Genomic DNA, 131,376 nt, shown 5'->3' on the forward strand with positions numbered 1-131,376 from the left:
AAGACTATATGTTATCTGTTATTATAGTATGTGACCCAAAAATGACAATTTTTTTGATCCCAGCTAGTTGCAGCTGATATTGATGTTTCAACATGACATATTTTTATACAGACAAAATATCAAACTATCATATTCGAATTTCCTTTTTTCCAAAAGGACTGAGTCATATACACAAAAGACATTCTCACTATATCCCACCCAATTCCCAAGTCTTGTTCCATTCTACATTATTTTCCTTTTGACCAGTTTCAGAAAGGTGCGCCCACTGCTGCCCCTAGTAATAATAAATGAATAATAATGATGATACCTCCATAACCAACAGTAAGGTATCATCAATTGTGTCTCTGGATCAGAGGCCAGGGTAGCTTGGCAGCAGCTCAAGAAACTGCATACAAGATGGTGTTCAATGAGAAAAATGCACTCTGCAGTAATTAATGTAATAGTCGCATCTAGTTGGGATGGCAGAAAATTTGCTCATGAAGGCCATTTGTTCCACTATGATGGAGTCAGTCACATAAAATCATTTATTGTTGGCTCAAGCATGCTTTACAGGGCTGTAAAGTCAGTTCATGCTGGCCCAGGGAAAAGTCCACCTGTGGTGAATGAAAACCCTCATGGAAGTCATACTGCTCAAATTTTTGCTGTAGTTCATGCTGATGTAAATGTTGAGCAGGGAAATCCTTGAAGCTCCATGTGTATTTTCCAGTGATACTTGAGAGGCAGTGAAAAGAAACTTCCCAAACAGTGAAGCAATGAAAGCATAATCTCACGCAGGGAGGCTAAGACCATTGTCAGGTCCAGCAGAACCACAGACTGAACCTCAGTGGTGATTCTAGGGAGTTCTGCCTGTTTTGTATTTTATATACTCTTTGGCATTTGGCTTCTTTCACTAAACATCATGCTTACGAGTCATCCATATTGTTGTGTACAGCAATTGGTGTAAGTTCACTCCTAGTGTTGTGTGAATATTCCATAATTTACTTATCTCTCCTGATGTTGATGGTCATTTGCGTCACTGATAGTTTGGGGATATTATGCATATTGTTGCTAGGAACATTCTTATACATGCTATTTAGAAATATATGCGTGCAGGTGCATTCCTCCTGGTTATACATCCAGAAGTGCATTCACTGGTCCATAGGGGATGTGTCCATAATAAATAATACCAAATGATTTTCCAAAGTGAATTATGAGACTGGGTGCGGTGGCTCATACCTGTAATTCCAGCACTTTGGGAGGCCGAGGCAGGTGGCTCACCTGAGGTCAGGAGTTCAAGACTAGCCTAGTCAACTTCAAGACTAGCCTGGTCAACGTGATGAAACCCCATCTCTACTAAAAATACAACTAATTAGCCAGGTGTGGTGGCAGGTGGCTGTAATCCCAGCTACTCAGGAAGCTGAGACAGGAGAATTGCTTGAACCTGGGAGGTGGAGGTTGCAGTGAGCCGAGATCATGCCACTGCACTCCAGCCTGGGCAGAAAGAGTGAAACTCTGTCTCAAAAACAAAACAAACAAACAAAAAACCCAAAAGTGAATTATGAGAGTTCTAGTTGCTCCACATCCTCAGCAAAATTTAGTATTACTAGTTTTATTCTGGTCAGTGTTTTTTGTTTGTTTTTTGTTTCTTGAGACAGTTTCTTCTCTGTCATCGTGGCTGGAGTGCAGTGGTGTGAATACAGCTCACTGCTGCCTTGGCCTCCTGGGCTCAAGCAATCCTCCCACGTCAGCTTCTTGAGTAGCTGGGATCATAGGTGTGCACCACCATGCCCAGCTAATTTTAAAACTTTTTTGTAGAGAGGGTGTCTCTTCATGTTGGCCAGGCTGGTCTCAAAATCCTGGGCTTAAGTAATCTTGCTTCAGTGTCCCAAAGTGCTGAGATTACAGGTGTGAGCCACAGTGCCCAGCTGTGTCAGTGGTTTTACTGTATTTTTCACTGATAACTAACAAAATTGAATATTATTTTATATGTTTATATATTTCTTATTTATTTGGATATCTTATGGGAAATTCAAGGCTTGGCCCATTTTTCTATTGAGTTTTCTGGCTTTTTAAAACAATTGATTTTAAGGAGTTGTTTATGTGTTCTAGATACAAGTAGCTTGTCAGATGTATATATTGAAAATATTTCTCCCACTCTTAATTTTTTCACTCTCTTAATGTGTCCTGATGAACAGAACTACTTACTTTTAATGTAGTCCAATTTATCAGATTTTCCTGTTTAATGCTTTTTATGCCGTTTAAAAAACTTTTTGCCTATATTCAGCAAACAGCATTCTAATTTCTCAACTAAAAGATAGTTTTACCTTTCATATTTAGATCTATGATGTATCTTGAAATGATATTTATCATGTGATATTAAAAAATATATATGTATATATTCATAAATGTGCCCCTAATATTTATAGGTCCTGGGCCAAATGTAAAATGGAGATGCATTTCTTTTTCTTTTTCTTTTTTTTGAGATGGAGTCTCATTCTGTCACCCAGGCTGGAGTGCAGTGGCACGATCTTGGCTCGCTGCAACCTCTGCCTCCCGGGTTCAAGCGATTCTCCTGCCTGAGCCTCCTGAGTAGCTGAGACTTTAGGCACATGCCACCACGCTGGGCTAATTTTTTGATTTTTCATAGAGATGGGGTTTTGCCATGTTGGTGAGGCTGGTCTCGAACTCCGGGTCTCAAGTGACCCACCTGCCTCGGCCTCCCCAAGTGCTGGGATTATAGGTATGAGCCACTACATCTGGCATGAGAGTTGTATTTCTTTTTTTTTTGAGATGGAGTCTCGCTCTGTCACCCAGGCTGGAATGCAGTGGGGTGCTCTCGGCTCACTGCAACCTCCACCACCCAGGTTCAAGCAATTCTCCTGCCTCAGCCTCCCAAGTAGCTGGGATTACAGGCGCCCATCACCACGCCCAGCTAATTTTGTATATTTTTAGTAGAGACAGAGTTTCACCATGTTGGCCAGGCTGGTCTCGAACTCCTGACCTCAGGTGGTCCACCCACCTCGGCCTCCCAAAGTGCTGGATTACAGGCGTGAGCCACCACACCCGGCCGAGAGTTGTATTTCAAATGACTAAATATTTACAAGATATAAATCAAACTGACAAACTGTGAAGTTAAATATATTCTATTCCCCTACTTTGACAGATCTAGCTTCACAATGTCAAAATTGAAAAATACATTCATACTCGTGTTTTTATGTTTGGAAAAATATCAAAGATTACAGAGTTTCTTTATTATTGGGCATGTCTGGGTGTTCTGTTGATGGACTGGTGTTTTTACAAGAGTGATAAACTCATTCGTAATTCAAAATTATTATATATTTATTCCATAAAGTTATTTTTCTTAATTTTATTTTGTCTAAATCATTAATTTTGTTATCAAGATTTTGACATAATTTGTCTTCTATCAACAGTAAATATCTAAAGTATTAAAAACAAGATGTAGCTAAAGTCAAATGAACAAAATTTGAATATATTTTAATCAAAAGTTCCATATGCGTTATCCAAGTTATTCATCTTCTAACACATTCAATATCACCTATCAAAATTAAAATGCTAGGTTGAGCATGGAGGCTCACACCTGTAATCCCAGTGCTTCGGGAGGTCGAAGTGGGATGATTGCATGAGCCCAGGAGTTTGAGACCAGCCTGGCAACATGGCAATACCTTCATCTCTACAAAAAAAGAAAATTAACTTAGGCGTGGTGGTGCATGTCTGTGGTCCCAGCTACTCAAGAGGCTGAGGTGGAAAGATTGCTTGAGCCCAGGAGGTGAAGGCTGCAGTGAACTGTGTTTGAGCTACTGCACTCCAGCCTGGGAGACAGAGCAAGACCCTGTTTCTAAAAAAAGATAAGTCAATTGCCTTTTTCCTTCTTTCTGGCGTTCAAGATGTCGAAGCGAGGATAAAGTGAGTCCTCTGGTGCGAAATTCTAGATTTCCTCGGGTCTTCTGGTAGGATCCCTGCTCAACGGTGCTGAGAACACAGGAGCCAAAAATCCGTATATCATCTCCGGGAAGAGGATCAGGGACGGATGAACAGACTTCCCTGCCAGTGTGGGTGACATGGGGATGGCCACAGTCAAGAAAGACAAACCAGAGCTCAGAAAAAGGTACATCCAGCAGCGGTCATTTGACAATGAAAGTCATATGGAGAAAAGATGGAGTGTTTCTTTATTTTGAAGATAATGCAGGGGTCATAATAAAAAATAAAGACGAGATGAAAGGTTCTGCCATTACAGGACCAGTAGCAAAGGAGTGTGCAGACTTGTGGCCCCGGATTGGGTTCAATACTGGCAGCATTGCATGATTATCTGTTATAGTTGTAAAAAAAAACTTAAAACCCATTAATAAGTATTTGTCCTCTGCCCCCTCAAAAATAAATAAACAAATAAATAAATTTAATTAAAACATGAAGGCAGAGGTGTGTTTCTTGAGAAAAAATTAAAAAGCAAAAATAAATCTTATTTAATAGACTTTTCTTTTCTTCTTTTTTTTTTTTTTTTTTTTTTTTTTTTTTTGTGAGACGGAGTCTTGCTCTGTTGCCTAGGCTGGAGGGCAGTGGTGTGATCTCTGCTCACTGCAACCTCTGCCTCCTGGATTCAAGCAATTCTCCTGCCTCAGCCTCCCGAGTATCTGGGATTACAGGCACCCGCCATCATGCCCGGCTAATTTTTGTATTTTTGTAGAGACGGGGTTTCATCATGTTAGCCAGGCTGGTCTTGAACTCCTTACCTCAGGTGATCCACCAGCCTCGGTCTCCCAAAGTGCTAGGATTAAAGGAGTGAGCCACCACGCCCCACCAGATTTCTTTTTTCTTTCTTTCTTTCTTTCTTTTTTTTTTTTTTTTTTGAGACGAGGTTTTGCTCTTGTAGCCCAGGTTGGAGTGCAGTGGTGAGATCCTGGCTCATTGCAACCTCCTCCTCCCAGGTTCAAGCGATTCTCCTGTCTCAGCCTCCCGAGTAGCTGGAACTACAGGCGCGTGCCCACGAAACACCGTGCCCAGCCTAAACATAAAATATTAAAAATAAATTATTTAGGGACAGGCACAGTGGCTCACGCCTGTAATCCCAGCACTTTGGAAGGCCAAGGCAGGAGGATCACCTGAGGTCGGTATTTCGAGACCAGACTGGCCGACATGGTGAAACCCTGTCTTTACTAAAAATACAAAAAATTAGCCGGGCATGGTGGCGGGCGCCTGTAATCCCAGCCACTCGGGAGGCTGAGGTGGGAGAATCGCTTGAACCCAGAGGCGGAGGTTACAGTGAGCCAAGATGGCGCCATTGCACTCCAGCCTCGGTAACAAGAGTGAAACTTTATCTCAAAAAAAAAAAAGAAAAAAGAAAAGAAAAGAAATTATTTATTTATTTATTTGTTATTATTATTATTATTTTTTGAGACAGAGTCTCACTCTGTCACCCAGGCTGGAGTGCAACAAAGTACTGGGATTATAGGCTTGAGCCACCACACCTGGCTGATGTTTTAAAAACGTAATGAAATATTATTTTTTTAATTTTTTGAGCAGTCTTGTTCTGTCACCTGGGTTGGAGTGCAGTGGCACAATCACAACTCACTGCAGCCTCAACCTCCTGGGCTCTAGTGAGCCTCCCACCTCAGCCTCCCAAGTAGCTGGGACTGCAGGCGTATGCCACCATGCGCAGCTAATGTTTTTAATTTTTGTGGAGATGGAGTCTTACTATGTTGCTCAGGTTGATCTCGAACATCTGGGCTCAAGTGATCTTCCTGCATTGGCCTTCCAAAGTGCTGGGATTACAAGTGTGAGCCACCAGGCCTGGTTACTTAATATTTTTGAGTGCACAGAAAACTTCATCTCCAAATGTGGCTCCCTGGTATAATGAATATTTTGAATTAAAGTCCTGTAGAGATCAACAGATGCTAGAAGAGACTTTTCCCCTATCTACATGAAGATCTGAAGGACCAACCAAGGAGAACAATTGTTCCCCACCCCACTGCTTCCTCCCCCTGCCACAGTCTCTCAATCCTCTATCCCTTCCAAAGGCAGGATGAAGTTGTTCTCTAAAATTCCTTTGTCTGACTAGAGTTCAGATCTGCCAAAGAAGAAAACAATGACCTCTGGTCCGTCCCTGATTTTTCATTAACTGAACTCTTATCACAGGAAGAAAGACTAAAGTCTCTCAACAAACCCAGAGAGCCTTTTGTCACAAACCATTTTTTGCCCTGTGGACCCAACAGACTTTGTCCTAGGTCATTGTATGTTCTTCATGCCCATTGAGTGTTCCTAAAAATCATTTACTAGCCCCCTAAAATAGCCCACACTTTTCCATCTCCTCATTCCCTTCTAAAAATAAGGCTATACAAGGCTGGGCGAGGTGGCTCATGCCTGTAATCCCAGCACTTTGGGATGCCCAGGCGGGTAGATCACCTGAGGTCAGAAGTTTGAGAGCAGCCTGGCCAATATGGCAAAACCCCGTCTCTACTAAAAATACAAAAATTAGCCCAGTGTAGTGTCAGGCACCTGTAATCCCAGCTACTTGGGAGGCTGAGCCAGGGATAATTGTTTGAACCCAGGAGGTGGAGGTTGCGGATATCACGCCACTGCCCTCCAGCCTGGGTGACACAGCCAGACGCGGTCTCAAAAAGAAAAAAAAAAAAAGAAGAAGAAGAAGAAGAAGAAGAAGAAAAAAGCTATATAAGTATTTGGGCCCCATTGGGATACTGGGCAATCACTTTGTGATTCTCACCTGTACATACAATAATACATTTGTATGCCTTTACTCCAATTTCTGCTCTTTTTTTTTTTTTTAAGAGCTGGTGAGAGGTGAAGACAGCTGGACTTCCTGGGTCTATTGGGAACTTGGAGAACTTTTCTGTCTTACAAGAGGATTGTAAAACACACCAATCAGTGCTCTGTAGCTAGCAAGAGAGATTGTAAAATGCACCAATCAGAAAACACACCCATCAGTGCTCTGTATCTAGCAAGAGGATTGTAAAATGCACCAATCAGTGCGCTGTAAAACGCACCAATCAGCACTCTGTAAAATGCACCAATCAGCAGGATTCTAAAAGTAGCCAATCACGGGGAGGATTGAAAAAAGGGCACTCTGATAGGACAGAAATGGAACATGCGCAGGGCCAATAAGGGAACAAAACCTGGCCACTCCCCACCCCCAAGCCAGCAGTGGCAACCTGCTTAGGTCCCTTTCCATGCTGTGGAAGCTTTGTTCTTTCGCTCTTCCTAATAAGCCTGGCTATGGCTCACTCTTTGGGTCCCTGCCATTTTTAAGAGCTGTAATACTCATCATGAAGGTCCGTGGCTTCATTCTTTTTTTTTGTTTTTTGAGACGGAGTTTCACTTTTGTTGCCCAGACTGGAGTGCAATGGCACGATCTCGGCTCACCACAACTTCTGCCTCCTGGGTTCATGCAATTATCCTGCCTTACCTTCCCGAGTAGTTGGGATTACAGGCATGCAGCACCACACCTGGCTAATTTTTTATTTTTAGTAGAGACGGGGTTTCTCCATTTTGGTCAGGCTGGTCTCGAACTCCCCACCTCAGGTGATCTGCCTGCCTCGGCCTCCCCAAGTGTGGAGATTATAGGCATGAGCCCCCACGCCCAGCCTCTGGCTTCATTCTTGAAGTCAGCGAGACCACGAACTCACTGGAAGGAACCAACTCCGGACCCACTGGGGTCTGAAAAAATAAAAATAACAATAATAAAAAAAGAGATGGGATTTCACTTTGTTGCCCAAGCTGGTGTGCAGTGGTATCGTCATAGCTCACTGTAACCTCAAACTCCTGGGCTTTTCTGCTTCAGCCTCCTGAGTAGCTGGGACCAAGGCATGTGCCACCAAGCCGGGAAAATTTTTAAAAATTTCTTGTAGAGACGAGGTCTCACTATGTTGCCCAAGCTGGCCTTGAACTCCTGGCCTGAAGGGATCCTCCCACCTCAGCCTCCCAAAGTGCCAGCATGATAGGTGTGAGCCACCACACCTGGCTTAATCTGTTTTTTGTGAGTTGATTTTTTTTTTTTTTTTTTTTTTGAGACAGAGTCTCGCTTAGTCGCCCAGGCTGGAGTGCAGTGGCGCGATCTCGGCTCACTGCAAGCTCCTCCTCCCGGGTTCACGCCATTCTCCTGCCTCAGCCTCCCGAGTAGCTGGGACTACAGGCGCCCGCCGCCTCGCCCGGCTAATTTTTTGCATTTTTAGTAGAGACGGGGTTTCACAGTGTTAGCCAGGATGGTCTCGATCTCCTGACCTTGTGATCCGCCCGCCTCGGCCTCCCAAAGTGCTGGGATTACAGGCGTGAGCCACCGCGCCCGGCCTGTGAGTTGATTTTTCAGCGAACTTTCTAAGGATGAAGAGGAAGTTTTCCCTTTGCCCTTATATTTTCATACAAATAAAACTATTCACAATTTGAACATTGTTAAAAGAAAAACTTCAGCTGAATTAAATTTAAAGGAGTTTAATTGAGCAATGAATGATTTGCGAATTGCACAGCCCCCAGAATCACAGCAGATTCAGAGACTCCAGGGATGCCTTGTGGTCAGAACAAATTTATAGACAAAAAAGGAAAGTGATGTACACAAATTGGAGGTGACGTACAGAAGCAGCTGAATTGGTTACAGCTTGGCATTTGCCTTATTTAAACATAGTTTGCACACTCAACAGCGATGAGTAGTTAAAGTACAGGTGCTGGGATTGGCCAAGACTCAGCTATATTGTTGCAGGTGCATACTGCTAAGTTAGGTTTTCAATCTTGTCTACCTATTAAGGTAGGTTATGGTGTGTCCATAAGGACTCAAATATAGAATTAGAGTCCTGGTCAAGCATGGTGGCTCACGCCTGTAATCCCAGCACTTTGGGAGGCCGAGGTGGGTAGATCACCTGAGGTCAGGAGTTAGAGACCAGCCTGGCCAACATGGTGAAACCTGTCTCTACTAAAAATACAAAAATTAGCCAGATGTGGTGGCAGGTGCCTATAATCCCAGCTACTCGGGAGGCTGGGGCAGGAAAATTGCTTGAACCGGGGAGTTGGAGGTTGTAGTGAGCTGAGATCGCACCAGTGCACTCCAGCCTGGGTGAGAAGAGCAAAACTCTGTCTCAAAAAAAAAAGAAAAAAAGAAGTACAGAGTCCTTCTCAGGCCATGTTTACTTTGCTTTAACAATATAAAAATCAGTATCATATTTCACTGGTGTTATGTCTAAACTCACATATATAGAAATTGGTAATTTGAATTGCTTAATATTTCAAAAATATTGTAAACTGCCAGAAGCAATTGCTGCAACTACTTTACCAATTCTTCCTCCCTGATTTGAAACATGAAGGGAAGAAAACGGACACCCGGTACTGAGAAATACTTTATTATGCAAGAATATACTGCATTCCTGCTATTCGAAAGGAAGGACCTGAGAGGTAACTTGTCTTGTTTAGTACCCAGTTGCTGCTGCTCAATCCTCCCTGCACTTGGGGAGTCTCTGATTTTGCCAGTGACATAACCCACAATTTAACCCACGATACTCACCTCTCCAAAACTTAGCTGCTTTTGTATGTAGAAATGTTACAAAATAAATTTTAACACATTGAAAGCTAGTGTTTATCCATGTGGTCAAATTGACTTATTTTGTATAGACCTCAGAATAAAACTTGATCTCAGTCTCGAGGAACATCCTCTAAGGCCACAGACTATGTGCAAGTTGTGCCATGAGCAACCCTAGGGGTCACTATTCATAGGGTAGTACATTTGACATTTTTAAATGATAATTTTCCAGCAGATGGCAGTAAATTGTCTGGAAGAAAGGTAACCGTTAAAAAGTTCTCACGGCCGGGCGCGGTGGCTCAAGCCTGTAATCCCAGCACTTTGGGAGGCCGAGGCGGGTGGATCACGAGGTCAGGAGATCGAGACTATCCTGGCTAACATGGTGAAACCCCGTCTCTACTAAAAATACAAAAAACTAGCCGGGCGTGGTGGCGGGCGCCTGTAGTCTCAGCTACTTGGGAGGCTGAGGCGGGAGAATGGCGTGAACCCGGGAGGCGGAGCTTGCAGTGAGCCGAGATCGCGCCACTGCACTCCAGCCTGGGAGACACAGCGAGACTCCGTCTCAAAAAAAAAAAAAAAAAAAAAAGTTCTCACAAAGGTATTATATAGGCTACCAGCTATGTTGGATCATTCATCTCCCCAGAGGTAATCTCTTATAAAAGTTTGAAGTTGTCCTTCTAGACCATATATTCACATAACATAAATATATGTACATAGAAAAATAGAAGTTTTATTATTTTAAAACTTTAGAGAGGCCAAGGCAGGAAGATCACGAGGCCAGGAGTTCGAGACCAGCAGGGCAATGTAGTGAGATGCCACCATCTCTACCAAAAAAAAAAAAAAAGAAACAAAATAAAATAATAGGTAAATATATAAATGAAAAAAAAAAAGCTTTAAATATATAAACAGTAGTGGGGCAAAATAGGGTCTGGAGGCAGGGAACCTAAGGCCAATTCATGCTGACTTCCTAGAACTAAAAAGGAAAACCCCAACTTTCAACACCTAAGTATCAAAAGGACCAAAGGCAAACCCTTTGCAAACCACTCCTGCCCCCCACTTTCGGCCTGGTAGATGGAAAATGGAAAGTACCTCTGATTGGTTGCTTTGTGCAACCAATCAGATGTTTGCATAGGAGTGTAACTTTGTAATTTCACTTTAGCCTTTGATTGGTTGCTTTTTGCAACCAATCAGACTGATCGTTGGCCACTACTTTATTTGCATGAGGTATCCACCAAATGGCCTATGGAAAACCTCTGGAGGGTATTTGGACCCCAGAAGATCCCGCAATCAGGGCCCTTGAGTCACTGCTCCAGCTACTCCTACCCTGTGAAGTGTACTTTCATTTCCAATAAATCTCTGCTTTCGTTGCTTAATTCTTTTCTTGCTTTGCTGTGCATTTTGTCCAATTCTCTGTTCAAAATGCCAAGAACCTGACAATTTGCAGTAAAGACCCTGCACCCTTAACAAGTAGCACACTATATTTTCTGGCCGGGCGCGGTGGCTCAAGCCTGTAATCCCAGCACTTTGGGAGGCTGAGACGGGTGGATCACGAGGTCAGGAGATCGAGACCATCCTGGCTAACACGGTGAAACCCCGTCTCTACTAAAAATACAAAAAAAAAAAAAAAAAAAAACTAGCCGGGCGAGGTGGCGGGCGCCTGTAGTCCTAGCTACTCGGGAGGCTGAGGCAGGAGAATGGCGTGAACCCGGGAGGCGGAGCTTGCAGTGAGCTGAGATCCGGCCACTGCACTTCAGCCTGGGCGACAGAGCGAGACTCCGTCTCCAAAAAAAAAAAAAAAAAACAAGTAGCACACTATATTTTCTATCTGGCCTTTCTCAGTATGCCTTAAAGATCTTTCAATGTAACCATATGTAACCCTGGAACTATACAATCTGGTTCAACTTTGTCAACAATAAATGTAACAAAATGATGAGTTGTTTTTCAGCTCCTAAGGACCCCCAGGTTGCAAGTCACCTAACCTGAGTATGGCCAGAAGAATCAAGCAGGCCCAGGTCCTGACCTCAGAACCAGCTGGAATGAAAAAGCCAACCACAGGCAGAATCTAAGTGCTTGGACCATGCAACAGAGACCAGATTAAAAAGCAAGGGTTGCCCTGTTTGGTTGGAGTATGGACTTTTCTAAAAGCCGAGGACCCAACATCACCTCATTGCATGATCTCATCAGACTACTGCTTCTTTGCATGAACCCAGTCAGGTCACACCTTATTTCATCTTCCTATATCCTCCATTGTTCCCCTTTGCCCATAAAACCTGCCCCAGACCCCAGCTTGAGAGAGAGATTTGAGAATTGACTCCTGTCTCCTTGCCAGTCAAGTTCTTTTCTCAAAAGTCAATGTCATATCGGCTTCTATGTGTGTTGAACAGCTAGCCCTTGCTAATTTTAAAATCCGATGTATAATATTCCACACTATGAATATACTATGGATTATTTAAACATTTCCGTATTGGTGAACATTTAACTTGCTTCCAGTTTTTTGCTGTTACTAACTATGCTGCAGTGTCCACCCTTGTACCTATCGTCTCAGGCACATGTGTGAGGGTTTCTGTAGGAGAGATACTGAGGTAGTATTGCTGGGCCATAAGGCACATAGGAGTTTAGTTGTGATAGTGAGGTAGGAGGTGGGACTCAACTCTGGAGGAAGGGCTTGGATACCAGACCAAATTGAGGATTAGCTTAAACAGGGCCAGGGTGGAAGCAGCTTTCCATAAGATATGCCCACCAGTGTGCCGTGTCAGTTTACCATTGCCATGGCAACACTCAGAAGTTACCATCCCTTTCCACAGCAATGACTCAATGACCTGAAAGTTACCATGCTTTTCCTAGAAATTTCTGCACCAACTCCCCCTTAATTTGCATGTAATTAAAAGCGGGTGTAACTGTGACCGATGAACTACCTCTGAACTGCTATTCTGGGCACACTGCCTATGGGGTAGCCCTGCTCCACAACTGCAGTATCTCTGCTGCTGCTGTACACTGCTGCTTCAATAAAAGTTGCTGTTTAACACCACCAGCTCATCCTTCAATTCTTTCCTGGGTGAAGCCAAGAACCCTCCCAGGCTAAGCCCCAATTTTGGGGCTTGCCTGTCCTTTCAGTAGGACATTGCTAAATTGCTCTCTAAAACTGCTTTTCCAGGCTGGGCGCAGTGCCTCACATCTGTAATCCCAGCACTTCTGGAGGCTGAGGCAGGCAGATCACCTGAGGTCAAGTGTTCAAGACCAGCCTGGCCTACATGACGAATCCCTGTCTCTACTAAAAATACAAAAATTAACTGGGCGTGGTGGCCCATGCCTGTAATCCCAGCTACTTGGGCGGCTAAGGCAGGAGAATCGCTTGAACCTGCAAGGTGGAGGTTGCAGTGAGCTGAGATCACACCATTGCACTCCAGCCTGGGTGTCAGAGTGAGACTTTGTCTCAAAAATAAAATAATAATAAATAAATTTTAAAAATTGCTTTTCCAATTTATACTTTCATGAGCAAAGCATGAAACTATCTGTTGTCAATATGTGATATTCTCAATGCAAACATTTTTTGACTTGGCTGGGTGTGGTGGCTCATGCCTGTAATGCCAGTGCTTTGGGAGGCTGAAGTGGAAAGATTGCTTGAAGCCAGGGGTTTGAGACCAGCCTGGGCAACATAGTGAGACTCTATCTCTATAAAAAAATAAAAAATAAAAGGTAAAACAAATTTTTTGGGCTGGAGTCAGTGGCTCACACTGTAATCTTGGCATTTTGAGGCTGAAGTGAGCAGACTGCTTGAGCCCAGGAGTTTGAGATTAGCCTGGGCAACATGGTAAAACCCCATCTCTATGAAAAATCCAAAAAATTAGCCAGGTGTGGTGGGTGCATCTGTAGTTCCAGCTACCCAGGAGACACATGGGAGAGTCACCTGAACCTGGGAGGCTGAGGTTGCAGTGAGCCATCATCACACCACTGCACTACAGCCTGGGCAACAGAGACAGAGTGAGACCCTGTCTCAAATTTTTTTTTTTTTTTTTAACTAAACTGTTGAGAAATGGATTCTCCTTTTATGTTTATTAGTTATTGGTATTTTCTCTTTTGTGAGTTGTCTATTTATACTGAAGGGGTTAAGAATATGACACCCCTGGCTGGGTGTGGTGGCTCATGGCTGTAATTAATCCAAGCACTTTGGGAGGTCGAGGCTGGAGGATCATTTGAACTCAGGAGTTCAAGACCAGCCAGGGCAACACATGGCAAGACCTTATCTGTACAAAAAAAAAAAAAAAAAAAAGGCCGGGTGCGGTGGCTCACGCCTTTAATCCCAGCACTTTGGGAGGCTGAGGCAGGACGATCACTTGAGATCAGGAGTTCAAGACTAGCCTGGCCAACATGGTGAAACCCTGTCTCTACTAAAAATACAAAAATTAGCCCAGCTACTCAGGAGGCTGAGGCAGGAGAATTGCTTGAACCTGGGAGGCAGAGGTTGCAGTGAGCTGAGATTGCGCCATTGCACTCCAGCCTGGGCAACAGATCAAGATTCTGTCTCAAAACAAAACAAAACAAAATTATCCGGGCATGGTGGTTTGTGCCTGTAGTCCCAACAACTTGGGAGGCTAAGGTGGGAGGATCACTTGAGCTGGGGAGGTCAAGGTTGCAGTGAGCCATAATTGTGCCACTGCACTCTAATATGAGTGACAGAGAAAAAGACCCTGTCTCAAAGAAAAAGAAAAAAAAAAGAAAGAAAAAAGAATGTGACCTTCATTCTGTTTCTTAAAAGCAGGAGATGAAATTCTCATGTGAAAGATGCAGTATTTTTTTGGGAGGCTGAGGTGGGAGGATCGTTTGAGTCCAGCCTGGGGAACACAGCAAGATCTTGTCTCTAAACAAACAAACAAACAAACAAACAAACCCCCCCAAAATCCCCACAACATTCTTTTTTTTTTGTTTTTTGAGACAGAGTCTTCCTCTGTCGCCCAGGCTGGAGTGCAGTGGCGTGATCTTGGCTCACTGCAAGCTCTGCATCCTGGGTTCACACCATTCTCCTGCCTCAGCCTCTCAAGTATCTGAGTCTACAGGCACCCGCCACCACACCCGGCTAATTTGTTTGTATTTTTAGTAGAGACGGGGTTTCACCATGTTAGCCAGGATGGTCTTGATCTCCTGACCTCGTGATCCGCCCACTTCAGCCTCCCGAAGTGCTGGGACCACAGGCGTGAGCCACTGTGCCCGGCCACGCCCACAGCATTCTAATCAAGGATGGAAAGTTGAGACTGAGAAACTTCTGTACAGACCTTGTTAAAATAACTCTAAATGCTTCTGGGTCTTCATTTCCTTATGGGGGCTCCCACATCATTTAAAACTTGTATTAAATAAACTTGCATGCTTTTCTCCTGTTAATCTGTCTTAAGTGAATGTAATGCTCCAGCCCAGGCTAAAAGAGGACAGAGGTGGAGTTTTGCTGCCCCTACAATACCTTCAGTGCTTGTCTCTTTGTGTATGTAGATATATATATTTATGTATATAAATAAAAATATTTATAAATATTTATTCACTATACTCTATTTTCTATATAAATATATAGAAAAATACATATCTTATAAATATATTTGTATATCTTATAAATATATACAAATATATTTATATATAGCATATATAGAGAAATATATATAGTATATATAAATATATATATAGTTGTGTGTGTGTGTGTGTGTGTGTGTGTATATATATTTTTTTTTTTGACAGGGTTTTACTCTATCACCCAGGCTGGAGTGCAGTGGCATGATCACAGCTCACTGCAGCCTCTGCCTCCTGGGTTCAAGCAATCCTCTCAACTCAGCCTCCTGAGAAGCTAGGACCACAGGTGTGCACCACTGTGCTTGGCTATTTTTTTTTTAATTTATTTTTTGCAGAGATAAGGTCTTACTATGTTGCTCAAGCTAGTCTTGCATTCCTGGGTTCAGGCCTCCAGCCTTGGCCTCCCAAAGTGCTGGGATTACAGGCATGAGCCACCACGCCTGGCCTGTTTATATACTGTTGAATGCACTCTACATAATATTTGAATGGTTCAAAAGGATATAGATTAAAAAGCAATCTTCCTCTCATGTTTGCCCCCACCTCATTATTTCTCCTCACCAAAGTTTATCCTTTCAGAGGAATTTCATACATATACATAGGTTGGTTGTTAGAAAAAATTGAGTTCTGTCTCTGTCCATTCACAGAAAATTGTATAAATGAGTATAAGCATACTTTCTTCTGCAAAAGTTGTCATAATGAGATTTGGATATTATGCGACTATTTATTTAGGAAAGATGAGATGTGCACTAAAACCAACAACATCAAAATCATGTTTATGAAGCTCTTTCCTACTCCGTTGCAGTCCTGGACTTAGTAATTTATATTAGTAATTTATATCTATTATTTCCTAATGATAACCCTGTTGGATAGGTACTATTTCACAGATGAGAAAACTGAGGCTTAGAGACATGAAGTAACTTGCCTAAAGAATTTGGGGATTAGAAGGAAGCTTTTCGGCGCTGGAGCCTGAGCCTTAACCACTGTACTCTGTTACCTCCACATGGTTATAGACTATAATGCACCCAATATCCAGAACTAGTACCACGTGTACAGGTACTAAAGGCTACATAGCACATGCAGAGCACTAAAGAAAACCAAACCCGCCCAAAACAAAAAACCCCAGCTCCTCCATGCAAGAAGATGGCTTCTCTACTGGTTTCTTGTTCTTTGATTGAGGGTTGGTGCCAATTATACCATACTGCCATTTATATCAAAGGCTTAGAAATTGGATGATTGGGAATGGGTTTATGTTTGATATGCTCAGTAATAGCTAAAGGTTTGTTTCATTTTTGTCAGTTTTAATCAACCAATTTATTTTTAGTTTATAATAATAAAATAAAATTCACCATTGAAACGAATGCTTTTAAAATGAAGCTTTTTTTTTTCTTTTCTTTTTCTTTCCTTTTTTTTTTTTTTTTTTTTGGAGACGGAGTTGCACTCCGTCATCCAGGCTGGAATGCAGTGACTGATCTCAGCTCACTGCAACCTCTGCCTCGCGGGTTCAAGTGAGTCTCTTGCCTCAGCTGCCCCAGTAGCAGGGACTACAGGTGTGCACCACCACACCTGGCTAATTTTTGTATTTTTTAGTAAAGATGGGGTTTCACCATGTTGGCCAGGCTGGTCTTGAACTCCTGACCTCAAGTGATCTGCCCGCCTCAGCCTCCCAAAGTGCTGGGATTATGGGCATGAGCCACCGTGTCAGGCCTTAAAATGTAGCTTTTGATAATGCAAGAGCTTTTTTGTTTTCGTTTTCTCTTTCCCAGGAATGAAGTTACTTTGATAGAGCAGAATGAGCAAGATATCACTGCAGAGCATCCCTTGGTGGTTCTGGGGAATACTGGGCAAGGTGCCTACCTCTGCTTGGGTGTGTGCTCCTGTCAGTTATGTAAAGCCATATGAACATATAGCAAGTCACGTGGTGATAATTTCCATTATAGACACTTTAGCATTTACAGTAAGGATTGGTCTTCTTACTTGCAACTTCTGTAAGTGATAAAATGTGAGGATGTGAGATGCCCTTCGTACTTCAACTTTGAAACAAAAATTTCAACTACTCCTTTTTCAAATGTCTGAATTGTTTCCATTTGCAAATATTTTTCTGAGTAGATTGGAATCTTGTTAATATTGAGCAATCAAATAGAGGGGGAAAATGGGATGTCGACACTGATAGGAGATTCTAACGATCTTTCACAAATCCCTAATTTCAAATCTTGGTGTTCAGCGAAACAGCTTCCGATGGTCATTGATTTCTCTATAATTAGCAAATGCTACAAAATTGAATTCATCAAATAAATGTATAGTAATGGAATTGTGTTTTTCTTTGTTTTATAAATGGAGTTCATTTGAAAAAAGGGTTCGATTGCTAAAGGCGTTTGAAAAACCAGTAAATTGGATCGCTGTAGAGAGGCTACTGTAGGATTCTGAGAGTTGAGAGAGTCGAACACAGAAGGTGAGTTCCACCATGATCTGGCCAAGATGAAATGTATGGATCTTGGACCTGAGTAGATCAAAGGAAGGGATTGGGTCAAAGGAAGTGCCAAAGTTAGCACGTTTGGGGTGTTAACTGGGAGAAGAGTAGTCCACTAACAAGAATAAGGAGGTGGGTGGATGGATGAGAAGTTAAACCCCTTCGTCTTACAAACAGGTAAGGTCGCTCAAAACGTTTTTCTAGTCTTTTTTGGAGAGGCATGCATAGGTTAAATATTTTGAAAAACTGTATAAGATCGATATTTAAGAGTGGTTATGTTATTCACCATTAATCTATATTTCATTGTTTTGAAAAAACAGTAATTATGATCACAATATCAGAAATCAAAATCCAAATTGTCATTTGTTTAAATTTTTTCTCATATCCCATTATTAGTTGTTTGATGAAAGATAAAAACCATCTTCCCTACATCGCAAATATTTCCTGTGGCAGTGTTTCCCAAGAAGGCAGAACCATTCATGTAAATGTAAAGTGTTTTTGAATACAATGTTATGTATATTATCAGTCAATTATAATTTCTTAACCTCAAGTCCAGGCAACTTCCATTTTCGCTCTGTGGATTTTGCAATTTTCCTAAGAGATGGTGGAAGGACGGGGGTGGAGGTGGCTTTCCTTACTGAGTGTAACTAAGTGCACTTAGCTTGGAGACAGGAGAGATTGGAGAAGAGGATCAAGTTATAATAACAGCTAAAATTTACTGAACACTTACTGTTTACCCGGCACAAGAGCTTTACCTGGGTTATTTCATTTAAACTCCACAACAGCCCTATGAAGCTGGTGTAGTAGTACATCTACCACAAATACAAGAAAGTAAAGTTTCCCAAATGCTCCCATTACAGCCCTAAATACAAAGAACTGAGAAGATATTCCATGAGACACAGAATAAAATATCTTTCCCCAGCATAAGGACATTATACCAAGAGAGGCAGAAATGGTTATAATTGTTTTTTTGTTTTTGTTTTTGAGATGGAGTCTCACTCTGTTGCCCAGGCTGGAGTGCAGTGGTATGATCTCGGCTCATTGAAAACTCCCCCCTCTATGTTCAAGCAATTCTCCTGCCTCAGCCTCCCAAGCAGCTGGGATTACAGGTATGTGCCACCACGCCTGGCTAATTTTTTGTGTTTTTAGTAGAGATGGGTTTTCACCATGTTGGCCAGGTTGGTCTCAGAACTCCTGACCTCAGGCGATCTGTCCGCCTTGGCCTCCCAAAGTGCTGGGATTATAGGCGTGAGCCACCACGCCTGGCCTGGTCATAATTGTTTATGTGTTTTTGTGTGTGTGTGTGTGTGTGTGTGCCTCCAAGAGTAGTTCTTGTGCACAGAAAATATTGCTTTGATGCTATTTTTAGAATATTTGATTTGTTAAAGTTACAAGTTTAAGAGTATAATTATTCCTTAGTTTTTAAAGTTTTCCTGTGTGGAAAAAGTTTTTCCTCTGCTCTCACTCCACAGTCAACATGGAAGGCTTCTGTGACCAAAGGTGTGGAGGTTTCTCCCCACACACCAAGCAACCAGTTAATTCTGCAGCCGTCACCAGCTGGGTGTTCTCTACTACAGTTCAATTCCTCTTTTTTTTTTTTTTTTTTTTTGTTTTGAGATAGAGTCTCACTGTGGCCCAGGCTGGAGTGCAGTGGCGCAATCTTGGCTCATTGCCACCTCCACCTCCCGAGTAGCTGGGATTACAGGCTTGGGCCACCACACCCAACTAAGTTTTATATTTTTAGTAGAGATGGGGTTTCACCATGTTGGCCAAATTGATCTCGAACTACTGACCTCAAGTGATCCAACCTCCTCCGCCTCCCAAAGTGCTGGGATCACAGGCATGAGCCACAGCGCCCCGCCCCAGTTCAATTCTGACACCACCTACCTGGAGACAGTGTCAGATCCAACAGGTTGAGGGCTCAGTCCCACAAGATTGCCTCCTCCCACTTCTGATGACAATTGCAAGCTCCGCCCAGGCTGTTTTACCTGTGTTTCTGACTGATCGGCTATAAATTGGGGATCCCATGACCCCCTCCTTCAGTTCAAATAATTTACTAGAGTGGCTCGCAGAACTGTGGGAAACACATACATTTATCAGAAAGATGGTACGAAGGATACAGATGAAGTGATGCATAGAGCGAGGCATGGGGGAAGGGGCATGAAGCTTCCATGCCCCTCTCAGGTGGATCACCCTCCATACACCTGCACATGTTCAGCTATCCCGAAGCTCTCTGAACCCTGTCCTCTTGTGTGTTTATGGAGGCTTCATTTTGTAGGCATGATTGATTAAACCATTGCTCATTGGTGATCCACTCAATGTTAAGCTGTTCCCCACCCCACAGAAATTGGGGAATGGGGCTGGAAGTACCGATCCTCTAATCAGGGTGTGGTCTTTCCAGTGACCAGCCCCTTCCTGAAGCTACTTAGGGGCTGCCAGCCACCAGTCAACTCACTAGCATACAAAAAAAATCACTTTGGAGATTCTAAGGATTTTAAGAGTTTTATACTAGGAAATGAGGATGATGGCCAAATATATATTTTATAATATCACACTTAATCTTATTCCATTTATAACTCTAGCAAACTTTAACAACCAAAAAGGCATTTGATTAATGTTTGATCCCATTAACTTAATTACCTCTAAATATTTTAAACTTCATTCGTGAATTTAATATATTTGTTTCCCTTGTAAAGGTCTTTAATTGTGTGATTAACAAGTAACTCAGCATCTAATAAATTAAATTTATAAATGTGGTAAATCTTAAATTGTAGTGAGTGTTCCAATACTGTTTATTAAGTTAATAAGACCATCTTCAACTCATTCGTATCCAGCTATTAAATTACACATTTTAAAACTTAACGTACAAGGCAAATGGTTACTTCAGTAGGCCAAGTTCTCTTACACATTAACACGTACATAGAATTCCAAATATGCCCAGATTCCTTAAAACAAAACATTAATATTACAGGCTTGAATCTTTTACACGTCTCATACTCAATTTTCAGTCTTCCGAGGGTTAAAATGCTCATCTATTAAGAATTTTGATGTTTGTTTTTAAAAGCAATGTTTATGGTGATCTTTTCAGTAGGCGGACTTCCTTCCTTCCTTCCTTCCTTCCTTCCTTCCTTCCTTCCTTCCTTCCTTCCTTCCTCCCTCCCTCCCTCCCTTTCTTTCTTTTTCTTTCTTTCTTTCTCTTTCTTCCTTTCTTTCCTCCTTTCTTTCTTCCTTTCTTCCTTTCTTTCCCTCCCTTCCTCCCTTCCTCCCTCCCTTCCTCCCTTCCTCCCTTCCTCCCTTCCTTCCCTCCCTCCCTCCCTCCCTCCCTCCCTCCCTCCCTCCTTCTCTCTCTCTCTCTTTCTCTCTCTCTCTCTCTCTCTCTCTTTCTTTCTTTCTTTCTTTCTCTTTCTTTCTTTCTTTCTCGGAGTCTCGCTCTGTCACCCAGGCTGGAGTGCAGTGGCGCGATCTGGGCTCACTGCAAGCTCCACCACCTGGGTTCACGCCATTCTCCTGCCTCAGCCTCCTGAGTAGCTGGGACTACAGGTGCCTGCCACCACTCCCGGCTAATTTTTTTTTGTATTCTTAGTAGAGACGGGGTTTCACCGTGTTAGCCGGGATGGTCTCGATCTCTTGACGTCGTGATCCGCCCGCCTCCACCTCCCAAAGCGCCAGGATTACAGGCACGAGCCACCGCGTCCGGCCAGCAAGCTTTCTTAACCACTGTAGGGTCTCAGTTTTTACCCAACCTCACTGATGGTATAACAAAAATGCCACAACCTAAAAAAGGTGACCATCACTTAAGTTTCCTGGATTCAGGTTGCAATTTACCATTCTTAATAGGGTCATCATTCTAACAGATATTCAAATGACTGTCAGTAGACTCTCCAAGGGTTCGTTGCTGCTTTGTCTACAGCTGTAAAGTCATGCTCTTGACAATAAGTTCAGAAAGATTTTAATTTTACAGAATCTCTTAGGATCTTAGATACATGCTGCATTTTGTTTTCTACTCAATGTTTTTCTTTGTGGAGCATAGGGACAAGAATATAAAAAATACACTTTAATTTGATTTTCTTTCTTTTTTTTTGAGACAGAATCTCACTCTGTCGCCCAGGCTGAAGTGCAATGGCATGATCTCCGCTCACTGCAGCCTCCGCCTCCCGGATTCAAGCGATTCTCCTGCCTCAGCCTCCCGAGTAGCTGGGATTACAGGCGCGTGCCACCACGCCCAGCTCGGTTTTTCTATTTTTAGTAGAGATGGCGTTTCACCATGTTAGCCAGGATAGTCTCGATTTCCTGACCTTGTTATCCACCCGCCTTGGCCTCCCAGAGTGCTGGGATTACAGGCGTGAGCCACCGCACCGGCCTAATTTGATTTTCAAAAGTGATCATGGTTGCATTCACTTGTGTGTCATCACTTGGGTGCAATTTTAGGAAATTAAATACCAATGACTGAGGGTTCAGCAATACAGCTTCAAGATCCAAGATGTTAAGACACAACATTGCATATTTATACATTTTGTTAGGGAGTTAATGTAGGTGTGGTGAACAGATGCATTTTCAGGTGGGCCTGGAATGGTCCCTGGAGGATGATCAGCGACAAACTGTGTCTAATGGGAAAATTCATGCTTGGAAAATGAAATATTAGGCTACGTGTATTATTCTGTGTCATTCAGTCACTTATTAGCAGTTTAAGTGATGGCTGCGGTTTCCCATGCAAACAGGTGTGGGGACCCAGCCTCAGGTGCCATTTGGGAAATGCTTTCCTCAGTCAGGTCCCTTGGCAGATCTCATTAGCTTTCCCCCCAAATGTTTTATTAAGAGACATTTCAAACAGACAAAAATTGAAGTAATTTTATATAAACACCCATAAGCCCACCACCTAGATGCTACGAACATTCTGCCATTCTTGTTTATCACGTTATTTATCCGTTCCCCTCAACATCGGCAATCCTCCCCATAACTGTGGGGTGGGGATTAGGAAGCTTAAGGTGACTCAGGTGGCGAATTCCGAAGGGTGCTGCTGGATCACCTCCAGCCTCAGCTTCCCGGCTAATGGGGGCATTTCCTCCCTAACTCAATACCAGGAAGCAGGAGGCTAGCTCGACAGGGCGGGGGCGCACCTGGGCTGGGCTGCGCTGGGGCGGCGGAAGCACTAGGCGCGGCGGCCACAGGCGGACTGCTGGCGCCGAGCGCGGGCGCGGGGCCGCTACGTGCGCGGGGAGCGCGGGGCTGCGCTCGTGTGCGCTCCTGGGCGCTCGCCGCCGCTGCCGCCGCTGCCGCCGCCGCGCGCCTTTGAGTCAGCAAACTCCGCTGCCCGCGAGCCCGGCCCGGCCCTGGTCTGCTCTGCCCGGAGGAGCCGCCCGTAAGTGACAAGAGACCCGCTGACAGGCCTCCCCTACGCCGCCCTTGTGGGGACGGCGGCCCTTCTTTCCAGAGGCGCGGGCCCTTCCCGCTGCGCCCAGGTGCCCGCACCCTTGCGGGTTGGAAAGAGGTTTGGGTCCCTTGGGCTTGGAGTGGAGGCGCCGCCTCCTTTTCTGCCGAGGTGTGCCGGGTGCCAGGCAGGGAGAAATGATCAACTGGCTTGGCAGAGCGGGGAGATGGAGCGTGTGGATCCAGGGATTCCTGGCTAAAAAGACACCCCGGGGAGAGGGTGGGGCAGAGGTGGATTCTAGATTACGGAAGAAGTGCTGTGGCACCTTACACTAGGCTGGATAGAACGGGGTGGGGAGGTTTTTTGTTTTTTTTTTTTAATTCATGAACCGGTAGCTTTGAGTTGAGGAATTGGGAGGGGTAGGCAGGTTTATTCGTGGGATTGTGGGATTGAGGGAGAAGGCCCGAGGAAAAACCCATATTATTGACTGATTATCAGATTTGGTGACCAGGAAAGCTACAGCCTGTTTTTCAGTTCCGATGCATCATACTTTTCTCAAATTACACGGATAATTGAGGGGGATCGTCATGAAATGGGGAGCAATATGTCCTGCTGAAAGGAAGGGCTTCTATCTCTGCAAGATACGTTAAAAATGATGGTATCAGAAATTAGAACGGGGAGGAGGCTTGCACATGATCTCCATCAAACCTTTCATTTTACAGACAGGGAGGCTAAGGCCGAGGGAGGCCGAGTGTTGTGACCGGGATCATTCAGCCAGATGGGAGCAGAACCAGGCCTACAACCTGGCGGGCTTCTGACTTCCACCCCGGAGACGTCCACCTCTGGGGCCTGGGAACTGGTTTTGGATTGCATAAACTGCCCCTCCTCTCCCGGGAGGGCCTGGGCTGGAGGCTGAGGCCTTCACCGGGAAGAAGCAGGGACTGCTTTGATAGTTGACTAGCTTCTGCAGGGGCTTCTCAGTGAGAGAATGGAGGTGAGGTCAGGGACTCCTGCCTTGCCTCTGCCATCACTTCGCAGTGATGCCTGTTCCTAAGGTAGGTACATAGCTGGACCTTCATTATTCTTAATATTATTTACTTTTTTTGCTTTTCTTTTGAGACAAGGTCTTACTCTGTCACCCAGGCTGGATTGCAGAGGTGCGATCTTGGCTGACTGCAAGCTCCGCCTCCCTGGTTTAAGTGATCCTCCCACTTCAGCCTCCCGAGTAGCTGGGACCACGGTTCCACGAGTGCGGGCCACCACAATCCTGGCTAACTTCTGTATTTTTTTGTAGAGACAGGGTTTTGCCATGTTGCCCCAGGCAGGTCTCTAACTCCTGAGCTCAAGCAATCCACCTGCCTAGGATTACAGGGTTTTTTTATTACTGTTTTTTAAAGGAAGGGTAGACTTGAGATTGACTGATAGGGCAGTTTTTAATAAAAATACAAAAATAAAATACATGTAGAAGAAACTGTGAAAAGATGTGAAATATCAGTGATTAGCATGGACTCGACCGGTCGTCCTGTTTCTTCTGCCAGTCCATTTCATTTTCACTTTTGATTACCATTTAACTGGGGAGGACATCAGTGTTGACAGTGGGACTTGCTTAGTCTGACACTGTGCCCCACCAGGGAGTCTCCCCTACAGGCTGGTACACACTTCCTCTTATTTTACTAATGGGAAGTACCCCTGAGTTAGGTAACCTAAAATAATAGAAATAAGCACGTTCATTAAAAAAAAAAATAAAAGTATGTTAATCAAAGAGTAACGTTAGTGTTTTACAGCAATTCTGCTTGGCTTTGGAGCAATGGATATCTTTTCTCAGCCCTGGGATCACTACTTTAAGTCTTCATTTTGCTCGTTAAGCTACTGGGGAAAATGACTTCTTTTTTCCATTTTTGGTGACAGGGCTGTGGTTTCACAACCACTTGGCGAAAGGCAGACAACTGGTTGAGAACAGGGTTCAGTCTATGCAGATTTTCATTTGCATGGCGGAGAGGGGGTTTTGGCCAAGCTCGTGGTTGACTCTGTGGGGAATCCACCAAATTTAGCATTGTTATCTCCAAACATCTTTCTCTTAGTAAACTGGTAGGTATGAATTAGCTCTTCTGTTCTCTAAGTCCTGTTCAAAGAGGAAGGTATACAGTATAGTGGTTAGAACTTGTGATTCCAGACCTATCTGAGTTGAAATCTTGGTATAATATTTTTCTGAGTATAGTTTTGTTGGCAGGGCACTTAACACTCTCTGAGTTGTCTATTATTCAGAATTAAAAAAGGGCGATGGTAATCTTTGCCTCCCAGAACTGTTAATACAACAGCTGACATTTATCGAGCACTTACTATATTCCAGGCATTGTCACATTATTGAGCACTTATGGGCCAGGCATTGTGGAAGAGTTTTTATGTGTCAGTCTCATTAAGCATCACAACAGACTTATGAAGCAGATTCTTTTATTGTCTTCAGTTTACGTCTGGGGAAACTAAGGCATCAAAGTATTTATGATTTCTCTAAACTCCTCAGCTTACAGTTTTAACTACCCAACAAATGTGTGTCAGATTTCTATTATAAGCTAATAGTTATCTAGGGCTTACTGTGTGGCAGGCCCTGTTACAAGTGTGCTAAGTACGTTAACAACCCTTGAGATAGGTATTGTTTTTCTCCCCTTCTTATTTCTTTTTACAGATGTGGAAACTGAGGCACAAAGCCCCAGGTCAAACAACTGGTAATGCTAGAGCCAAAATTTGAACTAGGAGCCTGGGTCTGGAATCAGTAGTAACTCTCAGCCACCCACCTGCGAATGTAAAGGGCTTAGCCAAGCTTCAATCAAGGGCAACTTCTGTTGATACTTACATATATTTTTCCCTAAGTAACTACTCCTTGCCCCCAGTTTCTGCAGAAGAGATGCTTTTAGTTCTATAAGTGATTCAACTTTACTCAAGGCTTTGTGGTTCTGTATGTATTTCTGTTGTAGTCTCTGTTATTTTTAAAAGCTTGTGCTAGGCCTTAGTGATTTTGCCCCTGGGGATAGGGAAATAGTCTTTATCGGATCTGTGAACCCCTTTCAAATATATTATTTCATTTTTGCTTTTTTTTTGATACTTTTGTAGAGATGGGGTTTTGCCATACTGCCCAGGCTGGTTTTGAACTCCTGAGCTCAAGCAATCCACCCACCTCAGCCTCCCAAAGTGCTGGGATTACAGGTGTGAGCTACTGCGGCCAGCCTGATTTCGTATTCATTTGCAAAAGTGCATTATTCCGGGGGAGAGAATCTGTAGCTTTCTTCAGATTCTTAGTGGTCACCCATGGTGGAAAGAAAGTCATTACTCACCATTGTATTCTAATAATCTCATTTTACAAATGAGGCTACCAAGGCTCAATGGAGAGGCAGAATAACTTAATCTGAACTACACAGCTAATTAGAGGTAAAAAGGGGACTCAAACTCAGGTCCCTGAACTTCCAGTCTCATATTCTTTCCATTATAGCCTGATAGTTCCCTGTGGATTAAGGGGTGCCAGATCAATAAATTATGAATTGCCAGAGACCCCCAACTCTCTCACCAGACTGTCCAATGCATGAGGCCAGCAAAGCTGCCTGGAAGTGCCTGTCAAAATACCACATCGTTCGGCAGGTGATCCTGTTAGCTGAGCCACTTTACTCTGATTTGGTATGGGAATCTACAACTTGAAGAGATGTGAGCCAGGAAAAGAAAAGCTGTTTGGGGAGAAGAGGAGGAATGTTGCAGACATGCATTGGTTGAGGCACAGGCAGCCTTTCAGACCTCTTGGTAGAATTGTTGTGTTGGAAAGTTTTTGCTAAGAGATGTAGAAATTCAAACAAAATTCCCTGGGCCGGGTGTGGTGGCACATGCCTGTAGTCCCAGCTACTCAAGAGGCTGAGGTGGGAGGATCGCTTGAGCCCAGGAGGTTGAGGCTGCAGTGAGCTGTGATTGCACCATTGTACTGCAGCCTGCACAACAGAATTAGGCTCTGTCTCATAAATAAATAAATAAATACAAATAAACCCCAAATTCCCTGAAGTCTGAGATTTCTGCATAGTATGTGGCTCACTGGGAAGTAAGCCATCTCCTGGCTGAAGGTTGATACTCCAATGACAAAAGAAGACTAAAAGAGTTGGGGTATGGTGGCTCACATCTGTAATCTCAGTGACTGAGGATGCTGAGGTGGGAGGATTGCTTGAGGTCAGGACTTCGAGACCAGCTTGGGTAAAAGCTGGGTGTGGTGGCACACACCTTTAGTCCTAGCTTCTTGAGAGGTTGAGGTAGGAGGATCACTTGGGCCTAGGAGCTGGAGGCTACAGTGAGCCATGATCTTACTACTATACTCCAGCCTGGGTGACAGAGTGAGACTCCAACTCTGAAAAGAAATAATAATAAGAAAAATAAGAAAAACCTAAGAAGTCATGAGACCTTTAATAGTTTAGGCCAGCCTTTTAACACGACGTAAATTTTACAAACTGATACTAATAAAGCTTACCTGGAAAATAGATTCATACAAGCAGGCAATACATTTTTGGAAAAGAATATTGAGGAGAGGCTTGTTCAGCCAGCTGTCAAAATATATCACCTGGAGGTAGGACGCCGTGGCTCACGTGTGTAATCTTAGTGCTTTGGGAGGCTGAAGTGGAGGGTTGCTTGAGGCCAAGAGTTCAAGACAAGCCTGGGCAACATAGACCCCATGTCTAAAACAATTTTTAAAAATATATATCATCTGGGACTAGGAATAGAAAGTCGACAAATGGTTCCATTGTAAAGATAGCAATTGAGGTTATGATAGAATGGACTGTTATTAAGTCTGTTGGGAAAATTGCCTCTCAGTTTGGAAAAGATTAGATCCCTGCCTCATACCATTCACAAAAGTAAATTCCATTTAAAGATTAAATGTCAAAACCAAAATTATAAATATTAAAATATATGTAAATATGGAAGATGGTTTTAAATAGCTTTTTGTTGTTGTTGTTTTGAGACAGAGTCTTGCTCTGTCGCCCAAGCTGGAGTGCAGTGGCACGATCTCAGCTCACTGCAACCTCTGCCTCCTGGGTTCAAGAAGTTTTCTGCATCAGTCTCCCGAGTAGCTGGGGTTATAGACACCCACCACCATGCCTGGCTAATTTTTTTACTTTTAGTAGATACAGGGTTTCACCATCTTGGCCAGGCTGGTCTTGAACTCCTGACCTCATGATCCACCCATCTCGGCCTCCCAAAGTACTGGGATTAAAGGCATGAGGCACCGCGGCTAGCCAGAAGATGATTTTTAGAAATAACTTTGGCGTAGGAAAGACCTCAAGTTTAATAAAACTCAGAAACCATAAAGGAAAATATTGATAGACCTAATTTCATGAAAGATTATACTTCGTGTCTAGTAGTTTATTTGAACATGACCTTTGGCTACATTTCCTATCTTCACAGCTCAGGCACCCCAAATCTGTCCTTCCCCACTGCAGACTGGCAGGTGGGATTCCCCCCAGGTCACTCTCCTTCATTCTTTCCTCACATCTTTCTTCCTCTGCAGGAAAGAGATTTTTCAGGGCCTTCCATACCTGCCACTTTCTTTGTCTCTCCTTTGTTGTAAGTAATATTTTTAGATATACATGTAAAATTTCAAGAAATAATGGCTGTACCTCTGCCACCTCTCTGTCACCTCTTATTTCATAAAGCTGGCTCTAAACGTTGCTTTACATGCCTTAGTATATGTTTATGGAGATTATACATATTACAGATATATACGTAACACATTTTTTAAAAAGGAAGAATATGTTAATATCATAAACAAAGTTAAAAGGCAGATGACAGGGCTGGGCGCGGTGGCTCACGCCTGTAATCCCAGCACTTTGGGAGGCCGAGGAGGGTGGATCACTTGAGGTCAGGAGTTCGAGACCAGCCTAGCTAACATGGTGAAACCCTATCTCTACTAAAAATGCAAAAATTAGCCAGGCGTGGTGAGTTACTGAGGCAGGAGAATCACTTGAACTTGGGAGGTGGAGGTTGCAGTGAGCCGAGATCGTGCCATTGCACTCCAGTTTGGGCAACAGAGTAAGACTCAGTCTCAAAAAAAAAAAGGCAGATGACAAAGGAGTAAAGCAAATAGTTGCAATATCTATAACAGGCATGAACTCTTAGAAATCAATAGGAAAAATAATCCAGTAGGAATATGGGCAAAGGCTATTAATAGGTAATTCACATATATATGTAAAAATGCTTAGTCTCATTAATAATCATACATGTGGATTAAAAACCATGAAACCATTTTTGCTTAGGTTTGTAATATCCAGTGTTGATGAAGGTGTGGGAAAATAGATTGTCACTAAGGCAGAGAGTGTAAATTGGTACCATCTCTTGGAATGGCATGTCAGCAGTGTTTATAACATTTTAAAGTTTGCATACTTTCTGATTAGTACTTCCACTTCTAGAACCTTATCCCTCTGAAATACTTGCCTACTTGAAAAAAGGAAGTTGCTCTGAATGAGCCAAAATGGAAAATGTTCATTATGCATTGTATTAGTCAGTTTGGGCTGCCATAACAAAATGCCATAGACTGGGTGGCTTAAACAACAGAATTTTATTTCTTAGGGTTTGGGAGGCTGGGAAATGCAGGCTGATTTGGTTCCTAGTGAGAGTTCTCTCCCTGGCTTGTAGACAGCCGCCTTCCTGCTGCGTCCTCACATGGTGGAAAAGGAGAGAAAGAGAACAAGCTCTTGGTGTCTGCTTGGTATCTCACCAGTCCCATTGCGAGGGCCCCACCCTTTTAACCTCATCTAAACCTAATCATCCCTCAGAGCCCCTGTTTCCAAATACCAGCACACTGGGGGCTAGGGCTTTACTATATGAATTTTGGCAGGACACAATTCAACCTGTACTCTATATTAAGTAATGAAAGCAAAGTACAAGAACAGTGGGAGAAATGCAATCTCATTTTTTGAAAAAAATCTGGAAGGATGATATGCCCCTAATTGTAGACAGTCATTACCTATGGAGGGTGAGATTAGAAAGGGAAAGGGAATGGCATTATGGAGGATTTCAGCAGTATATTTCAATTTTTTTTTTTTTTTTTTTTGAGATGAAGTCTCGCTCTGTTGCCCAGGCTGGAGTGCAGTAGTGTGATCTTGGCTCACTGCAACTTCTGCCTCCCGGGTTCAAGCGATTCTTCTGCCTCACCCTCCTGAGTAGCTGGGATTACAGGTGTGCGCCACCATGCTTGGCTAATTTTTGTATTTTTAGTAGAGACAGGGTTTCACCATGTTGGTCAGGCTGGTCTTAAACTCCTGACCTTGTGATCCATCCGCCTTGGCCTCCCAAAGTGCTGGGATTACAGGCGTGAGCCACCGCGCCTGGCCTCCAATTTTTTTTTTTTTTTCCAGCTCACTGCAACCTCGGCCTCCCGAGTTCAAGCAGTTCTTCTGCCTTAGCCTCCCCAGTACTGGGATTACAGGTGCACACTACCATACCCAGATCGTTTTTGTATTTTTAGTAGAGACAGGGTTTCATCGTATTGGCCAGGCTGGTCTCGAACTCCTGACCTCGTGATCTGGCCACCTTGGCCTCCCAAAGTGCTGGGATTACAGGTGTGAGCCACCGCGTATGGCCTATATTTCTATTTTTTTAACCCAAACTTTGAAATAATTTTAAACTTATAAAAAGTGCAGGCTGGGTGTAGTGGCTCACACCTGTAATCCCAGCCCTTTGGGAGGCTGAGGTGGGAGGATTGCTTGAGCCCAGGAATTTGAGATCAGCCTGGGCAACATAGTGAAACCCTGTCTCTATTTTCAAAAAAACTTTTAAAAAGAGCGGAAAAGCTGGGCATGGTGGCTCACGTCTGTAATTCCACCACTTTGGGAGGCCGAGGTGGGTGAATCTCCTGAGGTCAGGAGTTCAAGACCAGGCTGGCCAACATGGCGAAACCCTATCTTTACTAAAAATGCAAAAATTAGCTGGGCATGGTGGTGCATGCCTGTAATCCCAGCCACTGGGGAGGCTGAGGCAGGAGAATTGCTTAAACCCGGGAGGCGGAGGGTGCAGTGAGCAGAGATTATGCCACTGCACTCCAGCCTGGGCAACAGAGCGAGAGTCCGTTTCAAAAAAGTAAATAAATAAATACAAATAAAATAAAATAAAGTGCCAAAATAATAAACTTTTTTTTTTTGGCTCAGGGGATTAGAGACTGTGTCTTGCTATGTTGCCCAGGCTGGTCTCAAACTCCTGGTCTCAAGTGATTCTCCTGCGTTGGCTCCCAAAGGGTTTAGGATTACAGGCATGAGCCACCACATCTAGCCCTAAATCTTTTATTTTTAAAGCTAATGAGTATGTTATGCTGACATAAAATAATACTTAAAACCTGGGGAAAATAATAACAAAATGATTTGAAGTATTAACAGGGCCCTCCTGCCTAGAGCCTCCCAGCTGAACTGCCTGGGTGGGGGTGGGGGGTGGTCTCTGCTAGAATGGAAGACCAGGTCCTCTGGATTTCCAGGTGAGTGTTCCCGGTTGCCTTCTCTGCTACTTATTTTAAAAGGTTTATCCCAGCCTCCATCTCTGAAGGCAGGAGTTGTATGCAGCAAGAGTATTGCTTAATTCAGAAGGGTGATTACCCCGGATTTCATGGTCTTTAAGTACTTCAAAAGAATTAGGCTGAGTGCTGTGTCTCTCACTGTAATCTCAGCACTTTGGGAGGCTAAGGTGGGCGAATCACTTGAGCTCAGGAATTCGAGACCAGCCTGGCCAACATGGTGAAACTCCGTCTCTACTAAAAATACAAAAATTAGCTGGGTGTGGTGGCGAGCACCTATAGTCCCAGCTACTCGGGAGGCTGCGATGGGAGAATCACTTGAGCCTGGGAGGCGGAGGTGGCAGTAAGCCGAGATTGGACCACTGCACTCCAGCCTGGGTGACAGAGTGATACTCTGTCTCAATAAACAAACAAACAAACAAAATTAGCAGTTTTGGTTGTGTTTCCTGAGTATAACTTAAAAGTAGTTCTGTTACTTCATCATTGGTATTCATTGGTGTTTTCTCAGCATCACTATCCCTTCCCAAATTCCCCCAAAAACCACACACAGAGTGTATGTCTAACCAGGCTTTCTGCCACTAACAGGGCCAGATCTTATGTTACTCATTTGTATAGTTAAACGTGTATATTCTCTTGTGCTCAAGAAAGCTGGCTGGTAAGGCAGAATTTACGAGGAACTACACATGTCATGTCCTTGATGTTTTTCTTTTCCCCATGCGGTCTGAATCCCTTAGGAAGATTTCAGAATCCCCTGAAAGGGAAGTCTTGAGCCCCTTTTCAGATTCACGCTGGAAATGCCTAATAAATTCCTAATAGCTTCCAAGGTGCTGTGCATTAAGAAGCTTTGGATTCCTGGGGATGGGAGAACAAAAAAGAGGGTGAGGGGGAACAGAAGGGGCACCAAAGGCCAAAGACAGACTTCACCCAGGACAAGTCCTGTGTCCAAGAAGTGTGACAAGGCTTTCTGACATGCTTCCAGGAACATATTGTGTTTTGGCATGGCATGTTTTAGGAAAGAGATGGAAACATCTATTCACTACTCACATGTACCACACACTGTCCTGGGTACTTCAGTTTACATTATGTTATTTAATCCTGTGATATAGCAGTTGCTACAGCCATTTTCGATGATTCAGAGATATTTCATGACTTGAACAAGTGGAGGAGACAGGATTTGAACCAACAGCTGTTCCCATACCCATTTTTTTTCAGTACTTTATTTTAAGAGTCCCACCACTGGGTTTGCTTTTAGAGCCAAGATGCACTCTCTCTGATTTAAAAGTTTTTTTATTAAGGGAAACATTTAAAAGTCATACTGGGTATATCATTAGGCATAGGACTCTGAGGTTTCCGCTTCTGATCCTCACACATAATCCATGTAGATTATAAAAGGCTGTAACTTGGGGACTGGGTCATACATTTTTTCACTTATATCATAGACAACCAGGGTTTTGTGAAATACCTCAGAGCATTTTAACTTTGATATCAGTGGTGTGAGGTTATTTTCATCTCTTTTTTTTTCCCCAACCTCCTTTCCCATTTTCCATCTCAGGTGTGCATTTTCCTTCTTTGTACCTTTTTATGCTTCCTTGATTCTGCAAAGGCCCCTTTAGCATGTGGCCAGAGTTCTCTGGGTATCAGAGAAACAGAAAGACCCATCTCAAGCTGTGTGGGCCCAGAATCTTATACAACTCTCATCATTATAGGGCACTTGCCCTGATGTGACCTTGAGAGCCAACTCCTTTGCAGGCAGGAGATGGACGCTACCCAGCCTGGCACCAGCAGTGACAATGGGGGCCACCTCTGCAGCCCCAAGACAACCCCACCTCAGCACTGTGTTTCCATGCACGTGGGCTTCCTCTGTGTGCAGCAAGCCTCCTCTTTCACATTTTTGTACAGCTTCTCTCTTAAGCACAGTGCACCTCAACCTGGCCTACGTATAGCCCAGGACCCTCGGGTAATGTCTTACTCGTCTTGTGTGTTGTGCGCTCTTATCCTTTGCTTTCACTAGTGTGGCTGCTTTCTGCCGGGTGCACCCTCGATTTCTGTTCCTCCCTGCTCCCTGGTTCCTGTGACCACTTCTGCTGCCTACCCACAAAGGCTGGGCTTGGAGTCCTGACCCCAGTTTTGCCATCTCTAGACAAAATATATTTCTGGCCTGGTAGGGTGGCTCACGCCTGTAATCCTATCACTTTGGGAGGCCGAGGTGAGTGGATCACTTGAGGCCAGGAGTTTGAGACCAGCAGGGTCAACACAGCAGGAGGGAGACAGAGGCTGCAGTGAGCCGAAATCACACTGCACTCCAGCCTGGGCACAGGGTGAGACTCCGTCTCAAAAAAAAAAAAAAAAAAAAAAAATCTGTTTCTGATAGTCTCAGAAATGAGAGAGAGAGAGAGAGAGGACCCTAAAGGAAGGGAGATCAGAGGTAACACATGGATTGAGAATCCTCCTCAGCTAAAATCAGCTACTGAGAATTAGAATGCATTAGCTTCGACTCTGTTGGTGGCAGATCCCCTAAAGTCTTCGAAATACTTTGTCGTGATTCTTTCAAGATTTACAATATTCTTGCAAATTCATCCCTTTGTACTTCAGCTGTTGCTGGTTTTAAAGAAGAGAAACTTTCCTATGTTAGCGTTGGGAGTTGGGGGCTTAATGTAAGGATACTACAGACAACTCAAAGGCACCTTGCTTGGAACTGGAAAGTCAAAAACTGAAGTTGCACTTCACTCCTCTCGCAAGGGCCCAAGGCCTCTAACTCTGTCTCCCTGTTTCTCTGGCTGGGGCTTCTCTACTTGCACATGGTTCAGTGTGGCCTGCCTGACCCTGCCTGCACGTGGCTTCCCATCCAAAGGCTGCTGCCCTCTGATGCAGTCTCTCAGGCTCCTCCGACCCTCTTAGTACATTTTTGCCTTCATCATGCCGAACTCCTCACCTTTCCTCTACTCATCTGGCCACTCTGCTCCATTCCCTTGCTTGTTCCTCTGCTTTCTCTGATTCCTCCAATTGACAACTCCTTGGGGCCTGTTCTGAGCCCTCTTCTTTTCTCTATGTTTCCTCCCTAGATCTGTGGTTTTCCAACATTTTTGTGCATAGGAATTATCTGGGAAACTTGTTAAGGCAGATTTCTGGGTCTCAGTATTCCAATTCAGTAGTTCTAGGATGAGACCTAGGAACTTGTATCTTATTCCTGGGTGATCCAGAGGCTGTGACACACTCAGGACAAGCTGGTTTCATTCTATGACTTTAAGTGTCATTGATAAATTACCAGTTCCCTGGTGTGGATATCTAGCTCTCTTGAGAGCTCCAGGTTTAGATATTTAACATTGAATTTGACTGTGGCTTCTTGGGTTTGTCACAGACATCTCAAATTAACTTGCCCAATACTTGATCCTCTCCCCAGTTTTGTAAGGGCCTAACACTTACATAGTTTGGGGTCCTTTGTAAGAAAAGGAACACAGAATTGAGAATACAAAACGAGATGTGGGAACATGGTGGTGCACTGTGCAGATTAGGGCTTGGGAACTTGGCTTCTGTAGCCTTTGGTCATTCCTCCTCTGCTCTCCTACTCGCCCCAACACCGCCTCCTCCAGCCTTCCCCATCTGAATAAAGGCCTTTGCCTTCCATTTGTTAGTTTAGACCAGAAACCTAGGAGCCGTTTGTCATCTTCAGCCCAATTCCGAGCCCTCTGAAGGTCTTGCTTGATTCTCCAATTCAGTACCCCCTTGCCCCAAATCTCAGGATACCATTGTTACTTTCCTATTAGCTTCTGATTGAGTCTTTCTGGTTCCACTTTGCTCCCCTCCAGTCCAATTTCCCAGAGGCAGACAGCGCAGTCTTTTAAAGTACATCAGAACATGTCACTCCAGTCCTGCCATGTGTCCATAGAAATGGCTGAGCCTGGTGGCAGGGCCGGGGTGTGGGCAGATGAGAGAGGGTCAGGTGGGATCACACCACACAAGCTTGACCGTCCCGGAACCTTGAAAGATGTGGGGGTGTGTCTGGGGAGGTATACAAGAATTATCAGCTATACTTGTTTGTTTCAGTCCCACTTTACCACATTTCATTGGAAGAACCTGAGCTGTGTAAGGCCTGTGAACACAAATGGGGATGGGTACTCCCTAATTCTTTGCTTTTCAGCGCATTCCTGTGGCGTTTGATGCTAAATAGTGCAATCAAACTATGTTTAATTACTTTTGGGGAAGAATCACATATTCTCTTTTAACCCCAGTGTCATCTTTTAGCGCTGAATTCCTGTTCCTTAGAGAGCTGATTAAGCTTGGTGAGAACCCACAAGTCCATGGCCCAGGGAAATCCAAAGCCCTGCCCACATTTTCTGTGAATTCCTGGGGAGGTGGTTAAGGGAGGCCTCCTGTGCTTTCTTTTTTACCTTGGTGTTAACCCCGACACAAACTCAGCCCCTTCCCTCATGGATGGAGAAATCCACCACCACTACCAAGTGTTTTGTTAGTTGAGTGGACTTTACTGGGTTAGTGGAGAAGTCACCCTGTGGGGCTCCTGACCTTGCATAGTTTCCTGGGTCCCTCTTTCCTCCTCTCATCCCTACCCCTCACTCCATCCCCCGCACTTGTCCATGAGCTCTAGTCTTCTTCCTCTGTAAGTATGGACACTCCCTAGTTCCTCTCTTCAACTTACAAACCCAAGTCAAAGTACAGGGCAGAACAAAGGGCTTTATATGTAGGGAACCAGCACTGCTTAGAGGTTATAAATACAAACACACCCAAAAGAGTTTTCTATCACACTGTAATTATCTTCCCCTTTCTCACTGATGTAGCAGCTCTTACTGTAGAGTGGCATTTGGAAGAGCTGGGGAGAAGATGTGCTCTTCCTGCCACCCCCGAAGGTCACTGTCGGGATTAGGGGGCAGCCAGTGTCACTGTAGCTCTGGGTTCTGGACTCTCACAGCAAACAACTTGGAGTCTCTTCATCAATTTGTCTGCAGATGATCAGACCCTGAGAAACTGAGCTCTTTCTGTCTAAACACACAGGAAACTTCCTATGCTGGGAAATCAGCTTAAAGATTTACAACCAGGTGCAGACCGGATGCTGCGATTTGCTAGTCACCTCGCTTTGCTAGTGGTTGGGAAACTTTGAAAAACGGTGGCGTCTATTTTGAGGACTTTGCCATACTGAGTCTGTAGACAGACACATGTCAAATGCCCTTGGATTGCAGTCATTATTGCCAGCAGGTAAGAGTTTAAGAATAATAACTTTGGCATTTCACCCACTTCTATTATTTTTAAAATTATTTATTTATTTTAGACAGTCTCTCTCTGTCGCCCAGGCTAGAGTGCGGTGGCGCAATTGTGAGTCACTGCAACCTCTGCCTCTCAGGGTTAAACGATTCTCATGCCTCAGCCTCTCGAGTAGTTGGGACTACAGGCATAAGCCACCACACCTGGCTAATTTTTTTGTATTTTTTTTTTTTTGTAGAGACAGGGTTTCGCCAGGTTGGCCAGGCTGGTCTCGAACTCCTGGGCTGGAGCGATCCACCCACCTTGGCCTCCCAAAGTGCTGGGATTTTAGGTGTGACCCACTGTACCCAGCCACATTTCACCCACTTTTTTTTTTTTTTTTTGAGTCGGAGTCTCACTCTGTTGCCCAGACTGGAGTGCAGTGGCGCGATGTCAGCTCACTGCAAGCTCTGCCTCCCAGGTTCATGCCATTCTCCTGACTCAGCTTCCTGAGTAGCCGGGACTACAGGCGCCCGCCACCACACCCGGCTAAGTTTTGTATTTTTTTTTTTTTAGTAGAGACGGGGTTTCACCGTGTTAGCCATAATGGTCTCGATCTCCTGACCTCATGATCCGCCCGCCTCAGCCTCCCAAAGTGCTAGGATTATAGGCGTGAGCCACCGCTCCTGGCCTCACCAACTTTTTAAAAGGACTTTCTTGTATTACTTATCTTAGGCTTCTTAGATCAAGGCCAGGCATTGGACATCCATGAGTAAATGATCCAACTCTTGCAGGGAGTGGCCACAGTGTGACTGAGTTTCAGAGCATTTAGATTTAAAATATTCTGCTCCCTAAATATTGTTATCCCATCTGACAAAAAAGATGCCTGAAGAGAATTTTTTCTTTGAGACAGGGTCTTGTTTTGTCACTCAGGCTGGAGTGTAGTGATAAGATCATGGCTCACTGCAGCTTCCTGAGCTCAGGTGATCCTCCTACCTCAGCCTCCTGAGTGACTGAGACTACAGGCACGCACCACCACCCCTGGCTAATGTTTTTGTATTTTTGTAGAGATGGGTTTCGTCATGTTGCCCAGGTCTCGAACTCCTGGGCTCAAGCGATCCACCAACCTCAGCTTCCTGAAGCACTGGGATTACAGGCATGAGCCACTGTGCCCAGACAGAAAATTTTTGTAAAGGAACAAATGCTCTGTGATCATGAGGAAGGCACCTCAGCATTTTTCATGTTGTGGGTCCTGGGAAAGTCTGAGAATGAACAGTGACTGCAGCTGGCAGAGTCGGAGCCAGGCACAGGCCTCCATGCTTGCTCATTTGATCTTTACAGTAGATTTATCTCCTCTTACAGATGAGAACGCTGAAGCACAGAGATGAAGTAATTTGGCAAAGGGCAGAATGTGAATTCACAACCAGGTGGTCTGGAGTCAAATGTCTCACGCTTAATTTTATCACTCACTGTGCCCCTCCTGCTCACTTTAGGGGGGCATTCCCCCCTAAACTGCTCCTCAGCACTGGGTCTTCATGACAGAGGCACCGTGAAGGAAAGAGGGTTATTTCCAGTGTGTTGCAATGCTTTTCCTTTAGAAAAGAGAATTTCTCTCTCTGTTTAAAAGCAGAACATTAAACGTTGGATTTTGTTCTCTCATCTGCATCCCTGTGTCCTTTCCTTATCTCAGCCGCAAGCTGCTCTCCAGCTGCCTAAAGACTGTCTGTCCCATCTGGATGTCCCCAACACCCTAACATGTTCTAGTTGAACTCAGTTTCTTTCTTACCTCTCAGAACAGCTCCCCTTTTCCAACTTCCCCATTCTGAGAACACCAGTCTTCTTCCAGTCACCCGGCCTGTGAGTCATCCTTGACTCCCTTTTCTCCATCATGCCCTGTGTCCAAGTTTTTTCTTGTTGTTCATTCATTTATTTGTATTTTTTGAGACAGGATCTCACTCTGTCCCCCAGACTGGAGTGCAGTGGTGCGATCTCGGCTCACTGCAACCTCCGCCTCCCAGGCTCAAGCCATCTTCCAACCTCAGCCTCCTGAGTAGCTGGGACTATGGGTGCGTGCCATGAAACCCAGCTAATTTTTGCATTTTTTTTTTGTTTTTGTTCCAGAGATGGGGTTTTGCCATGTTGCCCAGGCTGGCATTCTTTTTTTTTTTTTTTTTTAATAGTCTTTCTTTTTTTAGAGCAGTTTTAGGTTCACAGCAAAAATGAAAGTATAGAGCTTCCCTGCTCCCCATAACCCACCTCTCCCATTATCAACATCAGCACCGCGGGGGTACATTGGTGAACAGTTGATGAACCTGCATTGATACATTGTCGTCACCCAAAGTGGACGTCTGTAGTTTACCTTGGGGTTCATTCTTGCTGGTGTATGTTCTATGGGTTTTGACAAATGTGCAATGCCATGTATCTGCCATTGTAGTATCACATCGACTTACTTCACTGCCCAGAAAACCTCGGCTCTGCTTCTTGTTGTTTTTCAGCGTGCTTCTCCATTTTTCCTGCCCGCCTGAGTCCATGAGCTCTTCCTCTGGCTGGCGCATTCCATCAGTCTCCTGATGAAGCTCTTGGCTTGTAGTTTCTTTCCCTGGCAATCCTTCCAACACCCATCCCAGATGAATCACTGCCATCATGTCAAGCTTCCACTTCCTCCATCCCTGCCTTCTAACAGGATAGAAGTCCAAATTCCTCCTCTTGTTCTTCAGGGACTTCCCAATCCTAAAATGCTTACCACAGCCTGTGATATTGTGATATATATGTTGGTTTTGCCCACAGTTCCTGGCCCGTAAATCCCATAGCCCTTGTTACAGTTTTTGGGTGTTTTAGGCCTCAGAAAACAGGACCTTTTGCTGACCTTCTCCTGTTCTCCCTTCAACCTGCTCCTTTTTGTCCCCAAGGCTAATCTTCCCCTGTGTTTCCATAAAGAAATTAGCAGACTTACCTTGTGTGATTGTAGATCATAAGACCCTCTTTTCAGGAGGAATCCTGCCCTTTACTCTGGGGGAAGCAGTATTGCACCAAGAGGCCTAGAACAATCTGAACAGACAGGCCTTTCTGGGTTCCCCACTCAGTCTGTTAGTATAGGGTCACGCCCTTTTTGTCCAGTCACGTTTCTGCATGGCTGCCCATGCTTCAGTCATGCCTGTTCAATGAAGTCTCTGTAAAAGGCCCAAGAGGACAGGGTTTGGAGGGCTTCTGGAAGGCTGAACACGTGGAGGTTCCTTCGGGGTGGTGCACCCAGGGAGGCATAGGAGCTCCATACTCCTTCGCCATACCTTGTCCTGTGTGTCTCCATCTGTATCCTTTGTACTATCCTTTATAATAAACCAGTAATGAGTTTTGTGAGCCACTCTAGCAAATTAAACCCAAGGAGGAGGTCTTGAGATCCCCCGTTTATAGCCAGTGAGTCAGAAGCACAAGCGAAACAGCCTGGGGTTTGAAATTGGCACGTTAAGTGGAGGCAGTCATTTGGGTCTGGGCCTCAACCTCTGGGATCTGATAATGTCCCCAGGTAGGTAGGGTCAGAATTGAACTGGGTTGGAGGACACCCAGCTGGTGTCTACCGCAGAATTGATTGCTTGCTTGTTGGTGGGAAGAAGTCCCCACACACTTGGTCACAAAAATCTTCTATATTGATTGATTATCTTTGAGTAAGGGAGTTAAAAAAAATGCTTTGAGTCTGAGTTTCTCAGACAGCTCTTCAGACGAACCTCCTTGTGATATTCTGCCAGCACAGCCCTCCATGGGAGACTGGGCCCCTCACTTCTCCCAAACTCATTACTGCCTCTTAATCACCGCAGGCTGGTTCTGTTTTCTCTGCTTGTCCTAATGCGAGCATCAAGACCTAGTCAAGCCCTGTCTTCTCCATGAAGCCTCCCCCTCCATTCTTCCCGTTAGCCCTGCTACCAGTGCAGTTTCTTCTGGCACATCACAGTGAGCATTGCGTTAGAAGTAGCCTGTTTCATATCTGAGTCTTGACATCTTTAGGTATTAGAACTCAAGGAGTGTTACTTAATCATCCAAAAACAAAAAAAAATCCCTCACCAGGACCAAACCTGGAACTCCCACCCAGTCGGCTCTCAGTGATTATATATTGGACTGACTTGCCACTGTGCTCTGCTTAGCCTTAGGTGGCCCTTCATAGCTAGGGACCCTAACCAGTTCCGCCGAGTGAATGCACTGCACTTTTCTCAGTATTACCTCTTTTCGGAAGATAAGTATTACATCTTTTCAGGTATCCTGCTGTTGGCTTCTCCCAGGTTCATGTATGGGAAGAAATCTACCCCCAACCCTCATCCCTAAAGCATTTGAGCTGTTAATAACTCAGTTGATGGTTGGTATTTTTGACTCACTGCTGGCTTTTCGTCATTTATTTCTAAGGGGATGTTTGGATGCCCTGTTGGATGTAGGGGTACCTTGTGGTGAGGGTGAGGGCTCCTCTGAGTCTGGCTACCTGGACCCAGATCCTGGCTTGTTCACTTGATCAGCTGCACAGCCTTAGGTGCCTTTTCCTTATTTGCAAAATTGGAGTAATGATGATACCTGGCTTCTGGGGCCCTTACCAGGATTAGATGAGGTAATTCATGTTGCAAGCTTTGCATGGTGTCTGGGACATAGTAAACAATTTTTTTTGGTCTTACTGCTATTTTGCATTTTTAATGGCATAATTTTAACATTATTCCCCAGTGTCATCCTCCGCAGTCCAGTGGAGTTAGTTTAGGAGGAAAGACAGAAAACAGAGGCCATTTCAGTCTGTGTTGTTGCTGGCTAAACGCTTTCTTTCCTCACAAGATGAATGATTAACCATGAGTGGGCTCACAAGTGGGCTGGCGGGAGAGGCGGGGCTGTCGTTCTTGTACCCATTTTCCCTTCCCAGGTGGTTGGGCTGCTTAGAAACTTGATGGAGATGCAGAAGTGGAGAAAGTCAGCTGGAACTCGTTCAAATTTAATTTACTGCATATTTTCTGGGCACTGACAATATGCCAGGCACTGTGCTAAGTGCTAAAGTTATAAAGCATAAATAATTTGGACAAGGTCCCTGCCCTCAAGGGACTTTACAGAGGACACAGAATCCTCAAGAAAGTAGATTAATAGATAAATAATAAATTAATATGGACTGTGACAAAGTCCGAGGAGAAAATGAAAGGATAGAGTTCCTGGGGCAGTCTGCGTTAATGGGTGGTCAGGGAACCCTCTTTGGGGAGGTGGTCTTTAAACCAAGATCTGAAGCTGGGAAGGAGCCACCTTGGTGAGTTGGGGGTGGGGAGGTGGAAAGGGGAGAATGTGGAGAGAACAGCAGCACGAGGGGCCTGAGGGAGGAAGCCGAGAAACTATTTTTTTTTTTTTTTTGAGACGGAATCTTGCTCTGTCTCAAAGAGATCTTGGCTCTGCAAGCTCCGCTTCCCAGGTTCATGCCATTCTGCTGCCCTAGCCTCCCGAGTAGTTGGGACTACAGGTGCCTGCCACCATGCCTGGCTAATTTTTTTTTGTATTTTTAGTAGAGACGGGGTTTCACCGTGTTAGCCAGGATGGTCTCGATCTCCGGACCTCCTGATCCGCCCACCTTGGCCTCCCAAAGTGCTGGGATTACAGGCGTGAGCCACCGCGCCCCGCCAAGCCGAGGAACTGTTAATAGTCTGGTCACTGTGAAAAGATACCTGGAGTGTGCAGAAGAGCTTGGCTGAGGGGGTGACCAGGGAACCGAAGAGGCAAGGCTCATAGGGATTGTGTAAGTGCATACCCCGTTATCTGGAACAGTGGTTTAACATTTTTAAATTAAATTATTTTTATTTTTATTTTTGAGACAGGGTCTCGTTCTGTCGCCCAGACTGGAATGCAGTCGCACGATCTCGGCTCAGTACAACCTCCGACTCTCGGGTTCAAGGATTCTCATGCCTCAGCCTCCCAAGTAGCTGGGACTACGCCCAGCTAATCTTTATATTTTTAGTGGAGACGGGGTTTCACTACATTCCCCAGGCTGGTCTGGAACCCCTGGGCTCAAGCGATTCTCCTACCTCGGCCTCTAAAAGTGCTGGGATTACAGGTGTGAGCCACTGCACCTGGCCAGTGGCTTAAATTTTTTTTCTGTCATTGACATACTTGAGAAGGTGTAAGATACTCTTCTAATGTGGGGCTGTTGCACTGGGAGGAGGGGATTGTCAAGGTGTGTGGGGTTGAAAAGAGGCCATGGTGATTTGGACATACCTTGCCTTCCATCTCTTCAAATTGAGAAACACAGCTAGCTCTTCAAAACCCATTCAGAATCCTTGGGCATCTGGGAACATTTACATCTCTTACTTTTCAATTAAATTTTGAAGGGTTATAGAGGCACACTATAGGAACATGGAATTCTGTCAATTGTTGAGAACATTGGCTCCGACCTCTGAGGCTGAGTCACTGTTTAATTGGATTACTGTGTGGCCCACTTAAATAAATACTGTTTTTGAATAGAAAAGTTATTTTATTTTGAAATTGTATGAACAAGACTTTGGAGACATCCTTTAAGATTTTCACGCACATGTATGTTGCCCTTTTGCTGAGAGAGGCAGTGTCGAGGGGATAAGAGAACAGCTGGCATTGCATTTGTGTCTGCACCAGGCTCTGTGGCTTTGGGCAGTGATTTAACTTCTCTGGTAAATGGGACAAATGGTAAATAGGACAAATGAGTCTTGCACTGCCTGCCTCATCAGCTGTCATGGAACAGTGCTTTATAAATTACACAATATCAGAAGACAAAAGTTACTTCAAAAAAATTAAATTTAGTTTCTGTACATTATGTCCCATAGCACATTATGGCCATAAATTACACAATATCGGAAGACAAAAGTTACTTCAGAAAAATTAAATTTAGTTTCTGTACATTATGGCCCATAGCACGTTACAGCCAGGATGTAATTCATGACCATGGAACAGAACTTTTCACTGTTCACAGATGACTGGTATCGGGAGAACTCGCTCCTGATGGTTAATGTGGGTTCTTGTCTATTTCCTAGGTGTCTCGACTGGTTTGAGAAATAAATGGAAAGAGTACAAGAGAGAGAAATTTTTTTTTTTTTTTTTTTTTTTTGAGACGGAGTCTCGCTCCGTCGCCCAGGCTGGAGTGCAGTGGCGCGATCTCGGCTCACTGCAAGCTCCGCCTCCCGGGTTCACGCCATTCTCCTGCCTCAGCCTCCTGAGTAGCTGGGACTACAGGCGCCCACCACCTCGCCCAGCTAGTTTTTTTGTATTTTTTAGTAGAGACGGGGTTTCACCAGGTTAGCCAGGATGGTCTTGATCTCCTGACCTCGTGATCCACCCGTCTCGGCCTCCCAAAGTGCTGGGATTACAGGCTTGAGCCACCGCGCCCGGCCAAGAGAGAGAAATTTAAAGCTGGGTGTCCGGGAGAGACATCACAAGGCAGGATCCGTGATGTTGTCCGAGCAGTAAAACCAGCAAGTTTTATTAGCAATTTTCAAAAGGGGAGGGAGTGCACGAATAAGGTGTGAGTCATAGAGATCACATACTTCACAAGGTAATAAAATACCACAAAGCAAGTGGAGGCAAGGCGAGATCACAGGACCACAGGATGGGGCGAAATTAAAATTGCTAATGAAGTTTCGGCTTGCATTGTCATTGATAACATCTTACCAGGAAACGGGGTTTGAGAGCAGACAACCTGTCTGACCAAAATTTATTAGGCGGGAATTTCCCTCATCCTAATAAGCCTGGGGGTGCTACAGGGGACCAGACGTTCATAGGCCTGCCCTCAGGGGCGCATTCTCTTTATCAGGGATGTTCATTGCTGAGAAAAAGAATTCAGCGATATTTCTCCTATTTGCATTTGAAAGAAGAGAAATATGGCTCTGTTCCGTCCGGCTCACTGGCGGCCGGTTCAAAGTTACCTCCCTTGTTCCCTGAACATCGCTGTTATCCTGTTCTTTTTTCAAGATGTCCAGATTTCATATTGTTCAAACACACATGCTCTACAAACAATTTGTGCAGTTGACACAATCATCACAGGGTCCTGAGGCGACATTCATCCTCCTCAGCTTAAGAAGAAGATGACGGGATTAAGAGATTAAAGTAAAGACAGGCATAGGAAAACACAAGGGTATTGATTGGGGAAATGATAAGTATCCATGAAATATTCACAATTTATGTTCAGAGATTACAGTAAAGATAGGCATAAGAAATTATAAAAGTATTAATTCGGGGAACTAATAAATGTCCATGAAATCTTCACAATTTATGTTCTTCTGCCACGGCTTCAGCCCGTCCCTCCGTTCAGGGTCCCTGACTTCCCACAACAACTGGTCTCTAGAAAAATCTAAAGGATAGTATTTTTTTTTTTTTTTTTTTTTTGAGACGGAGTCTCGCTCTGTCGCCCAGGCTGGAGTGCAGTGGCCAGATCTCAGCTCACTGCAAGCTCCGCCTCCCGGGTTCATGCCATTCTCCTGCCTCAGCCTCCCGAGTAGTTGGGACTACAGGCGCCCGCCACCGCGCCCGGCTAGTTTTCTGTATTTTTTAGTAGAGACGGGGTTTCACCGTGTTAGCCAGGATGGTCTCGATCTCCTGACCTCGTGATCCGCCCGTCTCGGCCTCCCAAAGTGCTGGGATTACAGGCTTGAGCCACCGCGCCCGGCCAGGATAGTATTTTTATAACTTTGGAGTAGGAGTGGTCTTCCTAAGGATGGTGCAAAGCCTAGAAGCCATAAGGAAAACCTTCATAAAATTCATTATCTGATAAAAAGTATTGGCATAGCAACCACTATAAGCAAAACAAACAGATTACAGACCAGAAAAATATATTTGAACTTTATGTTATATATTAAGGATTAACTTTCCTAATACAAAAAGAACTCCTATGAACCAATAAGGAAAAGAACAGGAACTCTGTAAGAAAATAATTAAAAGACATAAACAATTTGTATAAAAGAAAATAGTGGCACCAGACGCTGTGGCTCAAGCCTGTAATCCCAGCACTTTGGGAGGCTGAGGCTGGTGGATCACAAGGTCAGGTGTTCGAGACCAGCCTGGCCAACATGGTGAAACCCTGTCTCTCCTAAAAATACAAAAATTAGCCGGGCATTGTGGCGCTTGCCTATAATCCCAGCTACTCAAGAGGCTGAGGCAGGAGAATCGCTTGAACCCAGGAAGCGGAGGTTGCAGTGAGCCGAGATCGTGCCACTGCACTCCAGCCTGGGCAACAGAGTGAGAGTCCGTCTCAAAAAAAAAAAAAAAAAAAAAAAAAAAGACACATGGAAAATCCTTGCTCTTATGCATGATTGAAAAAAATACTAATTAAATCACACTGAAATTAACCATTTTTTGCCTATCTAGGATTGACAAAGATAAAACATTTTGCAGACGGATCATGTTAGGGAAGATACAGGAAAACAACCCACTCACTTGTAAATACGTTGCTTTGCCAATATCTTAATGATTCAGATGATCTTGCTTGATCCAACAATTCCACTTACAGAAATTTATCCTTAGCTGTACTCATGCAGGTAGATATTCACTGTGTACTGTTCATAATAGCATGAGAATGTCTTATCCGTGGGTGCTGTTGAAATGAAGTGTATTGCATTCATGTCGTGGAATAGTACACAGCCACAAAAAGAGAACGAAGCTAACTAAAAACCATTTAGCAGATACCTGTCCCCCGCCTTTTAAAAAAAGAACACTTTATTGTGATTAGAATACTCACCAGGAGACCTACCCTCTTAACAAACTTTCCAGTGTATAATACAGTATTGTTGGCCATAGGTACAATGTTGTACAGCAGATCTTTAGAGCTGCTTAATTTATGTAGTGGACTCCTGATCTCGTTAGAACCTGTAAACTGAAGTCTTTCTTCCCAAGGCTACTGCTTCACTTCACCTGATACACCTTTCTTGGCTGAGTTTGCTTAACTGAGCTTTTTGTGATTGTTTTGCCAGCATGGGGAGGACCTACTATATTTGGGACTCTATGGAAAGAATATTCAGAGGAATTATATGCCTTTAAAGGCTGCCTGTTAACAAAGCGTTAAATAATTTAGGCATTAGATGAATTGGGGGCCCTGCCAAACAAGTGTGGCTGAAGTCTGTCCTTTCCTGAACATTCATATAACAAAACCCCACCTCCTGTTTGTCCCCACATTCTCTCTCCTCTTAAGGATCATTGTTCTCTTGTGGCATTAAAAAAAAAAAAAAAAAAAGTGAAATTGAGCCGTCATCAGACAGGTAATGAAATCCTGAGTGATGAAGAACCTGAATTTCTTTTCTTTTCTTTTTTTTTCTGAGACAGAGTCTCACTGTGTTGCCAGGCTGGAGTGCAGTGGAGGCGCGATCTCAGCTCACTGCAGCCTCTGCCTCCTGGGTTCAAGCGATTCTCCTGTCTCAGCCTCCCAAGTAGCTGGGGAGGCTACAGGCACATGCCACCACCCCACCTAACTTTTGCATTTTTAGTGGAGATGGGGTTTCCCCGTGTTGGCCAGGCTGGTCTCGAACTCCTGACCTCAGGTGATCCTCCCACCTCGGTCTCCTTTCAAAGTGCCGGGATTACAGGTGTGAGCCGCCACGCCTGGCCCAAGAACCTGAATTTTTGACAGGTAACAAATACCATTTTCTTTTTTAAAAAGTTATTCCTTTTTAATTTTGTTAGACTGAAATGGCTTGTCTGTCAATGTATTTTCAACGGGTAGTTCATTCTTGTAAAGGACATAATGAGTCTACTGTTCAATTTTTTTTTTTTTTTTGAGATGGAGTCTTACTCTGTCACCCAGGCTGGAGTGCAGTGGTGTTATCTCAGCTCACTGCAACCTCTGCTTTCATTCAAACGATTCTCCTGCCTCAGCCTCCCGAGTAGCTGGGATTATAGGAATGTGCCACCATGCCTAGCTTAATTTTTTGTATTTTTAGTAGACGGGGTTTTACCATGTTAGCCAGGCCGGCAATATTTTTATATTATGACTAAGTATAATGTGGGTCCTGTGTGGCTTGTTTAAAATACATTGCTCTGAAACCCTTGGGCTTTTAGTTGTTATATTGACTTGTGAATTTGCTGAGATTTAGCAACTATTTCCGTAGTATATGCAGTTCCCTTTTTTTCTAGTGGCTTTCAGTTTCATAGGTGAGTGTCAAGAACATAGCCTGTGAACTGCATGGGATTCTGCCTAAAGTATTTTAAGAAAAAAGAACAGGCCGGGCGTGGTGGCTCATGCCTGTAATCCCAGCACTTTGGGAGACTGAGGCGGGCCGATCACTTGAGGTCAGAGTTTGAGACCAGCCTGGCCAACAGGTGAAAGAAACCCTGTCTCTACTGAAAATACAAAAATTAGCCGTGTGTAGTGGCACATGCCAGTAGTCCCAGCTACTCGGGAAATTGAGGCATGAGAATCACTTGAACCCGGAAGGCAGAGGTTGCAGTGAACTGAGATTGCACCACTGCACTTCAGCCTGAGTGACCAAATGAGAGTCTGTCTCAAAAAAAAAAAAAAAAAAAAAAAGATAACCAAGGAAGGGACTAGAAAGCAGATTACAATAGCAGGAAAAAGAATAAAAATAGAAGCCATCTGTAGTGAAAATAGTCCACCAAAAAGAATTAGAAAAGCAATTTAAACAAAATGTATTAATTGGATTGGTCAGGAGTAAATAATGAATTTGTATGTTTGGGTGCACAGAAAACCCTGTAGATGTGATCATAGGAATATTTGTTTAAAAGAGTTGAACCTAGGAACAAAGGCATTTTTCTAGATAACTATAATGCCATTATCATACCCTAGAAATTTAACTTTATACAGTACATTATCTAGTAAACAGGGTCACATTAATGTATCCCCATTTGTCCCAAAAGTGTTACAGCTTTTTAAAAAAATCACAAAATATGGCCGAGTGTGGTGGCTTACGCCTGTAATCCCAGCTACTTGGGAGGCTGAGGCAGGAGAATGATGTGAACCTGGGAGGCGGAAGTTGCAGTGAGCTAAGGTTGCGCCACTGCACTTCCAGCCTGGGCGACAGCGAGACTCCATCTCAAAAAAAAAAAAAAATTACAAAATACTTGATAATGTTTTAAAACTGCAAAATAGTTAATATAATACAAAATCAAGTGAATTTATATTTTCTATTAGAAAAGCAGTTTTAAAGGGGGTGCTTTCTTTTGAAGCTGACAAATTTGAGATTTTTATATTTTTATCAAATTTATATTTAGAAGGTGTCTTTTGCAACTTATTTGCTTAAATTATACGTGGAGTTGGCCAGGTGCAATGGCTCACACCTGTAATCCCAGCACTTTGGGAGGCTGAGGCAGGCGGATCACGAAGTCAGGAGATCGAGACCATCCTGGCTAACACCCCGTCTCTACTAAACAAAATACAAAAATTAGCCGGGTGTGGTGGCGGGCACCTGTAGTCCCAGCTACTTGGGAGGCTGAGGCAGGAGAATGGCGTGAACCTGGGAGGTGGAGCTTGCAGTGAGCTGAGATTGCGCCACTGCACTCTAGCCTGGGAGACAGAGTGAGACTCCATCTCAAAAAAAAAAAAAAAAAAAAAAAGAAATTATACCTAGAGAAAAAAAAAGAGATCTCATTTCAGTGCAGCAGATGACAGTTTTGGATTCTTGGTCTAGCTTAATTAGTAAATTGGCTTAGAATCACATGATTTCAGATCTGAAAGCAACCCAGGATTTTCCAGAAACCCAGGGTTATGGATGGGAACAATGAATCATTGGTGTGATTACATTATCCTTTAACCGTAATGGGTTTGCCTTGCATTAAGTGACCAGAGGGAAAGAAAGCACCTGTTCCTTAACTCTTGTGGCATTTCAACAGTCATCTTCCCTGGGCTTGTGCCAGTGGGGAAAACAAATGACAAACCATAGTTCTGTTTGTTGGTTTTAAGCCTAATAATAATAATTAATGGCAGCAATTACTATGTGCTTGTTATGAGCCAGGCTTTAGGCCAGGTGTTTTATACATATTAACTTCTTTGTACCTTGTAATAATTACCTAGAATTAGGTTCTGTTGTTGATCACTGTTTTATAGATGAGGATACCGAGGTGTACAGAGGCTAAGCAGGTGGACCAGGGTCACTTAGCCGGATTTGAGCCCAGGGTGGATGAACACTGGGCAGCCTGTGCTTCATCAGTGCAGTGCCCTAAGCTGCTGAGTATTTCTGGGCACTTTTTTCCTCCATTTATTCATGCTGTCTGTGCGAATGTGTATGGAAAACCCATTTTGTGCCTGATACTACTAAGATTGAGGCCAGAGATGCTAAATAAACAAGAATAGTGAGGAGCCATGCAATTTGTAATTTACGGTTTGGTGGGGCACAGACATTAATTCAGTATTTACCCGAATAAGGGTAATGATATTTTTATTCTCAGAATAATCTTTTATTGTTATGATCAGAGTTACAGAGGAAGATGATGGTACAAGGGAAGCTACCTAGGGAGAGCTGACCTTGTCGGAGGGAGTGAAGGCAGTGCCCTGGGTAGTGAGGTTGTAACCAAGTTCTGAAAAGTGAGTAGTGTTAACTAGTGACAGATGGATTTGAATTCTAGCATTGCCCTTGAGCACATTGGTCACTTTGTGGTGATAACCTTGAACAGGTTACTTTACCTCTCTAAGCCTTAGTATCTTCATCTGTAAAATGGGTGATTGTGAGAATTAAGAACATACAACATACGCAGCACAAGGCCGACACGTAGTCATCACTAGTTTCAGTTTTTATTACCGTTTGTATTTTCTGTTCATTTTACTGAGAACTTAGAAGAGACAGTTATTTAAGTCTCTTACTCTGTAGCAAGGGCCACTAAATACCTGGGAATAATTAACTTGGAAAATGGAAGCCTGAATGAATATATATTTAATAGTGATCTTCTTTTTTTTTTTATTTTTTTATTTTTAGACAGAGTCTTGCTCTGTTGCCCCAGCTGGAGTGCAGTGGCACGATCTCGGCTCACTGGAACCTCTGTCTCCAGGGTTCAAGCGATTCTCCTGCCTCAGCCTCCTGCATAGCTTTGAGATTAAAGGTGCACACCACCATGCCCAGCTAATTTTTGTATTTTTAGTAGAGACAGGGTTTCACCATGTTGGCCAGGCTGGTCTCAAACTCTTGACCTTGTGATCTGCCTGCCTCGGACTCTCAAAGTGCTGGGATTACAGGCGTGAGCCACCACGCCCGGCTTTCATGGTGATCTTCTAATAAGCCAAATGTCCTCAGTGTCTAGGATATGGGAAAGGCCTTTATGGGACTGTTGGTTTGAAGACACATTCAGAGTGGAGCTTATTTGAAAGCAATTGGAGTATGTCCGGAATATACTAGAATTTTAAGACGCAAGTGTTAGATCACATCTCCTACATTTCTGATGGTGGTCAATCTTGAATAGCCAGGCTAATGCATATTTCCTGTGCCAATGGCCATAGACTACTTGCCCAGTGATTTTTTTTTTTTTTTTTTTTGCCACAGTGTTTGCAGGTATATATGGTTATTTCTTATAGCTAAGTGTGCAGGGATCCTTGTGCATCCTTTGAGAAAGGCGAGTCTTGCTTTTGTCTCTCTGGTCTGTGAAGATGTACGTGTATATGCAGATATCCAGTCCAGCTTTTTTATTGGAATAATACCGTTTTTTTGCACCTTCTGTTGTTCTTATATTTTGAAGAAAAAAGTACCACAATTCAGCCAGTGGTCATACTTATTTATTATTGTTGTTGTTGTTGTTATTATTATTATTTGAGAGAGCGTTTCACTCTGTTGCCCAGGTTGGAGTGCAATGGTGAGATCATGGCGCACTGAGATCATGGCGCACTGCAGTCTCTGCCTCCTGGGCTTAAGCAGTCTTCCCATCTCAGTGTCCCAGGTAGCTGGGACTACAGGTGCCTGCCAAAAAAATGCTTGGCTAATTTTTTTGTTTTTTGTAGATACGGGGTTTTGCCATGTTGCCCAGGCTGGTTTTGAACTTCAGAGCTCAAGTGATCTGTTCGCTTTGGCCTCCCAAAGTGCTGGGATTACAGGCATGAGCCACTGTGCCCAACCCATACTTAATTTTTCTTGTACACTTGCTAAGTGGTTTAAGTACATTATCTGATTTAATCATTCTAGTAGCCCTATGAAAGAGGCACTTTTTCTCCACGTGAGATCCCTTTATCTCCACGAGAAAATTGAAGCTGTCTCAGAGAGGTTAAGTAACTTGTTCAAGGTCACACACCCATGAGTGGCACAGTTGGGGATTTGAACCCAGATGTGAATGACTCCAAACGTGAACTCTAAACACTTTGATACTGCCTTTCTCTTTTTTTTTTTTTTTGAGTCGGAGTCTCGCTCTGTTGCCCAGGCTGGAGTGCAGTGGCCGGATCTCAGCTCACTGCAAGCTCCTCCTCCCAGGTTTACACCATTCTCCTGCCTCAGCCTCCCGAGTAGCTGGGACTACAGGCGCCCGCCACCTCGCCTGGCTAGTTTTTTGTATTTTTTTAGTAGAGACGGGGTTTCACCGTGTTAGCCAGGCTGGTCTCGATCTCCTGACCTCGTGATCCGCCCGTCTCGGCCTCCCAAAGTGCTGGGATTACAGGCTTGAGCCACTGCGCCCAGCGATATTGCCTTTCAAGCTAGTTATTGAAGATGATCAAACCCCTGTGTCAGTGGAGGAAGGGGAGTCTGTGTCAAGAGATTTATTATACTTCTGTGGTCGTAAGAGTGGCTTATAAACGATGTCATGTCTGAAAAGCATTGGGAAGCTTGTTGAATTTAGATTAGATTTATTCACTGAATCAGTAGATGTAGATATTTTAGTAGTGTCTTTCTAGGCTATTATCTCCTCTTTGAGGAACTCTGGTATATAACAACTGAAAATTAAATATGCTTATGAAATGTTAGGAGTTTATGTTTAAAATAGCATTTTTATTTCTTCCTCATTCATGCCATTTGTCTTCCTCAGCTTCTATGTTAACAGCTTTGCCATTTTCAGGTCAACTACTGTTTGTTGCCTTAAATCTATCTGGGAGCTGCTTCAAATCCATTTGGAAGCAAGGGGAGGATACATTATAAATAAATGATATGTTCAGAGATGGGTGGAGTTGGAAAGAAGTATCAGTGAGACCGAAGGCCAGTAAAGCTTTTGTCTGTCAGCATCTGATATCACCACAAACATATTGGGCTGGGCTTAGCTTGCTTCTAGACCATCTGGACTTATCTTCAGCTGAGCTAAACCTAGGAAAAAAGAAAAAAAAAACAAACAAACAACATTTGGATTTGCTCTGCAGTTCTTATTTTGTTTTTCTTCTAATGCAAACCCTGCTTCAAAAATTAAGTGTTGATTTTGACTGATGATAACTAAACAAAAATACAACCTGATATGCTAGCTAATGCGGGGGGAAATGAAAAAAGCCTCAGAGAGAAGGAGTCAAGTGTTCACTTCTCCAGGACGTTTCCTTCTCTAGTATTGGTTTTTCCTAATTCAGCAAAAGAGGAAGAAAGGAGTGTGGGGCTCTTCTTTATTTTATATATCTATATGTATATGTTACTTGTATTTATATATTTGTTTATATTTTTAATTAATTAATTAATTTTGAGACAGAGTCTTGCTCTGTTGCCCAGGCTGGAGTGCAATGGCGTAGTCTTGGCTCACTGCAACCTCTACCTCCCGGGTTCAAGTGATTCTCCTGCCTTAGCCTCTCGAGTAGCTGGGATTACAGGTGCTGGCCAGCACAACCGACTAGTTTTCGTATTTTTAGTAGAGACAGGGTTTCACCTTGTTGGCAGGCTGGTCCCGAACTCTTGACCTCAAGTGATCTGCCCGCCTCGCCCTCCCAAAGTGTTGAGATTACAGGTGTGAGCCACTGCTCCCGGCCTATATTTTTAAATCACAAAAATAATATATACAAAAAAGTTGTTAATCCTGGAATGTACAAAGTGAAAAAAATGAAAGCTCCCCTCCCCCATCCCACTTCTGTTTACCTTGGCATATATTTTCTGGAGTCGTCATCTTTTTTTTAATTTATTTTGTTTTATTTTTTGAGATGGAGTCTCACTTTGTTGCCCGGGCTGGATGCAGTGGTACGATCTTGGCTCACTGCAACCTCTGCTTCCCAGGTCCAAGTGATTCTCCTGCCTCAGCCTCCCGAGTAGCTGGGACTACAGGCACCTGCCACCATGCCTAGCTAATTTTTGTATTTTTACTAGAGACGGGGGTTTCACCATATTGGCCAGGCTGGTCTTGAACTCCTGACCTTGTGATCCGCCTGCCTTGGCCCCCCAAAGTGTTGGGATTACAGGCGTGAGCCACCGCGCCCAGCCTGGAATCATCTTCTATGCATACAAGTGTGTATACACATATGTACACACTTAATGGAATCGTACTGCATATTGTTCAGCCATTTGCTGTTTCCTGTTTGTGCATCATGGACATCTCTCTATCTCAGCATTTACAGATTCACCTCTTGCCTTTGAACTACAAGGTATTCCATGACTACATCCTACTTTATTTAATCATTTCCTTACTAACGGACATTTGGGTTATCTCACCTCTTCCAGTTATAAACATGGCTCAGTGAGCAGCTGACACATGTGGCTTTGCCTCTGGGTGCTGATCTTTCTGAAGGATACCTGCCTGGAGGTAGGGATGCTGAACCAAAGGTTATGTGAACTCTGGACTTGTCAGTAGCCCTGTGTTCGGATCAGGGTGAAAGTGTGAACACTGGCCTGTTTCAGATGGAGTCATTTCTTCTTGTGGCCATTTTCTGTTTCCACAAGGCAGGCAGAGTAGCATGGAGCTCACAGCCCCATGTGTAGGCAGTTATTTGATGGGGATGACAATTTCTGCCTATTTCATCCTTTTGAAATGTATAAAGGTAAAAGCTTTTTCTCTTGAATCTTGCTTCATTCCAGATGTACTCACAGAGAACTCTAATATGTTAAGTCTGCTCCTGGAATAAAGGCAGTCTTGGTTTTCCTTCCCACTCCCCAAGTTCATTCGTTTTCCTTCTGGATATTTTGTTCGTCTTTGGAGTTTGATTTACTGACAGGATCACAAGATTAGCTTTCTTTGAAGAAGACTCCTGCTGGCTTTGTTTAATTTGGTCAGTGTTGAGCCCTTCCCACTGAGCTCCTTCCTGGCCTGCCTGCCTTGGCCATGTGTTCCTTTCCAGGTTAGGTGCACTGCAGACCCTGGATGTAATGACTTGAGCACTGACAGCTTCCCAAGGTTTTGTTCAGGCAGGAAATGAATCACGTACCAGGAGGGAGTGAATGAACCCCTGCTGACTGCTGGACACCCTCCTTACTTCATTATCTTCTCCATCAGGGACTGAGCAAATCATTAAATTTTTTCACTTTACCACTTTTTTTTTTTCCTTAAGAGTTGGGGTCTTGCTGTGTTGCCCAGGCTGGCCTCAAGATATCCTCCTGAGTCTCAGCCTTCTGAGTAGCTGGAACTACAGGCACATACCACTGTGCCTGGCTCCCAAATGGTTTTAACATTGGGCTGTGATACATATTAGGCCACAGCTTACCTTTGTCAGCTGCATTGCTCATGCCACTCTCCCATGCCTTTATTCCCCAAGTCCTTACTACCCTTCTTCCCACCATGGCAGACATCACTAATTGATCATGTTATTTTGAACATGATCCAGTGAGCCAGACAAGCCCTTGGGATCTTTCTTGATACCCCAGGCAGCCCGTCCTACCAGGTTGGAGTTGGTACAACTAAGGGCCTGGGAAAACCCTTCCAGGGTTCATACTTGAGAGGGTTTTTGGGGAATGCTGAGTGGTACCCAGATTTGTGGAATTCTTGGATTACTAAAATGTAAAAAAGAATGTTGGGAGTCTTGCACATGATTGCTAGCTTTTTGCTCTTTATATAAAAGGCATTGACACCTCCCCAAACCTGTCAGATCTACTCTCTGCCATTTTATAAAAGAAGAAATATTTTGTCACCCTCCCAAAATAAGAAAGACATAATCTCAGGATAAAGGGAAGTCCTTTAAATTGAGAGATTCTAGCTACATAAAAAGTCCAGTGCATCGTCTTTCTTTTTCCCAATTTGTTATTAAACAATTGGTTATAGACCTAAGTACCATTTAGGAACCCATATCGTAAGTTTCAGACTGCCAGAGGTTTTTTCTTTATATCTTTACAAAGCCAAAATTTAATTCCTTGAATCCAGGTGATACTGCTTATTGGTGTTGATGATGTGTACTCAGATGAACATTTTATTTTATTATTTCCACTTAATAGTACAAAATGGTCATTTTGCAGAATAAACAAAAAAGGTTTTGTATTCTTGGAGGATGGAATAAAGATCTGTTGTCTTAGTGACTCTCTTGTCCAGCATTGGCTCATTCATTCTGCAGTTATTCATTGCCCACCTGTGATTATGTGCCGAGCACTGGGGCGCCGCAGTGAAAAGCAAATGTCTGTACCCTCTTGGAGCTCACAGTACAGGAAAAATAATTGAAAACAGATACATAGTATAGATTCAGGTTGTGTTAAGTGCTGTTGAGAAGATAAAATAGCAGACTGGGCATGGTGGCTCATGACTGTAATCTCAGCACTTTGGGAGTTCAAGGCAGAAGGATCACTTAGGCCCAGGAGTTCAAGACTAGCCTGGGCAACATAGTGAGATCTTGTCTCCACAAAAAATAACAAAAATTAGCCAAGTGTGGTGGTGTAAGCCTGTAGTCCCAGCTACTTGGGAGGCTGAGGTGAGAGGATCACTTGAGCCTGGGAGGTGGAGGTTGCAGTGAGCCAGGATCACGCCACTGCACTCCAGCCTGGGTGAGAGAGTGAGATCCTGTCTCAAAACAAAATAAAAATAAAAAAATAGTGTAAATTGGAAGGAGATTGAATTAGGGGAAAAACGAGTTATGGTTTTGTAGCAAAGGTGACTTTGGAAACATGAGCTGAGGATACAGCCAGAAAAAAGTCTAGGGAAAAAGTATTCCAAGAAGAGGGCATAGTAGATGTGAAGGCCCTGTCATGAGATGTGCTTGGCGTGTGTGAGGGACAGAGAGAAGCTGTGGCAGCAGAACATAGACGAGAGGAGGAGAGTGGATGGAGGTGCCCAGGAGGCGGCAGGAGTGGTGGGGGAAGCAGGGCCTTGTTAGTCATGGCAGGGGATTTACTGTTTATTTCTTTTGCAGTGGGAAGCCATTGGAGGGCTTTATGTAGGAAGGGGTTTTGATCTGATTTTTACATTGAGAAGATCACTCTAAGTGCATGGTGAATGGATTGTGTGGGGCAAGACTGCAGAGTCACTAGGAGACTGTCTTAGCAGTCTGGCTGATGGATGGTGGTCACCAGGAGTAGGGTTTCAGCAATAAAGTTGGCGATGAGATTTAGGATACATTTGGAAGTAGTGCCAACAGGACATGTATCTCCAGATAGCACCTACCATGGTGCGTGAAGCCAATGAGTGCTCCATAAATACGGGCTGAATGAGGGAATCCAGTTGGTCTAGAATGTAACAGAGGACTGCCCTGTTCATGAAAGGAATTTGTAAAATTTCCTCCTAATAGAAATCATTTTTTTGTCACACCCTCACTTAGGTTGAAATTTCTCTTGAAGTTTATATACTGGTCCTGTAGGTACCTCACAAATACACTTTCTTTAAAATTCCCCAAGTCCTTACTACCCTCCTTCCCACCATGGCAGACCTGAATGCTCAACAATACAGGTAAGGTAACATCCGCTCCGTCGAATAAGATAACCCCTTATCCAGAAACATGGATATTTTTGTTGTAATGAGATTGAAGAAGAGAAAATGTAGGCTTGTGAAAACACTTATGATTATATCAATAAAAAATATGTGTGTGAGAAAAACACTGTAGGGAAGTAAACCAAAATTGTGATAATGATTGTTTATTGTGGTGGTTTATGGTTAAGGTGACCAGGAATAATTTATTATGCAAATAACGACACGTTGTTTGTTTCTGAGGCGGGGTCTTACACTGTCACCCGGGCTGGAATGCAGTGGTGTGATCATGGCTCACTGTAGCCTCAATCCTTCTGTCTCACATGATCGTCCCACCTCAGCCTCCCAAGTAACTGGGACTACAGGTGCACATACCACACCTGGATAATTTTAAAATTGTTTTTGTAGAGATGAGGCCTCACTATGTTGCCCAGGCTGGTCTTGAACTCCAGGCCTCAAGTGATCCTCCTGCTTCGGCCTCCCAACATCTTGGGATTACAGGTGTGAGCCACCACGCCTGGCCTCAATCATAGCACTTCTGAGCACAGTTCAAATGACTGAGTGGGGAATTAAGGTACTATGAATAATTATACATACTGTGATGGCAAGAGAAAACCAAGACTGTCCTGAGCAACCTGGCCATATGGTCACCCTAGTTATGGGCAATATTTTACTTCTCTGTTTTTCAAACTTCCTGAATTATATTATTTAAACATTAATTTAAATTTAAAAATACATAAAAAGAATGATCTTGCTTTAGAATATTTGCTTTCAGAGGTCACAGAACATTTCTTTGGCTCTTTCACCAAGCACTTAGATGTCTCTCGCCTTTTGAAGTGGTAGGGATACTGTGGAGACATAGTCTCAGAGAATGGGTGGTCTCTGAGGACGGGGATAATCCAGCTGGGAGGCTTTGAAGCTGTGATCATCCCCCTCTGCCTTCCATCATTCTCATGAAAGAAGGGCCTAGCTTAGCACTTACAGACTCCAAGATGACTTTTTTCTGTAACTAATAAGATTAGGATCCTAGTAGGTTCAAAATGACCTAAGGGTTTGCTTAGATCACTTGACAGGCCTGTTCTCCTTTGCTTTTCCCAAAGCAGTGTTACAGTTAAAGGTTAGTTTGTGGGATCTGGCTTTGAATTTTTTTCTACTGAAGTTTGCCAAATATAATTTTTTTTTTGTTTTTTTGAGATAGAGTCTCGCTCTGTCCCCCAGGCAGGAGTGCAGTGGCACGATCTTGGCCCACCACAATCTCCACCTCCCAGGTTCAAGCAATTCTCCTGCCTCAGCCTACTGAGTAGCTGGGACTACAGGTGCACACTATCATGCGCAGCTGATTTTTTTGTATTTTTGGTAGAGATGGGGTTTCACCATGTTGGCCAGGCTGGTCTTGAACTCCTGACTTCAAGTGATTCGCCCGCCTCGGCCTCCCAAAGTGCTGGGAGTATAGGCGTGAGCCATAGCACCCAGCCATCAAATATAAATTTATATGTGATGGATTTGTGTGTAGCTTCATGGTAATGGGGCATACAAGTAACAGTTTTATTGGCTCACATTTGAAGTATATGAAACAAAATTGGAGATTTTTTTTTTTTTTAGATGGAGTCTAGCTGTATTGCCCAGGCTGGAGTGCAATGGTGCGATCTCAGCTCACTGCAACTTCTGCTTCCTGGGTTCCAGCGATTCTCCTGCCTCAGCCTCCCAAGTAGCTGGTACTACAGGTGTGCACCACCACACCCGGCTAATTTTTGTATTTTTAGTAGAGACAGGGTTTTGCCATGTTGGCCAGGCTGGTCTCGAACTCCTGACCTCAGGTGATCCACCCGCCTTGGTCCCCCAAAGTGATGGGATTACAGGCATGAGTCACCATGCCTGGCCAAAATTAGAGATTTTAAAAATATGTTATGAGTAGTCTTTTACAACTAAAACTGTATTAAAAGTAAATACTAAGGGGTTAGGGTGCTGATATTTATCTCTATGGACTGTGGGGGAGGTTATGCCATTTAGTTAATGATAAGACATTGAGCAAATTAGTTCTTCTCTTGCTTTTTTAGTTTTTCTACCTTCAAAATGGAGAGAACTAAATACCTTGGCTGAGAAAACAGTGAACACTTCCTTGTAACTGTTCACTACCTTGTGAAAGACAGAGGCACTTTAAATCTCAAATAAGTCAATCACGTGATCCTGGAATAGGTGCAGGAATTCTCATGTCTGAGTCCATCGTTTCTCTGGAGCCTCATTTTCCTCTACCCTCCCCATCCCAGTCCAGTGAATCACCTCCTGATCCCACACATTGCTTGCACCTTCTGCCTCCCTACATGGGTCATATTGTACTCTGTACCTGGAACCCATGCCTCCCATATTACCTCCTTCATTAATGCAATGAAAAGGTTTAATGTTGGCCAACTGGGACACCAAAGCAAGGCTGCCTGGGTTCAAGTCCGAATTCTGTCACTTAATAGCTATATGACCTTTGACACATTACCTGTTAACTTTTCCATTTCTCTGTTTGCTTAACTGTGAAATGGGGATAATATTAGTACCTATCATTTTTGTTTTTGTTTTTTAAATTTCATTTTATTTGTGTATATTTTTTGAAAGAGATGAGGTCTTGCTGTGTTACCCAGGCTGGCCTTGAACTCCTCGGTTTAAGTGATCCTCCTGCCTCAGCCTCTCAAAGTTCTGGGATTACAGGCGTGAGCTACTGTGCCCAGATGAACTGACTATTTTTATAAGGATATATGTAAAGTGCTTAGAACAGCGATTATCCTTTATAAGCACTTTCTGTGTGTTATCTTTTTTTTTTTTTAATTTAATTTTTTTTTTTTTTTGAGATGGAGTCTCGCTCTGTCACCCAGGCTGGAGTGCAGAGGTGTGATCTCAGCTCACTGCAACCTCTGCCTTCTGGGTTCAAGCAGTTCTTGTGCCTCATCCTCCAGAGTAGCTGGGATTACAGGTATGCGCCACCATCCCTGACTAATTTTTGTATTTTTAGTAGAGATGGGGTTTTGCCATGTTGGCTAGGCTAGTCTCGAACTCCTTACCTCAGGTGATCCACCTGCCTTGACCTCCCAAAGTGCTGAGATTACGGGTGTGAATCACTGCGCCAGGCTCCTGTTAATTATCTTTTGAAGTACGACCCTTCCAGTAAGCAAATGTCCACTAGCCAACACAGGATTTGTGGCCTACTGACCGAGGTTTGAGTCTGGACCCTGCTACTTTGTGTTAGATGACGTGGGACAGTTATTCTATTTCTTTGAATGTTAGTGTCTTCATCTGGAGTGCAAGAAGTACACTGTTTATGAAGTGCCTGGTTTAGTACTTGACAACTGGTAGATGCTCAGCAAATGTGAGTTTCCTTGGTTTGCATCTGCCTCCCTTTGTAACACCATGTTTGTTGCCTGATGCTTGTACCTGCTTGGTTGCATCTCCTCCATTAGGCTGAATATGTTTTAATTTTCTTTGTCTCTGCACATAAAAATTTGTTTTTTGGTTTATTCATTGATTTCATCACTCATTTCTTCATTTTATTCATTTATGCATTTTTTTTTTTTTTTTTTTTTTTTTTTCCGGAGACGGAGTCTCACTGTATCCCCCAGGCTGGAGTGCAGTGGCGCGATCTTGGCTCACTGCAAGCTCTGCCTCCCAAGTTCACACCATTCTCCTGCCTCAGCCTCCCGATTAGCTAGGACTGCAGGCATCTGCCACCATGCCCGGCCAATTTTTTGTATTTTTAGTAGAGACGGGGTTTCACCGTGTTAGCCAGGATGGTCTTGATCTCCTGACCTTGTGATCCGCCCACTTTGGCCTCCCACAGTGCTGGGATTGCAGGCATGAGCCACCACACCTGGCCACATTCTTTTTCTTGTTTATTCAAAAATCATTTAGGTGAGCCACTTGCTAGGTATGTTGGGCCCTACCAACGGAATGTACCCTTCTTCCAGCTAGAGTCAAGAGTAGAACTGATGAGAGCTTGAACTAGGCCAGTGACACTGGAGGTTGAGAGACAGGAATGGACTTAGGAGGTGTTCAGAGAGAGGACTATAAGGGCTGGCTGACCAGTTGGGTTTGGAAAGGAATCAATGACAGTTTCCAAGATTCTTGCTTGAGCTACCATGTGGATGCTGACATCATTAATGAAAATGGGCAACACAGAATATAGTAGAATTGTCTAGGGTGTAGAAGGGCAGGGAGAAGGTATCATGTGGCCACCAGCCTGGTTTGGACACAGTAAGTTTGAGTTATGTGCAGAATGTCTGCGTGAAGAGACCACTAGGAGGTGGCTAGTCCACCCTCACAGGCAATTCTGATTCTGGACACTTTTACACATGATATGGGAGTGGAAGTAGCCAAAGCAGAGAATGAGTGTAGAGTGGAAGGGAAGAGGGCTGCCAGTGGCCCATTGGGGAAGTGCCCTGATTAAAGTGGAAGGCGACAGGGAGTCTGTGGCTTCTGCTGAGAAGCCACATGTGACGCCTCACCACTGAAACTGCCCATGTGCCCCACCAAGAATATGCCACTGTCTGTGCACGTCAAGGCCAGCCCTTGGGTAGGCAGTACACAAATGAGGAGAATGCCTTGTTTCCCATCATGGGCCTCGTTGCAGGCCTCAGGCTGCATGGAATGTCTGTCTTCTTCTCCTGCAACACGTCTCACAAATAATTCTTCTTGAAACATGCTATGGTTCCTCTCTCCTTGTAGCTGCCCATCTTCATTTTTCTTCCCTCCACTGGATAAGCATAAGTGAGGAAACACGCCAATACCTCCTTCCCCTTGTACACACGTCCACTGCTGCTTCTCTGTCTGGACCTCCATCACCTCTGGCCTGCACCATTAGTCATCTCCAAACAGATCTCCCTGCTTCTACTTTGGCCCCCCTACAGTCTATTCCACACCCAGCAGCCAGAGGGATCCTGTTAAAACATAAGTCAGGTTAGGTCACGCACCTGCTGAAAGTGCCCCAGTGGCTTCCAGATTCCTCACTGTGGTCCACAGGCCTGGCGTGACCAGGCCCACGTCTCTTTCTCTGAGATCCTCTCCCTCATCCCTCACACTCCAGCACACTAGCTTCCTTCTGTTCTCCAGATATGCCAGGCTCTTTTGGCCTTGGCTTTGGCACATGCTGCCCACTCTTCCTGCAGTGTTCCTTCCCCAGACAGTTTTGTCCCTGGTTTCCTTTCTTCTGTCAGGTTTCAGCTCAAAAGTCGCCTCCTCTGAGAAGCCTTCCCTGACCACCCACATATGAAGTAGTCCTCACCAAGTCCTGGTAGTCACTCTCAAAAACATCACCCAGTTTTGTTTTTCTCATTAAGCTTGCTCATTATCTTGTTCTTTTATTTGCTTACATGTTTACTTCGTATTCTCTCACTATTATGTAAGTGAAGACTGGTACTCAACAAATACTAGTTGAGTGAATTTGCCAGGGCTGTCGTCAGCACTGAGGTCAGAGGAGCCTGAGCTTGTTTGTTGGGGAAGGAAGAAGGGCCTAGTGAATAGGAAGAGGTTGGAGTTAAGTGTTGGGATAATTGATGGACCAAGGCCTTGGAAGAGGTAGGGGAAAAGATCCTGAAGATGGGGGAGTTTGGTGCTTTGAGACTAAGGGAAAGTGGGTGAATATATGGGTGGATTACGAGGAGGCAGAGGACCAAGATAAAGAACTACACCCGCTGGTCTTACTGTTTTGATAAAGTGGAAGGTACGGTTGTCAGCTGACTGAGGGAATAGAGAGTAGGGGGTAGGCAGAGGTGAGAGGCTGGAGGGCAGAGTAAAGGTCTGAAGCTGCTGGGATGAGTCTGCTGGGATCTTATCTCCTGAACCCTGGATTCCCACTCAACAAGTGTTAATTTGCTTAGTTTGCATCCTCCTCCCTTTGTAATGTGGTGTTTGTTGCCTGATACCTTGTACCTGCTTGAGGTGCCTGCTTGAGGAACAAGGCATCAGGCAATAAACGCAGTATTACAAAGGGAGGAGGATGCAAACTGTAACCTGGTCATGGAGCCAGTCACAGAAGTGGTGGGATTTTTCTTCAGTGGTGGGTGACACAGGAGAGAAAATGGGGGAGACAAATGTTAGGTTGATCCAGGTTCAGGGCCCTGAGATACAAGTGGCTGGTGTGGCAGTGGGACAGCGAGCTGAGAGTGCAGAGGGAGGGAATGTGACACAGTGGAAGGATGGGAGGTCCAGAGGGAGATGGGAAGGGTGGGTGAGGGTTCTAGTGGTTTCATTCAAGTGGAATAGCCGCTTGGGTGAGAATGAGGAAGTGAGATCAGGAAGGGCAGGCCCTGGTGGTCAGAGGGAACTTCTAGCTTTACATTTCATGGCCGGGGCTGTGGCCACATGGGGGTTGATAAACAGAGGGTTAGGTAACAGGAAAGAAGGAGGTAGGCTAAGGAAAGAGCCCAGAATGTTAGGGCTTTACTCATGATCAAGGCTCTCCTTGTGGGAGGTCAGGAAAAAGTGGGGAAGTCAGTGTGGAGGGGTCAGCAAAGCCGCAGGCATGAGGAGCAGGAAGCTGGAGAGAAGCAGGTCTTGCTAGGAAATGAGGAGGAGGAGGTTGGTTTCATCTCTAGGTTCTAGGTACTTCTTGGTAGGTTATTGTCTGGAGATAACAGTGACCAGGACAATTTGGTTTTCTCCTGGTCCTGGGATAGAGGGGAGCACATGAGGATTGAGCAGCCGGTACTTGGGAGAGTTATCAGGGAGGGGCAGGTGGAGAAGCCAGGGTGAAGTTAAGATGAAGTTGCTGAAATGGGTTTGAATTGGGGCATTTGCAGCCCTGACTTGAGTTCCTGAGGCATAGTGGAAGGAAGGGTTAGAAGAGGAGAGGGCGAGCCGGGCCAGGCACAGTGGCTCACGCCTGTAATCCCAGCACTTTGGGAGGCCAAGGCGGGCGGATCATGAGGTCAGGATATAGAGAGCATCGTGGCTAATAAAGAGACCATTGTGGCTAACACGGTGAAACCCCGTCTCTACTAAAAATACAAAAAATTAGCCGGGCGTGGTGGCGGGCGTCTGTAGTCCCAGCTACTCGGGAGGCTGAGGCAGGAGAGAATGGCGTGAACCCGGGAGGCGGAGCTTGCAGTGAGCTGAGATTGAGCCACTGCCCTCCAGCCTGGGTGACAGAGCTCTCCCCCACCTCCCCTCCCCGCCAAAAAAAAAAAAAAAAAGGAAGAGGAGAGGGTGGAGGAAGGACAGAGTCAGATCCTGGTAGAGATGAGAGAACTCCAGAGGATGGATGTTGTTGGAGGCCCTTCAGCTTGGGCAGACATTGTGGCTTAGAGTAGGAGGGTGTTTTGGACATGAGGGTTGTGAATGAAATGGGTTAGGTCAGGCATAGTGGCATGCAGCTGTAGTCTCAGCTACTTGGGAGGCTGAGGCAGGAGAATCGCTTGAGGCCTGGAGTTCGAGACCAGGCTGGGCAACATAGCAAGACCTTTCTCTAAAAAACAGAACTAAGCTGAGCGTGGCGGCTCACATCTATAATCCCAATACTTTGGTAGGCCGAGGCAGGAGGATCCCTTGAGCCCTGAAATTCAAGACCAGCCTGGACAACAGAGCAAAACCTCGTCTCTACAAAAAAACTTAAAAATTATCTGGTCGTGGTAGTATGCACTTGTAGTCCCAGCTACTTGGAAGGCTGAGGTGGGAGGATTGCTTGAGCCTGGGAGGTTGAGGCTGCAGTGAGCTGTGATCACACCACTGCACTGAAGCCTGTGTGGCAGAGTGAGACCTGTCTCCAATAAAAAAAGAGAACTAAAAAAAAAAAAAAAAAAGATTTATTAGCATAAAGAAATGGGTTAGGCTTTGGGTTTCAGGTAGCATGTTTACAAAACAGCTTTATTGATATATGATCCACATACAGTACATTTACCCTTTTAAAATGTGCATACAGGCTGGGCGCAGTGGCTCACTCCTGTAATCTCAGCACTTCACGAGGCCAAGGCAGATGCATCACTTGAGCCCAGGAGTTCCAGACCAGTGTGGGCAACATGGTGAAACCCTGTCTCTACAAAAAATACAAAAATTAGCTAGGCATGGTGGCCCATGCCTGTAGTACCCCCAACTTGAGGGACTGTGGTAGGAGGATCACTTGGGCCTGGGAGGTTGAGGCTGCTGTGAGCTGTGTTCGTGACACTGCACTCCAGCCTGGGTGACAAAGCTAGACCGTGTCTCAAAAAAATAAATAAAATAAAATAAAATAAAATAAAATATAAATAAAATGCACATAACTCAGTGGTTTTAGGTATATTCACAGATATGTGCACCTATCACCACAGTCACTTTTAGAGTATTTTCATGACCTCAAAAAGCAACAACTCTGTACCCTTTGGCTGTCTCTCCCCTACCCACTAAGTTCTTCCTCCAGTCCCAGTCCTAGTCCCAACTGCAAGCAACCAGTAGTCTATGTTCCATCTCTGTACAAGTTTCTGTTCTGGACTTTCATGTGAATGGAGTCATATGATATGTGGGCTGTTGTGACTGGCTTCTTTCACTTATTGTAATGTTTTCAGGGTTTATCCAAGTTGTAACATGTATCAGAACTTCATTCCCTTATGTTGTTGACTAGTAACTCCATTGAGTAGATATACCACATTTTGTTTGCCTGTTGATAAGCATTTGGATTGTTACTACTTTTTCACTGTTATTAATTAAGATGCTATGAATAGTCATGTACAAGTTTTTATTTCTCTTGGATATATACCTCGGAGTAGAATTGCCAAGTCATAAGGTGACTACATGTTTAATTGTTTGAGAAACTGCCAGACTTTTCCCAAAGGCCTGCACAATTTTTTATTTCCCCCAGTGGTGTATGAAGGTTCTGATTTCTTTACCTTCTTGCCAGCATTTTTTATTATTTGACTTTTTAATTCTAACCAGACTAGTAGGAGTAGAGTGGTATCTTACCATGGTTTAGATTTGAATTTCTCCTGTGACTAATTATATCAAGCATCTTTTCATTTGCTTCTTCACCATTGGTATATCTTCCTTGGAGAAATTGTTCAGGATCCTTTGCTTGTTATTGAGTGGGGTAATTTGTGTTTTTATTATTAAGTCGTAAGAGTTCTTTATATAGTTTAGACACAGTCCCTTAGATATATGATATGCAAATATTTTCTCATTCTGTGGGTTGTCTCTGATGGTGGCATTTGAAGCACAGAAGTTTTAAATTTTTATGAAGTCTAATTTACCTATTTTTTTGTTGTTGCTCATGCTTTCGGTGCCATATCGAAGAATCCTTTGCCAAATCCAAGGCCATGGAGACTAACTGCTGTGTTTTCTTCTATAGTTTTTTGCTCTTACGAAATGGTATTTGATCCATTTTCAGTTAATTTTTGTATGTGGTATAAAGTAGGAGCTCAACTTCATTTTTTTGCCTGTGGCTATCTACTTGTCCCAGCACCATTTGTTGAAAGGATGATTCTTTCCCCATTGAGTGGTTTTGGTGCCCTTATTGGGGAAATCAGTTGACTACCCATAGGTTTATTTCTGGACTGTCAATTCTGTTCCTTTGATCTGTTTGTTTATACTTATGCCAGTACCACAATGCCTTGAGTGCCGTTGCTTTGTAGTAAGTTTTGAAATTGGGAAGTGGGAGCCCTCCTACTTTATTCTTCTTTTTCAGGATTGTTTTGGCTATTTGAAGTCTCTTGCAATTCCTGTGAGTTTTAAAATAGCTGGTCAGTTTGTACAGAGAAGTCATCTGGGATTCTGATAGTGATCGTGCTTGAATCCATAGATCACTTTGGGCAGTACTGCCATTTTAAGATGTTAAATTGTATTCCAGTTCATGAACATGGTATGTTTATTTTAATCTCTTAATTTTTTCCAACAATGTTTTGTGGTTTTCAGAGTATATATTTTGTACTTCTTTTGTTAAATGTAATTCTAGGTATTTTATTCTTTTGATGCTATATTTAGGTAGTACTTTGATGGGAAGTTGTGATAGTACTTCTTACTCTTATCAGGTGAAGGGGTAGAGTGAGTAGAATTGAAAAAACATTTTGTTGGCAGGAAAGAGGGCAGGGCATTTTCTGCTGTTATTCAGGAGGTTGTGTTCTCAGGTTTTTCACAATCCTGGGGCAAGGCATCGAGGAATACATCAGCTTTCAAAGAACTCCATGCACCCAGCTACCAATGATTTCCCCCTTTCCCCATCCTAATCCAAACCCTGTGTGGTGGTAAGGGATGACTGATGAGTGAGTAGCTGAAGATAGCTCTTGGTTAATAGAAAGGCAATCTGATTGGAATAATTAACACTAATATTTAAATCACTAATACCACTCCCCCAGCTTCTGAGATTTATCTGATGTTCCAAAAGATCTTGGTAAAAGTGGGAAGTGGGAAAAATGCTTTTGGATTTGGCTTGGGAGGTCAAGACAGTTTTTTGGTTTTTGTCTTTTTAAACTTGCTATGTCGTAGTTATATGTATTTTTGAGGTACATGTAGCATTTTGATACATCTGTACAACGTGTAATGATCAGATCAGAGTAACTGGGATATCCATCACCTCAAACATTTAAGGGCAGTTTTTGAAGAGAGAGGATGTCACAGTATGAGTTAGGAAGCACCTATGCCAGTGGTCATTTCCCTTCTCTCATGTCATTTTTCACAGCTTCTTTCCTTTTATTCTGTTTAGTAACTGGGATACTTCTTAGTGTGAGTACAAAGGGAGGTGGAGTCAGGGCTAACATGCATATGCAGGTATGTTCTCAGTGTCTCTGTCTCAGGTAGCACTTTTCCAAAATGACATTCAAATAATTGTGAGGTTAAACTTCAGTTTTGTTTGTTTGTTTGTTTCTTGGATTTTAAACCCTAAATTTGGCCTACTATCAAGTTCATGACCATAAGTGGAATTTCTGTGTCATAGAGATTAGCAAGTTAGTGGTTTCTTTGATTTATGTCCTATGAATCAGTATTTTTTTAGATTGCTAATAAACTTTAAAAAAAGATGTGTTGTCATATCCTCTTTTTTTTCTTTTGTGATGAATGGTGGAAAAACTTAAATGCAATTTTATTTGTGTTTCTAACTTTAACTGAGTATCAGAGTTCTGCTGTTTTTCCATCTTGGTTTGCCTTTTCTAGTTCTAATCTGGGACTGAGGGAGACAGTTTGGGCCTGGTTTGCAGATGGTTCTGCTCGCTCTATGGGCCCTCCCCGAAAGTGTACGCCTGCCTGCCTTCAGCCCAGCTTTCATGTTTTGGTGCAGCTCTAATTTCTTTTTATTTTTGTTTGAGTTCCTTTGATTGCCCAAACTGGGGTCACCTTCAAGCCACCTTGAGTAAAGGGGTGCTTATGCTAAGGACACTGTGCATAGGGAACCTCAGAGATGCTGGACACTGAAGCCACTGGGAAAGTGGCCCCAGGCAGCCCTGCAGATTTGAGCAACAGAAGCTGGCTCCTGTGATTCAGCTTGCCTGGTGGCCAATTTCTGTGGCCTTTAGTATCTTTTATCTACATCATGGCTCATATTTACTTGTGTTATACGAGTATAACACAAGAACCTCTGGTCCCTCAGAACCCCAGCTGTGATGTCATTATCTCTCCAGTTTCTCTTTCATCACTTTCCAGGCTCCATTCTTAAAGAACCACCAAATGTAGTAATATTTTCTAGTTCAAGTACCAGGAGGGAGCCATTGCCCAGCGCTTTCGTCTTTTTGTGCCAGGCTGTGCCCTAGGCACCCTCTAACCTGTTGACTGGCTTCTTTCGAGTCCGACATCCATTCCATCCCTGATCCTCCCTACTGTGTCTGGGGAGGGTCATGAGAGCTGGCTGCCCGTAGATCTGCCCTAGGAGCAGGACCTTGGTAGGCTCTTCCCAGCAAATCTGGGAGGGCCCTGGCACCACCACAGATGTGTCCAGTGCAGAGCCAAGGGCATAGGTAATATTGAGAGCAGATACGGGAAAACTTGGCACATGACATTGAATTTAAAATAACCTCACAGATGGAATATTCTTAAGAGATGAAAGTAAGGAGTCAGTGATTTTTTTATTTGAATAGAAAAATAGCTGAACATGTGGGAGGAAATGAAACAGTGAAATTAACTTGATTGCTGTTTGTTTTTTGTGGGGAGGGAATAATAAAAGTAACAGAGCACATTAGGTTTTACTTTCTTTTGAAAAACCTGTGTTGTTCTTAAACTTTAAAAGTAACAAATGCACTGTAATCTTTTGGGGAAATACAGAAAAAAAAAAGGAAGTAAAAATCAGTCATAATCCTACCACCCAGAAATGACCACTGTTAATTTTTAACTTTGTTGTGTATAAGCTCCAGTTCTTAAATAAATAAGAAAAATATATATGTACTTTAAAAAATAACTTAATATTACTGTTTGAGGCCGGGCATAGTGGCTCATGCCTTTAATCCCAACACTTTGAGAGGCTGAAGTGGGTGGATGACTTGAGGTCAAGAGTTCAAGACCAGCCTGGCCAATATGGTGAAACTCCGTCTCTACTAAAAATACAAAAAAAATTAGCCAGGCTTGGTGTGCACGCCTGTAGTCCCACCTACTGGGGAGGCTGAGGCAGGAAAATCCCTTGAACCTAGGAGGTGGAGGTTGCAGTGAGCTGAGATTGTGCCATAGCACTCCAGCCTGGGCGACAGAGCGAGACTGTCTCAAAAAATAACAACAACAAAAAATCAACAATACTGTTTGAACAGCCCCGATCATTTAATATTCTTTTATAACAATTTATAATGGCTATGATGTAGTCTGTTATGCAGATGGAACATAATTCATTTTTTTTGACTCTGCTTATGGATGTTTAGGGTTCCATTTTCTTTGATTGTTTCTTAAAAAAACTACATTTTGAACATTCTTTCCTGTACAAATATTTTGCACATGTAGCACTGATTTTTTTTAGGTTGAGTTCCCAGAGGTCAAATTATTGAGTTAAAGAATATAAACAATTTATATTGTTGCTTTTGAAATATATGACCAAATTATCTTTCAGAAATATTGAAATAGCTCACATGCCTACCAACAGTAGTTAGTTCCCATTTCTCATGATCCTTGCCAGCAGTGGATATGATTAAATAAATTTCTAATTTTAAAGAAAAAAATACTGTACTTGTTTTTATTTGCACTTCTGTTAATAGCAAGATTAAACATTTAAGTAGATTATTGACCTTCTTTCAAAAACTTTAATTGTGGTAAGAAACACATGAAATTTGCAGTCTTACCCATTTTTATTATTTTTTCACATGTACTAGTGTATAGATCTTACCAGTTTTTAAATGTACACTTCAGTAGCGTTAAGCATATTCACATTGTTGTACAACAGATCTCTACATCTTTTTCATTCACAAACTGAAACTCTGTATCAGTACACAAGAATGTTCTATTTCCCCCTTAAATGCTCCATTTCCCCTTTCCTCTAGCCCTTGGCAACCACCATTCTACTTTCTGTCTCTATGAATTTAATTTCCTTGAAAACCTCATGTAACTGGAATAATAAAGGATTTGTCTTTTTATGATTGGATTATTTCATTTAGCATAATGTCCTTAAGGTTCATCCTCCTTTGTAGCATGTGGCAGAATTTCCTTCCTTTTTAAGGTTGAATGGGACCCATTGTATGGAGAGACCACGTTTTGCTCATCCATTACATTTCATTGATGGACACTTAGGTTACTTCCACCTCTTGGCTATTGTGAATAATACTGCTGTGGATGTGGACCCACAAATAGCTCTTTGAGAGCCTGCTTTCCGTTCTTTTGGATGGATATCTGGAAGTGGGATTCCTGGATCATGTGGTAGTTTTCTGTTTGTAATTTTTTGAGGAACGGCTATACTGTTTTCCGTAGCAGCTGCACCATTTTACATTGCTGCCAACAGAAGCGTTCTGATTTCTCCACATCCTCATCAGTGCTTTTTTGTTTTTTTTTGTTTTTTGTTTCTTGGATGTATCCTAATGTAGCTATCCTAATGGGTGTGAGTTGATTTCTCATTGTGGATTAGTGATGTTGAGCATGTTTTCATATGTTTATTGGCCATTTGCATGTCATCTTTGGAGAAATGTCTATCAATTTCTTTGTACTTTTTTTCTTTTTTTTTGGTGAGACAGAGTCTCACTCTGTCACCCAGGCTGGAGTGCAGTGGCATGATCTTGGCTCACTGCAACCTCTGCCTCCCTGGCCCAAGCAGCTCTCCCACACCAGCCTCCCGAGTGGCCGGGACTTCAGGCACGTGTTACCATGTCTGGCTAATCTTTGTGTATTTTGTAGAGGTGGAATTGTAACCTCCCAATGAGTTCACCTTGCCTGCTGCCTAGACAGAGCCAATTTATCAAGACGGGAATTGCAATGGCAAAAGAGTAATTTACACAGACCCCGCTGTGTGGGAGACCAGAGTTGTTGTTGTTTTATTTCTTTTCTTTCTTTTTTTTTTTTTTTTGAGACTGAGTCTCGCTCTGTTGTCCAGGCTGGAGTGCAGTGGTGCAATCTCTGTTCATGCCATTCTCCTGCCTCAGCCTCTCGAGTAGCTGGGACTACAGGCACCCACCACCACACCTGGCTAATTTTTTGTGTTTTTAGTAGAGACGGGGTTTCACCATATTAGCCAGGATGGTCTCGATCTCTGACCTTGTGATCTGCCAGCCTCGGCCTCCCAAAGTGCTGGGATTACAGGCGTGAGCCACCGCTCCCAGCTGGATCAGAGTTTTTAAAGACAATTTGGTAGGTAGGAGCTTAGGAAGTAGGGAGTGCTGATTGGTCAGGTCGGAGATGGAATCATAGCAGGGTCAAAATGAGGTTTTCTTGCTGTCTTCTGTGCCTGGGTGGGATGGCAGAACTGGTTGAGCCAGATTACTACTCTGGGTGGTATCAGCTGATCCTTCGAGTGCAGTTGCAGGGACTGCTAAATATCTAAAGCACGGATCTTAGGTTTTACAATAACTGTGTTATCCCCAGGAGCAATTTGGGAAGGTTCAGACCCTTGGAGCCAGAGACTACATGACCCCTAAATTGTAATTTCTAATCTTGTAGCTAGTTTGTTAGTCCTGCCAAGGCAGACTGGAACCCAGGCAAGAAAGGGCTCTTTTCGGGAAAGGGCTGTTATCAATTTTATTTCAGAGTCAAACCATGAATTGATTTCCTTCCCAGAGTTAGTTCAGCTTTATGCCCAGGAATGAACAAGGACATCTTAAGGATTATAAGCAAGATGGAGTCAGTTAGGTCTGATTTCTTTCACTGCCATAATTTCCTCAGTTATAATTTCGCAGAGTCGGTTTCAGGATTTTGCCATGCTGCCCAGATTGGTCTCAAACTTTGAGCTCAAGTGATCCTCCCACCTCAGCATCCCAAAGTGCTGGGATTACAGGCATGTGCCTGGTCTTGCATATTTTTTAAATCAGATTTTTTATTTGTACAAATTTATGGGGTTCAAGTGCAATTTTGTTACATGCCAGGTTGCACAGTGGTGAAGTCAGGCATTTAGGGTACAGGTAGTTTTCATTGTTGTTGTTGAGCTTGATCTTTTTTTTTTTTTTTTTTTTTGATGGAGTGTCACTCTGTCACTCAGTCTGGAGTGCAGTGGCACGATCTCAGCTCACTGTGCAACCTCCGCCTCCCAGCTTTAAGCGATTCTCCTGCCTCAGCCTCCCGAGTAGCTGGGATTATAGGTGCCCACCACCATGCCTGGCTAATTTTTGTATTTTTAGAAGAAGCAGGGTTTCACCATATTGGCCAGGCTGGTGTCAAACTCCTGATCTTGTGATCTACCTGCCTCGGCCTCCCAAAGTACTGGGATTACAGGCGTGAGCCACCGTACCTGGCCGAATTTTTTTTTTTTTTTTTTTAATAAACAGTTGGTTCTGAGACTTTGATCCTGTCAAAAGAAGAAGTTACAAAAAATTTTGTTTAAAAATTAAATTGGCTTTTATTAGTGATTCATGAATCAGGGAGCACCTGATCTAAAGATTTAGAAAAAGTCTTTGCCATTTTTATTTTAAATCATGATATGAACCATACTTGTTATTTCTTATTTCATCATTTGAAAAAATATGTGATCCTTTCTCTTCACCTAGATAGTCCACAAACTTTTGGTCAGTAGTTTACTTATCAGTGAGATCTCCCATAGGCATATAGACCAAGCCTACTATTGCAAATGTTTTGGCCTGTTGACCTCAGAAAGGTATTATTAAGATATAATATGTAAGTATTGAAGGCACAGTAGTGGCTTGCTCTGTAGTGGGGGTCTGCAAACTACTGCCACCAGTTTTTGTAGATAAAGTTTAACTGGAACCCAACCATGTTCATTCAGTTAGGCATCTGTGAGTGCCTTTTCACTATGCACTGCAGACTTGAGTCAGAGGTGCAGAGACCCTGTGGCTTTCAAAGCCTCAAATATTTACCGTCTGACCCTCTACACAAAAAGATTGCCGAGTGGTGCTTTATAGAATTTTATCTTTGCTTCATAGACATTCTGCATTTTATAGAAAAAATATTCTAGGGTAGAAAATAGAAGAAGCTTTCTCCTCGAGTTTTTGGTTTGGGCAGATCTGTGTACCGTGCTCTCAGGGCAGTGGGGTTGTGAAGAGACACACAAGTCTCTTAGATGAGTCTTCAGAACTGCCATGTTTCCCAGGAAGGGGATAACCCATGTGTCTGCTGCTTGTGTGTATCCAGCTGTAATGTTGCCAGCAGGTTTGAGAAATCATTCCTGTTGTTTGATATGGTTGTGAGATTTTATCTTTTTTCATTTATTTTAGAGACAGAGTCTCACTGTGCTATCTAGGCTGGAGTGTAGTGGTGCAAATAGCTCACTGCAGCCTAACCTAGGCTGAAGGGATCCTCCCACCTTAGCCTCCTGAGTCATTAGGACTACAGGTGTGCACCACCATCCCTGGCTGATTTTTTGTTTTTAAATGAAAAGTTCAAATAATGTGGAAACCAAGCCACACCCAGCTTGATAGTGAGATTTAATAATTCTTGGAATGGGCAGGGTGCGGTGACTCATACCTGTTTTCGAGCACTTTGGGAGGCTGAGGCAAGAGGATGGCTTGAGGCCAGGAGTTTGAGACCAGCCTGGGCAACATAGGGATATCCTGTCTCTACAAAAATGTAAAAAATTAGGCAAGGTGGCTTGTTCCTGTAGTCTCAGCTGCTAGGGAGGCTGAGGTGGGAGGATCACTTGAGCCTAGGAATCTGAGGCAATAGTGAGCTGTAATTGTGCCACTGCACACCAGCCTGAGTGACAATGAGACCCGGTTTCTAAAAAAATGAAATAAAATAAAAATAATAATTCTTACAATGAAGGTAAGAGAGAAGGAGAATGGGTGGCCATCTAGGTGTGATGGGGGTTCTTCATTGGTGGAGGAGAGAGAGAATACTCTGGAGACAGCCTATCACCGGGAGGCAGATATCCAGACTTGGCATAACAGTATTTCAGTGAGACAAGAATTTTCTATGTGCATTTTTTTTTTGTTTTTTGAGATGGAGTCTCGCTCTGTTGACCAGGTCGGAATGCAGTGGCGCGATCTTGGCTTACTGCAACCTTGGCTTCCCGGGTTCAAGCAGTTCTCCTGTCTCAGCCTCCCGAGTAGCTGTGTATGCCACCATGTCCGGCTAATTTTTGTATTCTCAGTAGAAACAGGGTTTCACCATATTGGTCAGGCTGGTCTTGAACTCCTGACCTCAAATGATCCACCTACTTCAGCCTCCCAAAGTGCTGGGAATACAGGCGTGAGCCACCACACCCAGCCCTCTATGTGCATTATTATGACAGACGCATAAGCTAGTCCGGGGAGTTTGGAAATCTATCTATACAAATCTAAAAATTTCCAACTTACCTAAAGGGCATAGTTTTGTCAGGGAGCAATTTCTTTCTTTTCTTTCTTCCTCCCTCCCTCCCTCCCTTCCTTCTTTCCTTTTGATGCAGTCTCGCTCTTGTTGCCAAGGCTGGAGTGCAATGGCACGATCTCGGCTCACTGCAATCTCCATCTCCGAAGTTCAAGTGATTCTCCTGCCTCAGCCTCCCGAGTAGCTGGGATTACAGGCATGCGCCACCACACCTGGCTGATTTTTGTATTTTTAGTAGAGACGGGGTTTCACCATGTTTGCCGGGCTGGTCTCAAACTCCTGACTTCAGGTGATCTGGCCACCTCAGCCTCCCAAAGTGTTGGGATTACAGGAGTGAGCCACTGCGCCTGGCCTCAGGGAGCAATTTTTGATTGGCAGCTTTAGTTTGCTAAATTATAGACAGTTGCCCTTTTATCTCAAACCATACAATTGTGCTATCATTGAATTTCCTTCTCCCCACCAGTAAATGCCATGGCAAGGTCTAGTACCAAATGATACTTTCTCTTGTGTTATAAAGGTAGCATCTTTTAATACATGTGAATTTGCTATTTATTTTACATGAAATAAAAATAATTTATGTCAAAATTATTATTTATTCTGAGAGCATTATGCTATTTACTGTATTTAAAATAATTATTACTTTAAAAAGTTTAATGTGTTACTAGAAAAATTCAGACAATATGGAAGTGTATAGAGGTTAGAAAATGAAATGATCTCCCCCTGCCCACCACCATTTTCACTGTACAGATTTACAGTATTAGAGGTTGACCATGATAGTTCACTGTGATGTTTTGGAACAACTTGTTGAAACTGGTTAAAACTGCTTTCAACTTTCTCAAGTTTCGTGTTTTCTTTTTTATTTTATTTTACTTTTATATTTTGAGACAGGGTCTCACTGTCACCTAGGCTGGAGTGCAGTGGCATGATCATGGCTCACCACAGCCTTGACCTCCTGGGCTCAAGCAGCCCTCCCACCTCAGCCTCCCAAGTAGCTGGGACCACAGGCGCATGCTACCATGCCCAGCTAATTTTTGTATTTTTTGTACAGACAGCATTTTGCCAGGTTATCCAGGCTGGTCTTGAACTCCTGGGCTCAAGTGATCTGCCCACCTCATCCTCCCAAAGTGCTGAGATTACAGGTGTGAGCCACTGGGGCCAGTTTCCTACTTCATAGTTGGACTTGGTCTATAGCATCTTAAAGTGGCCAATTATCAGACTCCTATTAGATAGAAGTGCAAAGTTCTGCCTGGCTGGGAAAAGCTTAAGCCCTTTGGGGAAAATTAAGACCCCAACTTTGAACCATTTGTTCACATTACAGAGTCTTGGAGGCAGCTTGTGGCATTGGAAGGCCACCCTAGGGAAGCAGACTGGCTTTGGTTGCAGTGAAACTTGAGCTTTCACACTCTTTCATAGTGTGACCTTGGGCACCTTAACCCCTCTGACCTTCCGCTTTCTTACTTGGGAAGTGGGGATATTCAAATCCTCACAGGACAGTTGTGGAGTTTAATTACACAAGGAAACACAGCTATACCCTGTTGGAGAAATTCAGTCAAATAGGAGAGACAGAGGGTATCTAAACATCATGATGCAAGCGAGGTTAATGGCACCAGGGGACTGCACAGCATGCGGTTGTGTAACGGGGCAGAGAGCCTGGGAAGTGATTTCCTTGCAGAATCCTGGCAGAGGAGCGGGAGTTTGCTGGTGGCTGGAAAGGGTGAAAGTATGAGGGCAGAGGTTCAGCTGTGTGGAGCATGCGATGTGTGCGGGAATCATGGACAGATCCTGAGATGGTGGAACTCACCAGCTAACTTGGCTCTGGTGCAGGAATCCCATGATAACCGGACTTGAACCACTCCTCCTCCTGGCCTCCTCCCCTTGGCACGACCCAGGCCTTCTGTGTAGAGGGCCTTTTCTCTTTTGCTTTCCTGGCTATCTCACACCATCCTTTAGGCCTCAGCGGAAGTGCCATTTTCTCAGTAAACCCTCTCCACTCCCACTTAGTCCCTCCATTCTTTAAAATTTTGTTTTAAGTTGTAAAAAACACACGACCTAAAATGTACCATCTGGTCCATTTTTAGGTGTACAGTTCAGTGGCGTGAAGGATGCTCACATTGTTGTGCAGTTGATCTCCTGAACTCTTTTCATCTTGCACAACTGAAGCTCTGTACTCACTCAGCTGCCCCCCACCCCCTCTCCCTCCCATACTTGGCAGCCACCCTTCTACTTTCTGTCTCTGAATTTTTTTTTTTTTGAGATGGGGTCTGTCACTCAAGCTGGAGTACAGTAGCACAATCTCAGCTAACTGCAACTTTTGCCTCCCAGGCTCAAGTGATCCTTCTACCTCAGCCTCCTGAGGAGCTGGGACCACAGGCGTGCCACCATACCCGGATAAGTTTTTATTTGTGGTAGAGATGGGGTTTTGCCCTGTTGGCCGGGCTGGTGGTCTTGAACTCCTGACCTCAGGTAGGCGATCTGCTTGCCTTGGCTGACCAAAGTGCTGGGATTACAGGTGTGAGCCACCGCACCCGGCCTTTGCCTCTGAATGTGACTGCCCTTGGTACTTCATACAAGTGGAATCATACGGTGTCTGTCTTTATGTGACTGACTTATTTCATTTGGCCTATGTCCTCCAGGTTTAGCCCTGTTGTGTGTTTTTCCATTCCTATCACACGGCGTCCTTTCCTGTCATTTCCACGTTATAATTAGGAAGTCGCCTCAAAAGCTCCAAGCCTGCTGTGTACTCTACCGTGTGTCCCGCTTCCACCCCAGCTCATGGCACATAGCGGGAGCTCCACGAAGAGTGACCGAACAGAATCTCCAGTTCCAACCCCAGTCTGTCTTTCCAACCCAATCTCCACCAGTCCCCTCTTGACTAGCTTCTTACAGCTGCGGCAATAAATTACCACAAACTTGATATTTGGAACCTCTTACAATTTGGGATGCTGGAAGTCCAAAATCCAGGTGGCAGCAGAGCCGTGCTCCCCTGCAGAGGCCCTAGGGGAGAATCCTGCCTTGCTTCTTCCAGCCCCAGGGGCTCTGTGGCTGGGGACTGCATCCCTCTCCCTCCTCCGTCTTTGTCTTCGCATGTTCTTCTGTGTGTGTGTCTCCTCTCTTTGTCTTATATGGGCACTTGCCATCAGATTTAGGGTTCACTCCAGTCATCCAGGATGATCTTACCTTGAGATTCTTAACTTAATTATATCTGCAAAGACCCTTTTTTCAAATAAAGTCACATTCACAGGTTCTGTGGATCGGGACATGGACATATCTTTATGGCAGGCACGATTCCACGCGACTGCACCCTCTGAGAACCCTGTCCCCCAGCTGATCTGGCCTGGTCACGATCTCTGGACCATAGGGCACGCTTTTCACCAGGCTCTGTGGGTGGTGGTGTTGCTCCCTTGGAGGCCCTGCTTTTCTTCCTTGAACACTGAGATCCCCTGCTCTCTCCTTCCCTCTCATGTGTCCTCTGACTGCTCTAGGGGAAAGGGACGTTCTTGGAAAGCTTCCTGCTGCTGCCTGGGTGTGGCTCACTCTCCCCTTCCAGAGGCTCTGTGGGGTCTTTCGTCTGTACCTCCACAGGGCCCTGGAGGCAGAGCTTGTGTTCTTGCTTCCCTGTGTTCCCTATGGTGCCAGAAACATGAGTATAGAGACTCTGGGAATACGTGTGGGGGATAATATGGACCCGGAAAGTGGGTTCAGACACATACTAATATTATCAAAGTGAAGACAAATAGTAGACCTGCAGTCATAGTCGCCCTCAGTTGTAAGAATACGTATGTGTGGATATAGGCAGGGGATTTAAATTTGCCTTTTGTTTTTGGCAGGGAGCAGGTGTTAAATCTAATGAGCTTACATACCAAGTGGGTTTAAAGAACAATTGACAACCCCAGAGACATGCAGGGCCTGGTGTCAAAGGACAGGCTGGCTGCACTGCTCAGAAGCTCAGAGTCAAGGTCCTGACTTTCCCCCGCTGAGGGCCATGCCATCTCTCGTGTGACCTCTGGAATAATTTAAATGTCACAGGAAGGGTCTGGTCCCAGAAGGTTTGAGCTTCCAGTAAAAGCGTCAGGGCTGCCTCTGGTGGTGGATCTCTCTGGGCGTCTTTTCCAGCCAGCATCCCCCTGCGCATGGCTTCTGCTCCCCAGCATCTCTAGCTTCCTTCCCGATTTGCTAAGGCTCCAGCCTCCGCCTGACTGGCTGGCCTTGCAGTTTGAAGGTCTGTCGTCATCCAGCTGCCTTGGACTTGTTGGGGTCCAGACTCCTCATCCCTGGTGTGGACTGATGTGCACCTTGGTCCTGCCAACAGGAGAGGGCAGCGTGGGAGGAGCAGAGGCTCACGTGTCAGGGACTGTGGGGTGGGGGGCTCTGTCAGGGGATTTTGGTGGGAGGCCATGAGCGGCGGATCCACTCCAGTTTGGAGGTTGCAAATCACCCATTGTGGATATCTTACTTTTCAGATTGATCGTGTCCTGTGCTGAAGATGTTTCCGGAACAACAGAAAGAGGTATGTCATCACAAATCCAAAAATAAATAACCCACATGTTTTGACTCACACGGGTTAGTTCTTCATTCGCGAACCATAAACCCATGGGTTGCTAGAGGAGGTTTCATGAAATAACAAAGGCCCACCCTCCTGTACCTGTTCCTCCACTCCCACCACTGGTCCCTGCATGGCCTTCATTTTGGGTTCCAGTGACTCAGCTGTGGAGCACATTCCCACCCACAGCTCGTGACTCAGAATTCGCCCAGGCTCTGCCTCCCACCCCTTGCTTGGAGCCGTCTCCATCCAGTCTGCCTTCCTGCTTTTCTACTCCATTGACTCATCCCTGAATTCTCCTCCCTTCAGGTAGCAGCCCAGGGGAATTTCTGCCATTAGTTTCAGGTTTGCCCCACTTGTTGCCTGGGCTTGGTTTCATACAATACAGGCAAGACTGGCCCTTCTGCCTGCAGCCTGGCTTCCCAGGCCTCCATGCTAGCCCCCTGAGCCTCTCCCTGACTGGGAGGAGGGTAGGACAGCCATCATGCCAGCCCCAGCTGAGTGTCCCTCCTTTGGCAGTACCTGTTGCCCTGTCTGCTGTGGTGCAGTGCACATTATCACTTGGTGAGGCTGATGAAGTGGAGAAGCAGCACAGGGGCCTGTCTAGGGAGTGTGCACACATTTGCACACGAGTCACACATTCACACAGTAACATGGTCCTAGCTCACCGTGCCCAAGTTGAAAGCACAAAACAATTTATTTCAGAGAATCTTTCCAGAAAGTCCTTTGCTAGCTCTCACATCTTTAATTTCAGCCTTATCTTTGGCTTCAGGTTCTTCTCAGCAGTCCAGCCTGCTTGTATCCCTTAACTCTAGGCTGGGCTTCCCCGTTTTCAAAGGCAGTGTTTTGGTTTGTTTTTTAACTTTTAAAAATTGGGCTAGACGGGCATGGTGGCCTGTGCCTGTGGTCCTACGTACTCAGGAGGCTGAGGTGGGAGGATCCCTTGAGCCTGGGAGCCAGAGGTTGCAGTGAGCCAAGATCACGCCTCCGCACTTCAGCCCCGGCGACAGAGCAAGACCCTGTCTCAAACCATAAACCAAAAACCAAAATAATTGTCTGTGGTGACTCACGCCTGTAATCCCAGCACTTTGGGAGGCCAACGTGGTTGGATTCCTTGAGGTCAGGAGTTTGAGAGCAGGCTGTCCAACATGGGGAAACCCCATCTCTACTAAAAATACCAAAATTAGCTGGGCGTAGTGGCACGCGTCTGTAGTTCCAGCTACTTGGGAGGCTGAGGCACAAGAATCTCTTGAACCTGGGAGGTGGAGGTTGCAATGAGCTGAGATCATGCCACTGCACTCCAGCCTGGGTGACAAAGCAAGACTCTGTCTCAGAAAAAACACACAAAAAACGAAAAAAGACTGGGCTATAATATGTACAGTAAAATGCATAAAGTGTCCCAATCTTATGTATGTAGCTCTATGGATTTTTGTTTTTTTGTTTTAATAGAGACAGGGTCTCTCCTTGTTGCCTAGATTGGTCTCGAACTTCTGGCTTTAAGTGATCCTCCTGCCTCAGCCTCCCAAAGAGCTGGGATTACAGGCATGAGCCACTGAGCATGACCTAAATGGATTTTTATATACCTGTGTAACTACCACTCAGATCAAAGTATAGATGTTTCTGGCTCCCCAGAAGGTACCCCGTGCCCCTTTCCAGTCAGTCCCCCTCACTTCCACCCCTAGAGGGACCTTACACAATACCTATACCAGGCATGCTTTTTTCCATCTCATTTTAAGTGATACTGAGACCAAGCTGCTTGCTCCGGGAAATACCCGCCCATGAAGTTAATGAAACTGCAAGGTTAAGGGCATAGTTGCCTCAGGATTGCCCTCGCCTCCAACACCAGTTGCAAGTTTGGGACTTTTGTGAACCACCTTCAAGTTTAATAATTCACAAGAAAAACTCACAGAACTCAAGAGCTGTTAACCTCACAGATGCTGCTTGTTATAGAGAAAGAACACAAACGAGAACCAGCCAAAGCAAGAGCTGGACGCACGGGCAGTCAGGTGGGGTCCAAGGGCAGAGCTTCTGGTCATCCTCCTGAAGGAGTCACGGGCGGAGTTATCCTCCCAGCACCCATGTGTGACAGTGTGCAGAGTCACTTGGTGTAGCTAGAATGATCGCCTGGCTTCAAATCCATTGCTCTTAGAACAAAGTCAAAACCACCTGCATGTGGTGTCTAGCACTCTGCAGGATCCAAACCTTTCTCCAGACTTCTTTCCTGTGCCCCACCTGCCACTCCAGTGCACTTCTTCTTCCTTATTTCAGAGCTTATTTTAGAGCCTTGAATGTTCCATGCACTCTGACCCCCATGGACTTTTACAGATGTTTTTTTCCACTGCCTGGAATGATCTTTTCCCCTAGCCTTCATACTGTGTTGACTGGCTGACTTCTCCTTATCCTTCAGGCATCAGCTTAGAAGTCAAGAAGAAACTTTCTAAACCTTTAACTGTAAAAGATATTTTCATCTAATCACCTCCCAGCAGTATCCTGTAGTCAATGCCAGTTAGGAATAGAGAAGGTTTAGGTCAAGCCTTTCAGTACCTAGTGTCTGGTTGTTTAGTGGAAAGTAATTCAGGTTCCACCTAATCGAATATGTAAGGACCAAATGCAGTATGACTGATTGTTTTGGAATCTAGACCAAGGGTACACTGAGTATGGAAGCACTTTCCTCTCAGCACCCACTGCAAACATTACTAATTAATATGAGGTTGGCACGTGAATTGAGATTTATTTACCATTCTTGTAACAAGATTCATACAGCCTGGGAGTGACATCTTGGTTCTATCTAAGTGGTAGTACTCACCTTAAATTTTAGTTTTGTTTTTTTCTTTTACACATTTTGGGGGTGAGGAATCAAATGTAGTCTCTCTTGTTAAAACAGCTTTATGACTGTAATAAATCTAGAAAGAGGAGAAAAGGGAGTGAGAATCTCCCTTGTTAGTTAAACATGTTCCATTTGCACAGTGGTTTGAATTCCCAGGAGAGCAGTATCCGAGCTGATGGATCTTCTCCATAAAAAGGCCTTGGCATTGGGCCATTGTGAAATTAAAATGAATTCAGATTCATTCATGCATGCAACTTTAATTTACAATTAAAATATTATGGTTACATATTTTAATAAGAATAATTAGATGGACCCAACTGAATCAACTCTTCTGTTTAATGAGACAGAGCCCAGACTCCAAATGGAAAGGCAGGTGGCTGTGACAGGAAACGCATTTCAGACAGTGTCTTTTGTGGAGCTAGGCATTTTTGTTCTTTTTATATTCGAATGTCCAGAGTGAGCTGTTTGATTTTTCTGTACTACTCAGGATGCTTGCCTCAGCCTTGCTGAACTCATCTTGTCGGGTGTATGAGTGAGCATTTGATCCAGCTGCACACAGTCCCTTTCATGGAGTCGGACATTCTTGCCCAAGCACCTGCTCCCTCCTCCATAAGGGCACTGGGCTCTTTCCTTGGCACAGGGCTCAGTTGGTGTAACTAGACTGTTCCTCCCTGTGTGATGTGACCTGAAGTGTGGGCTGAAACAACCCTTTTGAATGTATGTGTGCATGCATGCATATCTCCCCTGCTTTCCTGGATCATGATGGCTGCATTCTACTTTTAGAGATTTATCCCTTTAGGATAAGTGCTTTTCCCCTTCCCAAATGCACATACTTCATACTAGGTATAACAGCAGCTTCTGGACAACTATCAGTTATTGACATTTTAGCGATGATACATCCATCAGTTCTTTGGCAGGGGATATCCTGAATAGGGCAGGCCGAAGTGGGCCCTGGAGAGTTGCACAAACCATGAGGACTCCACCACTGAGGGAGGAGATGGGGCACTATGGGGAGAGCCAGCAGGGAGGGATGTGTTGCCATTTTGGATGAGCAGCCCCTAAGGTTAATATTAATATGTCCAAGATACGCTTATGCTGACCCATGGTCATATTCTGGACTTGCTCTAGGAAAGCATGTTTTTGATATTGGGAAACTGACTGGAAACTGACTGGGCTGGAACTGATGATATCATTAACAAATAAATAATATTATCTAGGATCCTGTGATTCTGGGTACTTTGATGGGAAGCAACAAGACAGAACATTTTCCCACTCCCCAACACCTAAATTTGTTGTTCCTCTCTCCCTCGTTTCTTCTTTCTCCCTTTTTTCCCCTCCAATCCCCCGCCTCCATTTTTCTCAGTCTCTATTATACTCAGTTACTAAGTGTTCCTATTTGAAAAAATAGTTAGGTTTCTATAAGAGGCAATTTACAGTCTTCTGTAAGCAAAGACAGGCAGCTGGGAATATTGTCTTCACACATACACACCAGGTTTCAGAGAAGGCTGCTATCATTCTGAGCACTACATTTGTGTTATAGTTACTGTGAGGACTCTGGTATTTTTTTTTGAGCCTGTCCCAGAGAAAGATCTTCCTTCCTTTTTTTTTTTTTTTTCTTAACTCTTCTTCCAGATTTTAAAATAATTGTTCACTGCAGAACATTTTTGGAAAAGTATACAGGAAAAAATAAAACTTTGAGCTATTTCTTTCTAGTCTTTTTCTATACATATGTATATGTCATTTTTAGAAAATTGAGATCATACAGAATTTATAGTTTAATATCTCACTCTTCCAGCTTAGTGTTCTAACACATTTCAAGAAATACTTCACCAGCTCTGTTTAAATTAGAAGTGTCTTAGAAAAGGAAAGAATTAGTAAACATAAATTCATCTTCACATTTGTTAAGAAATGAAAAAAGAGTAACTTTACAGTGAAGAAATGGGACAAACACTTCCTCAGCCAGGTGATCACTGTTAACACTCACAGTGATGTTATGTTGATAGCATGTACCCTGGAAATGATAAAAATGGCATTTTACCTTTTGAAATAGGTAGCTTTCCTTCTGAAAACCTGTAACACCAATCTAATAATGAGACAAACATGAGACAAATCCCAATTAGAGACATTCTGCAAAATACCTACCAGGGCTTCTCAAATTGTCAAGGTCATGAAAAATAAGGAACGCCTGAGAAACTGTCACAGCCAAGAGGAGCCCAGGGAAACACAATGACTAAATATAATGTATCTCAGGTGGGATCTTGGAACAGATAAATGACATTAGGTGAAAATTAAATCAATCTTTTTTTTTTTTTTGAGAACGAGTCTTGCCCTGTCGCCCAGTCTAGAGTGCAGTGGCGCAATCTGGGCTCCCTGCAAGCTCCGCCTCCCAGGTTCATGCCATTCTCCTGCCTCAGCCTCCTGAGTAGCTGGGACTACAGGCGCCTGCCACCATGCCCGGCTAATTTTTTGTATTTTTAGTAGAGACGGGGTTTCACTGTGTTAGCCAGAATGGTCATGATCTCCTGACATCGTGAGTGATCTGCCTGCCTCAACCTCCCAAAGTGCTGGGATTACAGGCGTGAGCCACCGTGCCCAACCAGCAATCTTAATGAAGTATGGACTTCAGTTAATAATAACATGTCAGTGTTGATTAATGAATTGTTACAAATGCAGCATGCTGATATAAAATGTTAATAATAGGGGAAGCTGGGTGTAGGATGTATAGGACCACTCTGTACTATTTTCATAATTTCTCTATATCTAAAACTGTTTAAAATAAAAGGTTTATATTAAAACAAGTATCATTGACATATATATGCTCACATAAAAAGATTTCTGAAAGACTGTACAGTGAACAAACCGATAAACAAAATAGTATTTATAAATGTAGGTTACGTTCCCGTTTGTGTTAAAAAATTGCACAAAGCTTGGTGCGTTGGTGCATGCATGTAATTCCAGCAACTTGGCCAAGGCGGGAAGATCACTTGAGCCCAGGAGTTCGAGGCTGCAGTGAGCGATCGTGAATAGCCACTGCATTCCACCCTGTGCAACGGAGTGAGACCTCGCCTCTTAAATCCCCGAAATAAAAAAATACACAAGGTAGAGATGATAATATAATGAACCCCCATGTATGTACCTACCAACCAGCTTCAACAGTTTACTAACTCATTATTAACTCATAACCAAGCTGTATCCCCACCCCACCTATTTCCTCCTGCTACCACAGTCAATTATTTGGAAACAAATTCTAGGTATTATATAATTTCATCTGTAAATATTTCAGTAGGCATTTCTAACAAATGACCTTTTTAAAAAATGAACCATATTATCACATGTTAAATAATTAAACAATTCCTTCATATCATCAAATATTCAATGTGCAAATTACCTTGATTATTTTGAAAAAAATTATATACTTGGTTATTCTAATTCTCTATTTAATTAGGATTCAGATAAGGACCACACATTGCATTTGGTTGATACATTGTTTAAAGTCTTTAATTCTCTTTTTTCCCCCTTTTGCAATTTATCTGTGGAAGAAATTGCATCTTTTGCCTTGTAAAGATTTTCACATTCTCGATTTTGCTGATTGCATCCTTGTGGATGCCAATTATTTCTTACCGCAGAAGAGGAGGTTTTTTGTCTTTTGTTTTTTTTCCTGCACTTTTCCTAATGTGTTACAGGATATGAAAAGGTAACTCTCACTGATTTGGGATACTGCTTGTGTAAAGAAACTTGAAACATTGTGAACTATTATAAGTCCTGTAAAAGGCAGGTCTAGCTAAATCTCTCCACAGTTGTTTATCCTGAAGTAATAAAAGCTTTTCAAAAAGTCATCATTCAGTACCACCAGAGGATGGTATTTAAACATACTCCATGCTGTAGAGTGGCAAGTAATATCCCTTGTCCTATGTCTCTTAAGTTATTTGTTACAGCTGTTGTTAGGAAATAAAGGAAGGTTACTTGATATATTCCTTCTGCCTTTCTATTTTGTTATTTGTAAAGAATATAGTATAAGAAATGTGCTAGATTTTAGTTGTGAGATTGTTATATAGGGTTCCTGAATAGCACTCCGGTGATTAACACACTGGTAAATTCTTTTTTTTTTTTTTTTTTTTTTTGAGTCAGAGTCTTGCTCTGTCGGCCAGGCTGGAGTGCCGTGGCACGATCTTGGCTCGCTGCAACCTCCGCCTCCCAGACTCAAGCAATTCTCCTGCCTCAGTCTCCCAAGTAGTTGGGATTACAGGTGTGTGCCACCACACTTGGCTAATTTTTGTATTTTTAGTAGAGACGGTGTTTCACCATGTTGGCCAGGCTGGTCTCAAACTCCTGACCTCAGGCAATCCACCTGCCGTGGCCTCCCAAAGTGCTGGGATTACAGGCGTGAGCCATCACACCCAGCCCACACTGGTAAATTCTATAACCATTAGTTCTATGGAAAAGTACCTAGCGCATTGTTGGTATACAATGTATTTTAAGTGAATGAATGAATAGTTTAAATACATGAACATGTAAAACATTACTTTGAAATAGGAAAAAAAATGTCCTAAGAAGGAAGAACAAACTGAGACAAGTTTGCATTTTTATGGTAGAAAATTCTCATCAAAGCTATGAAAAATTAATATTCACTTAACGCCTAGATGTTCTGCTTTATTAGCTTTCGTCTTGTGTGATCTTTCTGTAATCTAAGTAAATTTTTTTTTTTTTTTTTTTGAGACGGAGTCTCACTCTGTCGCCCAGGCTGGACTGCAGTGGCCGGATCTCAGCTCACTGCAAGCTCCGCCTCCCAGGTTTACGCCATTCTCCTGCCTCAGCCTCCCAAGTAGCTGGGACTACAGGCGCCCACCACCTCGCCCGGCTAGTGTTTTTTTTTTTGTATTTTTTAGTAGAGACGGGGTTTCACCATGTTAGCCAGGATGGTCTCGATCTTCTGACCTTGTTATCTGCCCGTCTCAGCCTCCCAAAGTGCTGGGATTACAGGCTTGAGCCACCGCGCCCAGCCTCTAAGTAAATATTTTTACAGTTAACACCTACTCATCTTTACTGTGCTACAAAGATTCAAACTAAGCTATGATGGAAAAGTTTAAAAAACACACCTATCACAATGGCTAAAATAAAAAATAGTGGTAATCCCCCTAGAAACTGTAATAGGTATGTATGATATATCATTGTGGGGTTAATTATATTTCCCTAGTGGTTAATGATGTTGAACATCTTTCCTCGTGCTTGTTTGCCATCTGAATGCCCTATTTGGGTGAAATGCCTCTTCATGTCTTTTGCCTGTTTTCTAATTAAATTCTATTTTTTAAATATTGAGTTTTTAGAGTGAGTGAATGAGTGTTTTGAGACAGGGTCTCGCTTGCTGAGGCTGGAGTGCAGTGGCGCAATCTCAGCTCACTGCAACCTCCCACCCATCTGCCAGGGTCAAGCAATCCTCCCACCTCAGCTTCCTGAGTAACTGGGACTACAGGTGTGAGCCAGTACACTCAGCTAATTTTTAAATAATTTTTAAATGTTTCATAGAGATGGGGTTTCACCATGTCGCCCAGGCTGGTCTTGAAACTCCTGAGCTCAGGTGATCCTCCCACCTTGGCCTCCCAAAGTGCTGGGATTACAGGAGAGAGCCACCTCGCCTGTCTGAGAGTTTTTTTTTTTTTTTTTAATGTATTCTAGATGCAAGTCCTTTATGGGATGTGTAATTTGCAAATATTTCTTCAGTCTGTAATTTGCTCTTTTAACGTTTTTCACAGTGTCTTTTGCAGAGCAAAGATTTTTAGCTTGGTGAAGCCTAATTGATCACTTTTTCCTTATGTGAATTGCCCTTTTGAGATCAAGTCTAAGAACTCTTCTCCTGGTCCTAGGCTGCAAGATTTTTTTTTTTTTTTTTAGATGGATTCTCGCTCTGTTGCCCAGGCTGGAATGCAGTGGCGTGATTTCGGCTCACTGCAAGCTCCGCCTCCCAGGTTCACGCCATTCTCCTGCCTCAGCCTCCCGAGTAGCTGGGACTACACGCCTGGCTAATTTTTTGTATTTTTTAGTAGAGATGGGGTATCACTGTTAGCCAGGATGGTCTCGATCTCCTGACCTCATGATCCGCCCGCCTCGGCCTCCCAAAGTGCTGGGATTACAGGCATCAGCCACTGTGCCCGGCCTGATGTTTTTTTTTTTTTCTAAAAGTTTTCTCTGATGTTTTATGTTTGACATTTACATCTGTGGTTTGGTTAGTGTTGATTTTTGTATGAGGTGCAAGCTTTAGGTTGAGGTTCATCTCTTGGCCTATGGATGTCCAGTTGTTCCATAACCATTTCTTGAGAGGCTTTTCCTTCTCCTTTGAATTGTTTTTGCACCTTTGTCAAAAATCAGGTCGGCATATTTGTGTAGGTCTCTCTCTGGGTTTTCTGTTCTCTTTCATTGATCTACTGTGTCTGTCCCTCTAGGACTCCATTGTCTTGCTACTGTAGCCTTAACATTGGGAAGAAGGCTTCCTCCCACTTTATTCTTTTTCAAAAAATTCTTGGCTATTCTAAGACATTTCCCTTTCCATATAAATTTTAGAATAAGCCCATTTATGTCTTCAAAAAAAATCTTGCTGATATTTTTTATAGGAATTGTGTTAAACCTACAGATCAATTTTGGGCAAATTTATCTCTTAATTATGTTGGGTCTTCCAATTTGTGAACATAGTATGTCTCTGCTTTGATGCCTTTCAATAGCATCTTACGATTTTCAGCATAGAGGACCTCTGCCTTTTAAAAGATCTTACTTGTAAATCAGTTGGTTAATTCTGAAACATTTAATATGCACTTAGTACGTGCTAGTACCATGCTTGGTGCTAGAAATACAAAAATGAAATACAAAGCTTTAAGAAGCCAGAAGGACAGAGTTTGAGAAGAGCATGTTGTCTGAACTGGTATTTTAGCTAATAAAAGTAGAAAAAACTTCCCCCTCCAAAACAATACAATTACAGTGAAATTGGAAATTGCCTAATATTTATTATTACTAAAAGAATCACTAGATAGAACATGTTTTAGAGTACAGTCTTTGGAAGAAGGCAGATGTGAGTTTGCAACTTAGCTCAGACTGGTCATTTGACTTTGGGCCAGTTGCTTAAGCTTTAGAAGCCTCATTTAAAATATCTGTAGAGTAGGATGAGAATATACTGAGCTCTGAGGGTTGTTGTAAAGATTGAAGAAAACATTTGTGAAACCTGGTACAATACAATACAGTTATTGTTATTATTAGTTTCATCTCACATAAGGGCTAAGGAAAAAAAAAGACAGGGTAGAAGTGGATAATGGTCAAACCTGGGGTGTGGGGATGGGGGAAAAACAGGGAAATTGAAATCAAAGGGTGATTATTATAGGATAACACAGGAATTAGATCTTCAAAGAGTCTAGGAGTCTGTCTTTCTTTAGAAGTCTGTTTTCACATGGAGAACAGTAGGGACAGTTAGTCTAAATTTTTAATTCCACTCTGCCTGGCTTTTTCCTACTACATATAGTCGTTAGGCCCAAGAAGTCATTAAAGTGTTTAATAAGGTTATTAAATTGACTAACTGCAGCTGCTGAAGCAATTTTCCTAGGAAATCCATATGATTCTAGGTAAGGGGCTGTGGAACTGTCCTCTGTGGCTGACAGCCTGTCAACATTCCTTTGAAGGATGGCGGGCAATGTCATGAGGGATGCGTCTAATTAAGAGATTAGAGGTGAACCTTGGCTTCCTGGGTGTGCTATTTGTAGCTGAGAGTATGGGGAAACTTCACTAATTCCTACTAATTGCAGAGTGGGGGAGGAGGAGACCCATGTGAATTATAGAATATTTTAAAATAAATGTACTTTTATTACTTTCGAGTACATATTTTAGCTCCAACTAGGCTAACAAATTGTTGCCTGGTACAAGTCTTAGGGGACTAAGTTATTGAAGCTATCAGAAGGATTTTCAATTATTTCTATGTAAATAGGTGCTTCTGCGTTCTTTAGGGTGCTAGAAAACAGTTTGTTCTACCAGATCTTAAACATTGCTCTTGTATCCTTATGCTGTTAATTGGCACATCCTTAGAGGAAGGGCTTTGTTAAATAAAATAAACTTTAGACCAGCTGCTAAATAACTTACCATTAATTCATGGAGCCCAAGAATCCAAGTAGATGAGGTTTTAATTTCAAGTGAAGTTTGATTTTCCTTTCCTGAAGGCAGTTTGTTTATTCCTGCAGGCATTTATTTATTCATTAAATGATACTAATGGAATGCATTGGATGTATCAGGCATTCAAGTCTTACAAGACAGCCTAAGCTGCCCTACAGGAGCTTAGCATCTGCTAGAGGAGGCCTACAGGTAATTACAATACAGCACAGTAGGACATGGTGAGTAGGGACTATGCCCAAGGCAATCCCAGAGACGTTAGGGGCTCAGAGGAGGGTCAAATAAGTCAGACTGGGTGAATCCGAGAAGGGTTGCCAGAAAAAGTGGGGACCAAGTTGCATTTGAAGAATGAATTGGAGTTGGCAAAAAACAGTAGAAGAAAAGAGAAGATTAAAAAAAAAGAGAGAGAGAAGATAAAAAAAAAAGAAGATTAAAAACAAACAAACAAACAAACAAACAAAAAAAACGGGCAATAGGGTGGCCTAGCAGTCCAGGCAGAGAGAACAGCTTGGTCGAAGGCTGAAAGTGTGAAGTGGCGTGTTGCTTAGGGGGACCTATGCTTAGCCTTTGAAAATAAGCAGAGTGAAAATCATGAAAGGCTGTATTGTGCTAGTTTAGGAGTTTGAACTTGAAGGTTATGGGGCAGCCTTTGAAGGATTTTCAGCAGGAAAGCAACATCATCCGATACGTGTTTTGGAGCCATTCTTGTCTTCATGTGGGGAATGCACTGGATATGGGCCCAGATATAAATTAGCAGTTCTTGCATTAATGTTGGGCTAGAGGTCCTTAAACCAAGGCAGTAGCAGAGGGAATAGTTGTGAGTGGTTCCAAGGAGAATGACTCTGAAGGACTTGGTCTGTGTGGATTTGGGGAATGAGTCAAACAGAGGGGTCTGGGAGAACTGGATTTCTAGCTGGGGTTGGTGGGAGATGCTCTTCACTGAGAAGGGGAGCAGGATGATGTGGGAAGGGTATGGGCACGGCGTGCTCAAGGGACTTTTAGGTGGATCAGGCTAGAGGCTGGATCCATGGGAGAGGTGCCTGGACTGGGATGGAGCTTTGGGTGGGGACCATCAGCCCATGCGAGGAGGTTGAATGTGTTTGGATGAGGTCACCCTACAATTGCAATAGTGTGCAAAGAACAACGGCCTGGGATGGCACTCAGGCACAGAAACATTTCAGGGAGCGGAGAAGAAGAAGTTTGCCATCCACAAGAGAATAGTGATATTTAGCACTCCAAGTTAAGTATTTTCAGGATTGAAAAAATATGTGGAGTCTTAGTGCTGCAATGAATTTTGAGTGTACATTTAAAATTTTAAGAGACACACACGCATACACAGTGACAAGAGATGGAGGTGAAAAGCATAGACCAAGAGCAAAGTATCTGGATTTTTGCTTCTGTTTCCATCCCTGGGCAGAATCTGCTTTATCACACTGTGATTAGGGAATATTATGGATACTTTGGTTTAAAAATGGTCTTTTAGTCCCTCTTGTAATTTAGAATATGCTTTTAAGAAATGATGGTTGTCTCTTAATGCACATGAAAAAAAAAATAAAGAAATAGAGAAGAAGAAATAATGGCCAGGGCACAGTGGCTCATACCTGTAATCCCAGCACTTTGGGAGGCTGAGGCAGGAGTGTTGCTTGAGCCTAGGAGTTTGGAATCAGCCTTGGCAACATAACGAGACCCTGTCTCTACAAAAAATTAAAAAATTAGCTGGGCATAGTGGCACCCGCCTATAGTCCAGCTACTGGGGGTGAGATTGGCTAAGGTAGGAGGATCATTTTAGCCCTGGAGCTTGAGGCTGCAGTGAGCCAAGATCGTACCACTGCACTCCAGTCTGGGTGACAGAGTGAGACCCTATCTCAAAAATCAGAAAAAAGAAAAGAAATAATGGCCAAAGAGCATCACTATAGGGTTATCTTGTTCCTTTTTTTTTTTTGAGACGGAGTCTTGCTCTGTCGCCAGGCTGGAGTGCAGTGACGCAATCTCGATTCACTGCAACCTCTGCATCCTGGGTTCAAGTGATTCTCCTGCCTCAGCCTCATGAGTAGCTGGGACTACAGGCACGCGCCACCACACCCAGCTAATTTTAGTAGTTTTAGTAGAGATGAGGTTTCACCATGTTGGCCAGGATGGTCTCAATCTCTTGACCTTGTGATCCGCCCGCCTTGGCCTCCCAAAGTGCTGGGATTACAGGCGCGAGCCACTGCGCCCGGCCTATTGTTTTAAATTTTACCCCAAGTTTTCTATTCTTATTATCTTTATAAAAGAACAAAATTATCTACTGTACATGACTTTTAATATCCCTAATTTCTATGTATAACACAAAGATTATGAAGATGAAATGATTTAACGTAGGGGAAATGTATTTTAAAAATAGAAAAGTATTATGTAAAAGAAGGTATTCCTCTTTCTGTTAATAAGTTGTTATTGCTTATTCTCATGTGGCTGGGATGTATGCACAAAGTCAGCTTCAACCCTCTTTGCTTACTTTTCCCATGACCTTTGGTATCCTTTCTTTTTCTTCTTTTGAGACAGGGTCTTGCTCTTTTGCCCAGACTGGGGTGCAGGGGCACAATCAAGGCTCACTGCAGCCTTGACCTCCTAGGCTCAAGTGATCCACCCTCCTCAGCCTTCTGAGTAGCTGGGACCACAGGCGTGCACCAGCGCGCCTGACTAATTTTGTATTTTTTGTAGAGATGGGGTTTCGCCATGTTGCCCAGGCTGGTCTCAAACTCCTGGGCTCAAGAGATCCTTCCAAAGTGCTGGGATTACAGGTGTGAGCTGCCATGCTTGGCCTGGTGCCCTTTCTTATTTGTGTCCTAATAAGCAACTTACCCAGAAGGGCCCATTGTTTCAGTTTGGAGAGATGAAGAAAGTAAGAAATGATCACTTTTTAAATTTGAAAAAAACCTGGACCAATTTTTTATGATTAAAAATTAAAAGTCAGTTTTACAGTATACTTTGTCTTCAGATAACCAGTAAAACTATCCAGAAGTGCTCCCACCTCAGTTTTGCATTATTTAAAAAATTCCGTTATGTGGCAAAAGTGTTTTCTGGATTTGCTCGTGGTGCCTGATTCATTAACTTTACTTCTTGTTTTTTAAAGTATTACAAGTACCACATTGGTTAAAGCTCATTTCAGTTTTGTTTTAGTGCAGTCATTTGCTCAGTTCTTTCCAGTCCTACTTGCACTTCTGAAGGATAATTCTTTGTTTATGATGCCATTACAGGAATTTGTAAGTGTCTGGGTTCGAGATCCTAGGATTCAGAAGGAGGACTTCTGGCATTCTTACATTGACTATGAGATATGTATTCATGTAAGTATGAAGTCAGTAGAAATAGTAATTTTGAGGGACTTTTATGGGATACATTTTATGGGATAAAGTTGACACTTGTAAAAGTTTTTCTGATTCAAAAAACTGAATTTGAATGATTACAATTAATGCTTTTATCTTACATGAACTAGTAAGATGGTTCCTAAAGTTTAAAAATTACTTATTTGAATCCCTTATTGTTCCTTTGTTAATATTAATATTTTAATGTTTATTGCCTTCACATACGAAGATGCGCATGCATCTAAAATGCATGGGTAAAGAGTACTTATAGCTCATTAATGGCACTTCTTATGATCTGCTATAGCATATTTCTGAATCATATGATGCCTGATAACCTTCAAGTTTGAGAGGATATAGAGTTCTTTGGAAAAAGAGATGTGTGGTGTTTTATATATAGAATCAGAAGGTGGGAAATGGATATGTGCAATTATTGTGATTAATTTGTCTAGAATCTGAGTAATTAATGTAACTAGAAATGACGTGCCTTGCGTGGATCCTACTGTGTTACAATCTCTTGAACAATGTTGTGTGGTGTGTGGCCTTCTGTGACCATCTTAAATAAGGGTACGTAAACTTTTTCTGTAAAGGTAGTAAATATCTTCAGTTTGTGGGCCATACAGTTTCTATCGAGACTACTTATTTCTGCTGTTGCAGGTGAAAAGCAGCCACAGACAGTGCATAAATGAATGAGCATAATTGTATTCCAATAAAACTTTATGTGCAAAGACAGGTCTCAGACTAGATTTGGCCCTCAGGCTATAGTTTATTGGCCCCAGTTTTGAGGACAATACTTTTTGCCTCTAAATCAGATGCATATCAGATGCAAACTAAATTAGTTCAATTGGGGAGCATAGAAGCTGACCCAGATTGTATCCGTGACTTCATAGCACAAGTGAAGTAAAATGTAACCATTATTTAATCTTCCCATTATAAATAGCTAACTTGGTATATTGGACACCCAAACACCAGCCATAGAACTTTTCTTTTTTTAAATTCTCCTTTCTTCCCTTTTTTCTCTGAAGTTTCCCCAACTTCAAAAAATAAAAGAAAAACCCAGAATTGCTTTTTTGATTGTGTTGTAAAGCCATTCCAGGATACGCCATGGATTTTTATTCTGTTTTGGTTTTATTCATAAGCTCACACTGGAGTTGCATTCTGTGTGGAAAATTATGACTATATAAGAATAAGCATTTGAAGTAAAATGAAATATTTTTAGTTGCCTTCTAACTTTCTCCAAAAAAATTGTGCGTCCTTATCACGCACTTCATGATAGGCATGAAATTTAATTATTCCCAGGAGTGAATGGAAGTATAGATTTTTCTCTGCTCTATAAATAGCCTGATGTAAATTCAGAAATCTCCATCTGGAGCCAGAAATGATGGGTTCCACAAATAGTATTTGATGGTGTCCTGGCACTTCTCTGAAACGCTAATAAATTGACAATGGCTAAGCCTTGGCTTGGTGGACAGCAAAAACAAGCAAATAGATTTAGAGGAACTTAATCAGTTAGTGATCTCAGTATCCTCTAATCTTGAAGAGACTTCCACCTGTCATACAATTAAATGTGGATGGCAGAGCCAGGGAGTGCTGGTTGGCTTCTCTTAGTTGTTAACCCATAGAGCTTTGAGGTAGAGAAGCTGGTCTTACAACTTGTTTAAATTAACCTCAAGGAAGATGATGTCACGCAACTCTGGGATCTTAACGTTTACTTGGAATTTTAAACTAGTAGACCCTAGAGCTGGGTAGCCATCGTAAATACTCCCCTGAACCTGCCCTGCAAATGAAGGACTTATGGGTGGACCTCAGTCTGGTGTAGGTACCAGGTGGATTTTTAGATATTGATAGCCCTGGTGGTTGTGAGCAGAGAAATTAAAGGGAGTTTAAATGGACCCAGCCTGTGTCTGAGATGTCAGGAATCCCTGTAGTGGTCAGGGATTCTTTAGGGAGAGGGTACTGGGAAGATACCTGCTCAAGCCTCGTTAGGGCACTAGTTCTGGTATAACATGGTCTGCAAACCTAGTCCCCAAAGAGCACATTAGAGTGAGGCCCTGGTGTGCTCTAAGTCCACCCACAGAATGTTATTTGCCACAAACTCCTTCCAGCGGGTTTTGCTGCCATATCGTTAAAGATAACGGGATTTAGACCAGTGGCTGCCTTGGGGGTGAGCCTCTTAACCTGTCTACATTCTGAAGTTTTCTGAACTTTACAAAGTGTAAGAATACCAGGAACCATGTCATATATTTCATGAGAACAGTTTAAGAGCTAATGCACATAATTACTTAGATTTCCCAAGGAAAACAATCGCTGGGCATATGAAGTGGTAGAATAATAATTTTTGAAATAGTACTCATCTTGGGGGTAAAAAATTGTTTCTCATTTAGATTAGAAAATCGGATTTTGAAATACAAAGAATAGAGATACTCATATTTTCAAAAACCAGGAGAAACAAATATTTTGCTAGGTTTTACTCAAAGGAGAATATTTACTCTCGTCTTACATTTACCCAAAGGAGAAGCATTGTGGCTGAGCTTAGCATGGGGACGCCATCGGTGGCTTTTTCCAAGTCTGCCTTAGGGTATCTGGAAGGAAAACAACACTTAGTAACTAATGGTAATATTAATAGACAACATTGGCCAAGAGCTTATTATCAATCCTCACAACCACCCTATGAATTAGATATGTACTAGTTCATCCCATTTTAGCACTCAGGAAACTGAAGTTTGAGTGACTTGCCCTGTAGCAGAACCAGGACTGGAAATCCGGTCGGCCTGTCCTCCATGCCAGATGCTTATCCCCCACGCACTACAGCCGTTCTCTGGCTTGGATGGACATACTCTGTCTCACATACAGTAGAGAAGGGAAGGCTGTTCTCTAGTTTAAAAGTGATTTCAGGATTCCTGGTGATTTGTGTGATCTGCAGGGTGGCCATGTCAAGGAGATGAAGATTTCTGCAATGTCTCATAAAGGGTCGTGAGGAGGTGTCTCTAAGCCCCAGAGGCTCCTCCAGCTTACGTGGATGGTGGTAAAATGCAACGGATGAACCGGAGCTCCTACCTGTCATCTATATGTTAGGATTTATTTTTTATTATTTATTCTTGAAAGCAGTGCTCATAGGTGAGTAGGAGGCTCCTTCAGGATGCAGGCAGTGGCCAGGTCATACCTCGCCCTGGGGCAACACTGCTTATTTCCATCATCCCGGCTGTCTTCAGGACTGTTATCTCCCTGGGTTATATGCAAGATTTCAGAGTACTGGCATAAATATAAATATATGTTTCGTGGTTTAAATCCTATTTAGAATGAATATTGGGATCATATTGTGAATTATAGATACAAGAAATGCATTTTTTTTTTTCCTCAGGTGAGACTCATTTTTCTACTTTTTCTGTACAGACTAATAGCATGTGTTTTACAATGAAAACATCCTGTGTACGAAGAAGATATAGAGAATTCGTGTGGCTGAGGCAAAGACTCCAAAGTAATGCGTTGCTGGTGTAAGTGATTTAGAGTATATTGAGGAGACTTTGTCATTATATTGAATATTTGAAATTGATGTTCATTAAGATTTATAAGATATGAAGGATTTTTATAGGCTTTTGCCTTGATTACAATATTTATGTTTAGTTTTTTAGCTACTGCATCTGAATTTAAAATTTATCACTTAAATTTTACCAACTTTGATAGGTATAGGCCATGAAAGGCCTCAGAAATGTTTAAAGACGGGTTTTTCTTTAAGCTGACTTCCGCATATCCTTATTATATAACTATATAATGTGTAATCATAATTATAGAATAATTGTGTGATAATAATCATCATACGTAATTTGCCTTCACTTTGAGGGATTTCTGTAACAGAAGCACCTTGAATTAATCATCTAAAAACATTTTTTTTTCTTTCTCCTAAGACAACTTCCAGAACTTCCATCTAAAAACCTATTTTTCAACATGAACAATCGCCAGCATGTGGATCAGCGTCGCCAGGGTCTGGAAGATTTCCTCAGAAAGTGAGTGTCCAGACACTTCTGTGGCCAGACAAGGGGTGTGAGCAAGCGCTTTGCAAGAGCTGCATGGTGGCGCGGGGAAGAATGTTCCTGTTTCTGAAATGCGAATAATCTGCACTAGAGCGAAACCCACTGGTCCATTTCCTATATTAGAGCACCATCTTGTGGCTCACATCATCTGGTACATATTTGGGACCAGGTCTTCCAGGAAGAAAACAATGAACGAATTCAATTAGATAACAAATACATGGTCCTTTAAGCTGTCAGGCAGATCCAAATTACATGGGAGTTTAGCTGACAAAAGTAAAAATTTGCCAGGAAACAAATATGCCTACTTATCAAAAGGTGCTTCTTAAAAACTGCCTTTGTTTACAATGCTTAGAATTTACAGACCAAAATCAGTTCAATAATGGGCTGCTAATATCCTTCTGGGTTCCTCTAATGGTTTAATGCTGATCTTTGAAGGGAATGTTTATAAAGGAGTATTTGGTGGCGTGTGAACAGTCTCAGTGAGTTATTAACTCTGGATTACTCTGTGATGGTGGGCATTGCAGTTAAAGCTGCCTGAGTTCACACTACCAGTGATTCCCCCCCCCCCCGCCCCTCCCCGGCTACTCTTTGGAATGCTGGAATACCCAGAATGCTAGAGGCCATATAGCACACTGATTTACACCCAGACTCCGAGGCCAGGCTAGCTGGTTTCAGACCCTCACTCTGCCACTTACTAGCTGGGGGCTTGGGCAGATCATTTACCTTCTCTGCCTGTGTCTTCCCGTCTATAAAATGGGGTAATCACAGTACCTACCTCATAGGGTTGTTGAGAAGATAGATGAGTTAGGTGTCTGGCATGCAGTGTGTGCTGTCTTCATGTTGGCTGTTAGTATCTTAATGTACTTAGACATGAGACAGCTTGTGCTTTCCTAATTTCCAATTTTGTAGATAAGGAAATAGGCTGAGTCATGTGACTGCTAGTTAGTGACAGGACCCAATCTCCTGAACTGTTTCTTTTTCTAGTAGTTTCAGGATCTGAAGTCATCTCCTTTGGGGTTCACTAAATAGGACCTTAGAGCTAGCCTGAAATAATATATTGCCTCCTCCCCATTTGGCTCTCTCATAAAGGGTTTGGATATTAAGTATGCACATTAATATTAATATTTATTTCTATTAGATTGACTTAGTGCCTTTCCTTTGAAGGTGTCCTAGAGACATACAGAAAGATCCAAGATTATAAATTGAGGGAGAGTGGGCAAATGAAGAGAAGCCAGAGGATTAAACATGGCAAGAGACCAGAAGAACAGATTAGCAGAGCCAAGTCCTCCAAAAACATTTCATTGTATTTTTGGGGGATATCACAGGCATGGCAGAACAGAGACCTGGCCAAGTTTTTCCTGCCCTTTCCCCTAGAGGAGGCCTCTGATTTTAATTGTTGTCTCTATGAGGCCAAGGTGGCTGATGGCCTCTCCCTTGAGATGTGGTCCCCGCCACACAATTCTACAGAGTTGCCTGTCACTCTAGTGTAGATGTTGTCCTGGGGGAGCTGTGGCAGCTTGTCTTCTATAGGGAAGTCTTATTTCAGGTCAGAAGACAGCACATGCCTCTGAATTATATAGCTAGTTAAGTGCAGGGTATATGTTTTTGACGAGGAATTACTTCGTTGTTTTGAACACAACCTTTCTATCCACAATTGATCTACCCAAATTAATGACCTTGTGAGTGTCATTCAGCCATAGTGGGGTTATGCTTGTGCCAGGTTATTTTTGCATAGTGCATGGTTTGACTGTTTGCTGGTTGTATTTGATGCAGATGTCATAGTAGAAAGTGTCCTGGTTCAGGAACTCAAGGAGCTGAGTTCTAGGTCTCCCATAATCATGATTCCTGGTTTTTTTTGTAGCTGTATATGAGCCTTGGAGCAGTCACTCCATTCCTTTTAAGCCTTTGTTTGCTATAGAGTGGGGTAATATTACCCACCCATAGCCAACCTCACTGAGTGGTTGTGTCCTACAGATGAAAAGGACTTGAAAAAACCTCCAAAAACCATGCAGCGATCCTTCATTCAACAGAGGTTTATTAAGTGAATGCTTAATCCTGTGTGCTGCGGACATAGGACTGCACAGAATGAACAAGTCCTTGTCCTCCTGACACCTCCATTCTAGTGGGGAGCACTGTGTACATACAGGGCTACGGCTAGATTCATTAACGCTGAATCTGGATTGGCATCCAACTGGGTTGTCAAATCATGGAGTTGGCAGGGGGTTCTCTTGTGATACCATTTGTTCCACTGTGGTATGTGAACATTTGCCTACAAGTTAATATTTCACTTTAAAAATGAAAGCTGGTGCTTCTACACAGCCTAAACCTGAAGGAAGTGAGGAGTCAAATACCACAGGGCTGGCTTCAGGCCTGACCTGAGCTCTGCGGCCCCTGCTGACCCTCCCCAGCCTCCCTTCTGTGTCCTTCAGATCTGTGCTTGCCTGGGTTGTGTAAGGCAGCACTCTCGACGTCTTTGCCCCTGGTGCGCTCTACCCTCACCCAACCCAGGTCCACTTTAGGAAACTAGATATGATGTATACCTTGGCACTGTGTCTTGGCCCCAGTCTGACATCCTCTGAACCCGCATTGGTTACCTGTTAAGTAGGGCCAGCCATCAATAGCCTGTACCTTGTTCGTAGAGGAATTTTAGAAACCACAGCATTAAAACATGGAAACATGCTTGTATTGTAGGTTTTTAGCATGTATTTTTAAAGCCTGGTTTTCATGTAAGTTTTGAAGTTATGAACCAGAAGCACTAAATATGTTCAAACCTTTTGAAACCACAATGTCTTTGTATATGTGTATATATACCTATTTTTCTTTAAGGTCATTTGTGAAATGATACATATTTAATAAGAAAGTACTGATCTTTGTAGAGGAATTAGAAAATTGTTTCTTTGACTAGGTGCCAAATAAGAATAATTTCTACCATTTATTGAACACTTTCTATGTGTTTGGCATTTTACATGTTTTAGTCTCAGTATTTACAAAAATCTTAGGAGTTGGATAAAATCTCAGTTTTATAGATAAAGAAATTATAGGAAAGGTGGATGTACTATATGAATCTCAGGACCTGGCAAATTTAAAATTAGCAGTACTTTTAAATGCTGGCTAAATTTGGTATGATAGTGAGATTTTTCAAATATACTCTTTTTTTTTCAGTCTTAACTATAATCTCCCTTTTGTATTCTTGCCCCTGAGTAATTATAAATGTAAAGTAACTTCTAATAGTTACAAAAAGTAAGTTATAGGCTAAAAAATATAAACTCAGTAAGTCTCCAACTATGGAAAATGGAATTCCTACTAATTTTTAGGTTTGAATGGGATTTTCAGTTTAGGTTTGAACAGATTTATTCATGAGTGGGAGCTGCTTTCCTTCTTTACTGAATTCATCCCATTAATACAACTACATTTACCCTACAGTTTAGACTTTCGTGTCATGGTTTTGTATTTCTTCAAATATTAAGGAATATTAAAGTTTTTTTACAAAAGGCTAGTGTTGAACCATGACAGCTAGTTTTACACACACACGATTTTTATGTCTTTGTATTCAATAGAGGGCACCACAGCACAGATCATGAATGTCTTCAATGAAGATTTGTAGGTTTTATTTTTTCTTATAGTAAGAGCTAAACAGGCTGAGTTAATTTTTTTTCCTACATCAAACTGCTAATCTTCCATGTACTATACAGATGTGTATATATATCATTGTATTGGGTTCAGTAGACCCAGGACATCCTTAGTTAGGATGAAATGATTTTGCATAGCTATATATTGTTCTTAGCTAAACCATCATATAAATACATCTAATAAAATCATGTTGAGGAAAACTGTGCTTTTCAACTGTGTCCAATTTAGGGAAAAAAACAGATTTTGCTTTGTTTAGTCTAAAATTGTTATGGGGAAAGGAATAAATTCTGATTTGCACTATAAATATCTTTTTAGAAATTATTTTAAAATCCTAGAGGCTATTTTTCATTCCTTTTATAAAGATTTGAAAATCATATACTTTTTAAATGGAGGTTTCTACAAATGACATTTTATTGACTGTTTTACAAAGTACTCTTTATATTAGGTTTGAAATTGATTTTCTGCTATTAGGTTTGTTTGTGGAAAATATGGCACAAACATGACTAAGGAAAAAATAAGATTTAATATTATGATGGTGGCAGTCACAGCCCTCTCTGATAGTAAGCCAAATAGTACTCAGAATAAATTAATTATGCTCACCTAACCAGATGGGAAAACACTCTCAAAAATTTTCATTTTAAATTTCAGAATGAACTATCTGACTATAAAATAAAAAGCATATAAATACATTTAAAAATTATTTTTGCTTATTTAAAACTCATACTCATGGAGTATGGTGGCATGAATTTAGCCAGAGAAACAGAGGAGATTCCAAAGACCAAAACGGTCTAGCCGACTGACTGGTTTGAACTCTAGGCCTGGGGAAGTGTTCAGATGTCCCCTCCTCAGCCACATCTTTCTCCCTCTTTGGAATTGTGAGCTGGGTGAGCCTGGCTCCTTCTCTTTTCATCTGTGTGTCCTCCAGATGGCAGTATTGAGCAGAAAAAGAAAACACTGGGAAATAATGAGTCTAATGTACAGTAAAATTGGAAATTGAATTATAGCTCAAGAAAAAGGACAGTAGCCTTGAGGTTCCGATCAACCTGGACTCTGATCACTTTTGTTTGCTGTACCCATGTGTTAAGTTACTAGCAAGTTAATAACAACACGTGAGCGGTTCAAGGCTCAGTAGAATTGCTTCAGACATGAAATAAAGCTAAAATGAATTTGTGTCCAGTATCATTGGCATTAGTGCTCATTACTTTTGTGGTGTAATGCCTCAAACCATCTAAAATCAATTTTAAAGATTACCCATTATTTTATAAAGAAAATAAAACACATTTCTAACAAACAAAGCTGTGAGTACAATCCCATGAACAGTTCCTTGTACTGATGGCAGGCAGGAAACCGCTGACAGAGGCCACAGGAAACAGTCTGCTCACTTCGCAGACTTCACGATCCAAGTTCATATTAATGGATTGTTGTCTATAACTCTTCTCTTAATCTGAAGTATTTAAAACCAGAATGGTAAACATTTGTAAATGTAGAAAATAAATCTCAAAGAGTACAGAGGGATTTACTACTTAGCTACTTGTACTTGGTGAATTAATCATTATCATGTGACATGGTCATCTTCTGGGAGGACCCAGGAGTGAGGACACAGGGAAAAGGAAGGATTTAGCTGTTTTGCTTGAGGTTTTGCCTTTTAAAAAGCACAAAGGTTTTACTTTTCCTTCTAATAGACCAGTAAAGAATATTTTCTCAAACTGTAAACCTGCTGAAGCAAAGGGGGACAGCTAGATTTTGGTTTTAATACTGTGCATTTTTAGGCATTTTTGCCTTTGTTGAGAAATAATTTATTTTGTAGAAAAGGACTTATTATAATGGCCTTGGATTTTCACTAAACTGATATTAATGGCCAAAAGAGATTTACTTTCCTTATTACTTGTTTAAACAAGCAGAATATAAGGTAAGGTTCATTTGGTCTGAAATACATGATCTATTTTTCACAGATCGTTATACTGGAAATATCTTATGTTGAACAAAACTCTACTTGGTTTTAGTGTTTTAGTTTTGTCCCCTATATCCGGTCTTAGTGTCTCCTCTTACATAACTATTGAACTATTATTCGTAGAGACTAAATTATCATATGTCAACATCTTTGCTAAAAGATAAATCAGTTTTTATTTAAATATAAAGGTATACTTTGATTTGATTTCATATTCTAAGATGTGCATTTCAGAGAAAACACATTCACTGATATGAATTTGAGCATCTATAGATTTTGCTACAGGATAGTTTTTAATCTTCCATGTAGTCCTGATGCCCTAGTTGAAATCTGTTCTGTCTTTGTAAACTTTGATCTTGAATGTGGGAAGAGCAGTATGTACTCATCACAACCTTATCATATTTTAATTATATATATGGTAAAGTTGGCTGGGATCAATTTTATTTGGTTGCTCATTTTGACAACACACAGATTCAGTGCTCCTAAAGATTTTGGAGAAATTTATAGTTAACCTTAAGTATTAAAAAAAAGCCATCTCTCTCATGAGCTGTTGTAAACATGCACTTAAGTATATAACTATACTTGTAAAGTTTTAAAATGTAAAATATGCTGAGAATTGTATCGACTTCTTCATACAATTTTTAATAGTAGTTGAAAGTTTTGATGTTTCATGACAGCCTATCTCATAAAGATCACTGAGTTGACATGCTGTTGGCAGTAAATTTTTTAAAGTAGAATAAATTTCTATGACTATTTAAGCAAAATATTTCCATAATTAATCCACATGGTAATAACAGATGGGTAAATTGAAGAAATGTCCTTGAAGTTATTCTTTTAACAGATGTTCTTAACTATTAGCTTCATGTTTTTACCCACCTAAATTTCCAAATAATTGAATAAAAGTTAACATATGCTTTCCTCCCCTTAATGGGCAGAGCCCATAATTGATACAAAGTTTACCACAGGAGAGAAATTACCTTCAGTGGTACATTTTCTAATGTTTTTCTTTCTTCTACCCTATCACTGACCATCCTGTTCACCAATTATTTTTCCTTTTTTTCTATTTTAATACAGAGTCCTACAGAATGCACTTTTGCTTTCAGATAGCAGCCTTCACCTCTTCTTACAGAGCCATCTGAATTCAGAAGACATTGAGGCGTGTGTTTCTGGGCAGACTAAGTATTCTGTGGAAGAAGCAATTCACAAGTTTGCCTTGATGAACAGACGTTTCCCTGAAGAAGATGAAGAAGGAAAAAAAGAAAATGATATAGATTATGATTCAGAAAGGTATTTCCTTGCATTTTGATTTAATGTATATGTATTTATGTAACACATAGTGCACATATGCATGTATATAGATATATATACACACTTCACTTTTTTGTTGATGTAATACTAAGATAATGAAAAAATTAATTGACTGAGATTTTATTGAGCTGTGACAGCTCATCATAGTAGTCTTCACACACACCTCCACACTGAATTAATGAATGCAGTAGAAATTCAATTATTTGCATTCTGATTATGTGACTTTCATTTAGTCAGACTTGAATTATTCGCGTTTAAATTATCTAGCTAAAAAAATATCCAACTGCACTCCAAATGGCTAATTAAAAGTCCAAATTTCCTGTCTCTCTTTGTGACTGGAGATAATTAAAGTTCTCCTCTGTTACTCAGGCTTTGAGTGTGTTGTGAAAACCAATTTCCTCTTTTTATTATTTTCCCCCTCTCTTCTTTTCCAGTTCATCCTCTGGGCTTGGACACAGTAGTGATGACAGCAGTTCACATGGATGTAAAGTAAATACAGCTCTGCAGGAATCCTGAAAAATAATTCTAATGTTACTATCTTAGGAATAGCAAATTATGTCCAGTCATAGAGAAGAAAGCTTCGTAATAATACATTCTTACCTAAAGCTCACTGTCATGATGTTAGGTATTTAAATTCTTAAAGCTGTTGGTTGTTTATTAGTGGTATTTTTATGTTGTCTTATTTTAGGTAGGCTTCTGTGTAAAGCTAAAAATCCTGTGAATGCAATACTATCCTTTACAGGCAGGCATTATTGGTAAACAAGATCTTGCCCTCAAATGAAATGACTTACATGCTTTAAAAAACCTAGTTGGTTTTATTGAATTTAAAAAGATAGGCAACTAAGTAGCATTTAAAATCAAGATAGAGCATTCCTTCTTGTATCAGTGGGGCAGTGTTACCGTAAACAGTAAACACGGTGTATATGTTGTTAACCCCTATGAAGAGTAACATTGTAGACCAGACTGCCTCTCTCAGACTTGTGGCTGATATTTTGTGGATACCTCCTGTGCACTGGCAAAACACTATACGCTTTTGGGTGTTCGACTGAAATATTTTAAGAGTATTTAACCTTTCCAGTATTCTGTTTCACGCTTAGATGGAAATGTATCTTATGAATAGAGACATATTAAAATAATGTTTACATCTTAGAAAACACATAGATAGTGCTAGTAATATTACTTATAATTCCAGTATATAGATTCAGAAATACATTTTCATTGTCCAAAATCAGCTTCAACAAATGGTTTCTGGAGACAAATCATTTTTTTCATTATCATTGCATAATTAGAACTACAGGTTAATGATTTATTTTTTGACTAAATGTGCAATTTCTTATCACTAGATAACTTTCAGTATCAGTGGTGGTTACTTACTACTTAAATCAGAGGAAGGATTTTATAAAAATAATAAATTTAATTTTACCAATAAATATTCCCATAATTTAGAAAAGGATGTCAACTTGCTAATTTCAGAAATAATTATTCATTTTTAAAAAACCCCTTCTTTTAAAGCATCTACTTGAAGATTGGTATAATTTTCATAAAATGTCTTTTTTTTTAGTGTCCCAAAGATATCTTGGATAAACTATTTTGAACTTCAGATTTCAGATGAGGCAACATTTTCTTGAGATAATTAGCCAGATTTCTTCCATGTTGAATGGCACAAAATATTTCTGTGAAACTAACAGGAAGATATTTTCAGATAACTAGGATAACTTGTTGCTTTGTCACCCAGCCTAATTGAAGAGTGGCAGAAGCTACTACAAAAAGCAACCTTTTCATTTTCACTAGGAGTTTAAAAGCTATTGTATTATTAAAAAGTCTTTACAATGCTTGTTTCAAAGAACCAACAGAAAAAAAAGCTAACAAAACTAAGAACTAACATTTAAAAAATTAAATTTAGAATGATTTCTTTAATTTGTCCTTTTTTTCTTTGGTCTAAAACATTATTAAATTTTTGTAAATATTTTGATTTAATGTGTCTTAGATCCTCATTATTTTAATACAGGAAAAGAAAAAGATTTAGTAATTTCTTTTTTTTTTAATTATACTTTATGTTCTAGGATACATGTGCACAAGATTTAGTAATTTCTTACCATGCTAATATGTAAAGTTTATGCCATCCAGGCATTTAAGAGCGATCCTCATCCCTTCAGCAATATGTATTTGAGTTCACACTATTTCTGTTTTACAGCAGTTTTGAAAAACACATACTATGCCACCAATTGTCATATTATTTTTAGATGATGTAACATAACCATCAAAATTAATATTAATGCCTAATATTTAGTATGTAAATGTCATGAGATCATTTTTACATTAAACGGGAAAAAAAATCAACTTTGCCAGATCACTTATTTTATACAAGAGACTATATTCTGCCTTAGACCAAAACTCAGTGTTTTTTATTTTTTATGAGGAAATTTGGTAAAACATGGTTTAATATTAACTATAGTTGTACATATTTGAGGCATTTAGCCTTGGTTCAGTTGTTTCACTGTCCACACACTGGCTTCTTAAAACTGATTTCTTGCAGCCGAGATATTTAGATGAACTTCAGTTTCCGGTGGTTTTCTTGCTTTGTCTCTTATTTTTCCCTGGCATATTTTTTATAAAGCTTTCTTTAGGGAAAAGAAAATAATTACTGATGTAACTAACATGAATAGATGTTTATTTAACACTATTTTTAATATGACTTAAATATAAATAATTCTAATCCTGGATTCTTTATGGTTACAATACAGCAAAACTGCATTTTCCCTGGCTAATTCTGAAAGGGTAAACTATTCACCTATAAAGCCAACTTACGTGTTTTGTTGTAGAACTAGATTTATATATAACCCAAAGGTGTCAACAGTGAACGTCAACAACCTGTTACTGAGGCTTCTTATAAAGTCTCACTTAGAAGAAAGTTACTTAATTCTAGTTAAGATTTCAAGTTTTAAAAATTACTAGGGACAAGTATTTATTCTTAAGCAGATACTATTCCTTAAGATGTTAAGTATCTTGCCAGTTTTTCAAACCTAGTCCACATTTCATTGAATAATTAAATACAAACAAGTGATATGCAGTATAAAGTAAAAGAACAAAATTTCTTTTATGACAATTAAGAAGTTAAACAAATTCATTTAGCCTGGCTACAATCACCGTTATATCCAACAGTAAACTAGATGCTGTTTTGAATTTGGTTTGTATTTTTTGGATGCCTTAAGGATTCATTATTATTGAGCTACTGTGGTACAAAAAAGGTTTTCAGTATTTGAGCTATAAAAGACGACCCCTTTTCATTGGAAGCCTCAACATTTTAAAACAAAAATAACAAAGCTTATTGTTTCTAAATAGTCTTCCTCTTAATATTTAAATTATTTAGCTGGTATCCTATGAATACAAAGCAACATCTTTTCAATGAAGGAAACAATTTATTTCAGTACAATTTTGTGTTTCTGTTTGGAATATAGACCTTTTCTTAGTTTATTATATATAAACACATTTTCAAATACAAAATACTGTCGGAAATTAGTTACTGCAATTTGACATTCAAAGCATAGAACTTTCTTTGCAAATAAAGGTCATAAGAAATTAATAATTTTAAGAGTGGAGTTCAAAAATTTCAGAAGGATGTAAATAAGCAACATTCTTTAACATTTGCTATATATACAAAGGACTTTGGTTCTATTCTTTGCCATATGCATCTTACAAACGAGTCACCATTGTCCCTTTTTAGCAGACACAATTGCGCTTCACTCTTAACTGTCTTAACTGGAAACTTTTCTAGATCATGAGCAGTGCATTGGACACTTAATTTATTTTAGCTGCGCAAACTCTGGTAGTTAATGACCCTTTCTCTTTCTCCAAAATTCCAAAGACTTATTTTCAAAAGATATAGAGGAAAAGAGAGAAAAAAACCCCAAAACATTAAGCTACAATTTCCTGCTGAATTTAAACTCTGGTCTAAAGACACTATGCAAATGGCTTATGCTAAAGAGGAAAATACCCTTTCTCCCCCGACGAGAAGTGTAGATTCATCCAAAACCCCACACCGCTTGTCTTTGCTGCTAGAGGCACAGCACGGGCATAACTTGTGGTTGTGTTTTTGCTAGTTTCTTACCTCTGGGCCTTCTTTATAGCTTTGCCCCCCACCCCACTGGCGATGGCGCTCCCGCGGCTGCACCCTCGGCCGCCTGTTGGCTGCGGCGCCTCCGCGGCCCGCGCGCATCCCCCGCGCTGCGTCCCACACACGCGCGCTCCCGCCACCTCCCGCCCGGGCCACTCCGCCGGCGGCGGCGACTGGCGGCAGGTAGCTAGCCAGCCGGCCTCGGTCCGGTAACCCATGGCAACCGCCCTGGTAACCCATGGCAACTGCGCGGCGGAAAGAAAAAAAAAGAACCCTGGTGGAGGGGGGGCGGCGGGCGGTGAATGGGAACAACGACCGCAAAGAGACAGCGATTTACCGCGCGGGCCTGCGGCTCTCCCGACCGCACCTGCTGCAGACTGGCCCGCGAGGCCCCTTCCCGCGCTACCGTGATGACTCTGGCTTCTGGGGAAAAGAGCAATAAGCAGAAAGCGCTCGTGCAGAGGGGCTCCGGGCGGTGCGCTTGGTGTGGGAGGCTGCCTTGAACGCCGATGACCCTCCGGGCCTCCGCGTGTCCCGGCTTCCAGGGCCCCGCCAGGCTGGAGAGTGCGCGTGGAGCAGGCCCTGCCGCCCGGGGACTGGGTGAGGGGCGGCCGCGCCGTGTCCGGGGCTGGACCCCAGGCTTTGTTCTGCAGACGCTGGAGCCCGGCTGGAGGAGGGGCGACACCGTGCTGCTCCGGCCCCGTGGGGCCCAGCTCCCGAGGGTCCCCGCGAGCGGACGCGGTGGCGCCGGGCAAACTCTACGCGCCCTAAATTTTGTCATCTGCACACGCATCGCACACATTAGTTAACCCCTTTCTCTTCTAGGTCCCCAAGAGCCTAACCTGCCCGGCGGGCGCGCGGCTGCGTTAACCTGCCCCCTCCCGTCTGGAGAGGGAGGGGACAGTCGCGCCTGGTGGTAAGACTGGGCTACTGGGGAAGGAGTGCGTGTCTCCAGGTTCAGAAACGCGCCTGGGTCAGGGTGCTCTGTGTGTGTGTGTGGGGGGGGGGGCGTGGGGGGGTGACACAAGTTTTCCACCTGCTTTAGGCTGAGGCCCTGTAAGCGGGACTGTGTTCTAGTCCCCGGAAAAAGCGCGCGGCCTTTGACACATCAGGTGCCAGGCCGCCGGAGGACAGAAGGGGGCGCTGCCGGGCCAGTGCGGAGGCTGCAGCCGCCCTCTGCAGAATGCACCCTTGGTTGGGTCTGGCGAGCTGCCCGCGTAGTAGAGTAGTGTTAGGGCTCCCAAGTAGAAAGAACCTGCTCCCTACGTAGGTGTCGGTTGTTCTTAAGAGCATCATTTGGTCGCTGGTGTATTCGCAGAACCCCTAGCCCACAATAAGGTGGTTCAGGAAACGCAACCAGAACCGGTTCCATTCCGTACCCAGCAACTACGTGCATACAAGTCCACAGAGGCATGTAGTGGGGTGGAGGGACCACGCTAGGAATCTGGAGGTCACACATCCAGGTCAAGTTTTAACTAGCTGTGATTCCAGGTACATTGTGATGTTATAAAAAGGAAAAGATTTGGCCGGGCGCGGTGGCTCAAGCCTGTAATCCCAGCACTTTGGGAGGCCGAGACGGGCGGATCACGAGGTCAGGAGATCGAGACCATCCTGGCTAACACGGTGAAACCCGTCTCTACTAAAATACAAAAAAAATTAGCCGGGCGAGGTGGCGGGCGCCTGTAGTCCCAGCTACTCGGGAGGCTGAGGCAGGAGAATGGCGTGAACCCGGGAGGCGGGGCTTGCAGTGAGCTGAGATCCGGCCACTGCACTCCAGCCTGGGCAACAGAGCCAGACTCTGTCTCAAAAAAAAAAAAAAAAAAAAAAAAAAAAAGGAAAAGATTTGTCCTGGATGATTATGAGGTCCTCAATTAGACCACTCTCTGTAGGTGTGTTACAGTGACAAATCCAAATAGCAAAGCCATCTGGAATATCTTTTTTTTTTTTTTTTTTTTTTTTTTTTTGGAGGCAAAGGCCTATGCAAATATAATATGCACACGCTTCTGAAAGGCGACTAGATCGACAGTGTTTAAGATATCCAATATTTTTACTGGTAGACAAGGGAAGCTAGCTATGTAGAAAATCCTATTTTAATCCTTTCATAAAGATAAGAATCTTAGATCTTAGGGAAACTTGGCTTCTTTTCACAAATATGCACATTCTGGGTTCCACTGCGTATAGAGGATCCGGTACTGGGAGCATGTGCTATTAGAGGTAAAACACAGGTGCTGACCTGCCCTGGGATCCGTGCAGTACAATCCCAGCTCTCTGCATAGCAGTGTACTGGGAGCCCTGTGCTTTCGTTTAATTTTTTTTTTTAAACAAAAGCAATTACAGAAAAGTGCAAATTTAATGTGTGACATTTAACATTGTGCCGTGGCGGGCAGCCTCCACTTAAATGGGGCCTTTCTGCAGAACAACAGGAGCCAAAAGGCCTTGTGTCATGGAGTAATGTAAGACACAATCTGGGCTGCAAACGCACAATGAATCGGGAAGGATTTATGTAATTAATTGACCAGTCTTAACCTGTTATCGTGATGTAAGGAATTTGGAACTCATTAATTTGGGCTCTGACAGATTTCATATTAGAGCTGGCAAATATGGATTGAGCCTCTTATTCTTGTAGCAGCTGGAATTTCCATGACAGTGAGGCTTAGTGAAGAAGACCTATTGCCGGAGTCAAACTGCCTCTTGCTAATCAGTAGCCCTGCTCTGTATTAAAGGGATAATGAAAGAAAAAAAAAAAGGAAAAAGCATGTTACCTAGGTGGGGGAGTGGAAGGGACCTGTGTTCATTCTGCTAGTATGTGGGTTGAGCTCAAGCATTTGTAGCTGAACCAAACATTAATTGCAATCATAGAGTTAGGTGATTTCTCAATACCTTGAGAGAAGAGAAGGTAGAATGGTGTCAGGGTCAGGTTTGATATTATCCAAGTTAAAGAGGGATTAAAAGACAGAGCCTCTGAATGTCATCTGTGTGCACATAGAGACTGTATGAAGAAGGAGATAGAAGTCTTACGAGGGGCAAATGGGAGTTTTTTTGGTAATGTCATATTCACAAATGAGCAGTTCAGAGCCCTGAAGGAGAGACTGCCTTTCTCAGGAGCCACTTCCTGACTCCTGGTGGGAGCGCCCTAGTGGACCCCTTGAAACCCAGAACTCACATAATGAGCATTTAGTTGATAATTTAATCAGTGTCCTCTTCAAATTTTATGATGTTTACTGAATCACCCATTTGGAAATGTCCAGTTTCTTCTTTGAGATTGTAAATAAACTCAGTAAAAGTTTAACTTTCATTTTTTTCCATCCTTAACAATCAGAAAATTGCTAGGTTCAAAAAAGGTCCCAGACATTAAACAAAATGGTTTTTTTTTCCTTCACAATAGTCTTCCCTTACTGCTGTACTATGTGATAAGGTTAATATAACAACTGCCATAAGGATCATTAATACAGGGAGATAAGCAAAGTTGCATGCTGGAAACATTTGCAGGGTATCATTTGCCTTTTCTGCTGATAAAGAAGCCTTCAGTAACAAATACAGATCACAGGCACCGAATATTTAACTTTTGAGACAGAAATTCCAATTGATCTTTCCTAATATGTTATTATTCATAAATACTTTTTAAAGTTGGGTACTGACTGCTCTCAAAATATGATTTTGAAAAATTTGTATGTTACCTACCTTTTAAAGTTTACAATCAAACAATTTACTTTTTAATACGACAAATATTTATAACTTGCAAAAACAAAGATTTCCATGCCCCTCTCTTCATTCTTATTTTTCTTTTTTGAAAATTGTCTTAATTTCAACCAAATTCCAAAGCGAAGAATTTCCCTTTTAGTTAGTGATAATGGGATTTGACCTATCAATGAAGTGCGCAGTATAAGGATTTGTTTTTTATTATCTTGTTAACAAGTGATTTCTTTAGTTTTGGCTCCATTTAAATGAATGCATAAAGATAAATGCTAGAAATTTGCATCACTATATTAATGTTATCCTTCACACTGAGAGCAAAAAGGGAGCCAGGATTTGTTATTGGTAGTAGTATTTCAGTGAGAAGGCAGTGAGGATAAACAATTGATACCAGCAAGACTTGGCTAACTAGTATAAACCATGACAAGGGCGATTAATAGTGTATATAAACACACTTCAAGTTTGTATACATGATCTCAGCTCTCACCTAGCGATTTCTTAGTATTTTTTTAAAGGGTGATTTGTAAGTTGGCAGTTACAAGGCTATCAACTCATGTGCTGTGTGTACTGTTTATATATTAGAGGTATGGAATAGACATACTGAAGTGTGATTTACCGGAGAGAGTGTTGATTTGGAAGGATGTCTGGTGAATCAGGTTGTGGCTCTGTGGCTGGCACGTACCCAAAGGCAGTTCCCAACCTCTCTGGACCTCAATTTCCTCCTCAGTACAATAAAAAGACTGGATACAGAACTTTCTAAAGGTGTTCCCTATAGCGCTAGTTCTGAAGAATGCTAATAAAAAAAAAAAAAAAAAAGCAGGATGGGCCGGGCGCGGTGGCTCACGCCTGTAATCCCAGCACTTTGGGAGGCCGAGGCGGGCGGATCACAAGGTCAGGAGATCGAGACCACGGTGAAACCCCGTCTCTACTAAAAATACAAAAAATTAGCCGGGCGCGGTTGTGGGCGCCTGTAGTCCCAGCTACTCGGGAGGCTGAGACAGGAGAATGGCGTGAACCCGGGAGGCGGAGCTTGCAGTGAGCCGAGATCGCGCCACTGCACTCCAGCCTGGGCGACAGAGCGAGACTCCGTCTCAAAAAAAAAAAAAAAAAAAAAAAAAAAAAGCAGGATGGAGGTTTCCATGGCCAGTTACGTTTTGGACACGTTGGGCTAAATAAAGTTTAATATTAATTTTTCTGCAGGACTTCTCAGTGACTTTCATATGGTAATATTCACTGTGACGCCAGGGCAGTGGCTCACACCTGTAATCCTAGCACTCTGGGAGGCCGAAGCAGGTGGATCGCTGGAGGCTAGGAGTTTGAGACCAGCCTGGGTAAGGTGGCAAAAACCGATCTCTACAAAGAAAAAAAAAAAAAAAAAAATTAGCCGGGTATGGTGGCACATGCTTATGGTCCCAGCTACTTGGAGGGCTGAGGTGGGAGGATCGCCAGAGCCTGGGAGGTCAAGGCTGCAGTGAGCCGTGATCATGGCACTGCACTCCCACCTGGGCAACAGAGCAAGACCCTCAAGAAAAAAAAAATTCACTGTGAATCTTTAAGTGTGTGTGTGTGTGTGTGTGTGTGTGTATGCGTCTGTGTGTAGGGGTACCGTGCACAGTTTTCCTAAACTGATTCGAAAACAAGGGTGAACAGTGATCCCTTGAATCTATAGTACTTTGGATTCCTTCTGAAAATGATTAAGGGGCACTTGCATTCACCCTAGGTGTTCTTGAAGCCAGGGTGCAAGGAACATGTGGATATCACTAAATGAGAACGATTCCCCTTCAGAGAAGAGGTTCTACAGAGAGGCAGGGAGTATGGTACTAAGTTTGTTTGTTTATTTATTTTTGAGACAGGGTCTTGCTCTGTTGCCCAGGCTGGAGTGTGGTGGCACAATCGTGGTTCACTGCAGCCTCCACCTCCCAGTCTCAAGCCATCCTCCCACCTCAGCCTCCCGAGTAGCTGGGACTACAGGTGTACACCACCATGCCTGGCTAATTTTTAAAATATTTTTGGTAGAAACAGGGTTTTGCCATGTTGCCAAGGCTGGTCTCAAACTCCTGAGCTCAGGCGATCATGCTGGGATTACAGGCGTGAGCCACCTTGCCTGGCCTCTCAAACTTAAAAGCCTCTGTTTCTCTCTCTCTTCTCACCCCACCAGATGCTCCTTGACTTATGACAGTATGTCATACTATCATGTAATAGTAAACCTATGGTAAGTTGAAAATATTATAAATCAAAATGCATTCGATATATCTAACCTACTGAACATCCTAGCTTAGCTTACCTTAAACATATTCAGAACATTTACTTTAGCCTACAGTTGGGCAAGAACATCTAACCCAAAGTCTATTTTATAATCTAGTGTTGAATACCTCATGTAATTTATTGAATATGATATCGAAAGTGAGAAAGAGCATGGTTGTATGTGAACTTGAAGTACAATTTCTACTGAATGTATATTGCTATCATGTCATTGTAAGTCAAAAAGTCATGAATCAAACCACCCTAGGTTGGGGATCATATGCAGTCATGCATTGCTTAACAATGCGGACATGTTCTGAGAAATGTGTCATTAAGCAATTTTGTTGTGTGAACATCACAGAGTTTACTTACACAAACCTAGATGGCATAGCCTACTAAACACTCTGGCCACAGCCTAGCGCTCCTAGGCTGCAAACCTGTACAGCAGGTAACTGTACTGAACACTGTAGGCAGTTGTAACACAATGGTGAATATATGTGGTCTAAACATAGAAAAGGTACAGTTAAAATACTGTATAAAAGATAAAAAATGGTACACCTGTAGAGGGCAGCTCCATGATACTCATGGGACAACAGTCGCACATGCAGTCTGTTGTTGACTGAGATGTTAAAACTATGCAGCACATAACAACGTATCTCTCTCTATCCCATTCCTCTTCAGCTTCTTTTCAAACTCCTGACTTTAGCCTCTTTCTTATTTTCCAGACCCAGCCCACACTGGCTCTTGTCTCTCTCACCGTTTTCTTTAACCCTCCAGATCTATTCCTCACTGTTCTGCCGGTAGCTCTCAGAGTAAATCTGACACAGCAGTCCCTGGCCGTCTCGGCTCCTCCCCGCTCTAATTCCAATCTTTGCAGCCATAGCTTAGGAACTAGTCTGACAAAGATGGGATTCACCTGAGCAGTCTGGGGTGGGGGTATGAGGGCAGAGAGGGGGGAGGTAGGGGGAGGGAGAGGTAGGGGAGTGGAGGAGGGGAGGGAGAGTGGAGGGTGGGAGCAGGTGGGCACACTGGCTGTCACAGTGGTGATCAGAGACAAGCCTGCAGTCTAATCCTGTAAAAGGTTTTCCTGAAACTCCTCATTTTGTTTAGTAGTCATGAACACCAGCTTGCAGCCAATTTTTGTTTTCCTCTTTGTTGGTCTACCTACCAAGTTTATCCCCTGACCTTCAGGGGACTTCACCCCAAAACCATTGTGTGAAAACCAACCTTATTTCTAAGAATATTTCTAAGGTCTATGACCTTCTTTGGCAATCCATGATGAGGATTAACCACTCTTTTTAGAAAACGATTTTGTCTACATGCCTCATGCCCCCATTAAGCCCAATCTCTGGGCAGATCACAGGCCTCAGGGTAAATGTGTAAGGAGGCCCTTGTGCAAGGCCAGTGGGGAGGGAGGAGGCACTAGTGCCCTCTAAGGGCACTGACATTCAAGACTCCTGAAATGCTGTGTGGAACTGTGCCGCATTTGGAGAGGGGAAGATAAAACGTGTCTGTGGGTTGCAGTCAGCTTGCAGGGTTTATAACACAACTGTATTTTATATTTTTTTTGAAAAAAATTAAGTTTTCCTGAACCTTTTATTTTCTAATTGAAATGTTCTCAACATTAATATTTCATCCTGAGTTTTACTGTAATTTATGGTTCTTTTCTGAATCAAAGGTTTGTTCATAGCTATGTTAAATAATGACCTCCAAACTCAAATGTGAAATTGGTGTAAAGGTTTTGACAGTGAGTTGTATTGTGAACAGTTTAATTGAAGTTGTCTTAGTGGAGTCTAGTTATTTCTGTAGTTGGTGGTTCAGCCTGACCTCAAAACAACAAAAAATGTAAACATAGTAAACATTTCTTGGGCTCTAACATTGTTCTGACCTATAAGAGAGGCAGAAATAAGTAAAGGTTTGGTGAAGGCAGGTAAGATTATACTGTCTGTTAGAGTAGAGGAGATGGTTTGAAATAAAATGGAAATAAATAAGGAGGTAGAGGCACCTGGACAACACTGTAGCTGTTGCCCAAAGACACCCCAGATGGCAATGGCTCCAATGAGGGAGAAATCAATTTCTCTTTCAGGTAACTCTCCGAAGGAGGTAAGCAAGCCCTGCTCCAGGAAGCCGCCCAGGGACCTGGACTGGAGGAATGGCTCGGCAATCCTCAATACGTGCTTTTCTTTCCAGGATTGCTCCAGTCAGCCCTCTTTCTAACCAGGCTAGGAAAGGAGAGAACATAACTGGCGAAAGCACCTTTTAATTTTTTTTTTTTTTTAGACAGGGTCTCACTCTATCACCTAGGAGTGCAGTGGTACAGTATCAGCTCATTGCAGCCTCGACCTCTTGGGCTCAAGCAATCCTCCCACCTTAGCCTCCCCAGTACTTTGGACTATAGGTGCACATCACCATGCCTAGCTAATTTTATCTGTTGTAGAGATGGGGGTCTTGCTATGTTCCCCAGGGTGGTCTCAAACTCCCGGGCTCAAGCATCCTTCCTCCCACCTTAGCCTCTCAAAGTGCTGGAATTACAGGTGTGAGCAATCATGCCTGGCATCATTTATTTTTTCTTTTTTTTGAGACGGAGTCTTGCTCTGTCGCTCAGGCTGGAGTGCAGTGGCGCATCTTGGCTCACTGCAACCTCTGCCTCCTGGGTTCACGCTATTCTCCTGCCTCAGCCTCCCGAGTAGCTGGGACTACAGGTGCCCGCCACCACGCTCGGCTAATTTTTTGTAGTTTTAGTAGAGATGAGGTTTCACTGTGTTAGCTAGGATGATCTCGATCTCCTGACCTCATGATCAGCCCACCTTGGCCTCCCAAAGTGCTGGGATTACAGGCGTGAGCCACCGTGCCTAGCAGCATAATTTATTTTTCAATAGAAATTTTCAAACATACACAAATGTAGGGATAATGCAGTATAAGAGATTCCCATGTGCCTGTCACTGAGCTTAAACAGTTACCTTTGTATGGTCAAACTTGTACCATTTATATCCCCCAAATAGGTCCCCCACAGCTTCGCTGCATTATATTTAAAAGCAAATCTTAGACATCTTTAAGAAGATGATCTGGAAGTTGTACACATCATCACATCACTTGGTGACAACTCAGTTACATGATCACACCAGACACAGGCAAGACTGGGACATGTCTCTAGCTGGGCAGCCGTGTACCCAGGAAGAAGGAGAGAATGCCACACTTGGGATTACAGGATTTGAGGAGGTAGCCTTGAAAAAGGCCGTAGAGGTTGAAATCACGTGGCTCAGAGGAAGATCAAGGACATTTCTACACTGTAGTCAAATCCAACTGATGCCCAGTGCATACTGACACCTTGTGAGGGCTGCAGTGCAAGTCTTGAAAATCTTATGCACTCACATTTTCAGCAAATGCAGCATTTGCCAAATAGAATAGCAAGATGAAGTGGCTTAGAAAGGCACTACCGCTCTTGCTCTTTTTCTCACCTATGTAAACTTAGCTGAGTTAATGATTTTAGAGGAGAGAAAGTCAATATATATTTAAATTATGAACACGGTTTATGTGCTTCTGCTGTTGGAAACCTGTCTTTTAAGGTGTTATAAGGTGTATGTGTATTTTAGACTTTATGTATTTTCCTGTAATAAGAAGAGAACAAGACACCACAGAACTTAAAATATGCAAAAGAAGAAATAGTTTACATTAGTGTAATGAATCAATTCATACTAAAAACATTTATTGAGCATGTATTATATTCCGAAGATTGAGCTGGATACTCCAGCAGATAGATGATAACAAACCTTCAACCCCTGTTCTTGGAAGCTCTCAATCTGAGGGCAGACACACATGAAAACATCTAACTACAACGTAAGACAGAATGAATCAGGTGCCGTAACTGGGGGTAGTCTCACCTGCCCAATATCCATTCTCTTCCTGCAAGACTCTTGATATTTCTCAGGGACCACCCCTCTCCACTCTCAGTTCCTGTGGTTTGAGTGGAGCTGAGTCAACCTTCATCCCCACAGGGAGTTGTAACCCAAGTCTAGTCAATCAGAGCAATTGTATTTTCCTGGCCCAACTGATGAGTGGTTCATAAGTGGTCACATGCCCAGTCAAAACCAATGACATTTGTGCTACTGTTGAGAAAAGGAACTCTTTCCTCCTCTGGGATGGCTGGATAGGATGAAAGCCTGGAACTCTGGGAAGCTCATATTACCACTGCCTGAAAATGAAGCCCACATCAAAGGTAATAGAGCTGAGAGATGAATTGAGTGGGTCCTGATGACATCCTTTAAAACTGTTGGATATTTCCCATGTCAAGCACTGCAGTAAGCATATCATTCACTGATTTATTCATTCATTCGCTCACTTGCTGACTTTACCTGTGCAGTTGCATTTAATCCCTATATAGTAGTTCCCCAAATTGCTTTCTGAGGTCTCAGTTACTGGCCATCCACTGCAGTCTAAAGATCGGTGAGTACAGTACAATAAGATATTTTGAGAAAGAGACCATATTCACATAACTTTTATTACAGTATATCGTTATAACCCCTCAATTTTTTTATTGTTGTTGTTAATTTCTTAGTGTGCCTAATTTATAAATTAAATGTTATTAATAGGTATGCACATATAGGAAAAAACATAGTGTATACATGGTTCAGCCTATCTGAGGTTTCAGGCATCCACTGAGGGTCTTGAATATACCCCACTGGATGGGGGGGACTACTTCAACATGAATAGAAAGTGGGTACCATTATTCTCATTGTATAGATGAACCTGCTGCTAATTAAGGGAAAAGGTGGGATTGAACACAGAATCAGGTCTGTTTCTAATACCCTATATGGTTTCACAAGGAGAAAATAGCTGTTATAAAACCAATGTATTCTCTTAGCACCTAGAATACAATAGTGCATTCACTTAGAAGGGGCCACTTACATATTTCTTGACTGGGTGCATATTCATGGCGTAAAGAATGGTGGTGCTGTTACTTAGAGTGGGAAGCACAGGAAGAGGTGCAGGAGGAAGAGAAGGGGAGGATGAATTCAGGTGCAGCCAGGATGTGGGTACAGGAAGAGATGATATGCCCAGAGGTGAAAATGTGAGGTTGGAATAGGGCGAGAGGTAGAGAGGAACATTTAGAAATTTTCTGAGAGGAGAATTGATGAAGGACATCTTTCCACAAATGTTATCTCAGTGAGGCCTTCCCAAATTGCAATCTCCTTCTTAATTCCCTTTTCCTTACCTTCCCCATCTCTCCTCGCTGCTTTGTATTCTCATAGCATCAATCACCTGTATCTAAGTAGATATCTATTTGTTTTTATTTATGTCCTCTGCATCCCCATGACAATATAAGCTTTATCTGAGGACGGAGACAAGCTGTTGTTCACGGTGGTGTCCCACATGCCTAGACTAGTGCCTGGCACATAGGAGGTGCTCAAAGTCTATTTGTTGAATTAATAAATGAAGGAGTGGAAGTGTGTGAGATTGCTCACTGACGGCAGAGATAGATGAGGGTAGACAGAGACCTGGGAAGAGGAGACCCTGGAAGTGACTGAGACAATCTAAGAGGCAGAAGACAAATCAAAGAGCAATTCCCAAGAATAAGGAAAGCAGAGGGTTTCCAGAGCAGCACAGCCAGCAGGGGCAAATGTTGCTGAGGGGCAAAATATGGCCGAGGCCACTACATCTTTGGTAATGTTGCACAGCATCATTGGAGGCTCTTGGGATTCAGAGTCAAGCATGAGGGTTTGAATTCCAGTCCTGCCATTTACTAATTTACTAGTTATGTAAATTTGAGTAACTCTCTAAACTTCGGAGCCTTGGTCTGTTTACCTGTAAAATGGGTATAATGCTGACCCTACCTCAAAGCATGATTTTAAGGATGCACTGAATGATTATATGTGAATGACATGTATATATGTGACTTATTACCATTATCACTGATTTGCAGTGGGTAGAATAAATATCTACAAATAAAGGAAGTCATGAAAAATTTTGATAAACCATTACTGTTTGGGAATAATTGATTTCAAGACAAAACAAAATACATGATGATTCTTGCTGTCATTTTCAAACACTACGCATATATATTTGAAAATGAACACTTGCATTTATGGGTTTGAATTTGGGGCATTTTCTTTATCAGGACTGTTCCCGGTTTTCTTATACCCCTTCTTACTTAGGCTATTTATGCAAATGCACAACCCCAGACAGACAAGAGGCAACATTTCAGTTCTCTGTCAGTTGGGTTGGAGAGCTGCATGCAGCCATTCCCTTCCTTCCCCCACCCCCCTCGCAAGCCAATCTTATTTTTTACCCTTTGTAGTCAGAATGTTGCATATCCCAAGTCTTTCTAGAAAATCACTAATTTTATTTATGCATTCGCCGTTTATATTGTAGGTTTTGAGTTAGATTTAGTCCTGGTGACTGAAAGTTCAACATTTTCTGAATATTTTCCTCAAAACCACAACCACATTTGGCAGCAAAGAAGGTGGAGGGATGAATAGACTTCCATGTTGCTTGGTTGTAGAGAGGGAGATGCTGGCAGAAATTTGCAAGCATTTGCATATATACAATTGTCTGTGATGTTTGCTTCCACTCGTGCTCTCTTTCTCTGCCCTCTGTTCCCTTTGTGCAGTGAATTACTAATACAAATACAGATGATGAAATTTCTGATCCCAGACTGCAAAGCAAATGCACATTTTGGAAGGTATCTGGGGAAAATGGATAGGTTCTTTTGATCTTGTTGCTTTAGCCAGACAAGGAAATAAGGAGAAAGTAATTACAGGGACTTGTCTTTGAAGGTAGAATGAGTGGCACTGACAGGGTTTCTTTTCACGGAATCTTGTAGAAATGCTATTTTCTTGTTAATATCAATAGGTATTATTCCTGGAAATAGAGTTTATGTATTAAAATGTGTGTTCAGCAGATGGGACACCGTCCACAGGAAGCAGAACAAGCTCTGTCCTTGTGGCTACAGGACAGAGTGGATCTAGGGGTGGGTGAAATTTGTCCCCAGGCTTGAGGCATTCCCCAGGGCAGCCTTGACAGTGCAAGTTCTAGAGGTGGAGTGAAAGTGCATTTGCCCCTGAAAGCATCCTGTGGTAAATCACTGCTCCTGCATATTCAGAAGTCATCAGTTTCATAAGCAGAAGCGTGACTCTGTTGGGCAACTGGAGGTGGTAGCTCAGTGGCTCTGATTAGGTGGCAGTGCTATCAGGAATGCTCAGCTTGCCTGACTTCAGAATATATTCCTATTAGCTATCAGAAAGCTCCCTGGAGAAAAGAGCTGAAATGCAACTTTAATTGGCAACTTTTTAAGGTAACAAAGAACATTTTCTTATACCTATCCCTGTGGTGGACCTAACGTTAATACATTGGTAAGTGAGCAATTTGAATTAAGTCCATGGTTTCTTAAACAAACAAGTAAACAAAGAAGTTTTAATTGTCAGTGTACTATGTACTTTATGGCACAACAGGATCACCTTTGGTTTAAGAAATGCATGTTGGTTGAGCGCACTGGTGCATGCCTATAGTCTCAGCTACCTGGGAGGCTGAGGTAGGAGGATCGCTTGAGCCCAGGAATTCAAAGTCAGCCTGGACAATATAACAAGACCTTGTCTTAAAAAAAGCATGCCAATTCTTTTCTTCTTTTAAAATAATTTTGATTTTACCTATTGTTGACCTTTCATCATATATCATGTGGAAAACACCAATTCTGTTTGTCAGAATAGGTTTCTAAACAACTTAAGCTTGTGCTGACAGCTTGTATAAAAAGAACAAATATTTGTTTTTTATTTCATGCAAATATCGCATGCTGTCAAACAAGATGGGCTTAAAGAGGCTAGGATTTTTGCATCGCTCACTAAGGGACAACTAATCTATAGCGGAAATAATTTTAAATGTAGAAGTGCAGTGTGGAAAATGTAGACCTCCCACTAGTTGAAATGACATTAGTAGAAAAAAAAATTTAGCTGAAAAAGGTTATGAAATGCTTATTTTGTTAGATGCTTAAAATATGTTGGAAATAGAATAAAAAAGAGAGAAATGGTTTATAAGAACAAAGACTGTTCTAACAGCTATTACTTTATTGGAAATTAGTTTAGTGGCATTAAAACTCTTTAAATAAACATATATGAAATGATATAACTTTGCGTTGAAACGAGGTTAAGTAAAAAACTGAAATAGCATTACTGTGGATAAAGTAGAGATCAAACCCTTGAAATTATGGATATTAAGGAACTCATCAGGCAATCACTGGGTTCTTTGCTTTCTTTCCATTCTTTCTTGGCATATCCTTTATGGCCCATAATGAGGTAGCTAGAGATACACTGTTATGGCCGCAGTTTAGTGGCAGAAAGTGAATGAAAGAAAATTTCTCTTAAAAATGAAAACAATATTCATCCTAATGATGCTATAGGACTGACCACTATGGAGATTTAAACTAGTATATGAAATTCATTTACAGATATAATGGATACCAATCTAAATATTAAATATTTATATATATGATATTGCTTCTGTTTGGATTCCTGCTGTCTGCCATTCTAGGTGGGATTGTGGATGGATTTTCCCCCTCACTCATTTCCTGTTCCACAATGCCTACTGTGCAGTATTACTGGGCTATGTCAGCCACCTAGCTACCTTCCTGGTGTGACTGTTGTCCCTACTTTCCTTTATACAATGAAGAATTAACTGTTCAGGTACTGTCATCTGCCTTATCCAACACACTTTATAACACAGGGGGAGAATTTTAATAAGACCTCCAAGGGGCCTGTTGCCATTTTTAGAGAGAAGGTTTCCTATAAGGGAAGTGCATGGAAACTCCCAAGAGAAAGCTGTTTAAAACCCCCTGCTGAGAGGAACCCGTGTCATCCCATTTTATTGTCTACCTGTCACCACAGCCCTTGCATGATTCTGACAGGCTGCTCTTTTCTCTTGTAGCCAGTGCTGCTTAATGTCATTTTCTTGGTTGAACATCTTTATTTCTGACTTGTTACGAACCATTAACTAGTTTCCAGGTTTCAGTGTCCTGGCTACTTTTGACTAGTAAGTCATTTGGCATAACAAGGTTTCCCTTTATCTTCTTGCTAAAGAAAATCTCTACAAGAAATGATCAGTGTTCCAATCTTTATGAATCCTAGCAGATAGGAAGTGCCTGTCATCGGATGCGAGGTATCTTTTCTGAAAGCATATTTTAGTTCATATAATAGAACTTGACAGACACACTGGGTAACCATTATACTTTTTGTAGAAGGCTTGAAACAATTTAGGTGAAAAGAAGAGAATTTTACAAATATACTTGCCTGGGATGGTTTGAAATAAACATAACAACATTGTTTATAATTAGATTTCTTACATGAAATGTTTTCACACATAAAATTTTTTGAATATATTTTGAAAAGCATTCAGTAGTATAACAGTTGTCAATCTCTATAAACACACTTTTCAAGTGCTAGTTATTTGTAGTATTGCTATAATGAAGACTGGCTGCTTTGGACAATGATTTGAAAATAATATATATAGATGTGTGGCTTGATAACATATTGCTAAAGCATTAAAAAAACAGACTTTAGTTTGCTTTGTATAAAGCTACTCACACATGAAATTAATATAACTAATTTTTTAAATTACTCAATTTTATTAAAGTTTAAAAATGTACTTTTTTTTTTTTTTTTTAAACAGATGGAGTATAATGGTGCTATCTTAGCTCACTGCAGGCTCAGACTCCTGGGCTTAAGCAGTCCTCCCACCTCAGCCTCCCAAGGAGCTGGAACCACAGGCGAATGTCACCACGCCTGGCTAATTTTTGTATTTTTAAGATAGAGGCAGGTCTTGCTGTGTCGCCCAGGTTGGTCTTGAGCTCCTTGGCTCAAGTGATCCTTTCACCTCAACCTCCCAAAATGCTGGGATTATAGGCGTGAGCTGCCGAGCCCAGCCAACTTTTTTAAAGAAATGAACTTAAATATTATGAGCATATATGTTAGTGTAATGTTACATTATTTAAATCCTAAGTAAGAATATTTATCTATCCTTCCCTAATTAGTGGATTCAGGATATTTAACAATCAGTTACTGGCCTAGCAACTCCACTTCTAGGACTCTATCTTAGAGAAATAGTTGAGCAAGGGCATAAGTATGTATGTTCAGTATATGTGGCATTGTAAATCATGAAACATCTGAGACAGCTTACCAATATATTAATAAGGGAATGGATAAATGAGTCAAAGGACATCTTTAAAATGGAACACTACATTGTTGTTTAAAAGTTGAGCTACAAATGTATGTGCTGATGTGGGCGGTGTCTTTGACATGTTGTTGAGTGGAAAAAGCCGCCTGCAGCACTGTGTGTAGAGTGTGAGACCATTTCTGAGAATAGTGGGAACTCTCTCTCCCCACCTCCTCTGTCTTTGTAGGAACACAGAAAACAGTCTGGAAGGATACACACTGGACAAACTTTGAGTGTGAAGGCATGGGGGAAATAAGACGGAAGACCTGATCTTTTGCTTTATATGCCTCCATATTATTTGAATTTAGCTTCTCCAGTGTTTATGGACACTATGAGTTAACTTGACAACCTGATTAAATAATTTAAAAAGGAAATTTCATGTCGCAGAAAGGATTGGATGAAAAGAGATAAATGTAGCTACTTGAAATTTCTAACAAAGAAGCGTGGCTTCCTTCCATTCGGTTAACTCTGGCACTCAAAGAATTTGTGTCTCTCTATGAATTTTAACAAATAGAACCTCAATATCTGGGCACACATGCTGTCAACCCAGAGTCTATGTCATCCTGGGAGCGGCTGTGGTCCTCAGTTGATTTCTTGGTGCCGTATTTCAAATCAGCTCATAAATTATTAATAGTACATGTGTAGGTCAGAGACACACTAACCCTGACAATCATTTCATAATATTCTCTCTTTAGCATTAGAAGAGAAGAGAAGGGAGTAATCAATATGCAACATCAGAGGTACATTTCACATAGATATGGTATATGCACTTAGAAAAAAAAGAGTCAGATCTTTACAAAAACCTGTCAGCCTGGCATTAATCTTGCATTATGAATAATGTGGCTATCTATGAATCTTTAATATTTTTTAAATGATGAAATTGTATTGTATCCTCTACCAAAGCAAATTTGATAAAATGTGAGAATAGTTTGATCAATGAAGATGTTGATATACGTGAATAAAAAAATTTAAAGCTAGCTCATTAAAGTGCAAAAAGCAACAGCTATACTTTGACCTCAGTGTAAATTTTCAGCCCAAATTGAGTTTTACCATTGTCCATAATGTCACAGAATTATTCTTTAAACAAGTTATAAAATAATTGTTTGGTTAAAACCATTATCCCACAAGACATCTCTGGTAATATACCACTAGCAACCAATTTGATACTGGCTTCTGGTTTATAATAAGACCATCTTCGAGAATTCCTAACAAACACTTAGATTAATGTTTCATGTATAAGATACAGCAGTGCTCATGGAAGATTACAAATCCAATGGCTTGCTAGAAATACTGTTACATTTATTTTTTTCCATGAAGTAATCCCGGAATAATTTGTTCCAGGTTTAATTTTCAGTGAAAGTAAGAAAAGTAGATCAAGAACTTTGCTTATGAAATTTGCCTAATGAAGAAATTTTAATCAGTGCTTGTTGAACTGAAGATAAAAATATAGTTTGTTTCTAAAGATTTGAGGAGAATTAACATGTATCTGATTGTTAATATTTGATTCTTGTTTAATTATTTATTATATCAAGGAATGAATCTGTCAAGTAAATAATGAAATGCATACATGCAGCATATGTAATTAGGTTAGGTGCATAAATCCAAAGTGTTCACTTTATAGTTGTCAGCGCAGAATTTATTAATAATGAGAAATGTTAAGTGAAGAAAATTCTTAACATAGTCTACCTCATTAGTGTGGATTATAGCAATTGTTGGTTGAAGAAAAAGAAGGGTACAAATAGTCGTGGTTAGGTTTCATTTTCTTAGTTGTCTTTTAATCGTTTAAAAGTATTAGTGAATTGGAGCACATTGGTTTCTCTTTTTAGAAATGTATGATTTGAAACACAAGTTGAGGATTTGAATGCATGCTGCCAATGGAATAATTCCACACTGAAAAAATACAGGCCTCAGGGTTTCTAAATCCAAACAATTGTTTAAGGGGGAAAATTCAATTAACATTTGAGAAGCAAAAACCTTCTTTTATGATTAAGCTGTCAGATGTGAATCTGAAGATTCAGCCTTAAATTCACTGTGAAGGTGCGTAGACAGGAGGCGATGCATCACCAGCTGTCCCCTCTGTTTCCCCTGACTGCCCCAGCTCAATGGGGACGGGAAGAAGCATCTTGTCAAGTACCTTCCTTGAACCCCGGGTTTGCCTGGGCTGCTGGCACAGTTAATGAAACAGGGATTTGAGGAGACCTCAGGTACCTGGGAATGAGACTTGATGGGATCTCTGGGTATGCTGGGGTGGAGATTGCAGGGACCTGGTTGAGTGAGTGCCACCAACTCCATATTAAAGAATCTGACTCATAACCTGGTTAGAGTTAGGTCTGTACTTCATGTTAATCATTAATACCAATGTATGGTCTAAGAGGCAACCAACCAGAAAACAAGATAATGAGATCCCACTGTGTCACTAACTAGTCTGGTAACTTCCAGAAAATTCTCTAAATTCTAGGGCCTTAGTTTCTTTGCCTGTCAAATTAGAGGACTGTCATTCTGGCTTTAAAGGTCTATGATTCACAGAGATGATATTGGAATACATCAGATTTTGTGCAAGCAGTTCCATGAGTGTCTTGAAAAGAAAGGGAGAGTATGATGGTATGAACATTCATCATCCGACCAGGTATTGTCCTAGAGACACTTATACATTTATTAGAAGATGGAAGATATGATGACAAAAGGAAGTCCATGTGGTATTTTAGTAAATGACAGGACTAAAAATGTCTTGCTAAGGGAGTGTGGGCTGCCTTACCTCAGCAGTGGGGACCAGAGACATTCTGATTAGTTACCGTATATTGACTCCAGACAAATGACATGACTTAGCCACTATTTAAGAACTTTCTTACCTTATATATAGATATAAATTAAAAGAGAACTAGAAGGCCTATTTAGGATAACGAAGTGACATTACAAAACAAAGACTACATGTTACAATTTTCTTATCTGCCTCTGAGAGGTGACTGACTAATAGTTTTATCTTCAAACGTTTCTGTGATTTACATGTTTTCAAAGAGAAATATTCTGATGGTGAATAATCCAGTTATCAAATTATTTGCTAAATCAAAATAATTATTTGCTATTCTCCTGACTTAATTCTCAGATGTCTACAAACTAAAGAACTTAGGGCAAAAATGGCTTAATTCAGTCAAGCATTTATATTGTTAAAGGCAAAATCCTATGTGGGATCCATAATATGGCTATTTAGTGGGGAGAAAGCAAAGCAAAAGAGCAAATATTTTACTGCACCTTAAGAAAATTAAATTAACAATTGGATTCAGCCAATCAGTTTGCTATCAACTAATTCAATATACACCATTTTTTCAAACACTTTTTTTTGGTAGAAAGAACCAATATAAGAATAATCAAAGGGTGATTGGTTTTGATCTTCAAATAAAAAGCCATCATAAATCGCTCATACTGGCCAGGCGCAGTAGCTCAGGCCTGTAATCCCAGCACTTTGGGAGGCCAATGTGGGAGGATCACCTGAGGTTGGGTGTTTGAGACAGCCTGGCCAACATGGTGAAACCCCGTCTCTACTAAAAATACAAAAATTAGCCAGGCGTGGTGGTGTGCGCCTTTAATCCCAGCTACTGGGGAGGCTGAGGCAGGAGAATTCCTTGAACCAGGCAAGCGGAGGTTGCAGTGAGCTGAGATCGTGCCACTGCACTCCAGCTTGGCCTGGGCAACAGAATAAGACTCCATCTCAAAAAAAAAAAAAAAAAGTTCCTGATACTACTCAATAGCCAGCCTCCCTTATTCCTTATCCTTAGGAGCCCTGTCCAGATTCTAGAGAAAAAATAAAAAAGTTTCTAAGCCACTAAGCTTTGGGATGGTTTGGTTGCAGAAATTGATGACTGGGAAACTGACTAAAATTCAGCTTTTGTTTTGGCATTGACTGTCCTGTCAATTCCCTGCTCTCCTGCACAGCTCCCCTTACCCTCAATGTAATTCAAGGCTAAATCCTGATTAGTCGTCAATTCTGATAATCTTGCCTCCCTTGCCAGTGGTAGTTTAGAGATAGTCGCGTGCCCTGGTTCTGGCCAATGAGAAAAGGTCTGAGGGATCTTTGGTATAATTTCTCCACTCTTAAAAAATTTAAGAGAACAGTCAACTTTTTTGTCTGGCTTTTCCATGTCTTAAAGTGATGCCTGGAACTATGGCAGCCATTTTGAGACCTTGAGGAGAACTAGCTAAGGACAAGGTCAGCAAGCTGAGGATGGCAGTTTCGGAAAGACGAGAAAAACTTGGCAACATTAAACATTTTTGACCCACTAAATTAACCAAACTTAGCATCTGCTACCTTGGGACTTCCTACATGAGATACCACATTTTTTTCATTTTTAAAGCTACTACAGACAGGTTTTCTATTACTGAAATCGAAGTTATCCTAAGAAAAACAAGCAGCATATGAAGCTTTATTTTATCACATCTGAGTGAACAGCTCAGCCTTAAGTTGGGAGTTTAATTCTGCTGGTAATATTTACTACTCATTTTAATTGTTTGCATGGTTATATTTAAGCCCCCCAACTGTTAGGAAATGTACATTATTTTAACAATACTGGGTATCAGTAAATAAAATATGCTAAATATTGCTGAAAATAAACACTAAGTAACTCAATTTGTGTCATTATATGTGAGGAACGGGAAAAGCTTCTTGGAAGAGGTGATATTTAATCTGGACTTGGAAGGATCGGTGGTATTTGAACAGTTGGACATGAAGTTCAAGGGCATTCTAGAGAATGTCATGGGAGAGGAAATGCAATAGCATGATTTGGGGGTGTACTGTAGTAGACAAATAAAGCTGGAGCTGGGTTAGGTGCAGATTGTGGAGCGTCTAAATGTCTTGCTAAGGGAGTGTGGGGTGCCTTTCCTCAGCAGTGGGGAACAGAGATATTTGAGTTAGTTACTGTGTATTGATTCCAGATAAATTAATAAAGCATATAGTACATATATATTTTTTATAGTTTTTTCGGTATATTTTCATGAAAAGTGTGTATGATTTTAGTGAAACCATAAAAAGCCATTTTCATTCCCATTCAGGTTCTGTTTTAAAGCAGTTGCCAAGGAAACTAGTAAGTGACTGGTTATGCCTGATTTTCCCTAAGTTCAAAATTAGATGCAAATTCTTCAGAGACTACTTGAAGGCCAGTAAACATTTCAAAGGCAGTCAAGCTCAGACGCCTGGGTGTGTGGGTGCAGGATGGTTAGAAGGGGGGTTCTGATGTTCCTGGAGGGAACAGATGCCTTGGCTGTGTAGGCAAAGAGCTATTTTGAGGGAAAAGGGAGTTGGGAGAAAAAGCTGAATGAGTTAAGAGGTGAGAGCCCAGGAAGAGAAGCTGGAAGTGACAGGTTCCACTGAAGTGCCTAGAAACACACTCTAATGGAGACAAGACGAAATTTCTGGAGTTTTCCTTTGTTTACATCTTCATATCTTGTCTTGTTTCAAAAAGGAGATAAGTTTAAATATGTCCCTGGATAAACACGATGACTACATCGCAGGTAGAGATAGGACTAAAACATGATTCTCCTAAACTTTAACACTGGAGTTAGCTCACTTAACGCTGTAAATCTCTGCAAAGACTAACTTTGTTCCCTGGCTCCTCGGTGGTTGCCAGGTGGTGGAGATACACATTATACAACAGAAGAAACTGGAACTGCTTCTACGGGTGTCTTTTCTTAGAACAAGGAAGCATTTCCCAGAAAATCCCAGCAGATGTCCCCTGGCTTGGCCTTGGCCAGGACTGGTCACATACCCTTTTCTAAGCCAATGCCTGGGCAAGGGTAGGGGTTGGTCATAACCGATTTAGGCTACTTAGGATTTACTTCTGGGCCAAGGAGAGGGAGGGGGTGAGGGGGTGGGGGGATGGGGGCGGTGGGGGCTGACCTGGCCTAAAATGGCTGGGGGTGATGCAGTCGCGGGAGGAAGGAGTGCTGGACAGTTGTGTGAGCTGTAAGAAGGACGGGGAAAATACTGCAGAGTGATAGAGAGTGCAGAGGAGCCTGGGTTCTCATCTGTGCTCCCTCCACCCTAGCTGGCTTATGCTGGGCACCTTGCAAGCCTTTGCTAAGCCTGGTTTCCAGGAGAGCAGTAAGATCGCCGTGATAAACATAATGTAGGTAAAGCAGTTGGCATAGTGCCTTGCATAGAATAATCCTCAGTAGATGTTTACTACTGTCGTTGTTGCTATTATTAATAAAAGTGACCTCGCTCCTCCCCTCGAGAAGTTCACAAGGGGCCCAGATGTGACAGGGAGAGCTATCAGAAGGCAGGAGATGACTTCTTGCCAGGGAGCAAGC

General features: G+C 42.5%; 1 protein-coding gene, 1 long non-coding RNA gene and 1 pseudogene across 3 annotated transcripts; 2 read left to right on the top strand and 1 right to left on the bottom strand.

Moving 5' to 3' along the window:
* The first annotated feature begins 3,884 nt into the window (after window positions 1–3,884).
* On the top strand, window positions 3,885–4,302 carry LOC105475730 (large ribosomal subunit protein uL14-like; annotated as a pseudogene).
* Window positions 4,303–22,751: 18,449 nt separating this feature from the next.
* Window positions 22,752–106,930, top strand: LOC105475733 (sorting nexin 10). Of its 2 annotated transcripts, XM_011731221.3 has the most exons (7): window positions 22,752–22,890; window positions 79,531–79,577; window positions 93,813–93,899; window positions 97,308–97,408; window positions 97,820–97,918; window positions 104,598–104,810; window positions 105,266–106,930. In XM_011731221.3, exons 2-7 carry the CDS (start codon window positions 79,554–79,556, stop codon window positions 105,345–105,347), a joined length of 606 nt encoding a protein of 201 aa, XP_011729523.2. In that variant the 5' UTR covers window positions 22,752–22,890; window positions 79,531–79,553; the 3' UTR covers window positions 105,348–106,930. The 2 variants fall into 2 exon arrangements, with proteins under 2 accessions (XP_011729523.2, XP_011729522.2); XM_011731220.3 differs by lacking the exons at window positions 22,752–22,890; window positions 79,531–79,577 and adding an exon at window positions 90,636–90,768.
* On the bottom strand, window positions 104,796–108,932 carry LOC105475732 (uncharacterized). The gene is made up of 2 exons (XR_983613.3): window positions 108,826–108,932; window positions 104,796–105,343 (listed from the first exon to the last, which is right to left on the bottom strand). It is a non-coding gene; the product is annotated as an uncharacterized lncRNA (long non-coding RNA).
* Window positions 108,933–131,376: the final 22,444 nt, after the last annotated feature.

Source organism: Macaca nemestrina, chromosome 4 (assembly GCF_043159975.1).
Source record: "Macaca nemestrina isolate mMacNem1 chromosome 4, mMacNem.hap1, whole genome shotgun sequence".
NCBI classification, from domain to species: domain Eukaryota; kingdom Metazoa; phylum Chordata; class Mammalia; order Primates; family Cercopithecidae; genus Macaca; species Macaca nemestrina.

Bases quoted from the DNA above. Each gene is read 5' to 3' on its own strand.
- LOC105475733 (XM_011731220.3), top strand. From the start codon at position 90,667: ATGATACTAATGGAATGCATTGGATGTATCAGGCATTCAAGTCTTACA. The intron at 97,409-97,819 runs GTAAGTGATTTA...CTTTCTCCTAAG, and splicing joins CAAAGTAATGCGTTGCTGGT to ACAACTTCCAGAACTTCCAT. The intron at 104,811-105,265 runs GTATTTCCTTGC...CTTCTTTTCCAG, and splicing joins ATAGATTATGATTCAGAAAG to TTCATCCTCTGGGCTTGGAC.